The sequence below is a fragment of the Saccopteryx bilineata genome, chromosome 5, assembly GCF_036850765.1.
Source record: "Saccopteryx bilineata isolate mSacBil1 chromosome 5, mSacBil1_pri_phased_curated, whole genome shotgun sequence".
Classification (NCBI taxonomy): domain Eukaryota; kingdom Metazoa; phylum Chordata; class Mammalia; order Chiroptera; family Emballonuridae; genus Saccopteryx; species Saccopteryx bilineata.
In genome coordinates, this window is record NC_089494.1 from 255085521 (window position 1) to 255207416 (window position 121896).

A 121896-nucleotide genomic window follows, 5' to 3' on the forward strand; every position below is an offset into this window, starting at 1 on the left:
ATGCTATTACTGAATAGAATATTTGGATTGTCTCAGTTGTGATAGTGGTGAAAGTATTTTGTAATGTAAGGAGAGGGAAGAGTAAACTGGTGACTAGAAAGATGGATTGCAATAATCACTGGTGTTGTCCACCAGTAAATTCTGGTTATCTTCCTTCCAGGCAAATAGTAGGGTTACACTTCCAAGCTCCCTTGAAGTTAGGCATGGCTGTATAATTTGCTTGTATCAATGAAATGTGAGTGGAATTAACTTGTATCACTTTCAGGAAGAACCAGTTTGTCATTCATCTTCCTTGGGTCTATCATACAAGTCTGGTAGTCAGCGATTGGGGCCTTCCTAAGCCATCTCCTTGCTGTAATGCTCTCCCCTCTCCGCTTCCCCCAAAACTTTGGATTCTTCGTTAATGCACCATAAACTAGCCCATCCTAATGTAGATTATTGTAAAAGTGATCGGGAAAGAAAAATGCTGATTGTCTTAGCAATTGAGTAGAATCAATAACTGAAACCATCCAGTAATAATTCCTAAAGCACTTTCACAGTGATTTTACTTACTTCTCCAGTTGTGACTATTCTAAAAAGGTGATTATGAGATTTTTAAGTTTCATTTTCTTAATCTATGAAAATGTAAAACTCGAAAGAAAGAAAGAAAGAAAGAAAGAAAGAAAGAAAGAAAGAAAGAAAGATGGATAAGGATAAGCCACAAAACAAGAAGGGTGGTACTGAACTCAGAATTCATAGCAATTTCCAGGAAGAATTAAAACATGTTTGTGCATAAAACTCAGTATTACACAAAACTTGTCAGTAAACTTTGGGTTCAGCCTCCTGCACATATACAGAAATACATGCACAGTTGCTGTGATGCAAAAGTGAAAAATGTCACTGAAGTTTATGTTTAATGGAGAAAAGTACTTTCTTTCTAGCAGAGTGGAATTCCTGTCATGACATCTATCGCATGCCATGCACTGTACCAGGGTTAGGCAAGGGGAAAATGTCACGGTACAGAAATCTCAATGGGTCGCTGTTCTCCAGGAGTTTATAATTTGAGTAGGATAAAATGTATCCTCTTTGGGGATCACATCCAATCTCCCCGTAAACAATTTTCAGTGAAAAACCCTGGATCTCTTCCCTAACCCTTACAAATATTCTCAGTTTCCGAAATCTCTTCGCCCTGGAAACTGATGTTACTGCGAGATCTGTCTTGGTATCGGGTAGTTATTAAGTTGCGGCCGAATGAGCAGCTTGCTCCTTCCCTGCAGTGGCGGGATGACAGCGACCCCAAAAAGTTTCCAACACTTAAAGCATAGAGTGCAACTTGAACATCAAAGAGCGGTCAACGCTTGCGGTTTTCACCGCCCTTCTAAAGCGGAACCCAAGGAAGCGAAGGCGACTGGGTCAGACCCGGCCTCGCGGACAGCGCACCGTACTGGGCGCGGGGCGTTGGAGGCTAAGTCCACAGGAGGTGCAGCGCGGAGAAGGCCGGGGTACAAGCCCAACTGTGGAAGGAGGACCAGAGCGCCCACCCTTTCTGGACTACTAGGACCAGCATGCTTGGCGCCGCGGCGTCCAGCTCCGCTCCGGGACTCCGGCGCAGCGGAGCCTGGGAAGTGAAGTCTCCGGGCAATCCGAGTCGCGTCGGGAAGGCAGAAGGGAGCAGTTGTTAGTCCGCTCCACAGCACGCCGGTTCCTGGCCGGGCTTGGAGCCTCCAGCTCTCGCTCAGGGTTTTCGCGGGCGGCAGGAACAGTATGGCTCGCTTGAGTAAACTCCGGGGGGAGGAGGAGGGAGAGTGGGGAGTGGATGCGGAGGCGGGGTCAGCGGAAGCGGCAGGTTGCTTCCTTCTCCTCCCGCTCCCTCCCCGCCTCTCCCTGAGGGAGCGCAGGGAGGGGAAGGGCAGGGCAGAGGGAAGGTAGTGACACGTGTCAATCAACCCCCCTCCGGGGGGCGCGCGCTCCGGGGCTCGCGCCGAGGGCTCGCGCCCCTGCCTCGTGCCTGCGCCGCTCGTATGTAAATGAGGGCGCGTGACGCGGGACGCAGATGGACAAGGGAAGAGAGAGAATGGCCGCTGCCGCCGCCGCTGCTGCCGCCGCCGCCGCCGCCGCTCAGTGCCGGAGCCCTCGGTGCGCGGCGGAGAGGAGAGGATTCCGGCGGGAGCTCGACTCTTGGCGCCACCGCCTCATGCACTGTGTAGGTAAGAGAGACGCGGGCCGGGCCCGGGATCCGCGCGGCCGCGGCTGCCGCAGCCCGAGGAGTTTGTGGCTCGGGGTTGAGTTGATCTCCCGTGCGGGTCAGTTCAATGGGGGAGCGAGATGGGAGCGGCGGCCCCGGCGATCGCCTTTTGTCTGGGGGCTCCCGGCCCCGCGCTCCGGGCGCACCTTCCCCGTCCCTTCCCCTTTCCGTTCCCCTTCCCAGCTGTTGGGCTCCCTAGGAACTGTTAGTTCGGACCCGCTCGCCGAGCCCCGGAGGAAACCGCTCGCTCGCGCTGTCCCCGAAACTCCGCGGCGCCCCTCGGCGCCTGGCGTCCGCGCTGTCAGGGGGAGGAAGCGGTCCAGCGAGCGGCGTCCGGCCGGAGGGGAGCCGGCGGACCGGGCCGGCGGGAGAAAGGCGGGCTGGTCCGCGCCCCCGCCGGGCGCACACACACCCCCTTCTCGCCGCCGGGGGCCGGGCCGGGCTGGCCGACGCGGCCGAGTTCCAGGGGCGGGGGACCCGGGCGACCCCCGGCGCGCTCGCGGGGCTGGGGCCACGGGTGGGCGGGCGGGGGGCTCGGGGCAGCGGGGGCGTCGCCCGAGGGGCGGGGGCGCCCTGCTCTGCCCTCTCTCGCTTGGCGGCGGCGGCGGCGCTGTGTGTACCCCTTTAAGAAGGAGCCGCTCGAGCGCTGACGGTTGGGATTTGAAGTTCTTCCTCCCTCTTTGGAAGTCTGGACGGCGGGGGGGTGGGGTGGGGGACTGTTGCCATAGCGATGGCACCCTCGCCCCCCTTCCGATGGACGTCCGGACGACTCTGGTCCTCTTTTACTGTCATGTGATGGACCCGTCTCAGCACAGCCACGCACATCGCCCTCCCCACCTCCCATCCTCGTTCTCCTGCCATTCCGTCTTTCCTTCTGCTGGGGTCGGAATCGTTTTAGCTTCAAACTTCTGGGCTCGGGGCTGTCATTCTGCGGGTAGCTCGGGGGGTGGCGGGAGGTGGTGGGACCTCCCGACCTTGCCGCTGACGTTCCTTTTTTTCCCCCCCTTGGTCTGAGTGGGGACGTGTGCGTGGAGCTGCTATCCAGCAGGTTGGTTTAGTGGGCAGAAAAGGGACAACGCGGGTAACGGGATGGGATGTGTTGTGCGTATTTGTTTCGCGAGGAGGGTTTTGGATAGGAGAGTAGGGGAAGAAGAGTGGATAGCGGCAGCAGTTGACTCGTTTGGCGATTAAATCTTGGCATTTGGAGTTGAGGCACTAACCTTAGTGCCTTAAAGAAAACAACTCTCTTACCTTGTTTCCATCTGTTCTTGCGCCATCTCGCGCCCCGTCTCCCGTCCCCCGGCCCCCCGATTTATTTGGTTAGCGCCTGAATGAAGATCCTTCTTGTTTTTCACTAGTGGATATCGTAGTGGGATAAACTAGTACAACCTCAACTCAGAAATGGGCACTGCAGAATACGATGGACATAGGAAAACTTAGGAAAAGGAAAGATTGCTCTGATTTGGGGGCAGTTATGTTTAAGCAGTTACTGTTTACCCTTATAAAATGTGTTTTGCTCTTATCTAAGGAAATATTCTTGGAAATAGCTTTAGTGAAGGGTTCATAAGTGAATTTAGTTCTTTAAAAAAAAGTGTAGTAAAACCTCATGGTATTCTTTATATAAAATTTTAATCAAAGTGTTACTAGTGCTTCCTGAATACAAAATGGACCCGTTTTTAGAATTGCTATTGTAAGGATTTCGTCCACTGACAACCTGTCTAGGAATTGTTGATTTCATTGAGTTAAAATCAGGCAGGGTAACAGCTTTGTCACACTGGCTTGCGATATTATTGTGTTAAGTTTTCCCGAGGCACGCCGTGGTTTGACGATGTCTTTGGTCAGTTTTGTTTTTAAATTCTTTCGGGTTCCTCCCTCATCTTTTTGCTTATTTAGATACATTAAGTATGGCTCTGTATCTCAAAAATATATGTGCTTTTGAAAAAAGTCAAATTCTAATTAAACAAAATTAATCGGATTTGATGGGGGAAAAAAGAGAGCTTTCTGCCTTACCTACTTGGATACTGAAGTAGGATTGGGAGACGTTGAAAATCGAGTTAATGCTATTAATGTCTAATACGCAACTTACCGGTATATATTACATTTATAGTTGTACTGTATTTGAAAGGAAATTTTTAACTGGTCTCTAACTGTATTTGAGAACTGATCTTTACAGTCCCAGTCTTAGGAGAACTAATAAGACCCATCTCATGCGTTGTTTTTGTCATTGTTATTTTTAAATAAGCAATAAAATTCTTTTAAACAGGACATACACTTGTTGATTGGGTTTTTCAGCACCCTGTATATGAAGCACCTCTTTATATACATGAATTGGGATTGAATGTAGTTGTGTATTTATTTTAGTGTTATCTTTTGCTTTTAATGTGTTTATACCCAGTATTTCACTTGTAAACATATTTGCAAAAAGCCATATTCTTTTTTCCTTTGCATGTTTGTATGTCTGTGAATATATATGTATATATACTTATGTATTGCATATTTATTGCTCTATGGCTCGAAATCATTTTTATAAAATATCCTTACTGTGTTTGGGGAAGAAAATGATTCAAAGTGTTATTTTTAAATGAGATAAGAAAATTGTAAGCAGCATCTCAGGGTCGTACAGTAAGTTAGCATTGATCCAGTAGTGAAGTTTTAATTCTCAATTCTTAGAGTAAGTCTTTAAAGTAATATGATTCATTTTTTATAACATTTATAAATTTCAATTTTATGGGGGGAAAGTTCATCATGCTTGTAGATAGCTAAGGTGTATAACTCTTGCTAATGAAAATGATGTTTTCTTTTTTCTATTTGAGGAACTAATTTCTTTAGATTTATGGCTATGATTTTTTCCCTTTTTTAAATATTTAATTGGAGAGTTGTCCTATAAGCACTATGTCCCAATTTTACAATGTGGTGCTTTTTATAATTTGATTATTTTTCTATAAGCATCATATACTACCCTATAGTTTTATATATGCTCATCTAACATGTTTTAGTGCTTATTGATATAGTAAATAGTATTCTAGTGCTTAGTATAATATTGAGGTATACCAGTTATATAGTTATGAATCTTATGGAATATAAAATATAATTAGTAACTGATAAGTTACAGAATTTAAAGCAGAGTCCAGAAGAAAAGAAATATAATTTTATATATTGTCAGACTTGTATGGTTTATTTTAGGATATCTAACCTAAGATATAGACCAATTTTTTTGTTTTTGTTGTTTCAATTTTTTTACTTTTAATTTTGATAAAATTTTGAAATTACAAGGAAAGTTAGAAAAATAGTACAAGGAACTCCTATGTAGCCTTACCGACATTCACTAGTGGTGTTATGTTTTGCTGAATTTGCTTTATCATTCTTGCTTTATATATATGTCATTCTATCAATCCATTCATCCATCCTTCCATCTTCTTTCGGAATAATTTGACGGCAATTTGCAGATTTTTTATTTTAATTTTCTTATGCATATATCATACTTCTTTATTCCTAAATTTTATAGTGTATATTTCCTAAAATCAAAGACACTGTCTTACCTAACCACAGCGTAGTTATTAAAACCAGGAGATTTAACATTGACCTAATACTGCTATCTAAATCAGTGGTTTTCAACCTTTTTACACTTGGGAACTGGTAAAAGTAGAATTATTTTGGGAACCGCTAAGGCAGAAATCACCCTGAGCATAAGCAAATTCGACTGAGATCATTGGGTCTATAATCTTCATACAGCATCAAGGTGCTTAACTCTTTCCTTGACTGGCACAAAATTTCTGGTGCACTGGCCAGTTGTGGACCAGCAGTTGAAAAACACTGATCTAAATCACCATCCACATTCACATTTTATCTATTTTATCTGTAAGCTCCCCACCCACCACCCACCCCCGCTTAGTCCAGGATTGTGCATGGAATTTGGTCATCACATCTCTTTAGTCTCTTTTAATCTGGAACATTTCCTCAGCTTCTCTTGTATTTCTTGACCTTGACATTTTTGAAAAGTACCGGATAGTTATTTTGTAGAATGTCTTCCTATTTGAATTTGTCTATTGTTTTCTCATGATTAGATAAGCTATGCATTTTATTTATTGACTTTAGGGGGGGGGGATGAGAGAGAAACATCAATTTGTTGTTCCTCTCATCTATGCATCCATTGGTTGATTCTTGTATGTGCCCTGACTGGGGGTTGAACCTGAAACCTTCGCATATGGGAGGATACCATAACCGGCCAAGGCAGTGGATTATACATTTTTGCCAGTGATACCTCTGATGTTTTCTGCTTCTTAGTACATCATACCTTGAGGTACATGTTGTTGACTTTGAAAACTTGGCTGTTATTTTCCATATTTACTCCTGAAAGTTATCATTTATTCTTTTGTAATCAGTATGCAATTTTTGGGAAAATACTTTGAGAAACAGAATATTTTTACATAATCTCATCAAAATTTTATATGCAAGTTTTAACATCCATTCATGATTTTCTAACTTCCTTTATTCCTTCAATAATTAGTAGTTGATGGTCTGTCATAAAGCAATCTTTATCTCCTTCATTATTTATTTCTTTACTCAGTTATTTTTATCAGTATGAACTCATGGATTCTAATTTAATCAGTGCTTAAATTCATTATTATCATTATTTTTATTCCTAAGTATTCTCAGGTTTGGCCAACCGGAAACTCATCAAGCTGGTTCCAGTGTTTTCCCACAAATCACACCTCTCCTCAACCCCTCCCTCCAGTGATTTTTGACCACTTCCTTCCTGCCACAACAACATATTCCAGGTTCATCTTTTACTTCACTTGTCCAAACCTTGATGTCAGCCATTTTTCCAAGGAGCCTTTATTCTTTTTAGTGGAAAATACGTTTACGGTAGATACCAAATCCGAACACTGGGTTTCAAGACTGTTTTTAAATCTTACTTTTCTGAGATGGAAGCTAATAAGCAGTGTAGTTGATTTGCCTAAGGTTGTAGCAACTAAACAAACAATAGTGACTGTTAGGTTAGAATTATTTTATGAACTCCAGAATCTTTCCTACATACCAGTGTTGTCCAGTAGAAATATAATGCAAGCCAAACACATAATTTAAAAAATTTTAGTAACCACATTAGCAAAGCAATTTTAAGTCGCCTGATATACTCAAATACTTAAGCACTAATCTTTATAAACTTACTAATAAATTATTTACATTTCTTAGATCAGGTATTTTACACATACAGCACATCTGAATTTGCACTAGCCACATTTCAGGTGCTAATCGCCTATTGTGGGAAGTGGCTACCGCATTGGACATCACAGTTCTATAGTATAGTGGCTTCAGACAAATCTTAATTACCATGGAACCACTTATTTCAAAACTTTTGATAGTAACCAAACCTACAGCTTAGTTTATTTTTCCCCAAGCCTTTTTTATTTGGACAGTATAATGCAGTGCATAAAAATAAGAGGCCCCGGGAGCTAGACTGTTACACGTGCACCCTCGTGTTACCGCTCACAGTGTAGACAAGTTACTTAACCTTGTGCACTTCAGCTTCTTTTCTATAAATTGGAGATAATGGACTCGAAAAATAATTTTGTTGATATGTTAACATGTATCTGCACATAGGAAGTACATACTTTATAAATGGTGCTGTTATAATCGATGTACATAGGGCATTTGCAGGTTTGAGCTTTACAGTTTGGCCAGTAGATTCTTTCCAGTAGGAATGCTGATGAACAATAGAAAGATCGTGAGGCGTGTTGGAAGAAAAGATAGGAAGAGCTTGCGTGATCTCCGTCCTAGGGTGTTTGGATCGCCAGAGTCGGAGTCATAGAGTTTGAGAATCTCGGTATATCCCTTAGCCTAATCCTAGCTTTTTGTATAGGAGGTCACCAGAAAACATTTGATACCTTCCTACAGTCTAAGGAATATTTTGGTTTTGTAGTAACAGGATACAAAACATTAGTTTCAATTTATTTAAAAAAATCTATGTCATACTGAAACTACTCTTTGTTGGTACCTGCTCTCTATTTTACTTTTCTTATTAACCTCATCACTGAGTTAGAGCTGTGCCCTCTACAGTTGTTAGCCCAATGGATTTGGGACTGGATTTCTTCAGATTACCCGCCCCATCTATAATCAGCAGAATCAATGTCAGAAGTATTTGTTTCCTTTATTTCTAACCTCTGGAAGAAGTTATGGGAGCATGTCATAAAGCTATAAAACTTAAAAGATGGGATAGCCCAGGTAAATAAAATTCTAGATAATCAACCTAACACCTCTTTCTGGCTGCTTGCTTTCTGCTCTTTTGACTTTTTACTAACGTCTAACTCATTTGTCGCTGTTGCAATGTAAATCCCAGAAGCGCGGATTTACTTAGAAATCTGAATTTGATGAGGACTGGTATGGTGGGCCCATACGCCAAAACCTTGCCTCAAGCACTAACAAGTTTTTTATCCATTTAAAGAGATGTAAATTATGGCACTGCCTAATACATGCACTAGGCAAATGGAATGGATGATGTTATGAGTAGTGGTGGTTAAGACATATATCCAAATTTCTCTGTTAAAATAGATATATCAACAAGTTTTGCATGTAAAATTTGAAATTCTGAGTACTCCCAGACTATTTTATACTTGGAAATATAAAATTTTGCCATCTTTGTGACCCAGAAGTGTGCAAATGTTATGTTTTTGCAGTTGTGAGATTTGGGCTACAGGCTGGTTGGAGCGTAATACAGCCTCCTTTCTGCATGATACTGTCTCTTTGTGTCCATGCTGCTTTCCTTGGCTGGCTACATGCGTACACCACTTTCTGCTTGGCTGGACACCCTAACCAGTTGGTTTTTATTGTGTCCTGTGTGTTCCCATGACTTACATGACTTTCTACTCGATTCTTCTATCACAGTGCAGTCCTGGGAGGAGCAGCAAGGGCATGCTGATGTTGGATGTGCAATTTCCTCTTCCTTATTAGTAAAGTCAGTCTTTCAATTATAATATTCTATATCTTTTATGTATGAAGTTTCTTTTTTTATATAGTATTCCTTCTTTTTGGTGTATATACGACATATGTATATATTTATGGGTGATAGGTGACAGTTGGTTAGAACACAAGTTTATATTTATAGGTTCAACATTTTGGGGACCCATTTAACTTTATGAGAGTTCACACTTTTGGGGCAGAATGTATCGTTAAATAATTGTTTCAAAAAATTTTGTTTGTTTGTTTTTTACCAAGGAATACAGATAAAAGTATGTAAATTGGCCCTGACCAACCTACTGCTCCCACTTAGGAAAGTAAGGTGACAAAATAATGCCATATTTTTATTTGAAGAATAGCACTTTATTCTCTTTTTTTTTGTATTTTTCGGAAGTTAGAAGCAGTCAGACAGACAGACTCCCACGTGTGCCCAACCAGGATCCACCGGCATGCCCACCAGGGGGCAATGCTCTGCCCATCTAAGCGTTGCAGCCAGAGCCATTTTAGCACCTGAGGAGGAGGCCATGAAGCCATCCTCAGCTTTGCTCCAGGGGAGCCCTGGCTGCGGGAGGGGAAGAGAGAGACAGAGAGGAAGGAGAGGGGGAGGGGTGGAGAAGCAGATGGGCGCTTCTCCTGTGTGCCCTGGCCGAGAATCGAACCTGGGACTTCCACACGCCGGGCCGATGCTCTACCACTGAGTCAACCAGCCAGGGCCACTTTATTCTTAATTAATGCTAAATAAAAACTTTGTTTTGAGAATTTTTGTGTTTTCTACAAAATAAAACTTATAAGGAGGAATCACTTTTCTAAGTATCTTTCCCTTTCCTTTTCCCTTTCCTTTTCCTTTCCTTTCATAGTTTTCCCACAGTTGGCCACTTGTATTTGCTTCTTTTTCTTTACCCTAATGTATTGCCAAGTTATTATTACTTTTTAAAAAATATCTCCTGAATCCAGTTTTTCTAATAGAGCAAGTAAGCATTTGGGCAGATTCAGGTAAATTCTGGTTTATATCAATATCTGCATTGCTGGTTTTACTGTCTTTCAGTCTAGCTTATAACCTACATTCAATCATTGTTTGAAATAGATCCTTTGATTTTGTAGTTTACAAAGCAGTAGTATCTTTTATTTGACCTTTTTCATCAAGTAAAAGCTCCTACCCATATTCAGCTAATTGAGCATGATCTACCAAACTGCTTCTTCCCTATTTGCTTCTCTCCTTCTTTAGACAGCCCAACGACTTGTACCTAGAACTTCTACGTCTCTATTACACACATTTCCCAAAATTATTAAGTATCTTTTTTGTCATATCTGCTACCCTACTACTCAGTCACCTTAGTAATTTAGCTGCAACCTAAAGTCTTAAGTATTTATTGAAAAACAAGTTTGAGACCCTTTCTCCATTAATTCAGTTGGCCGCTTATTTTCTGATGGTGTATGTATATTTTCTGTGGGGTGTGTGTATATGAGAGGCAACTTTGTCCAGTAGTCTTCATATTTCAGTAGTAAGGCATTTAGTGACAAGGCACTAAGCCTTCACAAATGACAGAATGAAGAATTGGAAGAACACAGTTCCTTTCTTAGCCATGTCATCGTAACTTTAGGCACAAGTCATTTCAGCTTCCGCAGATGGAAATCCAGAAAACTAGTAGGATAACATCTGACCTCAAATGTTCACCATTTTTTGTTTCTATGAAAGGTGTTGGAATACTAACCTAGTAGTAGTTTTTTGGCTGAAGATATAAATTAGGGAATTACCAGCATGCAGATGATGTTTAAATCCATGGAAATAGATGAGATCACCAGTGGGTAAAGGATAGTATAATGAGAGTAGTAGAGTACTCAGTAACATGCCTAAGGAAGCTTAACATTTTGGGGGCAAAAAAAAAGGGCATCCTCAAAGTAAGGCTACTGAATTTTTACACTGAAAAGTAAGTCCATTGGCTAAGCAGACAACCAGGGAGAGTAGTATCACCAACTCTAAGAGAAGTATGTTACAAGAAGGAGGAATTGTTAAATGTTGATGTCAATTACCATGGGACAGGGAAGTGTACATATTTCTGGCAATGTGGAGGTAGGTTCTAGGTGCCCTTGACTAGATAAATTTAAGCTGAGTAGTGGGGATGGAAGCCATATTATAATAGATTAGAAAGTAACTAAGATGTATATAAATAGAGATAACGTTTATACTAGACTACTCATTTGAGAAGTTACAATTTGAGGAAGAATAGATAAATGGAGCAGGAATAGAAAGAATCTGGGTTTAGAGATGTTTGTTTTTTATGTGTGGGAGATACCATTTACAATAATAAGTAAGATGGGGAATACTCTTTTGAGTCAATAATATTCATGATTCATGTTATTTAATTAGGTTGAGACTTGATAATAAAATACTGTGTCAGGTCAATCAAATGGTTTGACTCAGTGAATATGGACTCTAAATTTATCTTATTCTTTTCTTCAAAGGATATTTTCTCAATTAAGTTTATCACTAAGATATGGTATATGTGGCATTAGTGTATTATACATTTTAAGGGGGTGATTTCTTTAAATGCACTGTCAGTCAACCATCGAATATTTTGAGTCCTGTATGCAAGTTGAGTTTTTTCATGTGATGATGATGTTTAAGGTTTATTCTTTTAGCAATTTTCAAATATGCAATACAGTATTATTAACTATAGTCACTACACTATATGTTATATCCTTATGAGTTATTTATTTTATAAGTGAACATATGAGCACCTTTTGACCCCTTTCACCCATTTTACCTGCCCCCATTCCCTACTGCTGACAACCACCAATCTGTACTCTGTATCTATGAGCTTGGTTTTAAAATATTAGCTTCTTAAATAAGTTTATATTGAAGAACTGACTTGAACTGAGGCCAAAATTAGACATCAGACTTTTTTATTCCCTGGATTGAATTTACCAATCTCTCAAAGACAGCAGCTGCAGCTGGAGGCCTCCTCTAAAATACAGGGAACTTGACCTCAGTGAATTTACCACATGAATTGCTTATTGGTAGGTACAACTATTAGGCAGAGTAAGTGGGAAGGTGGCCATGCATGAGAAATGACCTTGAAAACACTAATCCATCCCACTCTAGGATTCTGCCCCTATTAGTCATCACTCTCCTGTGGGAGGACTGAGTAAGGGGTAGAGAGAAGGGCAGAAGTTTCTTCCAAAATATACACGTTCCCCAAGAATATGAGAAGTGGTGGAAAAGGTGGGAACTGTAGGTTGGGTTAAAAAAAAGATTTATTGTCTACAATAGGAATAAAGTTTAGACTTTGCTTACAAAGAGCTCACAATTTCAGAGAAGTATTAGAGCTGGTGTAATATAATGGAGAGGCAGAGGAGGGAGCAGTTACTTTTGATTTGAAGGATCTGCAATTACTAGGCTTCCAAAGGCTATGTGAAAGTAGGGGCTGACAATTTTGGGGTTTTTTGGAAAGAGCTAGATAATAAATATTAAGGCTTTGAAGGCCATATGGTCTCTATTGCAACTACTCAGCTCAGCTGTTGCAGCACAAAAGCATTCCATAAATAAATGAGCGTGGCTGTGTCCGAATACAAAAATTACAAAAATAGGTGGATCTGACCTGTAGGCCATAGTTTGTGATCCTTAGGATAATGAAATGATCCAGCAGGGGAGAAGGTTGGAGGGAACAGCAGGGGGATAGAATTTCTAAGCAAAGGTATAGAAATCTAACTGACATTCGGAAAATATTCAGCAGTCTAATATCACTGGAACATAGGATGACAGTAGGGAGCAGGACTGAACACATAAATTATGGCCTCTGTAAGGAAGAAATTAGGAGCCTTTGAAGTCGTTTGTTTTTTTTTAATAGGTAATAGCATGATCAGATAAGTGCTTATTTTCATTTTGAACATCTGTTGGTTCAGGTTTGAAGGGTTTTTGTTTGTAATAGTTTTAAAGAATCTCTCATTGAATTAGCCTTTTTAAGTCAAAATTGGTAAAATTAGCAATCTATTATATATTGAGTATATTAATTAAAATATTAGATTGCTGAAGTACTCTCCAATGGCACCCTTCTTTTCTAATTCAACGCTGAACAACTTGGAAAGTAAAACAAGGAGGAAGATGGAAGCCACAATATCACTTGTATTACAGATAGAGGTAGGGTCAGGTTAGAGGAAGAGCTTGGTGGGAGAGTCAGGTGGTCTGGCAAAGGCCCACTTCTCCACCTGGTCCTGGGCACACTAGGAACCAGTGCAGAATATTAGCTGTCTGGGTATGTTTTCCCAGTAGCTCACTACCCAGGGGAAAAGGAGCAGATCCCAGCTCTTTCTCCTCGATTACTCTTTCCAAAATCACATCAGCCATTCCACTTCCCTAGGGCTGAAGAAAGGCTCAGATAGTTCTTACGAAGCACCCTCCTCATAGAAACAAGAAGATAGGAAAAGCTATTCCAACAATCGAAGCTAATTTTTGCAGAGTTGAATCTGAAGATAAGTATACTGGAAGCAGTATAACTGTTACACTGAAAACAAGTCAAACTTACCTATTCTGGATACTTTTAAAAATAGGTAGTTTTAGTGTTTGAAACAACCATATTTTTTAAATTCTTAAAATTAGTTTTTGTTTTAAAAAAACTAAATTTTTGGCCCTGGCCGGTTGGCTCAGTGGTAGAGCGTCGGCCTAGCGTGCGGGAGTTCTGGGTTCGATTTCTGGCCAGGGCACACAGGGCCAGAAGTACCCATCTGTTTCTCCACCCCTCCCCCTCTCCTTCCTCTCTGTCTCTCTCTTCCCCTCCCTCAGCCAAGGCTCCATTGGAGCAAAGTTTGCGTGAGCGCTGAGGATGGCTCTGTGGCCTCTGCCTCAGGCGCTAGAAGGGCTCTGATTGTGGCAAAGCAATGCCCTAGATGGGCAGAGCATCGCCCCCTGGTGGGCATGCTGGGTGGATCCTGGTTGGGCGCATGAGGGAGTCTGTCTGACTACCTCCCCATTTCCAGCTTCAGAAAAATACAAAAAAAAAAAAAAAAAAAAGAAAAGAAAAAAACCCTAAATTTTCTACAGGCTTGTATAAGATACTTAAATAAAATGCATGTTTGGCTAGAAAAGAAAGACAAGACTTCCTTTTTTTATCAATTTTTCAGTTGACTTTTTAAATTTAGAAGGAAGTGTAAAAGAACAGAGCAGTCTCTCTTTAAGTGGAGAAAGCAGAATCTTTGACAAATAAATTATCCTTTTAATTAGCTCTGGTTATAGGTGCTTGTGCAGTTTACTCACTGGTATCTTTATTTAAGATGTCATCAGTCCTCTCTGTCCTCTTCCCCTTCCCTTCCCGAACAAGTCAGCACTGAGACCATCAGGCGGGCTCAGACCAGGTTAAGTGTCCACAGCAGGTGCGGTGTGTGGGAGCAGAAGCCATGTCCCTCTCGGAAGAGTGGTTCATCAGAGGCCGACAGCCACACCCGTGGGGAGGGCCATGGAGGTGTGAGGGGTGAGCAGCAGTCGCGTAGCAGGACACGCAGTTGCAAGGCGTGGGAGCCCAAGCAGGGTCAGTGTGGTATCTGTGAAGGAGGGTAGCCTGACACGGGAGTCGGCGGTTCTCAGAGAGTGGTGTCCGGACCTGAACAGGGTACGAGGATGAGGGGGGCATCTGTTTGAGGATGGGGGGGCAGTGTCAGGGAATAGAAAGGCATCCTCATTCAGGAGGGTGGATAGTCTGTTGTTGGTGTATTGAGACTCAAGTGGGGCGAGGATAGAGTCCATGTGAGAAAGCATCCTAATGCAAGACTTCGGCACCCGAGGGTGGGACGATGAAGGCATCCCAGGGAGGGTAAGCTCAGTGTGGGCTCTGAGAGCCTGAGCAGAAGGAGGAGGGTGTTCTGAACGAGGGAGCCAAGCATGAGGAATAGGGGCCTGAACAAAGTGAGACGGGTATATGCGTGGAGGAGGCATGGGCCATTCCACCAGCAGGAGGGGAGAGTGTGGCTGCCTCCCCTCCCCTCCCCTCCCCTCCCCTCCCCTCCCCTCCCCTCCCCTCCCCTCCCCTCCCCTCCCCTCCCCTCCCCTCCCCTCCCCTCGGGAAGGCAAGGCAGCCACATGGGAGATGGTACATAACAGGGATGCTGATCAAATAAATATTAAGCATAACTGGAGCCACACCTCTCACTGTCTGAGAAGTGTTATAAATATAACGGAGAAAACTGGAATGCTCTTTGTAGTGTTGGATTGGAAATTGGAGATATTAGTGTGAAATCAAGGTTTTCATTTTATCTCTAAAGAGAGACACAGAAATAGAGAAGCAAATGTGTCTGCATAGACAGTTGAACCTTGAATAATCTGGAGGTTAGGAGCACCAACCCCTTGCACAGTCCAAAATTCACGTGTAACTTTTGACTGCCCCCAAACTTATCCACTAACGCCTACTCTAGACCTGAGCCATACCAGAGAAAACTAAAACACATTTTTTTATTTTTTTCTGTATTTTTCTGAAGCTGGAAACGGGGAGAGACAGACAGACTCCTGCATGCGCCTACCCAGGATCCACCCGGCACGCCCACCAGGGGCGAAGCTCTGCCCACCAGGGAGCGATGCTCTGCCCCTCCAGGGCGTTGCTCTGCTATGACCAGAGCCACTCCAGCGCCTGGGGCAGAGGCCAAGGAGCCATCCCCAGCGCCAGGGCCATCTTTGCTCCAATGGAGCCTCGGCTGCGGGAGGGGAAGAGAGAGACAGAGAGGAAGGAGAGGAGGAGGGGTGGAGAAGCAGATGGGCGCTTCCCCTGTGTGCCCTGGCCAGGAATCGAACCCGGGACTTCCTCACGCCAGGCCGATGCTCTACCACTGAGCCAACCGGCCAGGGCCTCTCTGTGATTATTACCAGTACAAAACCTGTGTGCCTGACTTTTTGAAATGCCAAAACTCAAAATGTCAGAATTTGGAGTAAGGAAAGATTTATTGATCCAAAAGGCACCAGCCAGGAAGATGGGAGCACTAGCAGTTTCTCAGATCCCTGTTAAGAAAGTTCAGAGTTCAGACTTCTTTTATCTCAAGGAAAGGGAAAATGAGAGGGGCTACTTTTGTAAAAACTCAAGCCCCAAGCAGAATTCCTCCAATGATTAGCATGCCTAAAACAGTCACTACTAGCCCGAAGACCATGGGAATAACACAGTCCCTAACAAGACTTAATGAAAGCAAGCAAGCATATCACCATGTTACATGAGCACACATTAGTTTACTTAACTGGCTTGTCTTTCTAAGTTATCTTATTTTCATTCTTCTCATCAGTCTAAACCAGGGATAGTCAACTTTTTTATACCTACCGCCCACTTCTGTATCTCTGTTAGTAGTAACATTTTCTAACTGCCACTGGTTCCACAGTAATGGTGAGTTATAAAGTAGGGAAGTAACTTTATAAAATTTAGAAAGCAGAGTTACAGCAAGTTAAAGCATATAATAATAGTTACTTGCCAAGTACTTTATGTCGGATTTTCACTAAGTTTGGCAGAATAAATCTTTATAAAACAACTTACTATGGTTAAATCTATCTTTTTATTTATACTTTGGTTGCTCCACTACCGCTCACCATGAAAGCTGGAACGGCCACTAGTGGGCAGTAGGGACCAAGTTGACTACCACTGTTCTAAACCCACAGGTCCTTTCCTCCTGTCTTAGAATTTTTGCTGACCAACTTATTCTTTAGACCCATTCTAAAATTGCTTCTTTATTTTATTTCAAGAATAATAGGATTTTAACGGTTGAAGGAAACATGACCATCTGCTAGCATTCTTTTGTGCATCTCTTTTCTCCCTCGTAATTTTTTTCATAAAATATTTATGGGCCAAGCATTGTGGTAGGGGACTTAGTGCATTATATTGTCTTTGTGAAGCACAGTCTTGTAGTAACATGGTGCTCTCTTACTACAGAGTATAGTAAGTGCTGTCATAGAAGCATATACAATATTTAAATTGTGGTATAAAGGAGGAGACTGATCAGGTTTCCTTTTATGGGTCTAGGAACAGTCGTAGGATGATTGTGGGATATAAAAAGAGATAAGACATAGAAGCTGAATTGTGGAGAAACCGAGCAGACTACAGGAGTAGTTACTATTATTTTAATTATCATACTTTCCTGTGGAGTAGGACATTAAGTGCTTACACTAGGATTTATTTGATTTTCACAATAGTCATGTAGATAGGAACCATTTTTTCTTCCCCCACTTTACAAATAGGAAAGTTAACTAACATCCTATAGGTAGAAGAAAACCATTGAAGTTTTTTTTGTTGTTGTTGTTGTTTTGTATTTTTCTGAAGCTGGAAACTGGGAGGCAGTCAAACAGACTCCCGCATGCGCCCGACCGGGATCCACCTGGCATGCCCACCAGGGGGCGATGCTCTGCCCATCTGGGGCGTCGCTCTGCTGCAACCAGAGCCATTCTAGCGCCTGAGGCAGAGGCCACAGAGCCATCCTCAGCGCCCAGGCCACCTTTGCTCCAATGGAGCCTTGGCTGCGGGAGGGGAAGAGAGAGACAGAGAGGAAGAAGAGGGGGAGGGGTGGAGAAGCAGATGGGCGCTTCTCCTGTGTGCCCTGGCCGGGAATCGAACCCGGGACTTCCGCATGCCAGGCCAACTGGCCAGGACTCATTGAAGGTTTTTACACATGGGAATGATAATAGTTTTGTGATTTTATAAGATTAATCTACCAGTAAAGTAAGAGGAAACTAAGGCAAATTAATCAGGAGTTTGTCAAAGATAGACCAAGAAGTTATGCAGGTCTGAAATAAGAGTTGTAGTAGAAATAAAGGAGAGGGAAAGAATTAAAGTGATATGAGGTGTACCTGATCAGGCAGTAGCGCAGTGGGTAGAGGGTTGGACTGGAACACAGAGGACCCAGGTTTGAAACCCCCAGGGTCTCCAGCTTGAGTGCGGGCTCATCCAGCTTGAGCGCGGGCTCATCCAGCTTGAGTGCAGACTCATCCAGCTTGAGCACAGGCTCACCAGCTTGAGGGTGAGATAAGAGACATGACCCCATGGTCACTCACTCTGCATAGCCCCCCCCCCCCAGTCAAAGCACATATGAGAAAGCAATCAGTGAACAACTAAGGTGTCTCAATGAAGACTCGATGCTTCTCATCTCTTTCCCTCCTGTCTGTCTATTCCTATCTGTCCCTCTTTCTATCTCTGTCACAAAAAAATAAAAAAGAAAGGTGTTCCTGAACAGGTGATAGTATAGTGGATAGAATGTTGGCCTTGGATGCTGAAGACCCAGGTTCAAAACCCCAAGGTTGCCAGCTTGAGCAGCGTTTCTGGCTTGAGCGTGGGATCATAGACATGACCCAATGGTCACTGGCTTTCAAGCCCAGGGTCGCTGGCTTGAGGCCCAAGGTCGCTGGTTTGAGTCCAAGATCACTGGCTTGAAGTGCAAGGGCGCTGGCTTGAGTCCAAGGTTGCTGGCTTGAAGCACAACATCGTCAGCTTGAGCAAGGGGTCACTAGGTCTGATGTAGCCCCCGGTCAAGGCACGTATGAGAAGACAATCAATGAAAAACTAAGGTGCCACAACGAAGAATTGATGCTTTTCCTCTCTCCTTCCTGTCTGTTTCTCTCACTCGCTCTCTTTCACTAAAAAAATAAAAAAAGATATGAGGTGTTATAATCCACAGATTTTAGTCATTGTTGAGCTAAGGGTATAAGAGGAAAAGGAGGAAGAATCGAGAATCATTTCCAGGCTTCTCTTTAGGGGTCCAGATTGGATTATAGGACTGTTAACCCAGGATAGAATATACAGCAGCATATTTTCATATTTGAGGTAGTAGAATTAGTATTTAGACTTATCTAGGACCAACATACTAGGGTTTGCTAGCTTGACTGGAAGCCAGTTGCAGGAGTGCAGCAGGAACTCTGAGGAAACCAATCACAGGACAGAATTTCCCTCCAGTCATTAAATAGATTCTGAGCTCTCAGAGGTCCCAGGCTCTGCGCTGCAGGAATGGTGTGGCTCCTCTGCGTTCCTGCATCCTTAGCATGGGAAGGCCCCGGGCTGGTTTGGACCTTGATTATCATAGACTGTTTTGTCTCCCTTTCCCAAATTTGCTTCCTATTATCTGTCAGGAAAATTTAGCTCAGTTAGGCTGAGTAATCTTTATGTTGTATTTTTTGATATGTGAATAATTTTATAGTAAATACAGGTAATTTGGAAGGACTCCCTCGAGTCAGTTTTCACTAATTATGTTGAAGTTAATAGGGTGAATGTAACACGGCTCCCTGTAGATTTTAGACCCCCTAATAGATTCCATCGTTAAACAAAACCCAAACACTTCCTTGACCTTGATTTTCTCTATCTCCTCCCAGTCACTAACCTATCTCAATATTCGATTTATTTGATATCTCTCCACTTACTTGTCTTTCAGATGTTCTAACTGTATCTAAGAAGGAACTCTGCCCTCTACCAAATACCAGATCTGTTCCTCTGGTGTTCTTCATCTCTGTGCATCTAGTTTCGGAAGTCAGGGACCTCTCCGCCTTTTATCTCCTGTACCCAGCCCACCAGTTATTATTATGCTTCCAAATACATCTTCAGGCCAGCCTTCATTCCATTTCTGTTGCAATCTAACTCAATCTTACTTTTTTTGCCAAAAATTCTTAACGATTTCCCCCTTTCTGCTCTGACTGTTCTTTAGTTTAACTTTCTGTGCTACAAACAAAAATCTAATGACGTATTTGCTCCACTCAATCCAGCAATGACTTCCTTTTGCACTAGAAACAAAAGCATAAACGTATAACCTTTTCAAAAAAGATTACATGGCACCCCTGAAAGTTGCAATGTGGCAGAAACCACGGAATAGGAAAATTGGGGTTAGACTAACTGAACTTCTAAAAACTATGTTGTCCTAAGAAATTAGTCCTTACTCTCTGATGTGTACTTATTTGAGATTCAGTTAGCACTTTTGTAAGCTTCTTTTTAAGTGGGGAAGTTCACAGGAATGCTGCTTTATACGTTCTGTTCGTTGAATACATTCAGTCCTCTGTTCTATACCAACCCTATGCAAACCCTGATCACTCTTTCTTTGGGGAAATCAGAAGTAGCTTTCCCAGGAGACTGTTTGAAACTTAAGCATAATTTGTAAAATCCATTATGGGAAATTTGAAATATGTTCAAAAGAGAAAGAAAGCATAATGAATCTCCATATTCCTGTGATCCAGCTTTAACAGTACTACAAACTCAGGCATAATTTCTGGTATTAAATTTTTTTCAATCAGAACAAAAATTTTATGTGTTGGTTGTCTAAGTACTATAATCCATTCATGATGTAATATGAATGAACCCAGATTACATATTTTGTTTCAGTGGTTGTGGATTTATGCCAGAGTTGTGAAAAATACTATGATGTTCATGATATTTTATTGCTCACATTTAGGTTTGATAGAAGCTATTTTTTATTATATACGTTGTAATTATAAACCAAAAAAGTTGAGTTCTAGTCTCCAGAAGTTTACTCTTTCATTCTTCTTTCCTTTCTTTTTCCCCTCTATTCGTCCTATCCTTTCCTCCCTTCTTTATGGTCTGCAGTTTGAATTGCTCTAAAACCAATAAGAAACCATTGCTGCCTATGTCTTGGATTTAACTGACATTTTATATTTATCAAGCAAACCGGAGAAGCTACTGCTCATGAATAGAGTCATTACATACGCTCATTTTTTAAACTTGTAGAGCCACTAAATTAACAATGATATAGTTAATTCGTCGCAGTCCCTCAGATTGTTCGTCTTCCGTGGTTGTTGTTCAAATTAAACTCTTACTACAAATGTTTTCACTTTAATGTCATATTTGTCAGCGCTCATGATCATGTAGTATGTACTTATATCTTAGGTGTTTATTAAAAATCCATACTGAATTAATTTATGCCTTGGAAAAATTAAATTTGAGAAGATATAGATCGATAGATGTATCTAGGTGTAGATGCCTAGCTATATTGGGATATAAATATATGTGTACAGTTTGTCTTTAGTAATAACAATTTGATGATTCCAGGATACTTTTTAAAAAATTAGTACAGTACTTTTAATTTGATTTTAATGAATAGTTGAAGAGAATGTCCTGTTGCCATTTGCATGCTTAAAATTATAATTATATAAAAAGTATTAAGTTGAGACTTTGTAGTAAATTGTGAATCCAGAGTGCCTTATAGTCTCTTTGTCACTTTAACTGTGTAACCTTGAGAAAGTTACAAGCCATTCTCTCAAAAGTTGTTGCATATTGATTTTCTTTTTTTAAAAAAATTGTATTTCTCCCTGGCCAGTTGGCTCAGCAGTAGAGTGTCGGCCCTGCATGTGGAAGTCCCGGGTTCAATTCCCAGCCAGGGCACATAGAGAAGCGCCCATCTGTTTCTCCACCCTTCCCCCTCTCCTTTCTTTCTGTATCTCTCCCCCCCCCCCCCAGCCAAGGTTCCATTGGAGGTTGGCCTGGGCACTGAGGATGGCTCCATGGCCTCTGCACTGGAATGGCTCCGATTGCAACGGACCAGCACCCCGATGGGCAGAGCATCACCCTCTGGTGGGCATGCCAGGTGGCAGGAGTCTGTCTCTCTGCCTCCCTGCTTCTCACTTCAGAAAAATACAAAAAATAAAAAATAATTGTATTTCAATTATAGTTAACAATACAATATTATATTAATTTCATGTGTATAACATACAGATTAGACATTTATATGACTTACAAAGTGATCATCCTGATAAGTCTGGCACCCTTCTGACACCATACATAGCTACTACAATATTATTGACTAAATCCTCTGTTCTGTAATTTATCCCCGTGACTATTTTTATAACTGACCATTTGTACTTCTTAATTCCTTTCACCTTTTCCTCCAGTCCCCCAATACCCTCCCATCTGACAACCATCCATTTCTTCTGTCTATGAGTTTGTTGTCTGTTTTGTTTCTACAGTTTTGTAGAGTCCACATATAAGTGAAATCATATGGTATTTGTCTTTTTCTGACTTATTTCACTTAGTATAATACCCTTGAGGTCTATCTATGTTGTTGTAAACAGCAAGATTTCATTCTTTTTTTATGGCTGAGTAGTATATATATGTATGTATCGCATATGTCTCCTTTATCCATTCATCTATCGATGACACATAGGTTGCTTCTAAATCTTGGCTGCTGTAACACTGCAGTGAACATAGGGAGCATATGTGGTTTTGAATTAGTGTTTTAGATTTCTTCGGATAAATACTTAGAAGTGGAATTGCTGGGTCATATGCTAGTTCTATTTTCCAGTTTTTGAGAAAGCTCCATGCTGTTGTCCATAGCAGTTGGACCAATTTACAGTCCTACCAACAGTGTGCTAAGGTTCCCTTTTCTTTTTTTTCTTTTTTTTTTTTTTCCATTTTTCTGAAGCTGGAAACAGGGAGAGACAGTCAGACAGACTCCCGCATGCGCCCGACCCGGCACGCCCACCAGGGGGCGATGCTCTGCCCATCCTGGGCGTCGCCATGTTGCGACCAGAGCCACTCTAGCGCCTGGGGCAGAGGCCACAGAGCCATCCCCAGCGCCCGGGCCATCTTTGCTCCAATGGAGCCTTGGCTGCGGGAGGGGAAGAGAGAGACAGAGAGGAAGGCGCGGCGGAGGGGTGGAGAAGCAAATGTGCGCTTCTCCTGTGTGCCCTGGCCGGGAATCGAACCCGGGTCCTCCGCACGCTAGGCCGACGCTCAACCGCTGAGCCAACCGGCCAGGGCCCCCTTTTCTTTATATCCTTGAAACGTTTGTTGTTTGTTTAGTTATTGATGATAGTCATTTTGACAGGTCTGAGGTGATATTGTGGTTTTAATTTGCGTTCCTCTGATGCAGTGGTTCTCAACCTGTGGGTCGCGACCCCGGCAGGGGTCGAATGACCGAAACACAGGGGTCGCCTAAAGCCATCGGAAATACATATTTCACAGGTTGAAAACAGCTGCTCTGATGATTAGTAGGAATTAACATTATTAAAATGTCTATACTACCCAAAGCAACCTACGATTCAGTTCAAACTCTATCAAAATACCAATAGCATTTTACAAAGAGCTTGAACAAATACTGCTACGATTATATGGAAACACAGAGACCCTGATTATTCAAAGTAATATTGAAAAGGAAGAACAATGGTGGTATCACACACATTACCTGATATTAAACTACACTACAAGGCTATAGTGGTAAAATAGCATGGTACTGGCATGAAAACAGACACAGATAATAGAGGAGAATAGAGAGCCCAGAAATAATCTCATGCCTATATGGTCAGTTAATCCATGACAAAGGAGGCAAGAATATACAATGGGATAAGGGCAGTCTCTTCAATAAATGGTATTAGGAAACCTAGACAGATACCTGCAAAAAAGTGAAGTTAGACCACCTTCTTATCTAATATTCAAGTATAAACTCAGAGTGGACTAAAGACTTAACTGTAAGACTCAAAACCATAAGACTCCTGGACTGAAACATAGGCAGTAAAGTCTTTGACATTACTCTTAGCAATATATATATTTCTAATAGATCTCATGGGCAAGGGAAACAAAGGGAAAAACAAAATGTGACTATTCAAACTAAAAACGTTTTGCACAGCGAAGTGAAAGTGAACCGTTAATAAAATGAAAAGACAGCCTTCTGAATGGGAGAAAATATTTGCCAATGGTGGCATTCGGTACAGGGGTTAATATCCCAGATATACACAGTGAAGAAAAGTAGGTTTACAGTTGTATGTGAAGCACAAAGTTTATTCTTGTGTTATTATTTATTAACTATTGTGTTATTTTCTACCAAACAACTGTAAACCTACTTTTGCCCCACCCTGTATAAGGAGCCCATACAACTTATCACCAAATATAATAATAATTAAAAAGTGGACAGAGGTCTTGAATAGACATTTCTCCAAAGAGCACATACAGATGGCCAACGGATAGTTGAAAAGATGCTCAGCATCACTAATGATACCAATTTTCAAATCAATACTTTTTTATTATTATTCTTTCTCTATGTTGAACTTCTCTGTAAGATTTATCGTCTCTTTTTAACAACAACAACAAAAACAAAAAACGCTTTACAACTTTCCTTACTAATAATTTTCCTAAACTCAAATGTGATCATATTATTCTCTGTGTAAAAATCTTCATTGGTTGCCCACTGATTATAGCGTTAAGTCTATAGATTCATAACACGGCTTTGTTTATTGTTGGGGCACTACCATCAAGCAGCTGCATCAGTAGCTCGGTAACAGCAGTAGTAATAGCAGCTAACGGTTACTGACCACCCACTAATATTTGTGCCAGGTATGTGCTTTACGTGTAGGACCTTTTCATCTTCAGTCACCACGCGTAGGCACTATAGACAGCAGCATTTTATAGAGGAGTCACACCGAACCGTTTTTGGATCCTTTGCACTTTTTACATATTAGTTTTCTCCTTCTGGATTACTTCTAACTGCTCTTTATTATTTCCTTTAAAAAATATAAATATCTTTTAAAGTATAGCTACATAGAGAAAAAGTATGCAGATCATAAACTTATACTTCAGTGAACAAAGTTAAGTTGTTCTTGTTAACACCACCAGATCAAGAAATAGAAACCCCCCCCAGAGGTTCCCTCATACCCCTTCCCAATCAAGAATTTCTCTCTCCTCCCCAAAGGTGAATGGTATTGTGACTTTTAACACCATAAATTATTTTTGCTTGTTTTGGGAAACTTTGTTTAAATTGAATTAGCGGCATTTATTCTCTTGTTCTAGCTTCTTTAACTCAATATTATGTTTGTGAGAATCATCTATGTGGTTGCCTGTAGATATACAGGGTGGGGCAAAAGTAGGTTCACAGTTGTGAGTAGGTAAAACACAGTTTATTCTTGTATTATTATTTATTGTAGTATTTTCCATACAGACAACTCCAAACCTACTTTTGCCCACCCTGTAGTTTATTCGTTTTCATAATCTAATATGTAAATGTTATAGCTTCTTAAATCTATTTTTGTTTTGAGGGATATATGGATTTTTTCCAGTTTACATTATTACAAATGATGCAATTCACATTCTTATTCATTATACATTTTTAATTTTGATTCAAGTGCTGGAATATTTTTAAACCTTATTTTAGCTAACGGGATTTCACTTTTCCAGGAATCCTTTCCTAGACTGTCCAGGTTTGGGTCAGGTACCTTTCTGTATGCGCTGATAACACTCTCTCTGTCATAAACGTTTATGCTGTATTTTTCAGTGTTCAGTGTGTGTGTGTGTGTGTGTGTGTATAAAATCATGGTTTCTGCTTCTCTGTTATCCTGGCACACACAGAGTATTTAAATGTTGAGTGAATGAGTTTTCTAATACATTCACTCTTTTATTGCTAAAAAATAAAATAAGCATAAATATAGAGGTAAGCAAAAGTAGGTTTACAATTGTTCATATTGAAAACAATAACAATTATTAATAAATAATACCAAAAGAAGCTGTTTTGCGTACTCACAGCTGTAAGCCTACATTTGCCTACCCTGTTTAATGGAAATTAGGTAATACACTTAATTACTTTCTGCCTTTATTTTATTCTCTTTAGTTAGATATTCAGAGTTCCTTTGAAATGGATTATTAAGTTATTTTTTACTGTTAGGCATCTGTGTTTGCACTTTTGTAATTTCATTTTGCTATACAGCTATTGTGTTAAGTATTTTGGGAATTTAAAAAAATAATTTGGCCTGACCTGTGGTGGCGCAGTGGATAAAGCGTCGACCTGGAAATGCTGAGGTCACCGGGTTTTTGTGTCACATTTAATCTATAATCTTCTTTTTGGCAAATAATATTATTTGTCTTTTGAGGGTAATTTTGAGTTTTGGAAATAGCTGAAAGATTTGGAACAAAGAAGGGAATTTTATGAATGGTAAACTATTGATCATCAGTGAGTTGAAATGACAAGATGCATGGACTCTCCCTCCTTGCCCCATCCCCTGTGGCTCTAAAAGCTTTTCTTTTATAGTTAAGTCACTGAATTCAGGTAGAATTGAGCCACTAAGATAAGTCAGAGTTTATAGTATATTGCGTCTTTGAGTTCTTGTGCCTTTAAACTGGTTACTTTGATGAGTTATTTATCTTGCGCTTAATTTAGATTTAATTATAATTTAATTTGTAAGAGTGTTTTTAATTTTTAGCCTTTTTTATCATGAACTTGTCTTCTCCGAAATTAAAATTTTCATCTTTGCTTTAATACTTGAACCGCCATGCCTATTACTAACATTTGTGCCCACCCCCACCCCCAAATTCAATGAGGGTATCTTCTGCTGTCATGTTTTTCTCACTGTCTCTTAGGCTTGATTTCTCTATTCTTGCTCATTTTGGGCTTTTTATGTCATCTTTATTGATATCATCTGCTGCTTTGTCTTTCTTCCCCACTAAACTGTGAGGTTAAGGCAGGTGTTTATTAGGAATTTAACAAAAATGTTTTTTGAATATATGAAGACTCTCACCTATTTTGGTCTTTGCCAAAGCACTCTCATTTCCCACAAGTGCTTATTTATTTTTACACTAGTTATTTTATTATTTAAAAACCCTCCTACTTCTTTATTGGGAAAAGATGGTCCCTCTCTCCCTTTAGCCATGAATTTCAACTACATTTATTAGGCAAATCACTATGACAAGTCTTGGGGATAATACAGAAGCAGTGATAATGGTTTTTGTAGTCAAGTAGCTTAAACATTCTACCTGCTTTTCCTCAAGGTAGATGAGAGAAGCAGTCAGTGAACCTCCCAAAGTGAAGCAACTACAAGTTGATGCCTCTCATCTCTTGCCTCCCTCTCTCCTTTTCTCCCTCCTTCACTCTCTCAAAAAAAATGTTCCTCAACTCCAGTGGGGTGTGGCAAATGTAGGTTTACAGTTGTATGTGTATGTGAAACACAGACTTTATTCTTGTATCATGATGTATTAATTATTGTATTATTTTTCCACATGAACTAACGTCAACCTATTTCCCCATTATTTCTGGAAAACCTTCCCTGACACCGTCTTTTCCTGTTGCCTCCAACCCTAAAGTCTGAACTGTGGCCTTTTCCCTTAATGTCTGTTGTATTAAGTACAGAATCCGTATTTAATAGAAAAATTCTAGCAGATACAAATTATTGAAATGTTTATATTAATTGTACTTTTAATCCATAGAGTTTTATGTTAAGTATGGTACATGGATTTACCTCCATGGAGTAAGGATACATTTCTTGAATTGATTTGTCACTTGTTGTCAGAAGAAGCACTTCATTAAATAATTGTGACCCTAGAAAAAGACAGTCAGTTATGTAGGTCAAAGTTATCAGATTTGCTACTTGCATGATAATTTATACATTTTATCAGATTTTAAAACATAAAATTGAATCTTGTAACTCGGGTAGAAAAACATTACATCCTCTGTATTTTCTTTTTGGCAACATATCAGGGTTTTTTTGTTTTGTTTTGTTTTTTTTACAGAGACAGAGAGAGAGTCAGGGAGGGATAGATAGGGACAGACATACAGGAATGGAGAGATGAGAAGCATCAATCATTAGTTTTTCATTGCGCATTGTGACACCTTAGTTGCTCATCGACTGCCCTCTCATATGTGCCTTGACCGTGGGCCTTCAGCAGACCGAGTAACTCCTTGCTCGAGCCAGCGACCTTGGGACCTTGGGTCCAAGCTGGTGAGCTTTTTGCTCAAACCAGATGAACCTGCGCTCAAGCCGGCGACCTCGGGGTTCCGAACCTGGGTCCTCCGCATCCCAGTCCGACGCTCCATCCACTGCACCACCGCCTGGTCAGGCACATCCTACGTATTTTCATTACAAAAATTTATTATTAATTTGTAGCCATCAGTTCAACTTTCATAATTAGCATTATGGCAAGCAGACTGGGAATGCAGAAAGCATGAGTATGGATACCTACCCTTGAGTTTGTAATATGGTTCCTTATTATCAACAAGCCTTCCCTCTGCTCTAGTCAATCCGCTATTCCCTGTATCTCACCATCACTTGATCTGTTTACCTTATGTAATCATAAGTTCAGCTCTACTTCTGTGTGACCAGCAAAAGAAGAGATTTTATTTAGCATAACTTTAGGCTCTCAGAAGCTGTGTTAGTGGGCCAAAGAGAACATAAAGGAAAATATGATTTTTTTCTTATTGGAGAAGACCAAATTTTTGCATAGGGTTGGTCTTTTGTCCTAGGAAAGGGATAAAAGACACATTCTTCTTGTCTATATGGAATATATTTGATGACTGTATTTTATAAATCAAAGGTCTGGATTTATCTTTTAAAAAGAGGTGGGTTTTTTGTTTTTTGGGTTTTTTTGTTTGTTTGTTTGGTTTGGGGTTTGTTCACCTATCCAGCAAGATGAAGCTACCATGGAATAGACTTAGATACCAAATACATATTAGGATGGCACTTTATGGTTTATAAAAATAATATATTTCCCAATTTATTTCTGATTTCAAATATTTAAATTTGAAAGGTATAACTGCCAAAACCCCATTTTTCTGAATTCTGTTGAACTTAGACACACTTGGCGTTGGAAATTCTTCATTGATAGAGCTTAAGATACTTCAATTTTGTGGCACAAATAAATATAGCAGGCATTTACAGACAAATAGGTATTCATGAGGAATGATTTTATTAGGGGTGCTTTCTTAGGAGACCTAGGATTTTTGAGTCAGTCAAAAGCAGGAATGGAGAAGAACAAGGAGTGGAGGCCTGTGGAGGCAGAGAGAAAGGACTGGACCAAGTGTTCTAGGAACCGAGTTGAGACCGGTAAGTACTGCTGAGTGGAGGGGAGGACTGACCAGCGGTGACAGAGGGTTAGCAAGGTAAAGTAGGGTAATTTAAAAATTATCTTTATTTTTAAAAATAGTATTTCTTCTGATTTTCTTCTAATTTCTACCTGCACATAAAGAAGTTGATTTCACCTATAAGTGAAGGGGTTTAGGATCATCCAATGAACTCTTCCAAAAATCTCATATGAACATTACACATTTTTCTTATATTTACTTTCTCATCCTTTTTGTCTCAAAAGCTTTTAAAATATATAGAGAGAATTTCTATTTGTATTTTCTATCATGATTGCTTTCAAATCATTGTTCTACCCCTATGCAAAAAGCTCTTTATTTTTGAGGATCATGGAATTTTTGTATGCCGTGAGAATGCAGACAGCTAAGTTACCTTTCCTCATTAAATTTACTGATGCCTTTGATGCCTAAATTTTAGTCTTCTATCTTTACTTTTTTAAACCCTGACCATTCATTATTCATGATTGACTTTATTTTTCTTAAGGATGGCCCATCAAGCCATCTAACCTCACAGGTCATTTAGTTCTTAATAATGAATGACCTGCACCTTTCTCTGCTGCAGAAACCATCTCTTGTGCCTTCCTTGATTTTTTTTTTTTTTGGCAAGCTTTATTAAGATATAATTTACAAAGTACAGTTCCAGGAGTTCAGACATCCAAACAATTGGATAACCAGTTCCTCAACAGGCAAGCTATTCAACAGCTCCATTACCCTTCAAAGTTGTTCGTGCTTCTCCATAGTCCTCTGCTTACCTAGGTAACCTGGCACTAACAGCCACTGGTCTGCTCTGACTCTGTAGTTTTATCTTCCAGAGTGTCATACAAGTGGAATCATACAATACAAGCTTTTGAGAGTGGCTTTTTTCACTTAGCAGTATGCACTTGGCGTACGTCCATGTTGTATGGATTAGTAGTTCCTTTTGCTGTGTAGTATTCTGTTGTACCAGCTTGTCTTTTTATTCAGCTGTTCATGGACATTGGATTGTTTCCAGTTTAGGGTAATTGTGAATGAAACTCTATGGATACTTGTGTATAGGTTTTTATGTAAATTTAGTTTTAATTTGTGTTGAGTAGATATCTAGGAGTGGGATTGTTTGACATGTGGTCATGTGTATTTAACTTATTAGAGATTGTCAAACTGTTTTCCAGTGTGGTTGTACCAGCAGTTTATGAGAAATCCAGCTGCCATGCATCCTTACCAGCATGTGATATTAGCCAAGTTTCCTTTTAGCTCTTCTAATAGGTGTGCAGTGGTGTTTTGGATTTTAATTTGTGTATCAATAATAAATGATGTTCAGCATCTTTTCATGTGCTTATTTGTTATCCATATATTTTCTTTAGTCATTTGTCTGTTCAGATCCTTTACCCATTTAATAAAATGAGTTATTATTGAGTTTTTATATATTCTGGGTACAGTTCTTTATCAGATACATAATTTGCAAAAATTTTCCATATGTTATAAACCAATATTGCCACTACTTTTTAAAAAATGGTCAATTATCTTTTAGCGCAACTAAAAATGGTGACAGTGTCTTTTATGTTTACCTTTATCTTAATCATTTTGGGGAAATCTTCATTTCTTTATGTAAATCCAAATGTCTGTGTGGTAATGTATTTCTTCTGCCTAAAGAATTTTCTGTAATATTTCTTATAGTGCACATCCTCTGATAATTAATTTTCTGTTTTTGTTTGTCTGAATTATCTTTATTTTACCATCATTTTTGAAAGACATTTCTGCTAAATGTAGAATTGTGGATTGATAGATTCTTTCAGCACTTTAAAGATGTCGCTCCATTGTCTTCTGGCTTGCATAGTTTTAAATGCAAAATGTGCAGTAATTCTTATCTTTCTTCTTGTATGTGTAATTTAGAGTATTACCAATTCTGTTCAACATTAACTGGAAGCCTTAACCAAAACAATAAGATGAAGGGGGAATAAATCCACAGTCATTTGAAAGAGGAATTAGAATTGTGGTTTTTCACAGGTATTTGTATAGAAAAATATAAGAATCTATAGATATATTATTAAAACTGGTAGAAGAATTTTGCAAATGTACTGGATATAAATGGGCCAAGTCTATATACACCAAAAAGAAGTAAGATTTTTTTTTTAAGTTAACATTTTTGGTGGTGATAAAAATAATTAGGTATGCCAGAATGCCTCCAATAAATAATATGTCATACCTTTACAAATAAAATCATTAAATGTTGTTAAGAATGGTTTTAAAAATAATAAAATAGTAGTGCTTAATGAATTGTAGTTCACTTACAAATAGACCACACAGATCAGTGAAGAGCTTAGAAACAGATGCATAAAGAAAAACTTGATAAATTAGATTTAATCAGTCACAAACTTGTTCTTCAAAAGACATCATCAAAAAAGTGTAAAGGCAACCCTTAGGCTTGTAGAAAATATTTGCAGATAGATTATGTATCTGGTGAGAAATCTATATTTATGAAAACTTTTATTACTCAATGAATAGACAAATTAATCCAATTAAGAAATAAGCAAAGGATTGGAACATATATATTTACTGAAGAACATGTATGAATTACCAATAAGCATTTAAAAGATGTTCAATGTCATTATGCAGTGGATGCCACTTTGTATTCACTGGAATGACTAACGTGGAGCAGTTTTTGGTGGGAATATAAAATTGTTCAGTTACTTTGGAAAACAGTTGGGCAGTTTCTTAAAATGTTAAACATGAAATTACTCTATGGCTTAACAATTCTATTTCTGTGTACCTACCCAATAGAATTGAAACTATATGCCCACACAAAGACTTGGGCACAAATGTTTATTAATAGCAGCATTATTGACAATAGCCAAAAAGTATGGAGGAAAAAATAAGAGTTCCATCAACTGATAAATGGATAGGCAAATGTGGTGGCCTGACCAGGCGGTGGCACAGTGGATAGAACATCGGACCGGTATGCAGGAGATCAGGTTCAAAACCCCGAGGTTGCCGGCTTGAGCGCAGGCTCATCTGGTTTAAATGCAGGCTCACCAGCTTAAGCGTGGGATCGCTGGATTGAGCATGGGATTATAGACATGATCCCATGGTTGCTGGCTTGAGCCCAAGGTCACTGGCTTGAGCCAGGGGTCACTCGCTCTGCTGTAGCCCCCAGTCAAGGCATATATGAGAAAGCAGTCAATGAACAACTAAGGTGCTGCAAAGAAGAATTGATGTTTCTCATTTCTCTCAATTCCTGTCTATTGTCCCTATCTGTCCCTTTCTCTGACTCTCTCTGTCTCTGTCACAAAAAATAAAAAATGTGGTGAATTACTCATATATGCTACAACATGATATGAACCTTAAAGACACTATGCTCAGTGAAAAAGTCCACAAAAGAACACTTATTACATGATTTTACTTACGTGAGCCATTATTCTGAATAGGAAAATATCCAGAAGGGACAAAACGATTATGGTTACCTTGGGTGGTGCTTGGAATAAGGAGATTGTAATGGGCACAAGGTTTCTTTCAGAGCTGATGGGATATTCCAAAATTAGATTGTAGTGATGATGGTACAGTTCTGTGTGCATTTACATACACGTGCGCTCACATATATATGTATATATGTATATACACATACACACACACACTTACACTGAGTGAGTTTTTATGGTAGTAAATGATATCTCAATAAAGTATTAGTTAAAAAAATACAGACAAACATTTTAGAGATTTCATGGGGCACAAAGGTAGCTTAATCAATTGAGATAGGATGATACTTGGATAAAATTAATTTCTATACTAGACTGTTTATAAAAAATAAATTCTAATGGACAGGAGAACTACATACATAAAGAAAAACTTAAATTATATACACACATATAAAATAATTATCTCTAACTTTCAAAAGTTTTTGTTATCCAAGAAAAAGATGTACAAAACATAAAACAAGGTGCAAAAAGTGGTTAATAGGCCTTGCCAGTGGTGGTGAGGTGGATTGAGTGTTGGCCTGGGACGCTGAAGGCCTGAGTTCAAAACCCCGGGATCGCTGGCTAGAGCACGAGCTTGCTGGTTTGAGCACGGGGTTGCCAGCTTGAGTGTGGGATCATCGGCATGACCCCAAGGTCCCGGGCTTATGCCCAAGGTCGCTGCCTTGAGCAAGGGGACACTGGCTAACTTGGAGCAAGCCCTCCCCCTCGCATCAAGGCACCTATGAGAAGCAATCACTGCACAACTACAGTGATGCAACTACGAGCTGATGCTTCTCATCTCTCTCCTTCCCCTTTCACTCTTTCTTCCTGTCTTGCTCTCCAAAAAAAATAGTCTATGCTACATTAAAACAAAACAAAGTAATAAAACTTCTGTATGAGAAGACAAAATGAAAAGTCAAGCCATAATTGGAGGATGTATGTGATTCATAAAATCGGTAATTATTATCCAGAATACATAAAACTGTACTGAATTTTTAAAAGGCCAGCAATCTATTTGAAGAGTGGCAAAGGTAAATCTGGAAATGAAATTTTTAAAGTATGATAAACCTCAGTAATAATTAGGGAACTACTATAAATTAAAATGACAAGTGATTTTACTTTTATGTGTTTGACAAATAGAAAGTCTGATAATACCAAGTTTCGGTGAGCACTTGGGGAAAACAGGGACTTTCAAACTGATGATGGACTTATAAGATGATTCAACCATATAATACAAAATCCGGTCAAGTTAGAAATGTTCACACTTTAAAGCCAAGTAATCCCACTTACAGACTTCTACGCATAAGAAACTCTAACGTTTGGACAGGATGACACATTTATGAAGAATTTTAATGCAGCTCTCTTTCTAATAATGAAAAAAAGTGAGAAGTCACACAGCTCTTGATTTAGAAATGGATAAATTGCATGTATTTATATAAATGAACTCTGTTTTAGTCATATTGAATAAACTAGGAATTTTGATTTTTGGTAAGGGTAATCTTAAATTATCTAGATCAGTCCTGCTGAAAACAATGGAAAATGCTAAGTTAAAAAAAATTAAAAAGAACTGAAAATACATTGGGAATACTCTCAATTACTAATATTGAGGTAAGTAAGAAATAAAAAGTTGAGCTGGTTAAGCTTGAAGTTATTTGTTGATATCATAAATTTGTGCATTCCTTGCTGACTAAGCCAGAAGATCAGAATTCAATCCCTTTTCTTTGTCAAGGTAGATAGATATCTTACAGGAGATCTTCTCCAAATGAAGCTAGGACTTGGAAAACCCATGCCTTCAGGAAAAGAGCAACCAGACCCACATCATTCTTCCTTCCTGAAGTCCTGGCAGGCTACTTGATGATCAGAGCAGGAAAAGGAAAAAATAAAGGGAAACTGAATTTATCACAGACTGGCCCTTTAGTAGATCTGAGGCAATTAAAGAAACTCAGGCTGTGTCATTGAAGTGTTGCTGTGGTCTGAAGTTTGTGTCCTCACTCCTAAAATTCGTATGTTGATAATCTAATGTCAGGCCCTGGCCTCACTCAGTGGATAGAGCATCCGCCGGGCATATGGCCATCCAGGTTTGATCTTCGGTCAGGGCACACATGGAAGTGACCATCTGCTTCTCTTCCCCTCCCTTCCCTCTCTCCTTCTCTCCCTCTTCCCCTCTTCCAGCCAGTGGCTCTAGGGGTTGGAGCATCACAGTCGGCTGGGCACTGAGGATCCATTGATTCCAATATCAGCTCCCATCTCTGCCAGATGGATTCTGTCGGGGCGCATGCAGGAGTCTGTCTCTGTCTCTCTATCTCCCCTCTTCTCATAGAAAAAAAAAAGGTTTTAAAACCACTGGAATAGTTAAAAAGGAAAAAAGAACAGTTAAATAGAAGAAAAATGCACAATTGGCCCTGTGACTTTTGTTTATGGCAGCGAGAATGTAAAGCAGTTTGATTTCCTAAAAAGCTAAACCTAAGCCTACTATATTACTCAGCCATTTCACTATTGATTATTTACACAAGAAAAATCAAAACATACCACTATTTTAATCAGTAAAAATCATAGTATAGTAATTCATACAATGGATATACCACTGGGACATATAATTAAAAAGTAATGATATAAACAACAGTAGGAATAAGTCTCAAAATCATTCTGCTGAGTGAAAAATATCAAGCAAAAAAAAAAAAGATATTATACAGCTTTAATGTTCATAAATTGTATAGAATGTAAAGTAACGGGCCTGACCTGTGGTGGCGCAGTGGATAAAGCATCGACCTGGAACACTGAGGTCACGGGTTCAAAACCCTGTACTTGTCTGGTCAAGGCACATATGGGAGTTGATGCTTTCTGCTCCTCCCCCCTTTCTCTCTCTCTCTCTCTCTCTCCTTCTCTCTCTCTCACTCTCTCACCTCTCTAAAATGAATAAATTTAAAAAAATTTTAAATGTAAAGTAATGGACCAAAAAGGTTTTAGTGTTTGCCTAGGGTCGTGAGTGGGGAGAGAGATGGATTTAAGAAGAGCGTGAGAATACTTTTGGGAATGTGGGAAGTGTTTGTGATCATGATTGTGTTAATGGTTTTATTAGTAGTCATATGCCAAAACTTTAAACTGTATTTTATTTTATTTCATCTTATTGTTTTTTAGCAAGAGACAGAAGGGAGAGAGATAAGAAGCATCAACTGGTAGTTGCATCACTTTAGTTTTCATTGATTGCTTTCTCATATGTGCCTTTACTGGGGGGACTCCAGCCAAGCCAGTGACCCCTTGCTCAAGACAGCGACAATAGATCATGTCTATGATCCCACGCTCAGGCTGGTGACCCTGCATGCAAGCTAGTGAGCCCACGCTCAAGCCTGATGAGCTTGCACTTAAGCTAGTAGTGACCTTGGGTTTCGAACCTGGGTCCTCAGCATCCCAGGTCATTGCTCCATCCACTGCGCCACCACCTGACCAGGCTACTGGGAAATATTTCTAAATGACAAAGAGGTTTACCTGTTTTAGTAGTGAATATTTAAATTTGAATATTTTAATTTCTTTATAGTCTTGTAATTTCTGACAGTTATAGTATGACTTTATTTTATATATTGCCTAGTTCAACTTAATTCATCTAAAGGAAAAATGGCAACTCATAGTATATTAAATTTATAATTTTCTGATTCCGATAATTTATGGTTTTTTATTGTAAAATTTAGCTTTTTGAGTAATGTACTTTTCTCTCTTTAATAATACAGGTTTTGAGAGTATTTTAGAAGGGCTTTATGGACCACGGCTACGAAGAGACCTCAGTTTATTTGAAGGTAATGTTTTATTTCAAAATTTTAACCTTTTATCTCATTTAACAAATGAAAAATGGCTGTTCTACCCTAACTTTATGCTAATCATGAATTTGTGTTCTTGTCTAACTAGAAAACACTTTTAAAACATTTTGGAAGATTTTTGTAGAAATCTGAAATTTATAGTACAGTTCATTTACAAAATGGGTAATGCTAGTATAGATTTTCTACTGTGATTTTGATTGAATTATTTCTGTATCTTGTCAGTTGTTGTTGTTGTTCTAACTCTGTTCCCTCCTGTTCTCCTCTGTACCTTCCATTCTACTAAGACTAAGGTCCTAGTAGACCAAAAGGTCCTTCTCGATTCTATATATGTGAGTCTTTTGAGTTGAGGTAGTTAAAGTGATAGTTGGAGCAGTCAAAAGTTTTCTGCTCATTTTTTATTAATGTTGAGGAGCGTAATTGAGTTATGAATTATAGAGCCGAAAGGATCTATGAGAGATCATTTGTCCCAACCACCCATGTTTAGTCAGATGAATGATATCCATGTAGAACGTGACTTGAAGGACTGAGACCAAAATATGCCTGTGTCAGTGTTTTATCATTTCCATGGCTAAGATCTTTTTCTTATATCTCTTAACTTTCAACAGCTCTCACTATGGCATAGTTTAACACTAAAATAAAAATTTTACCTGATATATTTATAAGCAATTCTAATTGTAGTTTCATCTATTTTTCTGAGCTTATAAACAAAAGGAAAGTGCACAGAAATGAGAATTTAACCTATGCTTGATATTTCTTCAGCCTTTCTTTCTTAACCTGCTCTTTTCATTCATGTCAGAAGTCAGCATTATACTTAATTACCTTCTGATAACCCAAAGTCCAACTTGTGATTTTTAGCCCTTGCTTTCCTCACTTTTAATTATATAATTATGTATATATTTATGTTGCTTCAGAAACTGCTGTTTATTATATAAAGGGCATAATATTCTAAGGAAATAAATATTTCTTTAGTGTACAGTAACACATTGTTTAGGTAATTGAAAAATATAAATAAGCCTAAAAGTAAAAAATTACTCCCATGACCCACAGATAACCTTTAATATTTTTATAGAAATGTAAAATATACATTTGTGTGAATTTTTCCTTTTATTAAAATAGTATATAGAGCAGCGGTTCTCAACCTGTGGGTTGTGACCCCAGCGGGGGTCGATAGACCAAAACAGAGGGGTCGCCTAAAGCCATTGGAAATAAAAATGTATTGTATAATAAATATGTATCTTCCGATGGCTTTAGGCAACCCCTGTGTTTTGGTCGTTCGACCCCCGCCGGGGTCGCGACCCACAGGTTGAGAACTGCTGATATATAGGATTTGGCAAAACTAGGATTACAGTTGTTCATATAGAAATAGACATGCAGTTTATGATTATTACAATAGCTCTATTAACTCAAAAGAACATCACTGTACACATCCTTTGCCCATCCCTGTACTGTACAGACAGTATATATAGTTTTTTATTTCTTACTGTTTTTATAGAGAGAAAGAGAGAAACATCAATTTGTTGTTGCAGTTATTTATGCATTCCTGGGTTAATTCTTGTACATGTCCTGACCGCCTGGCTGGGGATCTAACTGGCATCCTTTGCATATTGGAATGATACTAACCAACTGTGCAACCAGCCAGAGCAGTATGCATAATTTTTGTACCTACTGTGTTTATTTACTGGTGTATCATTTGGGTATAGAAAGTTCTTGATCATCAATCCTAATGGCTGGACAGAATTACATTGTGGATCTATTATACCTAATTTAATACCCCATTGTTACATACCTTATTCCATTTATTATTTTAATTACAATAGCTTTTGTGATATATGTCTTCTTTTGTGCTTTTTTGTAGTAGGGGGGTCTATAAAAGTAGCTAAGCTTTGGATCTCAGTCCTTTTCACATATATAGCATATATAGGCATATACTTAATTTCATTGTCCTTTCTCACACCAGGTGTTCTAACTTTTCTCCAAATTTCATAGGTAAATTCTCCCTCCTTTTTCTTGCTTTTTTGAATTAAAAAGACTTCTAATTAAATTTTTAGGTGCAAGAGTAATGATGCTAATTATAGTAATAAATCTGTATCTGTGCAGGATGAAGGCAGCTCTATGTTTTGAAGGAAAATTAAACCGGTGTAAAAAGGCAGGTAGAAGCTATCTGTTGTAGACATGTCCAACTTTTCTTACCCCCTTCTAAATAGGTATGCTTTCTTTGTTGATACCATTATTAAGAATGGCTTAATATTTAGATGCTAGGATTACAAGTATAGATATTTCTTACTACAATATGTATATCTATATGCAAAAATCAAATAGATTAGTGTATGTTTTTAGATAATTGAAAATTTGAACCCTTACTTCAAAGCTCAGAAGCAAGTAAAATGAATAGCAAAGGATTCTTGTATATTACTTTAAATTTTTATAAAATTAAATATATATTATTTAAATTTTATAATTCATCCAAGTTAGATGACCTACAGCACAAACCTGCTACTTTTTCAGTGGAAAAGATATTCTAAATTTTATACTGCTATCTTAAAAACCAACTTTGGTATACTGTGTTTTTAAGACCTTTTTTATACCATCTATTGGTGTTTGAGAGGTTTATATTTTAATTTGATTCAGAACCACCTTCAGATTGAATGGTTTTGAAAAAAGATTGAATTAAAAATTAAATTAATTTTTAATTTGTTGAAAACAAAACAGAAGTCCCATTTTCTGTGTTCTTTGATCTGTTGTCATAACTTTTTGTTCTTTTGGGGAAAACATAATTCTTTTTGGAGTCAAGTTTCTAAAGAAACTTTGAATGTCATAAACTTCCCGTTTTATGTACTCCCAGAAAAGGTCTCTGGAGTCTGCGCCTTTCTCCTCTGAGAGTCTCCCCAGAACTCACCTTTCCCGCTTTCATAGGACTTTTAGTCCATTCTTTTCCATGTCTTATTGATGAGCCAGCTCTTTTCACCCATGAAATCATTTGATTGACTTGCCCTGACTGGATATTTTACAAAGATATGAAAGAGTACAGTAGCGCTGTGTAAACTGGCTGATGGGATCATTACTGCTTTTTTTCTGTGTGTTCATGTTTCAAAGGGAGATTTATTGTATCAGAGATCTGCAAGCTTATAGCCTGTGGGCCAAGTCTAGCTCACTGACTGTTTTTGAAAGGCCTGTGAGCTAAGAATGGTTTTCATTTTTAAATAGATGAAAAAAAAATCAAAAGATTAATATTTTCTGATGAAAGTTATGACGTTGAAATTGATCCAGTTCATCGTTTCTTTTGTTTGTTGACGTATTGTCGGCGGCTGCCTTTGTACAACAGCAGTATTGCTGAGTGGTTGTGACTGTATGGCCTGCGAAACCTAAAAGACTTTCTGTCTGGTGCTTTTTAGAAGAGGTTTGCTGACCCCTGACTTCTACCACTGACTGGAATATCATGTTTTTAGCTTAAGATCCTATTTTCCAAGTGCTAACACTGTAATGATAGAGACATCGAAACTAATTTTTAATAATCTTTATTGGATGGAATATTTGGAATGCTTATTTTATGTTAGGACTGTGAATAGCAATGAGGAAGGAAAAATGAATAAGTAGGATCTCTTCCTACTAGGAGCTCATGGCCTAGTTTCAAGTCAAAAGTTAATAGTTTTCTAATATGAATTAATGATTATTCATATTAAAACCAGAGAATCTAATACTACCTTGTAGTTATTTATATAAATTATATTATCTCCTATCAGTGTGTACACAAAGACTTCTCTGAATATATTCATCATGGTATTTGTAATGCCAAGATTAGAGAAACAAGCTTAATTATCCAGCAATAAAATGTTAAGTTATAATACATCTCTTTAATGGACTATATTTATCTCTTAAAAATGATTTAGAAGTATATTTGAGCATGGAAAATATTTGCAATAAATAAGCATGTGTATAAGATGGTTCTAATTTTTTTTTTTTTTTTGTATTTTTCTGAAGCTGGAAACAGGGAGAGACAGTCAGACAGACTCTCGCATGCGCCCGACCGGTATCCACCCGGCACGCCCACCAGGGGGCGACGCTCTTCCCACCAGCGGACGATGCTCTGCCCCTCCGGGGCATCGCTCTTTTGCGACCAGAGCCACTCCAGCGCCTGGGGCAGAGGCCAAGGAGCCATCCCCAGCGCCCGGGCCATTTTTGCTCCAATGGAGCCTCGCTGCGGGAGAGGAAGAGAGAGACAGAGAGGAAGGAGAGGGGGAGGGGTGGAGAAGCAGATGGGCGCTTCTCCTGTGTGTCCTGGCCGGGAATCGAACCCGGGACTTCTGCATGCCAGGCCGACGCTCTACCACTGAGCCAACGGGCCAGGGCCTCATATACTATTTCTAACCCCCTCTCTTAGATTCCCTTGTATTAGCATCCTTCAGTAGTGTGATACGTTTGTTAAAATTGTTGAGCTAATACTGATACATTATTACTAACTAAAACCCCCATAATTTACGTTAAGTTCACTCTTTGTGTCTTGTATATTTATGTGGCTTTTGCCAAAAGCAGTGTCATGTAGTCACCATTACAGTATCTTACACTGTAGTTTTACTGCCCTAAACGTCACCTGTATTCAACTTTTCAGTCCTCACCCCATTCTTAAACCATGCCAAGCACTCATCTTTTTACTGTCTCTGTAGTTTTTCTTTCCCAGAATGTCATAAACTTGGAATCATACAGTTTTTAGCCTTTGCTCACTTCTTTCACTGAGCAGTATGCATTTAAGGTTCCTTTCTGTGTTTTCATAGCCTCCTATCTCATTTCCTTTTATTGCTAAATAATACTACTTTATAGAGCTGTACCACCGTTGCTTTAGCCATTTACCTATTTGAAAGACATCTTGGTCACTTTCAAGTTTTGGTAATTATGAATAAAGCAGCTTACAGACATTTGTGGGCAAGTTTTTGTATGGATGTGTTTTCAACTCCTTTGGGTAAATACGTAGGAGCGCCATTGCTAGATTACATGGAAAGAGTGTTTAGCTTTGGACCAAACTGCCAGACTGTCTTCAAAAGTGGCCATGCTTTTGTTTTGCATTCCCACCAGCATTTGATGCTGTCATTAGTTTGGACTTTAACTATACTGTTGGGTGTTGTAGTGGTATCTTGTCTTAATTTGCAATTCTCTAATGGAATATGTTATTGAGTGCCTTTTCATATGCTTATTTGCTCTGCATACCTTCTTGGGTGAGTTGTTTGTTTGGACAAGTTTTGATATTTGGGTATGATGGAATAATAGAATAAGTGAGGAATTATTTCCACTTTCTGGAGCAGATTGTAGAGAAACCATCTGGACCGGTGCTTTCTGTTTTGGAAGGTTATTAATTATTGATTTAATTTTTTTAATAGAGGCCTGATCTGCAGTGGCGCAGTGGATAAAGCATCTACCTGGAACGCCGAGGTTGCCAGTTTGAACCCTGGGCTTGCCTGGTCAAGGCACATATGGGAGTTGATGCTTCCTGCTCCTCCCCCTTCTCTCTCTCTCTCTCTCTTTATCTCTCTCTCTTTCTCTCTTCCCCCCTCTCTAAAATGAATAAATAAAAAAATCTAAAAAAATTTTTAATAAAAATAAGCCTATTGAGCTTTTTTTTTTTTTCATGTGTGAGAATTGGTAGATTGTGGCTTTCAAGGAATTCATATTTCATCTGAAGTTATCAAATTTGTGGGCAACTAATGTTAACAATATTCTTTTATTATTTTATTATTTATAGAATCAGTAGTGATGGCCCATCATTTATTTCTCATAATTTCTCTTTTTCTTAGTTAGGTTGGCTAGACATTAATCAATTTATTATTTTTTTCAAAGAATTTGTTGATCCTAATTTTTTTTTTAATTTTGGTTGAATTTATTGGATTGACGTTGGTTCATAAAATGATAGGTTTCAGGTGTACAGTCTGTCCCTGTGTTGGGTGTTCAGCAGCCCGAGTCCCCTTCCATCCCCTTTGTCCCTGTACCCTCCCTGCTGCCTCCACCCCACTGTCCCTCTCCTGACCACCACACTGATCCCAGTTTTTAAAAAGGTGTAGATAAACTAGGACATATTACAAGCACTAATTATCTCGGGATGATGGAATTAAGAGTAGTTTTTCTTTTCTTCTTTGTACTTTTCTAGTTAGTATATAGTTTTATAATAAAAAATTATTTTAAAATACATTGCCCTGTTCAGTATCTTACCTCAAAATCAACATTGTTATAACCACTTTTTCATGATCTTTTTGAAAAATCTGGTTCGGTATTATTTTTTCACTTTTCATTGGGCTTTGTCTTCGGGAACTCCATACTTATTTCTATGCTTCAAGGTTACTGAAGAGAATAAAAACATTCAAAAGAAGTGTGATTATTTAAAATAAAAGTACCATCTTCTAAAGGCTTATTAGGTTTTTTTATATGTTTTTACAGCCTTAAGCTGCAATTATTATTCTCATTTGACAGCAAGGGGAATTATTGAAGGTCAGAGAAAGAAATGTGCCCTAGGTGGTGACATCTGGAATGTGGGAAGCCCAAAGTTCTGGACCAAGGGCTCCCTAATTTCAGAGTCTGTTGTCTTCTCATGATAGATTGGATTGGGTAAAGTGATTGGAGAGACACGTAGACTACAAGAGGACATATTCATGGTAGAAAGGTTGATCTCGTCAGTCAGTCATTTACTATCAGTTTTCATTATGACATTACCTTTCTTTAATAAAGCTGATTTTATGAAATACATAATTTGATGCTTTTGAGCTTATACCATCATGTATTAAAAATTACAAATAAGAGGCAACTTATTTTAGAGAGGATATCTGATTCATTGTCAACTTGTGAGTTTGAGATAAAAAGTTTGTGTTCATTGAACTTGAATGACATGAAAAGACAACCTGGAGGGAGGGAGAGATCTAGTCTATGGTTGATTTTTCTAAATCTGTTTTTCCGTATCTCTGTATGTCCTACTTCATTTATTTGGACTGAAAAAGCAAAAGTTGCTGTAGAAATAAGAATTATTAAATATTTGTAAATAAAGTTGTAGATTTTTGAACCCAAAAAGTTAGTGGCATTTATGTAATTATTGATTAGTCGTTGCCATTTATTTAACTGTGTAGGCATTTATTTTAATTAACATTTCCTCGAAGAACTTCTGTAATAAATGAGGGTAATCTCAGCATGCCCAATTTTATCTTACAACTGGTAATTGTCTTACTAAATCCAAAATTGTGCTTTGAGTTAACATTTTATCCCTGAAGCTTCATGAAACCTTGCAATGATATGTTCAGAACTATCCCTTCTCTTGGCCTACCAGCTATTTTTCAAAAATCTCACTGCTGGATTGCTTTCATATTTCCTATTCATGAGGTTATAATAAGAAAGCAGTTTAGATTTTATTGAGCTATCAAAATTATCTTATGGTTGTCATATGAGTCAAGTTTTTGCTATAGTAATCTATTTCATGCTTATGGGTGACCAGAATCCAGGACTCCAGCCTGTGGGTAGGGATCATATCTCCTCGTGACTCCAGGTCACAGACTGAGGGAGTAATGACTAGATGAAGTGACTTCTCGTGTTTGATGGTGGAAGCTCAAGGGACTGGGGAACTCAACCTGCCTTTTAAAGGCTCAGCTCGAATAGTATGCTGTCTCTTCTTCATATTCGCTTTGTTGGTCGCGAGCTCTGCTTCCCTAGTAAAAGACACTGCATGATCCTGCACGCAGGGCTGAATGTGTGGTTCTATTCCAGTGACACAGTGAAAGGTGGATAAAAATTATAAACATACATAGCTACAGTTCTGGGGTTTTACTTGCATAGATTGTGTAAACTTTTTTATTTTTGTCGGGTTCCTTACAAAAGTGTGTTTAATATCTTAAGCAGATAGTAAGTTAAAATCATCTGTCTTATGCAGCGTATGTGTGATAGTACAGGAGTGGAAAAGTTGTCTGGCGACTCTACCTTGTTAATAATTGACTTTTGCATGGTGCTTGTAGTTTACAAAGTATTTTCACATTTATTTGATCCACACCTAAGTTAAGTGATGGATCCTTATTTTATAGGTGTGGAAATTAAAACAAAAGCTTTGTGGCTTGATGAGGTTACAATAGGAAGTTCTTATCTCAAATTTTCTGAAACTGCAAATACAATTATCTTTCCATTACCTTATGATGGATCTTATGTTCGTATTCCCTGCTTTTTCCAAGTTTAGATAAATAGCAGGAATATTTCTGCACCACTGCCAAAAACAAAGGAAGCTATCACTACACTCTATGTTCCAAATATTGTATTATCTTCTCTTCTGGCCTGTATATTTGGATTGATGCAAGAGTATCCTGAGGGCTGATTCTAACTAGAATTTATTATTTCAAAAAAAGATAAGGGTATTTTAGGTGTTTAGCTGAAACATTTTCAACTTCATTATGTATGTCAAAAGGACAAGAGCAAAGTACTGTGGTACACCAGTGCTTTTCAAATTAGTCTCACTGGAGGTGCCTCAGATGATCATGGTTTTATGGGTTGAGGTTCTACATATGGATTTATTTGGGAAAAGAAATTTTGGAGAGTTCTGTTGCAGGGAGTAAGTTTGAAAAACCACTGTTTATACCAAGTATAGTTGGGATGAAAATGTTATATCTTCAGAAAGCTCCCTTACTAGAAAATGTTTGCTTTCCACAAATACTCTAATATAATAGTTGAATTATAAGGAATGTTCATCCTAAAAAAATCCATGTTGTATGTTGAATATTATAACTTGTTTACCCGCGTTTTGCTCTAACTTTTGCAACAAAGTTATTAAACAATGGAAGAAAAATATGATCTGAGTGTTTAGCTGTAGAAGTCTACTTTTTTCTTGGACAGAATTCCATGTCCTCAAATCTGGGATTTTTCTGTTGCTTTACCCATTTCCCTGTTTTATGTTGTCTTTTATGATACGCTTTTCCCCCATATCTCTCTGTTCTGATTTATTTCATAATGAAAATAAAAAATTAATAGGCCATGATAAATTGAATCTTTCAGAAGGCTAGATGAACCCTATTGTTAGAAAATTAATTTATAACCAGCTCACTGTTCTTGCCACTTTGTCCCATAATAGTGCACAACTCCTCTCCGACAGCCTCTCTGTTCATGTCCGCCCAGTTGTCACCAGTTTAATGTGGAACTCAGGCCTGTTCCCCTTTCTGATAGTAGTTAGTTTTTTTTATCCGAGCCATTGCTCCGGAGAGTGGTAATTTTATTTGTTTTAATAAATTTAGTATATTTAATGAATATTTTTCCCTCTTTTAAAGACTGTGAACCAGAAGAACTGACTGACTGGTCTATGGATGAAAAATGTTCATTTTGTAACCTACAGAGAGAAGCAGTCAGTGTAAGTTTTAGTGTTATGAAATTATTTCTAAATTATTCGCACAACTGTAACACATTTTTTTAACTTAATTTGTTCTGAAATTTTGTCACTTACTGTAGAATTTAAATACTTTATTTTGGTAATGAGAAGAATATTAAAGTCTTATCTTAGAATGTTAAAGTCTTATTTAGCTTATCTTGTAGGTGAGAATCCCAAAACACTCATCTTTTTTGCTTATTTCACATTTTTTTCTTATAACTCCTTGACTCAGGAAATTCAGTTCAGATCTGTTTTGGATTTATATACCAAGGCTGATCTTGGAGGCCTGCTTTGGTCGGAGACCACCCTATACTGTGGCCTCTTAGGAATCAGAAGTTGGAGGATAAGGTGGTACTGCTTTGTAGCTTTTACTTTCTCTTGAAGCCTTTTGGATATTGTAATTATCTTCTGTTTAAATTCTTAAACATTAGTGTCTGCTGTAAACAGGACATAAACTAGACAAGCAGCATCTTGTGTGGTGGGGCCCTAATTATTCACGTACTGTGGTCATAGGGGAAAATGAGAACTCAAGAACCTGTACCTATTTTGGTCAGACTAGTAGGTAAACATATGGTTTGTTGTTAAAAGTCTCATTGCTGATGTGCTATCTAGTGAATTTATTCAGCAATATAATTTATCTGCTCTTTCCCTTTTTTTGACTACAGTTTTGCTAAGTACTAAGGCTAATGTGGTCCTCTGTCAGAGCTAAGTTTCTTTTTTCCCGACTCCTGTTCCAAATTGAGTGTTTTCTATATAGTTTGATATGATGAAAAGATTGAACAAGTAAGTTAAATTTTTCGCCATTTTTAATGGAACCGACTAATTTTCTTTCCTGTTGTGTTGTAATTTTAGGATTGTATACCGTCTCTCGATTCTTCACAGTCGACACCAACCGAGGAGCTGTCATCTCAGGGCCAGTCCCACACTGAACAGATTGAATGCCAAGCAGAAAATTACCTAAATGCACTCTTTCGAAAGAAAGGTAATATTGGTGTTCTTGGTCATTTAAGATTTGCAGTAGAATATCTAAAGTGTTTGAATTTCTCTCACACACATTTTTTTTCAGAATTTTTAAAATTAATTTTAATGGGGTGACATTGATAAATCAGGGTACATATGTTCAGAGAAAACATCTCCATATTATTTTGACATTTGATTATGTTGCATGCATAACCCTCACCCAAAGTCAAATTGTCTTCCGTCGCCTTCTATCTGGTTTTCTTTGTGGCCCTCCCAACCCCCCCCTCCCGTAACCACCACACTCTTGTCCATGTCTCTGAGTCTCATCTTTATGTCCCATCTATGTATGAGATCATATAGTTCTTATTTTTTTCTGATTTACTTATTTCACACAGTATAATGTTATCAAGGTCCATCCATGTTGTTGTAAATGATCCGATGTCATCATTTCTTATGGCTGAGTAGTATTCCATAGTACATATGTACCAAAGCTTTTTAATCCATTCGTCCTCTGACGGACACTTGGGATGTTTCCAGATCTTCGCTATTGTGAACAATGCTGCCATAAACATGGGGGTGCATTTCTCCTTTTGAGACAGTGCTACGGTGTTCTTGGGGTATATTCCTAAAAGTGGGATAGCTGGGTCAAAAGACAGTTCGATTTTTAATTTCTTGAGGAATCTCCATACTGTTTTCCACAGTGGCTGCACCAGTCTGCATTCCCACCAGCAGTGCAGGAGGGTTCCCTTTTCTCCACATCCTCGCCAGCACATATTCTGTGTTGTTTTGTTGATGAGTGCCATTCTGACTGGTGTGAGGTGATATCTCATTGTGGTCTGAATTTGCATTTCTCTAATGATTAATGATGTTGAGCATTTTTTCATATGCCTATTGGCCATCTGTATGTCCTCTTTGGAGAAGTATCTATTCATTTCTTTTGCCCATTTTTTGATTGTTTGTCTTCCTGGTGTTGAGTTTTACAAGTTAATTTCTACTCCATTCTTGATCATTTTTTTGCTTATTCTTAGTTTTTCTACACATTTTTAGGGACAATAGGATTCCCAGTCATTCTGGAGCTAGTCTTCTATTAGACATGCCTTTTTGCCTTTCTATTCTCAGATCTCTCTTTGATCTTATTATACATTTTCCTTATCTACTATAGATAGATGAGAAAAAAGGTTTTATGCTTCTGGTCTTCCTTAGTTGTTGCTGTTCTCAAGACTTCAGAAGTTACTTCATGTTTAGTAAGTGATATGCTAAATTGTAAAGCTATCTTTAGAATAAGTTATATCATTTATTGGTCAGGTTGTGGAATATACATATTTGCTGGCTTGCTCTTTCAGTGTTTTTGGAAGCTTGAATATGCTTACTTGACATTAAAATCAGTGTTCTTTTTTTATTTCTATTTAAACCAAATGGGGCTTGTTTTATCTGTTACCTTACTATAGACACATTATCAGCCACATCTTAGTTACCTGGGAATAATACAGAAATATAGAACATTCCATTCGTTTTGTTCTTGGCCATTTCTGCAGTAGTAGAGTTTCTTAATTTTTACCACATAGTAGACCTTTTGAGTAAGTCATGGTGTAGGAGGAATGGGAGGGGTGGATTATCCCACCTCCCAACTTCCAGAGATTGAGATAAATATTATTGTATTCTCATCTAGGTGTTGACCCTGCTTTACTACTTTTTGGAATTAGGTAACATTAGATACTCTCTGTTAAATTGTTAACTTTCAGGTTTTAGTAATATTGAAAATAGTCCTCACCTATAAGAAAGGAGGCTTTTGTTTAGTCTTAAGTGTTATGAATTCCTTTATGTGTTGAAATATGAGAGTTTTCTGATTTGAAGAATCCCTAGGATATTAAAAAGTTTAAATTTAGAATTATATTTTTTAAATGCAGGGGACTCAAAATCTGTTCTTGTTTTGCTGACATACACAAGTCTTAGTGTTGAGAAGTTGGCATTGTCTTTAAAAAACAAACTCTTCTCTCAAAATTTTCTATCCGAACCAATATGAAAAATAGCTTATGTGCTTTAGGAATTTTATAACATTTATTTAGAAAATTTTATTTTGCCAATATAGTTATACTTAAAAGGAAAGTTGTGTTATCAGTTAGATCACTAAAAGAACTAGAGGAAATGTGCACATTTACACACATACACATAAGTATGTTTCACTCATCTTAGGACTCATTTCTCAGTCTCCTTTTCCTTTGAGTAATTTGTAATGGTAGCTGGAATAATCAGTAATAATAACCTTTAATGTGGGAGAGTCGGGAATTAATCTGTTCTCCACTGCCCTGTTTAGAATAATCAGTAAAAACTTGGTACTCTTTCAGCTGGATCAAGCATCTGGGTCTATAAGAGGTCTCCTACCAGTGTTTGGGTGAGTGTTCATAGATATTTAGTGACCTCTCCATTTGGGTATTTCTTGGTTTTCTTCAAGGTTTTCGAAGGATCACCAAGTTTTTAATTTTCTTTGAATTAAACCATTTTGGAGGTTTCTAATATGGTCTGACTAGGATTAGGCTAGAATAATATTATCTTGTAAATAGTCTCAACTTTTTAATTTTTTAGTTCTATTAACTCTATTTTGAAATAAAAGACAAAAATGTGTTTAAAAGGCAGGAAATGGCCCTGGCCAGTTGGCTCAGTGGTAGAGCGTTGGCCTGGCGTGCAGGAGTCCTGGGTTTGATTCCCGGCCAGGGTACACAGGAGAGGGGCCCATCTGCTTCTCCACCCCTCCCCCTGTCCTTCCTCTTTGTCTCTCTCTTCCCCTCCAGCAGCCAAGCCTCCATTGGAGCAAAGTTGGCCTTGGCGCTGAGGATGGCTCTGTGGCCTCTGCCGCAGGCGCTGGAATGGCTCTGGTCGCAACAGAGCAACGCCCCAGATGGGCAGAGTGTCGCCCCTGGTGGGCGTGCCGGGTGGGTCCCGGTTGGGCGCATGCGGGAGTCAGTCTGACTGCTTCCCCTCCCCCGTTTCCAATTTCAGAAAAATACAATAAATAAATAAGGCAGGAAATACTTCTGACTCTTTGGAGTAGCAAACAAAATGTTGATAAAGCATCTTTTATTGGTGAAGCTTTTATTTGACTCCTGAAATTTTCCAAACTTGGACATTTTCAGGGATTCTGGATATTAGTAACATTAGAGTTACGGACACTTTTAAATCTGTTACTAGTTTGAGGAACACATGCATGTTGATCATTTTGCTAAAACATAAAGAAATCTGTTAATATCTATTGTCGCTTCTTTATTATCTTTCCTTAGATTTTTCTATCATTTTGGGGATGATGATAATGAAATTTATAAGCTATTATTGTGGGTAATGATGATTATTGATGTCATCAATTATGACTGAGTACTAAGCCCTTTTAGTGCCTTATCTCATTTAGTTCAAGACAAGTGTTAAGAGGTAGGTACTGTTACCATCTTTTTAACAGGTGGAGACAATATAGTGCAGGATTGTGTCTTTAGTGATGTTATAAACATTTTAGCCCTCAAGAAGAAATGTTACAAAGCGAAAGACGTTCTGTATGAGGAGCGTCTAGATCAGGGGTCAGACTGTTGGAGGGCCGGACTATAAAAAAAACTATGAACAAATCCCTATGCACACTGCACATATCTTATTTTAAAGTAAAAAAACAAAATGGGAACAAATACAATATTGAAAATAAAGAATAAGTAAATTTTTTTTTAACATTTTTTTTTTTTTTGTATTTTTCTGAAGCTAAAAACTGGGAGAGACAGTCAGACAGACTCCCGCATGCGCCCAACCGGTTTCACCCGGCACGCCCACCGGGGGGGCGGTGCTCTGCCCCTCCGGGGCGTCGCTCTGAGCCACTCTAGCGCCTGGGGCAGAGGCCAAGGAGCCATCTCCAGCACCCAGGCCATCTTTGCTCCAATGGAGCCTTGGCTGCGGGAGAGGAAGAGAGAGACAGAGAGGAAGGAGAGGGGGAGGGGTGGAGAAGCAAATGGGTGCTTCTCCTGTGTGCTCTCCCCGGGAATCGAACCCGGGACTTCTACACGCCAGGCCGACGCTCTACCACTGAGCCAACCGGCCAGGGATAAGAATAAGTAAATTTAAATCAACAATCTGACCAGTATTTCAACGAGAACTATGCTCCTCTTACTGACCACCAATGAAAGAGGTGCCTCTTCTGGAAGTGTGGTGGGGGCCGGATAAATGGCCTCAGGGGGCCGCATGTGGCCCACGGGCCGTAGTTTGGGGACCCCTGGTCTAGATTCTTTTAAGTGCTAAGTAAAGAAACCCTATTGTTTGCTACTTAGCAGCCTAGGACGAGAATTATTTTAATAGAATTAGGCAGACTTGAGAGGACCTGTGAGGAATGTTCTGTATTTCTCGTAGGTTTCCATGTTTCCTTTATGTAAAGTACGAATGGTTTTAATGATTACCGGTAGTTCCCTCAGTGTTTGGGGATAGATCAAAGAACATCTATTTGAACTAAATATATGTAGTTTGGTCAGTCCCTGATAATTGAAAGTTAAATCAAAAATAATTGTTCAGGTTGTATAAATAGAATTAGGGGGAAGGAAAAATTTTAGTACAGAGATGAACTTAACTAGTTTTATATATTTAAAAATTCTTCAAAATTGAATTATCTCCTACCAGTTACCTCTGAAATTGTCTAGAGTGCTAGAGTAGAATGAATACTCCTGGATAGCAGAGACTTTGCCTTGGTAATTGCAGAATCCTCAGTCTCTAGAACAGTACTTGTCACATCCTAGATTTCAGGAACTATTTCCTGAATGAATGAGTACTAAGGTAAACTGTTCAGGTAATTTCCAGTTTCTGTACATACTTGGTGGTATTGTTTGTTCTCTTTGAAGAAGAAAATTATTTAGCATGTATATATAGCTTACCTTTCCCTACTTTGTACGTAAGTTTATTACTATGTATAGTTTAAATATCAGTTAACTTATTTGTTTTGAAATGTGATAAACATTGGCGTATAGATTTAAATGCCTTTTCCAAAGTGATCCCCATGAGATATGAAATAAATTATTTTAGCTTCACATTTTCTGCTTAACTGAAGCAGTGTAAGTTACTGGTTTGCTCTTCAGAAGGATGTCTTATCTCTTGTTTTTAAATTAAAGAAAACTACTTGATTTGACTAAATTGGACAGACAGTATGCACATAGTAGCTGAATACGTCATACTGCTAAATATATAATAAAATGAAACCTTCCTTAATAATTTTTTCCTGCTTTATATTTTTTCCCACATACATGTAGCATTCATGTAACTACTGTTCTGGTCTTTTATTTTTAAAATCTTTCTTGATATATTTGATGCATTTAGTTGAAAGTTGCTATTAACCAATACTTCTTCCTTAAATTAATTGATAGCCATATTTAATATCAAGTTTTTTTTCTATGCCTTTTCTGAACGCAGACTTTTTTCCTGTTAAACTCTTAATTTTTAAGCTTTATACTATAGCATATAATAAATATTAAGACTGCTCACTAACCAATTGGATTATGACTGATGATAAAGCATTTGATTTCTTAGAAACAGAGGATTAATCTTTAAGATTGCTTTTCTCTAAATGCACACATCCTTAAGTAACTGTAAATTTGACATGATTCATTCAGGCCCTAAGTGTTGCGCTATACAAGTGTGTCTTTGCACTACCGTTGTGATCATACATTGAATTGCCCTTATATGGGTTGCCTTTTTGGAACGCCAGGGAACTGTATGTTAGTGCCATAAAATAATTCACATACCATTATAAGCCACATTCAGAGGCGTTCATGAAAGGATGTTTCTTCTTTTGCCATATACTTAGAGGATATGAATGAAATTCTAAGAACACGCCTAAAATTTGAACTAGATTTAATTTTTTTTTTTTACATTTTTTTATTAACTTTTTTTTAGAGAGAGGAGACACAGAGAGAGAAAGAGACAGACAGAGAGAGGAAAGAGATAGAGAGAACAGAGGGAGGAGCAGGAAGCATTAACTCCCATATGTGCCTTGACCAGGCAAGGCCGGGGTTTTGAACCGGCAACTTCAGCGTTCCAGGTAAACACTTTTACCCACTGCGCCACCACAGGTCAGGCAGATTTAATATTTTTTATTTCTTTTTTTTTTTTTTTTTTTTAAGCAAGAGAGAGAGGTACCAATAGATAGGAAGGAGGAAAGATGAGAGGCATCAACTCATAGTTGGCGGCACCTTAGTTCACTGATTTCTTTTTCATATGTGCCTTGATGGGGGAGATGGGGTTTTAGCTGAACCAATGACCCCATTGCTAAAGCCAGTGACCTTTGGGCTCAAGCCAGCAACCATGGGGTCATGTCTATGTTCCCCCACTCAAGCTGGCAACCCCGCAGTCAAGCCGGATGAGCCCGTGCTCAAGCCGGCAACCTTGGGGTTTTCGAACCTGAGTCCTTAGCATCCCAGGCTGATGCTCTATCCACTGAGCCACTGCCTGGTCAGGCTAAAATGCAGTTTTTATAGAAATAGCACTTTGTTAAGAATAGTCTAACATATGAGCTTTCTTCTCTATCTTATTTAATATGATATAGTTAAAATTCTGTTTAAAGGAATTATTTATTCTCTGTGGCACTTTGGAATCCTGGTGGCTGATTAATTCTTGATGTGTCTGTCTTACTGAGCAATCAGGACTCCAGGATTCTAGCAGAGGGTGTGAAAAATGATAAATTAGTTTTATAAATTATCATCTCACTATTTTTAGCTTATATATAATTATGAACTATTAGCTACAGTTTACTATTTGCTATTGGCTAATTGTACATTATAGCCATGGCCTGTAGAGACTTTTAAAAAGTTTATCTATCGATTAGAATTCATTGATTTGTTAGTACTGAGTAGCAACCATCCCCTGACTTTCTCCATATAAATTTAAATTTTTATGTGTGTATCTTGAGTAAAGTGTTTTGAGTGAAGTCTTCTGAAATGTTTGTATCCTCAGGAGAAGGGGTAAAGCATAAGCTTTACTGTTGAACAAATACAGTTCAGCTCTTGCCCCACCATATATTAGATATGTGATTCTGACAAACTGCTTCCCCTTTTTGTGACTTAGTTTTCTTACATATAGAAGAGGCATAATAATTGTAGATGCTTCTGCTCTGTTATCTACTCACCACCAAAAAAATAGTTTTATTAAAACAGAAGATACTGGTTTAGATTTTAGTGTTTAATCATTTATAGGTATATTGTGTGGTTAGTAGTAGCATCTGATGGAAAAAAGAATATGGGCTATAGAGTCAAAACTACACGTTATTTGCTCCCCCCCCCCCAAAGTGTTGTGCTGTTGATCAAGTTACTTAGTGATATTATATCACAGGCTCATTCTTTGGTTTGTGTTTTGAGTGTTGTGATATATGGCAAGACAAATGGACATACAGAGTCCACTGTGTAATTTTATCTGAATTAGGCCTGAAAAATAAGCTTTAAAAGATTCTATCAATGACGAACCTTTCTCTAAATACATTCTATGCTTTGAGATGTTTGGCTTATAAAAGAATATCTATGTAATTTATAAATAATATATAGATTTTAAGATACATTGTCAATTTTGTTCATTGATGAGATGAATGTATAACAACCTTGAAGAACTGTGCTCTGAAGATTTTAGAGACTGACTGATTCTTCAAAGTCCAAAATCAGCTGACTTACAAAGAATATTTAATTGCTAAAAGATCTAATAGGAAAAGTAATCACAGGGGAGTTGGACTTAATATGGTGGTCGGGTCATGGTTTAAAGAAGTAAAAAATACGGGGAGCAGGAAGAGTGGATGGGGGCAAAATGATTTAGGACTAAAAGAGGATATCATGTCCATATCCTTTTTTCAGGAAAACCATATAGATGAGTAGATACATTAAGCTGTGGTAGGCCATGACTTTTACCAAACCTCAAGTAGGCTGTTAGAAACGAAACGTGAAAGTATAACATTGGGCACAGTAAGAGTTTCCTTTTATAATTGAATTCTTATCATAATATGGTTCTAGCCTCCTCATCACTCCCTTCAAAAAACTATAGCTAAGATATTTAGGCAGAGATCCTATGTTTGTGTTCTGTGTTTCTCTCACTTGGTGGATTCCTCACTCTACATGGGCAATTGAGACCACTGTGGAATAAAAAGAAGCTTCAGAGGACCTGACCTGTGGTGGTGCAGTGGATAAAAGCGTCGACCTGGAATACTGAGGTCACTGGTTCAAAACCCTGGGCTTGCCTGGTCAACGCACATATGGGAGTTGATGCCTCCTGCTCCTCCCTCCTTGCCTCTCTCTCCCCCCCCCCGAAAATAAATAAGTAAATAAAACATGTTTAAAAAAAAAAAAAAGAAGAAGCTTCAGAAAACCCAAGTCCACCAGATCCTTGATTTTGTATTTATCTTTTACAGTACATGTTATGTGGTGACATAGTAAACCAAAATGAAAGCAACATCAGCAGTATCTAAGTATTCTTGCCTGCCTTTGAACCAACCAGCTCATAAGACTTCCAACAGACAACAGTGTGGGAATTGCAGGAGAGTAGGGGAGCGGGGGGTCAAAGGGATTAGAAGGGAAGACAGGCGGTGATGATGGAGGGAGACTTGGGGTAGTGAACACACAATGCATTATACAGATGATGTATTGTAGAATTTTATACTGAAACCTGTATAACTTTATTAACCATTGTCATCCCAAAACAATAAAAATTTTTTTTATAATTTCCAGAAAAAAAAATGTTTTTCTGTTAATTCCTTTCATGACTCTTCAGTAACCTCTATGTGAAGTGTGAGAGAATAAAGGAATATTTTCTCATCTTTGTTTTCCTATGTTCTATAAATTTAAGAAAATAGATTAACATATTGCTGAATTGTTAATGCAGATTTTATTCCCTTTGATGAGTACAGAGTCATTTATTTATTAAATTTATTGTGTTACCTTGTGTGGTACCATGGTAGATCACTGACTAGGGTAAATGAGCAAGCCACAGTGCTTAGTCTCAAGGAGGAGATTGGCATGGTATAGTAGGGATATAGTGGCAATACTACAGAGAGAGTAGTTCACAGGCTTTGATTCTCTTGTTTTCTTAAACTTCCTATACTCCAGAATATGGAAATTGAAGACCAAATAAACCTCAAGATACTCTGGCAAGAAATATATAATTTTTTCAAGTCTCCTTCCATCCTGGAGTGCTAGCTCCTGTAGCTCCTGGAGAGCAGAAAATCCGTGTTCTTTCTCAGTGTCTCTTCTATCCCTCTGAACAAGTACTACCGTTATATTAGAATCTTGATAGATGATTTCTAATAACTTTACCTATAACAGTAAAGGTGATTTTTAGGTACAATATAGTTAATATAGTTCTGTGCTTCTGTAGTTATTCCATTATTTTCTAAATAAACAAATTATTTTAAAATACTTGTTAATAGCAATTTATTTGCATTTTGTTTAGAGTCTCATTCCATTTAAAATTAAAGGTAATACAGTAAAAAGGCAATATTTGGGAGGGTCTTTTATAGCTTATATCTAATAGCCAAGAAAGAGCAATGTTAGTGTTAGTTGAATATTAAACCTCACTCCACAATTTACCTTTCTGCCTGCTACTGTAGCAGTGGATATTCTAAATGACCTTGTCAGGTCCAGAGAACAGTATATTTAAATCCTGTAATAGTTCATGGTAGTTTTTATCAAACTTATTTAGAATAGAGATTTTCCCCTTATTTGGGTGTGGACAAGGCCCACCAGGAGTGAGGATGACGGAGACGCAGAGACCCAACTCCGGGGACCAGGTTCAGTGATGCAAATCTACTTTATTCAGGAAGTAAGCTAGCTTATATACACAGGTTCAGCCTATAGGGTGTTACAGCGTGTTCTTCAAAGCCAATGGCTAAAAAGGTCAGGGAGCTGCCTGGTTAGCGCTGAGTCACTTCCTTACAGCGGGCGAGCTTACTCCTGGGTGTGCCTAGGAGGGTTTCAGGTGCTGGAGTGTTCTCACAGCATTGCATCAGCCACAGCTGCTAGGAATGTGCTCTGTGCTCTACCTACATTTCCCCCTTCTCTTTTAATTAAGGCCAATTGGACTTGATGAATGACAGCTTGCTGTTGTAGCTTCTGAATGCTACACATTATGCAACGGAACCCTATTAGAACTAAAACAACTATAATACCTATTATACTATATGCTAATAGATTAGCTGGATTAAACAATGAGGCAAGCTTCTGTAATGTTTGACTAGTTAGGAAATAGAACAGGGGTCTTAAACAGGGGATTCCTCTTAGGGATTGAGATGTCATTTCCCTTCCATTGTGTTACAGAGACCTTCCAGGTGCCATTAAACACAGTTCCATTTTGATTGTAAAAAATGGACGTAGGTCCATGCACGCCCCCTTCCCACAGAGTTCCCAGCATCCAAACACAGAACGGATGGCTTGCCGCAGGCTGCATACTGCATATGGTTGCATTCCGTCTCTCAGCTTCTGATGCCAAGCTCCAAGGTTGATGATCTGCGCCAGAGGCAATGCGGCAGTCTCTCCAGGGAATTCCTTCTCTCAGGAGTCTTCTTAGATGTTCGTCATACAAGAACGGGCAAAGAGGCGACCCTGGGAAGGCAAGGTTAGCGGGGTGGGCCCAGCTGTTGGTAGCTAGGGGACGGAGGGCTTGTAGGCCAAGTACTGAGCCTTGGTTGGTAGTACCATTTTCAGCAAAGTCCCCCGTAGTATGATTTCGAAGGAGGACCCACTCCTCTGAGGGGACGGTGTTATTATTCAGAGTAAACTTAAGTAGCATTGGGTCACTGAGGTTACCCCATATAGTTCCACTGTTGAAATTCCTGGCCACTGTTGTCACAGGGGAGACTAAGGGAGCAGTTACTGGAATATACTGCTGGAAACTGTGGGCTATTAACCTCAACAGACATAATTATTCCAGGCTGGGGAAAAGCCGCCCAGACATGGGAGTCCACCCACGTCTGGGAGTCAGCGGTCACACAAGCAAGAATAGAGCACCAGGGCCTAGGGACCTGTCAGAGGCAATTCTCTGGGCCCACCCCATCAAAGCCTCCACATTCCCCCAGGTAATGGGACGCACAGGCGGGCCGCGAGGTCTTCTTCTGGAGCAGAGGACCTCCTCCCCTCAGGCGTAGTCAGTGTGGAGGAGGCCAGGGCTGTGGCTTTGGAAGGGTGAAGACTGAACCATTTAGTGGGTGCCCAAGAAACCCTGTCAAGCAGGTTGGGGAATTCCTGGGATCCAAATTGGCTGAACAGCACAAGTATAACCTCTCCCTTGCGTTAGAAGAGGGTGTGATCCCCGCCACTGTGCCATGGCGGGGTCCTTCCAGTGTCATTTCAGAGAGAGGGGCAGGGGGGAGAGAGAGCAAGAGATACGGAAAAATAGACAAGACAGACAAACAAGGGGGGGAAATAAAAAAGACACATGGGGGCGTATAGGCTGGCCCATGGGTCTGCAGTGGGAACACGTGTTGGAGTTAAAGCTGGGGTAGAAAATGGCATCTGAGAGGCTGGGGTGGGGCGTTGAGCCCCAGCAGGGAATGCGGAAGTAGCAACTTCTGCTGCTTCGGGTGGCGGAGCTGATGGCGGGGTTTCTAATGTATCTAGTTTTGTTTCTGCACGCTTGGCTGCAAGTCCATCAAACTCGGTGGCTAAACTGCTTTCCTCCTCAGTGAAGGGGGCATATAGGAAGGGAGGGGCTCCCCAGAGAGGGGCAGCCTGCAATATTTTTGGCACCAGCGCAGGGTCCTCAGCAGGAGCACTGGTCAGGCAGGCACTGATATCGCTAACAGGGCAGGAATGAGGCTGAGAGGGAAGGTTTGTTCTTCATTTACTTTGGCCAAACGGACGCACCGGAAAGCTCGGGCCCAAGTATCGGGGTCCCAAAGAGGCACATCCCAGAGCCAAGGGTTGAAACCTGAGAGGATTTCCCAGTAGGTACAAAGATCCTTTTCACTAACTTTAACTCGCCTACTCTGCCATAGGGCATGGAGGGCTCGAGCTTGCGGGGCTCGGGAATGAGGGAGAAGGTTTCCCGTTGCAGAGGGCCACTCACCAGTCCTTTGAGTGCCAGCTGGGTCCCTGTTCAGGCGCCAGTATGTGGACAAGGCCCACCGGGAGTGAGGACAAAGAAAACAGAGACCAGACTCCAGGGACCAGGTTCAGTGACGCAGATCTGCTTTATTCAGGAAGTCAGCTAGCTTATATACACAGGTTCAGCCTATAGTGTGTTACAGCGTGTCCTTCAAAGCCAATGGCTGAAAAGATCAGGGAGCTGCCTGGTTGGTGCTGAGTCACTTCCTTACAGCGGGCGAGCTCCCTCCTGGGTGTGCCTAGGAGGGTTTCAGGTGCTGGACTGTTCTCACAGCATTGCCTCAGCCACAGCTGTTAGGAATGTGCTCTGCGCTTTACCTACATTTGGGTTTTACTCTGTTGTTAAAGAATTAGATTTTTTTTGGTAGGGAGTCTCCTTTTTAACACTTTTACTTTGTTTTCCATTTATTCCCAGGAATGCCCCAGCTTTAGCAGATCTAAATGCTTATCTGGAGATCTTGTTATCTTTCTGAGTGCCACATTGGTCACAGTGGGTATGTTCTGCAAACACTTGTGCCTCTGTCAGCCATAATTCCCCACAATATCCTCTGGACCAATAACTTCTAAGCTCTGTTGAAGGTGGCTGTGATAGGAATAAGACACAAAAACTTTGTTGAATTGGAGATTGATACTACTTAATAGCGAGTGTCATAGTTGCTGCGGAGGCAGGAAAAAACCTGTCATGGGGAGTGTTTCAGCATTTCAAATAATTTCTAGTCAGATTTTTACTATAACACAGATTATTGTATAGAGAGATACGAGCACAGAGATCATGTATCTAGAGTAACTTGCCTGACTGCATCCCTATAAGAAGAAAATGGTTTGCTTCTCCTGTTCAGTATCGTAATGGGTTATTTCATATCTCTAGGGTGGTAACAGTTAGGCCAGCTAAAAGACATGCGCCATTATTATTCATCTGTTTTGCCCTTGGCCTCATGGCAGGATAGAAGAGTAGATTGTGTGGGCATGGCAGCTGGATGAAGCGGCGTGGGAGTGGAATGCCCGGGCGTGGGATGATTATTGTATTGGCAGTCCGGGGTGGTGTTTCCTAATGGAGATACGTTTTTTCAAACTAGTATAGATACAGTTGTTCTTTATTATTTTTTTTTAAATTTTTCCATTAATTTGAGAGAGAGGAGAGGGGAAGGGAGAGACAGAGAGAAGCATCAGCTCATTTCACTTCATTGTTCCATTTAGTTGTACACTCCTTGATCGCCTCTCCTATGTGTCCTGCCTTGGGGTTGAATGCTCACCTCTGGTATGCCAGGTTGACGCTTTATTCACTGAGCCACCCGGCCAGGGCCCGGTGTGATTTATTTCATTTTCTTCCTTACATAACGTACTGTTCTGTGTCTGACCTTCTCTTTTGTTCTGCTTCACAGTTGTAAGAAAGGAAGCATGGGTGTGGTATTTTATCATGGCAGTCTAAACAGCATGCTATTTGCTGCTGTAATTCCCATATTATCATGTTTTTCTTTCTATTTAATTTTACTTCCTAGCTCAGGGGTTCTTAACCTGGGATATCCCACAACAAGTTCATGGATTGTATTTTGGTGGGTTTGTGCCATTGAATGGGGAAAAAAATGACATCTTTATTTTCACTAAACCCTAGCGAAACTTAACATTTTTTTAAAATATGAATATTGACAACAAATAGCATTAGTATTAGTAATACCTGTTCAGCAAAATATCAGATATTTTCATGTCACATTCTATCTTTAATTGTTTACATTCAAATTGTTTCTTTTGTTGTTGTTGTTGTTCTTTTTTGTAATCCTGTATATTTGTGCATTGAAAACGTGATTCTGAGGAGCCGGTAGTATTCACTGCACTGCCAAAGGAGTCTTTACACAAAAAGGGCTAAGACTCCTGTCTACCTCCTTTACTATTTGATCTTCATGCTGTCCCCAGAATTGATCGCTTAGGGAGTGTCCTTAGACTTGATTTGCACATGCATAGGTATATTTATGTAGTACGTATTCTCTGCCCTCCCCATTGCATCCCCTCTTCTGGCTTCAACATTTAACCTCTGTGGTGAGCCCAGCCTCACCAAGTTTCATGCTATTTTCTAGACAGCTCCACTTATATCTTGTGGGAGGAATTTTTAGTTCAGTGAATCTAAGCTAAACTTACTTTCATTTTTAAACATGTTCTTTTCTTCTTCTATGTTCCTCATTAATTAGTGCCACCGACACCTTCCCACTCACAGAGGATTAAAGTACTAGAGTCATTTTTTTGTTTGTTTTTTCTTACTACCTCCTCTGAAAAGGGTTATTAATGAGTCACTAGGGAATATTAATAAGGCTGCTATGGGCGTTCTTACGCTTTTTTAGACATCTGTTTTATTTCTTTCAAAAAGAAAAATGATAAATTAAAAAGAAATTTACCATTTTTTAAGGAAAATCCACAGGAATAGAATTGCTGGGTCATTAATGTGAATATATATTTAGTATATATTAGAAACTGCCAAACCTCTCCCAAAATTTGTCATTTCACAGACTCCCTTGAAATGCGTGAGCGTCCTAGCTGCTCCAGATCCCTGGCAGCAGCTCTGCTGCTCTTACCAGTTTTGGTTACTCTCTAATTCTAGTAGATGGGAGATGGTATCTCATTTTGCTTTCTATTGCATTTTCCTGATAACTTATATATTGAGTGCTTTTTCAGAGTCTTAAAAGCAATTTCTCTATCTTTTTTAATGAATCTGTTCAAGACATTTGCCCATTTTTTAAATCATTTTTTCTTTTTCAATTACAGTTGACATACAATATTAAATTAGTTTCAGGTGTACACCCCAGTGACTAGACATTATATAAGTTACTGTGTCATCATCGTGATAAATCTTGTTCCCATCTGACCATTCATAATTATATAATATATTTGACCCATTTTTAGTTGAGTTGTTTGCCTCCTATTTTTGATATGTATGTGTTTTTTGTATATTTTTGATACATGCACTTCATCAGGTCATTAGTAATGTTTGGTGTTTTTGTTGCATAGTGCTTTAACCTTGTTGAACGGCCTTGTGAAGTTGCAGATAGAGTTTTAATGTCCTCCTTGTGGTAGTTAAAGAAACTGGACACATAGGCAAAACCAAGCTAATACTGAGGTAACTAAGAACGTGAAAAGGAGACCTCTGAAAAGTTGAGAGAGTCTTAGCAACTTATTTAAGATGGGCTTTACAAACTGTTGTAGATTTTTATTGTTTTATATAACAAATTAAGCTTTAAGCACATTTACAGAATGAAATGAAATTGTATTCAGAAGATCATTAAAGTTGTAAAGTTAAAGCTTTTTTCCAGTCCTGTCACACAAAAATATATAATCTCATTTTAAATATGAGACTCATGTCAAATTATTCTCCTGGCTTCTTTTATACCAGATATAGAACTAGACCAGACTGTGTTTTACTTTATCCCTCTTCAGTTCTATTTGAGAAATATGTAGCATGATTATCAGTGGATAAATTGATAATTAATATAACGACTTAGGAATTTCCTTTTTATATGGCTTAACTATTCCTCTTAATTGTGGAGACAAGAGTGTTCCTGCTGTTTGTCTTACGGTGTTCGGTCTTACATTTTAATATCTTTTTCTGGAGGAAGATGAGGAAAAGGAGAAGAAATCTGTGTCTGTAAGGTTTTCCATGTACTTCTTCTATTAGAAGAGATTTTTGAGAAAGTAAGGATGAAATCGTTAATGAAAATTAGGCATTTTTTTAAGTTCTGAGAGAGTCAGCCATATTCTTTTTACATTCTATTCTTACAAATGCTGTTAAAAGTTAGATACACTAGCCTGACCTGTGGTGGCGCAGTGAATAAAGCATCGATCTGGAACACTGAGGTTGCCAGTTCAAAACCCTGGGCTTGCCTGGTCAAGGCATATATGGGAATTGGTGCTTCCTGCTCCTCCCCCCTTCTCTCTCTCTCTCTCTCTCTCCTCTCTCTCTAAAAATGAATAAATAAAATCTAAAATAAAATTGAAAAGAATGAATTAAAAAATGTTAGATATATTAATACTATTATTTATAATGAGGAATTATCTTTTTCTGATAATATAGTGCAGTGATTGCAGAAGATAACATTTCTTTATTAGTAGGCCTTTCTTTTTTGATGTTTTTTTCCAGGTGTTTGGTATAGTATGGATGTTAGAGCTTATTTTGTTTAAATGTTATCTAGCAGTTGACATATGTTATAGAATGCTAGGAAAAGAGTTGGAGTAGAATGCTGGCACAATTTGTCTGAAAACTCTGTCATGATTAGAGTGTTCCCCCAGAGCAGTATTAGTTTGGCATTAGGAGTAGGCACAAGGAATAGAGTCCCAACCACAAACTAAGATGAACACCTCTGAATTGTTCAGGGCAATTAAAATGACATTGAATATATGTTATTGTATAAATTCTTTAACCCTATTTATAAATTATATATAATTAAAATTTTACATATTGAATTATGAAATTATTATAAGGTAATACAAACTGACCGTGCATACTAAACATGTTGCTTTGTAACATATTTGTTGAGTTGAATCTATTTAATCTGTGTATATGTTTGCTGGTGGTAATTAGGAACGTTCTATAATAATGTATGTAAAAGGACATTTGGAGTTGAGGGGAAACTAGAATCTTCTAATTAAACTAAGGTATTATATCACCCTTAAAGCAAATAGAGACATTTCATTCATATGACTTTTGAGACTTGGTCAGGGTAGAATTAGAAACACATATACAAAAAGGGTAGATCACATTTTTCTCCCTCAAAATGTAGGTTTTCCTCTTACTTGAAACCTCATTATCTGAACTCAGGAATTGAATGAATTCAGATAAATTTTCAAGTAAATTTCTCGCTATTGAAAACTCAGGAATCAGATAGATTCAGATACTGTAATATTCCTTGCTGCCTGAACTTGCTCTTCAAATTATATGACTTTTAAGACCCAAATAAATTGGAGTAAGGAGTGATACTTTCACTAGTATTGCTGTAAGTAAGACCACATTGTCTGGTGCAAAGAGACCTATAATCAGAGACATAGGAAGCAGGTATTCTGAGTTACGCCGCTATCTATGACTTGATCTTTCTGGATTTTTGTTCCTTTTTCTGTAAAATTACAAGGTTGGGTTAGAGTCTGTCTCTCAGCCTGATAGATCCTGAAACCTACTGGTCCTGAAAACTGCTGATAGTCTGGAAATTCTTTTGACATTTCAAAAGACAGAGGAAGTCATAGTTTACTTGCGGTAAAACTGCAAACCAAACCAAAAATTTCTTTATATTTGGTTCACATTGCTGTTTCTTCATAAAATTTGCTAGACAAAACAATTTACCTCTTATTGGCATGTTTTTGAATTAAATTTAATAGGGAATTCAATTATAAAAGACTTGGAATCACTATGCTATAGTTTGTCGAATAAGGTGTATTTCCTAAGTATTAAGTTATCATAATTTACTTTCACAAATTAAGATTAATACTTTTTTTTTCTTGACATCAGAAATCCATCAGTGACCATATTTTTGTATTAGCTGATAATGTAGACTTTCAGGGGACTCACTTCCTAGATTGCTTTTCAATTATTATGCACCTAGATCTCATTTTACTCATTTATATTGTTCCACAATTACAGTTCAACTGTTCTAAAAGCCTCCTGTTGATTTTTTGGAACTCTGAGTAGTATTTCTTGGGGAAATAAATGTTAAATAGTAATTCACCAGTGTACAAAAGTCTGTAATGGTAATTAAAGAGTAATATACTTGTCTGTGTTACTATATCAGCCACATGCTATTATCATCAATAATTTGTCTTCTGAGAATTGAAGTCTAAATTTTGGAAAAATAAGGGTACATTTTACTCTTCTCTCTAGATACTTCTTTGATTCCTTCCTTTCTTCTATCATTTCTCTCCTGTCCCCACCAATGTGGCAACATATAGTATTTGGTCTTCATTAATGAGTAAAATACATAAAACTGGGGTACCTATATAATAAGATGACTTTAAAGGGCTACAAATTAAGAATACAAGGGAAGAGATCATTTTAATAAGTCAGGGTCACTTCATTTGTTCTCTTATAAAACTGCATATTTTGTATGTCAAGTTGAGTGCCAGTGGGTGGATAAGCAGGGCCTGAATGGTGGGCAGTAACATGTTTTTACCCTCTGACTTTTAGAAAGACATAATACTTATTTCTGTCCCAGCTTGAGAATGAAATGAATTTCAGAATGCCTTGATGCCACGTTTAGTAAGTGCTTTTAGCCTATGGAGAAAGATAGTTTACTAGTAAGATATTTGCTCACTAGTAGCAAAAGAAGTTTCAAATAGATGTGCTATGTGTTGTCAAAATGTGAGTGGAATTTGTTTTTTAAATAGCTTAATATAGCACCTTTCTTATTTATCCATAATGTAGAATCACTCTTGCATAATTTTTCAGATCTGCTTTCCTAGACTTCCATGATTATTTACCTATTTTTGGAATGATATAATTTGCATCTAAATTTAGTTGTCTATAACACATCTTTTTTTTCAAAAGTGACAAGTATATTATTCATTAATGAATAAATACAATCTCAAAGCATATGTTGACATCAAAACTAAGCATGATGAATAATAGTACAATGCTGTCTTGCAATTTATTCTAAAGGATCTCTGGTGCCATCTACTGAATAGTTTTTTAAAGGAAGAAAAGTAAAAAAATAAAATAAAGAAACAAAAGTATATGAAATCAAATGAATTCTTCACTTAATCCAATTTTTTGTTTTGTTTTTTAAATTAAAAGTTTATATTTTAGAACATTTTTAGGTTTACAGCAGAAAGTGTGAAGCATTCCCATATACTCATCTGCCCTCCTCATTTTCCTTATTATTAACATCTTCATTGATGTGTTACATTTCTTACAGTTGATGAATCACTGTTGATACATTATTATTATTATTATTATTATTATTAAATGAAACCTGTACGTTACCTTGGGTTCACTCTGTGTGTTGTACAGTTGTATGAGTTTTGCCAAATTTAATATTTTATGTATCCATCACTGATGTCATACATAATAGTTTCAGCACCCTAAAACTTTCCTGTAATCCACCTATTCATCCCTTCACCCCTTGTCCCCAATCTGTATCAGACACTGATATCTTTACTGTCTCCATAGTTTTGCTTTTCTCCAGAATGTTATATAGTTGGTACCCTACAGTGTGTCGCCTTTTTAGATTCGCTTCTTTCACTTAGCAATATGCATTTAAACTTCCTCTCTTTTTTTGTGTGGCTTGATAGCTTATTTTTATTACTGAATAATATCCCATGCTCTGCATATACCATAGTTTGTTTATCCATTCATCTATTAAAGGATATCTTGGTTGGTTCCAATTTCAGCAATTATAAATAGTTACAAGTTTTAATGTGGATATAAGTTTTTATCTCATTTGGGTAAATACCCAGGAGTGCAATCCCTGGGTCCTGTGTTAAGACGGTTGGGCTTCATAAGAAACTGCCATATTATCTTCCACTGGGGCTGGACCATTTGCATTCCCACCAGCAGTGAATGAGAATTTTTAGTGCTCCACATCCTTGTCACCATTTGTCATTGTCAGTGTTTTGGATTTTAGCAATTCTGATAGGTGTAAGGTGGTATCTCATTATTGTTATAATTTGAAATATTTTAATAACATATGCTATTGAGCATCTTTTCATATACTTATTTGTTATCTGCATATTTTCTTGGGTGAGCTAATCTGTTCAGATCTTATGTACATTTTTTTAACCCATCTGCATTGGATAATTATCTCCCTGTTGGGTTTTAAAAGTTCTTTGTATAATTTGGACATAAGACTGCTTTATCAGGTTATGTAAATATTTTCTCTCAGTCTGTGGCTTGTCTTTTTATTCTTTTAACAGAGTCTTTCACAGACCAGAAATTTATCAGTTTTCATGCAGTCTGTCTTATTATTTTTTTCATGCGTTATGTTTTGTTGTTTTCTAAAAAGTCATTGTCAAACCCAGTGTCACCAAGATTTCCTCTTATGTTATCTCCTAGTGGTTTTAAAGTTGTGATTTACATTTAGGTATATTACCTATTTTGAATTAATTTTTGTGAAAGTTGTATTATATTGATGATACAGAATGCAGGAAAAATTAATTGTGTGTGTGTGTGTGTGTGTGTGTAGTGTTTATTAGCTTCTAAAATTTAGAATGACTCTAATAGTAGCAATGACCAACACTTCTGCCTAAATAGCAGTCCCTACCATATGAAGGAAAAATAGGACACTTGAGATATTGGTTGATTCTAACTAAGCCAGGGACAGGAAAAGTAGAAATGAACATGGAATATCTTAAGCCCCCAAATAAGGAAGTTTTCAAAAACAAGACCTTCTTGAAGGAATTTTCACAAAGTATTCCATTGTGCACTAAAATGAATAATGATGGTTCAAATAATAACATATTGAATAACAAGAAATAAACCAGAAAAGGTTAGGGTCAGAAGAGAAGACTTTTTTTTAAAGAACACTATATAAAATAGAGAATAAATAATGGAATTACAAAATTATCATTTTGCAACCACTAATGTAATAATTGATTCTGGTAAGAATTATTAGCTGGTGCTAAAACCATTGAGTTTTAAAAGATTGTTCAGCAATAGGATAATCACATTAAAGAATTACTCCACAGATGACTAATTACAAAGGAGAAAAGGTTACTTTACAGTGGACATATTTGTTGGCTACCCCCTTAAGGCAAGTGATCAACATCACTAATATTGGGACAGACTGAAAGACACAGCAAGGTGGCATATCACCTGTGATTCTATTCTTGTCCGAAAATGACTAACCTAAATCTAAGTCGTGAGGAATCAAACCCAAATTGTGGGACATGCTATAAAATAAATGGCAGGAAAATCAAGAAAAGGCAAGAGAAAAGACCGAGGTGTAAGGCCAAGGGCCACTGCCATCGTCATGGTCATTCAGGTGCAGGTTCCCATTGGATTTAGGCAGACGGTAAAGAGACAGTGGAGCCAAAAAATTGTGGGCCATTTCTTTATTCAAGTCTTGTTACCAGCCGATGAACAACACACAGGGAAAACACTTCTCTCACTCAGAGCTCACAAAGCTACTGATACATTCTCTGGTTCCACAACCAGGAGAATCCGATTTTTCCTAGAATCAAAGGCCTCACCAGTCCCAAAGCCCCTCACCTCTGGTTCCCTATCTGCACTTAACTCTGCCAACATGGCTTCTTTCTCTGCAAAGCTGGCCTCTCTCTCTTCCTCTGCCATCTTGGCTTCCTTCCCCTATTCCTCCTTCTTCCTCCCCTCTCTGCACAGACTGACTTCGCCTTCAGCATTCATTAGCAAAACAATGGCCCCTCCCAAGCAGGAAAGTAATTTTCCATTTCAAAGATCACATACCTGACGCTCCCCAGCCCCATTTTTTCTTTTTTTCTATTTTTTTCTTTTTCTTTTCTTTTCTTTTTTTTTTTTTTTTTTGTATTTCTCTGAAGTTGGAAACGGGGAGGCTGTCAGACAGACGACAGACTCCCGCATGCACCTGACCGGGATCCACCCAGCACGCCCACCAGGGGGCGATGCTCTTCCCATCTGGGGCATTGCTCTGCCGCAGTCAGAGCCATTCAAGCGCCTGAGGCAGAGGCCACAGAGCCATCCTCAGTGCCTGGGCAAACGCTGCTCCAATGGAGCCTCGGCTGCGGGAGGGGAAGAGAGAGACAGAGAGGAAGGAGAGGGGGAGGGGTGGAGAAGCAGATGGGCGCTTCTCCTGTGTGCCCTGGCCGGGAATTGAACCCGGAACTCCTGTGCACCAGGCCGACGCTCTACCACTGAGCCAACCGGCCAGGACCCCCCAGCCCCATTTTTAACAATAAAAGTGAGTAAACTCAAAAATACAAATTTTACAAACTCACTTACTCAACACTAGGGACACATGCAATCAAATACATGTGATCCTTGATTGTATCCTGTTATTGGGAAAGGGAAAGCTGTAAAGGACATAATTGGAAAAGTTGGGGACAGTATTGTTTAACTTTCTTAAAAACCATAATGGAATTGTAGTTATGTATGGTAATGTTGTTCTTATTCAAGTATTTAGGGTTAAAGCTTCATGATACCTGCAACTTACTTTCAAATGCTTCACCTGTAAATAACCTGTGTATGTGTGAGTGTATATGTCGATCAAATGACACAAAATGACGTAGTTAAAACTATACAGATAAACCTGAATAGGTGGTGGTGCAGTGGATAGAGCATCAGACTGGGACTCAGAGGACCCAGGCTTGAAACCCGGAAGTCTCCGGCTTGTGCACAGGCTCACCAGCTTGAGTGTGGGGTCTCTGGCTTCAGCATAGAATTATAGACATGACCCTGTGGTCACTGGCTTGAGTCCAGAGATCTTTGGCTTGAGCAAAGGGTCACTGGCTCAGGCTGTAGCCCCCCCCCCCCCCCCCCGTCAAGGCACATATGAGAGAGCCATCAATGAACAACTAAGGTGCTGCAACGAAAAATTAATGCTTCTCATCTCTCTCCCTTCCTGTGTGTCTGTCCCTATCTGTCCCTCTCTCTGTCTCTGTTGCTAAAACAAACAAACAAAAAAACTATGCAGGTAAAATTTTGTACAAGTACATTGTACTCTTTTACTTTTTCTGTACATAGAACTTGTAAAAAATAAAATATTTGGGAAAAAATGAACCACAAGGGCAAGAACTGTATACCATAAGTTGTTCCATGGAACTTTGCTTGCCTTTTTACCTTTTATTATATCATTATCTGCACTAGTATGATACTTATCATTAAATGATAATCAGTTCTCCGTGTTCTATAAAGTGCTATATCAGTGTTAGTTATTGTTACTATAACTGGCTATCAAACACGGAGAGACCGGAAATGGGGGTGGGAAGAAAGAAAATATCAAAAACGCCACCATCCTGGCCTTTCAAATTTTTTGTTAGATTAGCCATTTATTTTGTAGCATGACCCACAATTTGGGTTAGATTGCTATGTTTTCCACATTGAAAGTCTCATAATTGATAATAACCCGGATAACATAAGATTGATTCCAAGAGCAGCTACCTCTCTTTGGTAAATAATAGCATTATATGCTACCTGTCACTGTGGGGGAATATTAAATAAAGCTGTGAATACAAAGAAGTTGGAATCCATTGGTCCCCAGTAATTCACATTTTTCCCTTATGCAAATGTACTACAGTATCATCTCAAAGTTGGTACTCTTATTATATAACTCAGTTCCAGGTCCATTTGAGGCGCATTGCATGTAGTTCCTTAAGTACAATACTTCCCTTACAGTTTCTGATGGTGAACAGGCATTGGAAAAAAACACTGTAAACAGTCCTGTTCAAAATGGAGGAAATTGAGTGCTTACAGGGGTCACTGTTTCATGGCAGTTCTGAAATCCACCTGATATATGTTGGAAGTTTTTTTTAATTATTATTATTTTTATTATAATAATAAAAAACCTTATCTTAAGGCCTGGGAATAATTCCTTTTGGCTCTTGGATCTGCCTCTGGACGATAGGTTCTGCTCTCAGAGTTATCCTTTCTTCCTACTTTTCTTTTATCGGAGATATATTACGCATGCTATAAAATACAATTTTTTAAATTATACAATTCAGTAGTTTTTTGTGTACTCATTTATAAGTTTTGTAACCATCACCACTGTCTGGTTCTAGAACATTTTTGTCACCCTAAAAGAGAAGAGAAGCACTTGGTCACGCCCTCAGTGTTCTCCTGCCCTCCCCAGGCTCGGACAACCACTAATCTATTTTCTGTCTCTGCAGATTGGCCTGTTCTAGACATTTCACATAAATGGAACTGTGCAGTGTGCAGCCTTTATTTAGCATAATGTTGTGAGGTTTATCCTTGTTGAAGCATACACCAGTTCTTCATTCCTTTTTATGCTTGAATAATACTCTGTTGTACAAATAGACCACCTTTTGTTTATACATTAACCATCTGATACTCGTTTGAGTTGCTTCCACTTTTTGGCTATTGCCAATAATTCTGCGATGAATATTCATGTACACATTTCTGTTTGTACATATATTTTTAGGTTTTTGGGGTATATACATAGGAATGGAATTTGCTGGATCTTATAATAATTCTGTGTTTACTTTTTTTTTTTAAAGGACTGCCAATGTGTTTTCCAAAATGGCTACAGTATTTTACATTCTCACCAGCAGTGTATAAGGGTTCAAACTTCTGCACATTCTCACTAGCACTTATTATCTACATTTCTTATTATAATGTTCCTTCTGGATGTGAAATGACATCTTATTGCAGTTTTGATTTTTGTGTTTCTAATGAGTAATGATGTTAAGCATCTTGTCATGTGCTTATTGGCCATTAGTGATATCTTTGGAGAAATGTCTACTCAAATCATTTGCCATTTTTTAAATCAGGTTTTTGTCTTTTTATTGTTGAATGGTAAGAATTCTTTTCATGCTGTGGACCCTAGACCTTTACCAGACATATGATTTCTAACTATTTACTCCCATTGTGGGGACTCTCTTCACTGTTGCATAGTATCCTTTGAAGCACAGTGTTTTGGATAAAGTCCCGTATACCTAGTTTTTCTCTGCTTGTGCGTTAAGTGTCAAATCTGAGGAATCAGTGCCTTAATCTAAGGTTGTGAAGATATATATATCTATATATATATGCTTTCTTTCTAAGATGTTTATAGTTTTAAGATGTTTATATATTTAGGTCTTTGATCCATTTTGAGTTAATTTAATTATTGTATGAGGTCTGAAGTAGAGGTCCTACTTCATTATTTTGCATGTAAATATCCAGTTGCTTCATTTTTTTAAAAGATTGTTTTTTCCCATCTTGAATTTTCTTGCTACTCTCATCTAATAAATTGACTATAGGTATAAGGCTTTCTTTTGAGATTCAGTTCTGCTCCATTGATTATACACCTCTCCATACACCAATAACCCAGTGTTGATTAATGTACTTGATTAACCATGTGCTTATTAGCACATAATTAATTTCCTAGTTCTTGTTTTTCAAGATTTTTTTTTTTTTTTTTTTTTTGGCTATTCTGGATTCCTTGCATTTCCATATGAATTTTAGGATTAGATTGACAATTTCTACAAAAATGCCATCTGGGATTTTAATAAGAATTTTTGTTGAAGCTGTTGATTAATTTAGAGACTTACCATCTGGGATCATGTTACCTTGCTGAAATTAATTACTAGCTCTAAGGTTTTTGAGGGGTTTTTTATAGATTTCTTAGAAATTTTTGTATACAGGATTGTTATCTACAAAGAGAGTTTTGCTTCTACTTTCCAATTCAAATGCCTTTTATTTATTTTTTGTGTCTAATTGCCCTGGCTAGAACCTTCAGTACATGTTAAATAGAAGTGGTGAAAGGATGTATTATTGTCTTGTTCCTAATCTTAGAGAGAAAGGTTTGATCTTTCACCATTAAGAATGGTGGAAAAGTCTGTAGATTTATCTCTTTTTTTATTTTTCTTCAGCAAAAAGCAGGGAAGCAGAGAGACAGACTCCCATGTGTGCCTCAACTGGGACCCACTTGGCAAGCTCCCTACAGGGCAATACTCTGCCTATCTGGGGCTGTTGCTTCAATGCTCAGCAGCCAAGCTATTTTAGCACCTGAGGTGAGACCATGTAGCCATCCTTAGTGCCCAGGGTCAACTTGTTCCAACTGAGCCATGGCTGCAGAAGCTGAAGAGAGAGAAGAGAGAAAAAAGAGAGAGGTAGAGGGGTGGAGAAGTAGATGGTTGCTTCTCCTGTGTGCCCTGACTACGAATCGAGCCCAGGAGGGCTGTACACTGGGCGGACGCTCTACCACTCAGCCAGCCGCCAGGGTCTGGATTTTTCATAGCTGTCCTTCTTAAATTGAGGTAGTTTCCTTTTATCAAGCTTATTCAGTGTTTTATTGGATTTTATCAAGTGCTTTTCTACATCTCTGAAGAATATTATGTGGCCTTTGTTCTGTATTACTATGCTTTATTACACTGATTGGTGTTTATCTGTTGAACTAACCTTGTATTCTTGGGATTAATCCCATTTGGTTTTAGTGTATTATCCTTTTTATATTTTGCTGGATTCTGTTTGGTAGTATTTTGTTTACAGTTTTTGTGCCTATTCATATGGATATTTTTAATTTGATTGGGTAGTATTCTTTTCATGTTATTTTATTTTTGGTCTGGTTTTAATATCAGGCTACTTATTGCCCTCATAGAATGAGTTGGGAGGTGTGTCTAAGAGTTTGTGAAGGATTGGTGTTAGTTCTTCTTTAAATGTCTAATAGTATTCCCAAGAAAATCTGTCCCTTGGCTTTTCTTTGTAGCAAGTTTTTGGTTATTGATTCAATCTCTTTATTTGCTATAGGTCTATTCAGATTTTCTATTACTTCTTGAGTCAGTTTGGTAATTTATATCTTTCTAGGAATTAGACCATTTCATCTAGGAGATCTAATTAGTTGATGTGTATTTTTTATGGTATTTCCTAATTATCTTTTATGTTTCTTTAATGTTAATGGTGATGTCTTTTACTTCATTCCTGCTTTTAGCAACTTAAATCATTTCTAGTTTTGTTCTTGGTCAGTCTAGCTAAAGATCTGTAAATATTTTGATCTTTTCAAAAAACCAATTTTTTGGTTTAATTATCTCAGTTTTTGTATTCTTTAATTTTTTTTGTTCTAACCTTTTATTTCTTTATGCTTGCTTTAGTTTTTGGTTCATTTACATTGGAAGCTTAGGTTATTGGCTCATTAATTTGAAAAAAAAATTTAACTATGTCTGTTTACAGCTATAAATTGCCTTCTAAGCACTGCTTTCTCTGTATCTAATACATACCTTCTGGTATGTTGTGTTTTCCTGTTCATTCAACTTTGTATAGTCTAATAACCTTGTGAACCCTACCTTTTACCTATTATATATTTAGGAATATTTTTTTTATTTGTTAATTTCCCAAATTATATTTTGTTACTGATTTTTTTTTGTTTATTTGATATTGGAAAACATACATTGTACTTTTTAATCAATATTTTAAATTGATTGAGACTTGTTTTGTGATGTAACACAACATTCTTAGAGAATTTTTTTGTGTGTGACAGAGACAGAGAGAGGGACAGATAGGAACAGACAGAGAGGAAGGGATAGAGATGGGAAGCATCAGTTTTTCATTGTGGCTTCTTAGCTGTTCATTGATTGCTTTCTCATATGTGCCTTGACGCGCGGGGTGTGGGGGCTACAGCAGAGCCAGCAACCTTGAGCTCAAGCCAGCAACCTTGGGCTTCAAGCCAGTGACCTTTGGGCTCAAGCCAATGACCATGGGGTCACGTCTATGATCCCATGCTCAAGCCAGTGACTGACCCCTCGCTCAAGCTGGTGAGCCTCCACTCAATCTGGCAGCCTTGAGGTTTTGAACCTGGGTCCTCTTGAGTTCCAGTCCAATGCTCTATCCACTGTGCCACTGCCTGGTCAGTCTGTCTTAGAGAATTTTTATATACACTTGACAAAAATATGTATTCTATTTTGGGGGGGTAGTGTTGTATATATGCCTGTTAGATATAGTTGATTTATATCTTGTACTTGTTGTTCTTTTTTCCAGTTTTTTATCTGTTACTGAAAGTGGTTTATTGAAGTCTCCAACTATTACTATTGAACATTCTATTTCTTCTTTTAATTCTGTTAGTTTTTTCTTTATGTATTTTGGCTTGCACCTTTAGCATTGTAAAATGACTTCTGTTTCTAATGACAGTTTTGTCTTAGAATAGATTTTGTCTGGACCACCCCAGCTTTCTTTGGGTTACTATTTATATCGTATATCTTTTTTCATCTTTTTTTTTTAACATAATTGTGTCTTTTAATTTAAAGTATCTCTATTAACAGCATATAGTTAGATTATTCTTTTAATTCATTTTACCAATCTCTCCATTTGCATTTAAAGTAACTACTGGTAAGGTAGGATTTTCATCTGTCATTTTACTATTTGTTTTTAATGTGTTTTACTTTGTTTTCTCTCTCTCCATTATTACCTTCTTTTGTGTTAAATAAAAACTTCTACTGTACCATTTATTTTTTTGTTTCTTTTACTATGTATTTTTTCAGTTATTTTCTTAGTGGTTGCCCTGGTGATTATAATTAACATCTTAATAAACAGCAGTCTAGTTCAGCTTGCTACCTACTTCGTTTCAGTTTACAAAAGCCTTGAATTCTGCGTGTGTCCATTCCATCTCTCCCCTTTTATGCTATACTGGCCTTTGAGTTCCATCTTTAGACATTGTCCACCAGACAAACTCAGAATCTATGCTTCGTGCAGTTATTGTCTAAATTTGAAAGAGGGGAAACATTATAAACAAAAAACACATTTATAATTTACAAATACATTTATACTGTATTTTACCTATGTTGTTACTGTACTAATGTACTGTACTGTTATGTCTTTGTACGGATTTGCTTTACTGACTAGTGTCCCTTCATTAGATCAGGTCTGCTAGCAAAAAAAAAAAAAAAAAAAAAGTTTTTATTTGAGAATATCTAAATTTCTCCTTTTTTAAAAATATAGGGTACTTTTGCTGAATATAGAATTCTAGTTGACATTCTTTTTCTTTCAATTCTTTGAATATGTCGTACCACTGATTTTGGCCTTCGTGAAGTCTGATGTGATATTGGCTGTTATTCTCACTGAGGGCCCCTTGTTTGTGATGACTTGATCTTTTCTTCTTTCTTTAAAGACTGACTCTTTGCCTTTGGTTTTTGGTTAATTGATTAGAATGCATCTAAATGTGTCCAGATGCATCCAAATGTGACTTCTCTTTTATTCTACTTGGGAGTCTGTTGGTCTTCTTGGATATGTTGATAAATGTTGTTCATAAAAACTTGGTGCATTGTCAGCCTCAGTTTTTCTAATATTTCTTTGTGCCTCTTTCCTTTCCTTTTGGGATCATCATTTGTGTGTGCTGGTACAATTGATGGCATCCCACAGGCCTCTGAGCTTCTATTCAGTTTTCTTTATTTTTTGAAAGAGAACTTAGCTATTATCTTCCTTTTTTTTTTTAATTATTTAAGTGAGAGGAGGGGAGATAGACAGACTCCCATACGTGCCTCGACCGGGACCCACCTGGCAACCCTGCTCTGGAACTGATGCTCTGCCCATCTGAGGCCATGCTTGTATCCGAGCTATTTTTAGTGCAGAGGCTCCAAAGAGCCATCCTCAGCACCTGGATCTAACACTCAAATCTATTGAGCCATGGCTGCGGGAGGAGGAGAGAGAGAGAGAGAAAGAGAGACAAGGACGGGGAGGGATGGAGAAGCAGATGGCCTCTTCTCTGTGCCCTGACTGAAGATTGAACCCAGCACATCCGCACGCTGAGCCAACCAGCCAGGGCTTATCTTTATTTCTTTTTCCTTCTTTTCCTCATTTCCTTCTTTCTTCCTTGTTTTCCCTTTCTACCTGCCTACCTGCCTTCCTTTCTTCCCTTTCTTTATTCCCTTCTTCCCCTTTCCTTTCTCTTTTCCTGTCTCCCCTGACACTGGGTAAACTCAGTTGACCTACTTTCAAGTTCACTGCTTCTTTTTTACTGCCAGCTGAAATCTGGTTGTTACCCATCCAGTGAATTTTGCATTTCAGTTAGTGTGCTTTTCAACCCCAGAATTTCTGTGTGGTTCTTTTTTAAAACTTCTGTTTATTTATGTTTTTATTTAGTGAGATGCTTTTCTTTATTTCTTTATCCATGGTTTTCTTTAGTTCCTTGAAATGTATTTGAAATGGCTAATTTAAACGTTTTGTCTAGAAAGTCCAGTATCTCCGCTTCCTCAGAGAATTTTCTACTGCTTTTTTCTTCCTGTTATAGGCTATACTTTGTTTCTTTGCATATCTCATCATGTTTCCCTTAAAAAAAAAACAACTAGGTATTTTAAATAATACAATGTAACAGCTATAGAAACCCAGTTATCCCCCACTTCCAGATTTGTTACTGTTCTGAGTTACTGTTTGTTTAATGACTTTTTTGAACTAATTTTGTGAAGTCAATTTCTTTATATTGTGTGGCCACTGACATTTCTTGCTTAATGGTCAACTAATGATTGAACAGAGATTTTCTTAAATCTGTGGGACCATACTGTTCTCAGTCTTTGCCTAGCAGTGTGTCTGTATGTACTGAAGAAGGAGGGCTGCCTCAGACCTGGGATGGGAGGATGAGAATAGGGCCATTTGAAATGCTATATAGCTTATTGTTTTCATAGAGATTTAGCCATTGTTCTTGAATAGACAACTTTTAAAAATATTTTGGTTATTTTCAGAGTTTTTAGTTTAGTGGAGTGAACTTCCTCACAAAAGAAAATTAAAAGGAAAATAAAAATTTCACACGGGACCCGTGAAATTATTGAGGTCACATCTAAAGAAAACTATCAGTTTTCTCAAGCATTTCTCCTGGTTGTTCCCCTGATTTGGTCTTTGCTCAACCTTTCTTAACTTTAGCCTCATTTCTTGTCTGTACTGACTGAAAAATTTCAAAACAATCAAGACCTGGTTTCTTTTTATTTAATCATCCTTTCTTTAGTATGTCTCTCTCTTCTTACATTTTACTATAATGAGAAAGAGGAAACCAAAAGACATGTCAGCACTTTGCTTAAAAATTTCCCTAGATAGATTACACAACTCACTTGGCACATTTTTATTTTCCAAGTTACTGCAAACAAGTGTTGTCTTTCTGCCGCTACATAATAGGTATATTCTTTCCTTCACTTTCCAATAACTGCACCCCTCTCCTACAAGCCTTCACCCTTGAGCTCTGTCAAAGGGCAGGAGGTGTCTAGTAACAGTTCCTTTAAGGTACTGCAGGCTTATGTTAGTACTCGCCCCGAAGCCCGCTGTCTGGTTTTAAAGCCACACCTACACTGTAGGTTTTAATTACAGCAGCATCCCACTAATAAAATCCAAAATCTATGTCATTTATTTATTACTCTTTGACATATTATCTCTAAAATTTAGCAGTTTAAAACAAGAAACATTTATCATTTCACATGTTCTCTGAGCCAGAACTCTGCGAGTGGCCCAGCTGGATGTTGCTGGCTCAGTTTTTCACTTGAGAGCGGTCCAGGGGTCAGGTAGGGTTGCCGTCGTCTGGGGTTTGATTGATCTGCAGTGTATCTTCTTCCAGTTTCACTCATTTGGCTGTTTGTGTGAGACCTCAGTTCATCTCCATATGAGCCTCACTGTAGGGTTGCTCACAGTATGGCTTCTTCCAGAGTAAGAGAGAGAGAGAGAGAGAGGGAGAGAGAGAGAGGGGGAGAGAGAGAGAGAGAGAGAGAGAGAGAGAGAGAGAGAGAGAGAGAGAGAGAGAGATATGGATGCAAGGATGGAGTGTTGATGGGGGTACGGAAGAGGCAGCGGGCACCGACCTTCAGGAGTTGTGAGATAGCAACCAGTGCGTTTATAACAGAGTACCAGAGGGAGTACTACATAGCTGCAGTGTGCTATCAATCACACGTGTCACCCTGATACAGTGTGGAGGGGACTGGACAGCAGTATGAAACCAGGAGGTGACAATCACCGAGGGCCCTCTGGACACTTTTAACAAGAAAAGCATGTTAAACTTTTGAATTAGTAAAACTTGAAAAATGAAAAGATAGTGTAAAAATAAGTTTCTTCTGTCTTCTGGAGGGCAGTAGACACCATTTCCACGTGGCAACATTCTTCTAGCCAAACATTTATTATTTGCCTGACCTTTGAAAACAACTAGAGTTTATAATCCCTGGCCTAGATCTGTAAGTAACTCATTTGCTTTTGTAGCTGTGACAGCTTGTACATGTAATTTAGAAGACTCATGAGCTAAGTAGCAGCTGAACAGCATTTTTATTGTCTCTTTTTTATATTTTCATTTGTTTTTTACCAAGCCCTTTGACACTTATTTATTCCCAATATAAAGAGACAAAAACTGAGTAGGTGAATAGTTGGAGTAGCACTGTCTGCTTTATACTTGGCTCTACATTAAAACCCTAAAGGATAGCCCTAATGATGCTATGAGTCTGATCATGTATTTGTTCTTTCCGGAAATTTTAATAATTTTTAATTTATAAAGTGACATTAGTCAATAAATTACAGGACAGTTAACCAAAATACCTAGAAGTTCATTCAGTATCTCCTTTTCACACATAATGTGAAACAAAATTAGGTTTGGAGAAAGGTGGCATGTTCACAGAAACCTTCCAAGATTCCTGGAGGTAAGAATGAAGAACTGGTATAAACTGGGAGTCGTTGTGTGTGACATGGAGGTCTCCTGTGCTTGTAAACCACTTCCGTTAGGTCACTAGTGCTAATGTATCTATTCTAAACCAAAAGTATCACATGGGCTTCAATATTGTGTCCTTTTTATTTTCCCGGTTAATAATTTTATATTTGTCTTTATTTGACATTTTGTGACTTAAATAACATACAATTGCTCAGTTTGCATCTTTATGTTTCTCTTGTGATTTCCACTATAACTTAAGAGCTAACATTTATCACACTGTTGAAATGTCAAGTATTTTATCTGCAGTATCATACATCCAGAAAATATGCTCTGAGCAAGTCCAGTTAGGATTTTCCAGGTTCTGTTGTTTCCATTTTTATGAGCAGAGAAACTAAAACATGGAGGGGATACGCAACTAGACTAAGTCCATAAGTATGACCAAGATTCCAGTGTGTAAGCTAAGTCTTTTTTTTTCTAGTACTCCAAAACCATTGCTTCTCTTCCCTACTGAATTTGAAGAATAAATGTAAAGGCCAAAATGTTACTTTTTTTAATAGGCCTATAGTCCTTTTTTTCATATGTTTCTTCAGAGTTTAAAATTCTTTATTTTAAAAGAAGTAATAGAAAGGAGATGTGTATTATATAACATCTCCAACTGGTTTAAAATAGTATCCTGTGACTAAATCTGTTGATATTTCTGCAGGGACCATAAATAAATTCATGTCATCTTAGGTCACATTTTGCTACCAAATGTGGTGGTGGTCATAGTGGGTGTTTGTTGCCTCTTCTGTCCTCCAAATGTGTGTTTTCCAACCTTCTTGCGTTTTAGAGTCAGGTATCTACTGTGTAACGATAAATGCTAGTTGAAAGACTTGCCTTCAGAGGTCTTAGACATGTTTTTTCAGCTAACACTGAACTCCCAAACTAAAGAAACTTAACCCTTCAGTCTCAGACAGCCCTGGATCAGTGCAGACCTGTTCGTATAACATTGATCTGCCTGAGTAAGAGTTGAGGTATTTAAGGAGCAAAGAACTAGTATTTCAAGAGTAGGACCACTTCTAAGAGGAAGTAGTATAGTTATTTGTTTTTCCCAATTTACCTGCCATTCTGTGTCTGAAGGAGCAGAGTGAATAAAAGCATTGGTTGAGATCCGATGACTATGTGAAGTTACACCAGCCTCCCTCCCCGGTCCCAAGACTCTTGATCACTGTTCTATACTGTGTTTATAACTGGTCTGGCCTTACCCCACACATCTCACTATAAAATCATTCAATTGTCCAATTTTACAAGTTTCAAATAGAATTGTATATTGCTGCTGACCTTCTTTATATTGGTAGCTAATCAGTGTCTTTGGGGATCAAGAATATCATATTAATGATATTGCCATTTTCTAGAGGAAGCTTAGTAGATGCTTGCTAAAACATTTAGGAGTAAAATGTCATAATTCTACAATTTATTTTTAATCATCCTGCAAACCAAAAAAAGTTAAAAGAAAACTAACGTTGCAGAACACTAACAATTTTTGAATCTTGGTTGAGGCTGTCTGTGTGATTGTACTGTTCTTTATTTTATTTTTTCTGATTAAAATTTCTCAGTGTAAAAAGTTGAGGAAATAAAAAATCCTTCATGATGACATTCAAGCTGTATATGAAATGTGCATTTGACAAACTTGAAGAATGTAATGGTAATTCACAATTATGAGAGTTTAGATGTTTTCTTTAATGGTTAATACATGTACTTAGTATATTTAGTTAAAAATTGCTTGATTACATATACAACTTATGTTCATATAATAAATGTTTTAATATCTAGTAGAATACATTTAAATTAAAGTTCTAAAAATAAGACATAGACCTGAACTTTTTATATCTTATTCTTTATCTGTAATTTAGTTTGTGACCAAAAATGTTTATTTCTAAGAAATGATTAAATATGCCAAGTTTGGGATTGATATAGTATCATAATACTAATTAAACCTACAAGGTTTCTTACTAAGTCCTAGAAACCACCGTCAATTACAACTAACGCCAAAAAGACTTCTGAAATCATTAATTTGTAATTAAAATAAGTTTAAACATTGGTATTTTGTATTTCATTTTTTAATGCTCATTATATTTATTTTTTCTCTAGATCTTCCTCAGAACTGTGATCCTAACATTCCCCTAGTTGCTCAGGAATTAATGAAAAAGATGATACGTCAGTTTGCAATTGAGTATATTTCAAAAAGTGGTAAAATTCAAGAGAATAGAAATGGTTCAGTGGGACCAAGTTTAATATGTAAAAGTATCCAAATGAATCCAGCAGAAAACTCCCTTCAGGAAGAGCAGGAAGGCCCCTTAGACCTCACTGTGAATCGAATGCAAGAACAAAACACTCAGCAAGGTAAGACTGTGTGTGTTTGTGTAATGTATAATTTTATGTTTTACTGATCTTAAATATGTGTAACCTTATATTTGCAGAGAAATTTTAGAAGTAACATGACTTATAGTTAGCCTAGTAATATGGACAGTGAGAAGTGCTAAATTAGAACGATTGTATTGCATTTGACTTTTGTTTATAGAAGAAATTTGAGTTGCTCTCAATCTCTTTTCACAATAAGAGAATCTTAAGCAAATTAAAAGAAAAGTATAAAATTAAGAGATGTATATAATAATAAGTAATTTTTTAAATGTATACCTGAAAATGTTGATTAAACATTTTGTTCAGTTTTTACATTTAGATGAAAAATAAAAATAGATGATTTTTCTTTAATTGTTGATGTAACTGGGGAAAAAGAAAAGTTAATGTATGTGACAAATATAATATAATCATGTAATTAACTATGTAGAGATTCATTTTTCATAAGAGCTTGAATGCTGAGGGCTATGTTGGACTTATCTGGTAGTTAATTAAGGAAGAGCCATAATTCACACAGGGAAAGAAGGAAAGGTCTTTAAAGTGCCGGTGGAAGATGCCAAATCAGTGTTTGACTCAAGAAGATAGAACAAGTAGCTTTTGTTAACACAAGTTAGAGATATTATTGTCAGTCCTTACAGCCGGAAAAATATCAGCGTTGATCTCTGAAGGCAGTGTGGTGTTTGGGGCTCTAGAGAAAATTTCGTATATTAAGTCTAAAGGAAATGTTATTTTCAGTGTATAAGATAGATTAAAATTGACAGTGAGCTGAAGTATGGAAATTATTTTCTTTAATTTTGTATGAGTGTTTGTAGAACAATAAGAGATATTCGGATATATGACAGAAAAAATGTCAAAGATGAGTATAGTATAAAGCTTAAGGAAAAATATATCAGTACATAAAGTTTGGAAAGTAGAAAGCATTGGATTTAAAAAATTCTCTTGTGCATTTTCCTTTTCCGTGTTTCACATCCTCTTGTATCTTTTCTCCTTTGTGGAAGGCAGTTCAGTGTCCTAAAGAAGTAACCTGTAGGTTTTGGTGTAAGACTTGTGGTTGAAATCTCAGCTCTGATCCTTACATTCCTTGAATAACCAACTTTATCTGTTGGAACTGTCATTTCCTCATTATTTAATTTCCTCAGATATTGTTATTTGGCAAGAATAATAAACTCATTGGAACAATGTGAAGTTAAATATAAAGATACCTACTCATAAAATATACCCAAACACTAGTCTCTGTATTTTCTACCTCCTTCTCCTTACACCACAGAAGAGAAACCTTAGGAGCAGCATGATAGTGATCTGTGAATTTTGTACGGCTGTTACACTAAAGTAAAACAACTTTTTCTGAATGGCCCAGTGAGAATTAGGACCACCAGCTAGCAGTTGGATAGAAACAGATTTCGGGTTCATAAAAGAAAGAATCTTCTGAGGATCAGATGGGTCTTAAACTGGAAAGGGGGAAATGATTCCCTGGGGGCCTTATCATTAATTAGAGGTATTCAAAAGCGTTCAGTGAGTGACAGGACAGATGAAATTGAAAAGTTAAATTTTAATTCTGACGTTTTTTGATTCTGTGAACTTAAGTGGTAAGGCAGACCCAAGTATATAAATGTAGAAAACAAGTAATGTAAATTCTTTAAATTACTGTGATATTCTAAGAAAGTGCACAAATATGTGTGTGGACATCCTGAGTTTGAAAAGAGTAGTGATAATGAATATCAGTCTATACTTTAGTCTTCTTGGTGATTTTAAGTTGGGGAGATAACGTTATCATATGTGACTTCAGTGTTCTTAATTCAGGATAGGAATCGTTCAGTCTAGTGTGGCTTGTAATGTAGAGGACAAAAGAGAAAATGATATTAGATGAGGCTAAAAAAATAGGTAGGGACCAGATTATGAGAAAGCCATGTAGGATATATTGAGGATTTTGACTTTTCTTAGGGCCACAGAAAGCTGCTCAATTGCTTTAAGCACAAAGTAATAAAATCGGATTTTCTTTTATAAAACCATACTTCTGTGATACAGGTTGGTAGGCTTTAACATTGCCTACTTGCATACCAAAATTTATATATAAAAAATTGAGCACATACACTTTGATGCATTTGTGTGTACACATATATGTATGTAATTATAAATACTAATATCTTATATATATATACTCATCTTTCTACAAATTAAAATTTTTAAGGTTGAAATAAAGATGTTATTAACAGTTGTAAATATCTTACTAATCATGATCACCCTTGGTATCTTAATATACAATAGACTTTGTGAAAGTCATTAGTAATAATAAAAGGTATAAATCTATAGTTCACATGGTTTTCTTAAGAATTTTTTTAAAATTTGCCCAAATTTCACTGTTTTTACCTTATAATATAATCAGTAAAGTGCTCATACTGGAAGCAGTGTTAGTTCTGCCTTCGTTTGTTATTTGCTGCTGCTTACATTTTTCATGTTATTCTCACTCAATGATTTCTTAACAGTGCTCATTAAAGTCAGTTGTTCACTTTGTGAGTTACCCCTTTATTGAAATTAGATAATATGATCCATAAACCAATAAATCACAATAATGTGAATAATTTATGGATAATCTAACCTATAAATCTTTAGAATTATCAACTCCAAATAGTTTTATGGGGTACTTTATATAACCTTGAAGCAACAGATAATTTCAATCATTCACAGACTATTTTAAAGAATAGGAAACAAATATTGGTATAATCCTTACACCAAAACCAGACAGAGATAGCAAAAGAAAGGAAAGTTGCAAACCAGTCTTACAAACATAAGTGTAAAAGTCTTAAATAAATATTAGCAAATTGAATACTGTGAAGTATGTAAACGTCATAAATAATAACTAGGGAGGCATGGATGATTCTGCATTTGAAAAACCTTTGTGATTTTCCACATTACCAAAAAAAATACATATGTATCATTTTCTAGATACAGAAAAAAATCTACAAAAGCTAGCACATTTGTAATAAAAAATGCTTATCAAATGAAGAATATATAACCACTTTCACTACCAGAAACGTCATAATCAAATGATTTAAAGTAATGGAGAAGCAAAAAATGCACACTAACTCCAATTTTTAACATTTTATGAGAGGTCCTGACTTATATAACCAGATGAGAAAAATAGAAATACAAAAATAAGCAATGTTAAGCAATAGGTTATAAGAAAAGAATGAGCAAAATTTTATTTGCTTGTATGCAATATAATTATGCATGTAGAAAATATGAGAGAATATTTAGGTAAACTTTTAGAACTGATGAGAAAGTCCAGAAAAGATACTACTTATAAGATCAATATATATTTCTACATATCAGCAACCACCCAATTAAAAAATTCATTTTAAAAAAACTCATCTATATTAGCAACAAAAGCAGGGAAAACATTAAAACGCCTTAAGAATGAAACTAATAAACTATCTAAGACCTTATGGAGAACATTATAAAACTTTACTGAAGGGTGTAAAAGAAGACTTCCAAAATGAATGGTTATATTTTAAATGAATGAGAAGACTAAAAGATGACAGTTCATTTTTAATATACCTACAAATTCAGTGTCATTCCTGTCAAAATACTGATAGGGTTTATTGTGAAAAATGACTTACAAAGACTAAAATTTATGAGTAATACTTAAAGTGCCAAGAATAAGTCAAACGGGTTAAGTGATTTACTCTAAAACATATCAAGACTTATTTAGTGCAGTATTTAGAATAGGGTGCTATTGGCCATATAAATTAGTAGTAGAACAGATTAGAAAGTCTAGAATCTCTCCAAACATTAATGGAATCTTGGTATGAGACAGAAATGTCATTATAAATTAGGGAAGGGTAGCCTGTTCAATAAATGGTTTGATTGATTATCCACATGGAACGACAAAAAACAAAAAATAGATGGGTCCCTGCCTCACATCACTCACTAAAGTAATTCCAGTTGGGTTAAAGGGCTAAATTTGAAAAGAAAACTAAAAGTTAGAAAAGATTTGGGATGATATCTTTAATGAACTCAAAATAAGGAAGAATTTTTTAAGATGCAAAATTACCAGTCTAAACAGCAGTTTTGTATATCTGACCACACTGAAATGTCAAACTCAAGTGTTATATAAGGATGAAAATAGAGTGAAAATTCAATAATATCTACAACTGCCATCACTGGCACCATTCACCTAATAAAACTGCAGCCAAGGAGGAAAACACAACTCCATAGAAAAACAGGCAAAACAAGTTCTCAGAACGTAACAGATGAATCAAATAACCAAAGAAAAATATACTTTAAAATCATCATACCTTGTCTCCATCCCAGCATATGGTTATTTTATTCTGTAATATAAGAGGCGGTAATTCAACTTCTGAATAAAAATAAACTTGCAACATTTTTTGTTTGACCGTTCTGACAGTTAAGCTCATATTTCTGAGTTATCAACTCTATATTTTTCCCATCTGCAACAATATCTTCCTTTATAGTACTGTAAATATTCGTAGAAATTATTAATCTCAAAGTTTTCTTTTTTTCGTGTTAACCTTCAGGGTATTTTTTCCCCATCTACAACAATTTGAGAAATTTTTTTTAATTTTTGTTTTTTACTTATTAGTGCTGTAAATATTTGTTGAAACTATTGTGTCTCTCTAAATCTTCCATACAAATCTTTTTTAGTTTCTTTAATTCTTCATAAGTCAGTCTCCATACTTCCCATTTTCTTTGCCCTGTCTTTCACAGGCTCTAAACTGACTTAGAATACAAGGTGTGGTAAAAGTAGGCTCACAATTGTTCATATGGCAAATAAGACAATAATTAATAATCATACAAGAATAAACTCTGTTTTGTGTACACACAACTGTAAACCTCCTTTTGCCCCACCCTGTATAGTTGCCTTGAAGGAAATCTTTTCCTTTGCCTCACTCCATTGTCCTTTCTGACAAGGTGTGATAATATTAGAGCTATTTCTTTTTGTACCTGCATTTCTGCAGATCTGTATAAACACTCTGCGAACCTGGGAGGAACTAAGCACTGTTCGTACAAATGACTCTTTTCTGTCCTGGCACACTAAGTGAAAAAGCGGGTTGAAAGCCTATTGGTAAATCAAACAATTCTTTTAATTTCAATTTTAATCCAGGACCCAACTAAAAACTTCTCCTAAATTCCAAAGCAGGAAGAAATTTGCAACTTATGGACCTTTATTATCATGTCAACTGAAGAACTGATCAGTCCTGTACCTAACAAGATCAGATGTGAGCAGCTCTTCATTGGCCTTGTTGGGACTGTCTTTTACTGCGAGGCCCAGTGCATGTACTGGTAGAACTTCATTATAGCAAACTTCTCACTGCGTTGGAATTGTCTCCACCCTTACCTCACACGTAACTTACCCGTGAGAGCAGGAACCGATCTGTTCACTAGTATCCTCAGTGTATATATGATATGTGACATACTGGAATCATTGGATTTAAAATCTTTACTATTGTCAAATGCCACTGACAACTCAAAATGAGATTTAATCCTTGGATTTCTTATTTTTAGCATTGAAAATTTTTATTATAAATATTTTGGTTGGGCCTGACCAGGCAGTGGCACAGTGGATAGAGTGTTGGACTGGGATGTGGAAGACCCAGATTCGAGACCCCGAGGTCACCAACTTGAGTGCGGGCTCATCTGGTTTGAGCAAAGCTCACCAGCTTGGACCCAAGGTCGCTGGCTCGAGCAAGGGGTTACTCAGTCTGCTGAAGGCCCGCGGTCAAGGCACATATGAGAGAGCAGTCAATGAACAACTAAGGTGTCACAATGAAAAACTGATGATTGATACTTCTCATCTCTCTCCGTTCCTGTCTGTCTGTCCCTGTCTATCCCTCTCTCTGATTCTCTCTCTGTAAAAAAACAAACAAAAAAACCCATTTTGGTTGGAAAATGCCCTGAAATACAACATTGTTATACTTTGTTAAACAACATATGGAACAGTAAGCAACATAGATTGTTGCACTGCTTTGTAATGACTTGACTTTTTAAGAATTATTTTCCTTAATCTAATTGTAACAGATAAGTAAAAAAAAAATATTAAGAATTATTACTTCACATTGCTATCGCTATAACATGCCAGTTATTTGCTAAGCACAAAGGAAATAATAGAGAAGATCGAAAATGTTTCTGCCCTCATGGGACTTATATTCTACAGGAGTAAACAAAGAAAAGATAAATCAATAAAAATTTTACAAAATAATAAGGTCTATAATGGAACTAAAACAGTAACAGCAAAGAATAATAACAATGGCAGGCAGGAAGATGTTACTATGTTGGAATAAGTGATCAGGTAAAGCCTCTGAAAAGGTGATTTGCCCAGTCTACAACCAGTACATGGAAACAATTTGTGTTTATTATTAGGAACATATTCAAATATACAGAAAGATACAGCATAATAATGTTTCCTGTCACCCAGAACTGTCACATCCTTTCATTTATTCTTAGAACTAACTAAAATAGTTTTGTATGCTTTAGAATTTTATGTAAATGTATATTAAGTATTATTGATTTAGTTCTGCTGCTTGCTTTTCCTACTCATCAGATTAGCAAAAATTAAAAATCTCAACAGAACAAGATGTTGTCAAGGATGTAAGGGAATATGGTAATATCTACTAAATTTCAGAGGCACACACCCTGCTGTCTGCCACTTCCACTTCTAGGTGTACATCTTAGAAAAATTCTTTCTTTCTTTATTTTTTTTAAGTGAGAGTAGGGGAGATAATAGAGACAGACTCCCATGTGCACCCCGACCGGGATCCACCTGGTAACCCTGTCTAGAGCCTGGCAATCCCATCTCTGCCCATCTGGGGCCATGCTCACAACCGAGCTATTTTTAGCACCTGAAGCAGTGGCTCCACAGAGCCATCTTCGGTGCTCAGGGCCAGTACTCTCGAACCAATTGAGCTATGACTGTGGGAGGAGAGAGAGAGAGAGAGAGAGAGAGAGAGAGAGAGAGAGAGAGAGAGGAAGATGATGGGGCAGGGCAGGGGTGGAGAAGCAAATGGTCACCTCTCCTCTGTGTCCTGACCAGGAATCAAACCCTGACTTCCACACACAGCATTGATGCTCTACTACTGAGCCAACTGGCCAGGGCCAGAAAACTTCTTATACACAGTTGGAAGGGTTTTTATTCCAGCATTTCTGTAATTGTGAAAAACTAAACCTAGGTATCTACCAGTAGGTGAATGGTAAATAAATTTTAGTCTCCCTTTCTCTGACTTCTACTTACTCTGTATTGCTCTAGAGCATTTAGCATAATGATTGCTTAGTTTTTATCCATGCAGTTAATTATTAGTACTATGGAAATATATACACAAAAAGTAATCTAGTTATGATGTGATGGCCCCATTCTGAAGGAGTCTTCCATTACCTGACCCCATTCAACTAGACAGAAGTTGAATTTTTTTGCTCAGCAGGAGCAAAAAATATCCTTTATCTCTCACTCCTGATTTTTCTTTTTCGTTCTTTTTTTTTTTTTTTTTTTTTTTTTTTGTATTTTTCTGAAGCTGGAAACAGGGAGAGACAGTCAGACAGACTCCTGCATGCGCTCGACCGGGATCCGCCCGACCGGGATCCACCCAGCACGCCCACCAGGGGGTGACGCTCTGCCTCTCCGGGGCGTCGCCCTGTCGTGACCAGAGCCACTCTAGCGTCTGGGGCAGAGGCCAAGGAGCCATCCCCAGCGCCCGAGCCATCTTTGCTCCAATGGAACCTCGCTGCGGGAGGGGAAGAGAGAGACAGAGAGGAAGGAGAGGGGGAGGGGTGGAGAAGCATATGGGTGCCTCTCCTGTGTGCCCTGTCTGGGAATCGAACCCGGGACTTCTGCACGCCAGGCCGACACTCTACCATTGAGCCAACTGGCCAGGGCCTGATTTTTCTTTTTCTTAATCCTCCTTCCCAGGTTCTCTCTCTTCTTCTCACTGGTTTTGCTTTTCTAATTTGGACAGTCATAGAGGTAACTTATTATGATTTTCCTAGTTCTTGAGCTACAACCCTTATGATGAAAAAAGGAATTGTGATATATGCAAAATACAAAGAGAAAAACCACATATAGGTAGTAGTACTGCTAACAAAAAGTAAGATTTTCTATAGATTACTAAAATTTATCTAAAAATCCTTTACTTGTGTATCTATGTATCTTATATTCACTACATAAATGTTCATTGATTAAAGAATTTTACTGTGTGGCAGAAATCGTTGAAGTAGTGTTTTCCATTTTCACTACATAACAATATAATGTGTTACTTTAGTTAGTAAAAATACTTTCAGAGCAAAATTTCATACAGGCAACTTAGGTGTAGAGAAGAGACTATTGAATAAAGATAAAAGCGTTTTTCTCCCCTGGATCACTGTTTAGAGCTCCTAAAGAAAGGAGTAAGGAGTCTAGGCCTGATTAAGGGATGGAGCAGGGCTTACGCTCATGCTAATTCTCACGATTAAAATTAGACATAACCAGGGATGTGTGTGGCTGACTACCCAGCAGACAGGGAGTGGCCCGAGATAGTAGGGAGACTACTGGCCTAGTGAGAGACCTGCAGCCTAGTCTGCAGAGTTAATGGGAAGGAGAGAGAGGAGGGGGTTTGCACCTCCTTATTTCTAGTCTGTAGAATAATAAGGAATTTTAAATAGACCGTATTAGAAGTCTAGAAGAGTTCAGAATTGGAGATTTTTTTATTAATCCATTCTGTGACATTGAGTAGGAATAACAGATTTATAGAAAGTGTGTTTTACATGCTACAAACGACATAAAACATGAGAAAGATCAAAACTAGTGAGTTGAATGATAAATCTGAATATGGATTGGTTAGTCATTTTTTGAAGGAGATGGGTCTTGAAATAGAGAAATTGTAATTGCTAAAGAGAAATGAGATAGTAAAAGAGAAGACAGTTCTTTCTTTAAAATTTAGTAGGTTGTAGCGCTGTGCTATTTATGAAGTAAAAAAAAAAGTTAAGGTCTCTGACCTTGAGAAATTCAGTCACTTGAAATAAAAAAAAATACGTAAATCAGTAAATGCATGAGAGTGTTGTGTCACAGTGTTACAGGATGCTGTTGACTCAAGGGCAATTGTAATCAGCCTCCACTTGGGACCTTGATCTTGAACGATGAGTTGGAAAGGTGTAGAAAGCATTGTAGGCAGAGACCACGAGGTGCTGCAGTTTGAGAGCCGACCTGGCAGAGCATGTTTGAGGAACTGCAGGTGGTTAGGTAACACAGGAAGTGTGAGTACAGGTGGTTAGGTAACACAGGAAGTGTGAGTACAGGTGGTTAGGTAACACAGGAAGTGTGAGTACAGGTGGTTAGGTAACACAGGAAGTGTGAGTTGGAGACTAAGCATGAAATTGGGTTGGATGCATAAACTAGAGCAAGATACTTCATTTACGTTTTCAAAGCTTCGATGTGCCATATACTTTGTTTACCTGTCCATTCTTCCCTTTTACCATTGTAATCTAGGCATTCTGACCTCTAGCCATACTGAATTTCTTCCAGCTCTTCAAAATTCCATTTAGCAGATATTTACTGAACATGTATTTTTATGCCAGGCACTATTCTGGGCAGTTGGGATACACTGATGAATAAAATAGACATGGTCTCTGCCTTCACATAGCTTATACTCTGGTGGCTAATGCTAGGAAGTAGATAGAGAAGCAACTAGAATACAGCCTGCTAAATGCTAAATATAGCCAAAGTGTGGCAGGAATAGAACCTAGAATAATGAGAACCAGTCAAGTCCAATTGTACCTGAATGACTGAGCGGCGGGTAAGACTTGGTGAGACTCAGGAAGAGTGCGGAGGTAGGAGGAGGGGAGGCGTCTGCGCAGAGGAAGCACGGTGCACGCCCACAGGAGAGGCAGCCCAGCGCTTCCCCACCGCCGCCTTTTGCGGTCAGTGCGTTCCCCAATAGCAGATGGATGCTTCTTCAAAAACAGTTCGGATTGTGTCAGTCGTGCTCAGAATTCTCCAGTGGTTTCCTGTCTCTCAAAGTAAAATTTAGATTTCTTATTGTGGCTTATAAGCCCAAGGTGATCCGCCTTCCTGCAACATTTCTTTTATCATCTCACACAGCCTGATTTCCTCTGCTCCAGCCACTGGGCCTCTGCTGTCCCTTAGACATTCCGGCATGATTTCATATTACGGCCTCTGCTCAAAACTTCCTTCTAGAAGGTTTCCTCCAACGAATCTGCTTACTTGGTACCCTCAGTTTGTTCAAGTCAAAGAGGCCCTTACTGATAACACTTAATAAAATAGCAACCTCTTCAGCCTACCCTGCATACTGTATCACCTTACTCTGCTTTGTGTTTCTTAAGGAGCCCTTATCATCAATCCGAAATACTGAAATATGTTGGCTGGTGGTGGTGGTGGTGTATAACTTACCTCACTACATCCTAAGCACCATGAGAATGTGTACTTTGTATGCCATTTTTACTACTGCTCTCCAAACTCTCAAAATAGTGCTTTGCACATAGTAAGCACTCAATAAAATGATTATTGAATTATACATAGTAGGTTATTGGGGGGGACATTTTTTTAAGTGAGAGGAGTGGAGATAGAGAGACTCCTGCATGTACCCCGACCAGGATCTACCTGACTAGGGCCAATGCTCTGCCAATCTGGGGCCATGCTTGCAACCCAGCTATATTTAGCACCTGAGGCGAGGCTCAACGGAGCCATCCTCAGTGCCCAGGGCCAACACACTCGAGCCAGTTGAGCTGTTGCTGCAGGAGTGGAAGAGAGAGGGACGAGAGGAGAAGCAGGTGGTCACCTCTCCTTTGTGCCCTGACCAGGAATCGAACCCAGGACAACCACACACCAAGTCAACATTCTATCACTGAGCCAACCAGCCAGGATGGTGGGGGGACATTTTCCCATTTTCTTCTTCTTTGTGTCTTGCCAGGTCACTTAAGTATTAAGTAGATGCATATGGTAACAGTAAAACCCACTTGATTTTTTTTTTGAAAACCATCTGTAATTCTGAATATATTTTAAAGCATACTATTTTCTTACAATGATTTTTTTTTACAGCTTAAATTTTCAATTTTTTAGCTGTCAGTAAAGATACAATATTAATAACAGTATTATTGATGTGCTTTAAATTCAGTTTATTTTTATTCTTTTTGATCATGAAATTTGTCAGATTAACAGTATCTGAATCAAGGTTTTATTTATATAAATTAAATATTTATAAAAATAACTATATTTTAATAATAAATACTCAGGCAATTGTTTTCTAACAACTGTTCTTCTTAAAGTGTTTATATTGTTTTATCTTCATTCAGTCACAGATATAACCATGATGTATTAATAGGCAATGAGTGACTCAGCTGTTGTACATTTCAGTTATTTACAATAGAAAATTTTTACACTGTAATTTCTAGAAAGACATTGGTTACAACATCGAGTCACAGTTTACCTAAAGTATGTGTTCCACATATTGCTAGTACTAGTAAGTGCAATTTATTGTCCTCTTGCTCATTATCATATTTCCTGTGCTCTCTTTTGTGCAATTTACATTATTCCTACTTTCCCAAAGCACCCTCTGGGCAGCCTTGATAGAAACCAGTCGTGGCTGAGCAGTCACATGGCTGTTCACTGCACACAGTGGGAACGGTGGCCAAGGGGTGATTTTAAACAGGTTTTATATCAGAGCCCGTTCGTTTCTTTAATCTGTCACAAATATAAAGTTTTTTCTCTTGCAAAAATTATAGGGGATGGAGTGTTAGATCTCTCTACAAAGAAAACCAGCATAAAATCTGAAGAATCATCCATATGTGATCCTTCTTCTGAAAATTCAATGGCTGGGTAAGCAATATCTAGGAAATTAATTTAATATTAATATAAGATTACCTCTGCAGAGACCTCTTCCTGCTACTTTGAGTAGACTGCCCTGTGCAGCTTTCCTCCAAGATCTTTGTCACTCATAGTGTTTGTCTCTCATACCTTCCATTTTGTCCTCTCTCTTTCTTTTTTATCCTTTCTGTTAAAGAAAAGTTATCAGAACAATCACCAAACTTTAGTTCATGTTACTAAAATGAACTACCAACTTAACCATAGAATTCAAACTAAGAAGCAGGACAAGTAAAGAGAATTTTAAATTCGGTCTTCAGGAGGCAGTTCTAAGGGAAATGTGTAATTTCACTATTTTAAACAAATTTTAAAAATCCTATACCTACTAATTCTTACAGTTAGTTTATAGAGTTTATATTTTTTCCCACTGTGCTTTTAGGTGTGGTGGCAGACTGTATAATGTATCTAAAAATCACCACATAAAGTCCTTTTATGCTTTGATTGAAATCTGTCATTAAATTAATTTAATAGACAATTAGTGAAATACTGTTCTGTTGGATTTTTGGATTTTTTGTAACTTTTGCATCTTCCCATTAACAAACTACACAGGAAGCTTTTTTTGTCACACTTAAATCTTAGATGCAGAATGTAATTTGTTTAAACTAAAGCTGTAGTAGCTTTTGAATCATAAGGTATATAATATAGTAAGCTTTCTGTTTGAGAAACTTTGAAATTACAATGATACATCAGAAATAGAAATAACATTTATAATATCTAAAATTACTTTACCCAAATATAACTTATCTACTTGTTTCAAATTGTAAGTTTTTGTCTAGAGAAAAATTGGTCTTGTGGAAATATGGGATGTTTGTGTTTGGAAATATTCTTGCTGCTACAAATTTCCTTTAAAGGGGTTGACTCTTTTATTACTTGTTTAGCGGTAACGTCACGTTTCTACTAACAAAAACTCCTTTAGGATTTGGGTATCTTGTTTTTAATAATGGAACTCTAATTGTACAAGTAAAAATTCTGAGTGTTGCTCTGCAAGCACCTGTCAGAGGAATAGCAACATCCTGAGACTATTTTTACAAATGCCGAGTTAGGGTTTTATGTTCTCGGAAGGTCTGCCCGTTGAGGCCACCGTATGATTGACACATTGTCCTACCAGGACTGTAGCGTTTGCTTTGATAAGGAGTAACTACTACGTCTCACAGACTTAACCAGTCTAAGCAGTGATGTTACCTAAGCAAGGAGTATAATAAAGGAGTGGACCCTCCCCTTCCATAGCTGTGTGAGAGTCTCTCATGCATCAGTTTACCATCGTTTCATTCCATCCATCCAGGAGCCTACACAGAAACAGAGAGGACTATGTGGAAAGAAGTGCTGAGTTTGCAGATGGTTTGCTCTCAAAAGCTTTGAAAGACATTCAGTCTGGAGCACTGGACATAAATAAAGCAGGCATACTTTATGGCATACCTCAAAAAACTTTACTTCTCCACTTAGAAGCCTTACCAGCAGGGAAGCCTGCGTCTTTTAAAAACAAAACTCGCGAGTTCAATGCTAGTTACTCGTGTAAAGACAGTAAAGACACGTGTGCAGTGCTGCAGAAAGTAGCCTTGTGGGCGAGAGCTCAAGCAGAGCGCACAGAAAACAGTAAACTCAATCTACTTGAAACCTCAGACTTAAAATTCCCAACAGCTTCCAGTTACCTCCATCAGTTAACTTTACAGAAAATGGTTACTCAGTTTAAAGACAAAAACGAAAGCCTACAGTATGAAACTTCACATCCTACTGTACAGTTAAAAATTCCTCAGCTTCGAGTAAGTTCTGTTTCAAAACCACAACCTGATGGTCCTGGTTTGCTGGATGTTATGTATCAAGTTTCCAAAACCTCTCCAGTCCTAGAAGGATCAGCTCTCCAAAAACTGAAAAATATACTCCCTAAGCAGAACAAAATAGAATGTTCTGGGCCCGTAACTCACTCAAGCGTTGACTCTTATTTTCTACATGGGGACCTCTCTCCTTTGTGTCTTAATTCTAAAAATGGAACAGTTGATGGAACCTCTGAAAATCCTGAAGATGGATTGGATCGAAAAGATAATAAGCAGCCCAGGAAAAAACGTGGCCGTTATCGGCAATACGATCATGAAATAATGGAAGAGGCCATTGCCATGGTAATGAGTGGGAAAATGAGTGTTTCCAAAGCACAAGGAATCTATGGGGTACCTCACAGCACTTTAGAATACAAGGTAAAAGAAAGATCTGGAACACTGAAGACTCCTCCGAAGAAGAAACTCCGATTAGCAGACACTGGGTTATATAATATGACAGATTCAGGGACTGGCAGCTGCAAAAACAGCAGCAAGCCTGTGTAGATTACTTGTTAGGAAAATGTTTGTGCGTGTGTGCGTGCGTGTGTGGGTGTTTGAGTATGTGCACAGGTGTGTATTTGTGTGTCTGTATACACGTGGGAATTACAGATGCTCACTTTGACAGGAGACATGAAATTTTACAGTTCAAAAACCACTTACATGCCTTTTGAAAAAAGTTTTATTCAGGGTTTTCACTGTGGACAGATTATATAGTTGCATACTTAATTCTGATAGTTTGTATTTAATCCTTGTATAAATAGGTGGAAAAGATTCAGGTTTTCTTTAGTAGTCAATAGCATAAAGCGTTGTGGGAAAACAAGTAATTGTCAAGTGAAACATTTTTATTGGTGAAAGACCACTCCAGCCATTCAGTTGAACCATCTTATAATGGAAATATGATATTAATAGTTTGTAAACATTTTAATAGAACATACTTGCAGTTACTGTAAGTACGTCAACCAACCAATCAAAGTTTAAATAGACGGCTACCTTCATACTAAGAGAGATTAATATATACAGTATTAGTACACTACAGTGCATTCTATGAAATATGAAATGCACTCCGGTGCATCCACCAGGAATAGGAAAGAAAACCTTAAATGATATGTATAATGAAATTTAATATTTATCATTTAATAGTTGATTTAGCAGGATGTTGGGGTTTATAAGGTATATGCTTTTTAAAAAAAACTGACACATAGTTAACCCCAGCAGCTATAGAATTCTTTAATATAAGATGGAATACTAAGAACAAAAAGTAATTTAAATTTAATTATTAAAATAATTTAATTTTGTTTTTCATTTGAAAAATAAGCTAATGTGTAAGGTTAGAAAAGAAAGTTGGAATGCAACTTAGAGCATGTTTATAATGTGCACAGAAAAAGCTTGAGAATGATAATTTTGGTTTAAATGTGCTGGTTAGTTGATGTTATGACTACTTTAAATTTTAAGGATTGTGACACACTCCTACTATTGAAAAACCTCAGTGTAACTTTAATATATTTGCTGCTGTGACATTTCAAAACATTTTCAGTTTATCAAAATGAATTGCAGATTTCATTTTGGTGGGTGAAACATTATCATTTTGCTAATAACCAAATTTGCAGTTTGTTCAGGGTCTTGAATAGATTTACAGATATTTAACACTGAAGCTGTTTTGAACTTTCAGTAATGTAAACTCTCTACTAATTGGGTAGTTAGAAGCTGGGCAGTGCATTTTAACTCTTACCAGACTCATAAGAGAGACCAGTAATTTTTATATAGCAGTTTTAAAATGTGGTTCAGAATATCCATGTTGGATTTAAGGAGTATGCAGTTTAGTAGTAAAATGTTATAAAGCATGTGCCTCCATAGAAAGATGGAGATCTGCTTCGTAGCTTCAGAATTCTCCGAGTGCCCCTTTTCTCTGCTAAAATTCAGGTTCCGATCATTTTTCTAAGCCAGTTTTCCTAAACCCAAAAGGAATACTTAAAGCTGAATTTAAAAAAATAAGTGCACCTTGTCAAATACTTGTGTTTTTCACACTTGTGTTTGTGTGTATCTAATAATCATATACCCATGTAATACTGAAGAGATTTTCAGCTACTACATCTAGAAACTGCTCACATATGTTTGAAGAAACTGAAGAGTGGGACACTGAACAATTAAGTAGTTATTTGGTCTCCTAGATCTATACTGACCTCTCTTCAGCTATTATGTTACCTGTATAGTAGGGTATGAATCCTCTTGCTCTTTTTTTTTCCACAAGAAAGTATACATAATTGCAAAACAGCAGATGTCAGGGTCATCTTTCTTTTTAAAGAATTAAGCCATATTTTGTGAGGCCAGAACTTGGATTATTTAATATATTACCCCTCCCCCCACTGAAAAACAAAGTTAAAGTAAATGTTTCAACACAATTTTATTGACCTCTTTATACAGAATTTTACTTGCAAAACTTGGGGGGCTTGAATGCATTACATATTTATATTATATTGAGCTTTTTTATTCCTCACACTATATTTACATTAATAAATTGATTGAGAAGTTTATAGTAAAGGGATACTTAACAGAACTCTTTTATATCATTTAAAAGATGACCTGACCAAAAACTTTACAGGATTCATAAAATCAGGGATCATTTTGCTATTGACTTCACAGTAATCAGTAGTTTTATAGGTAATATTCGAGTTAATTTGCAGCATTTTAGTACTTGTATTATTTATTTTTGGTCAGAAATAGTAAATTAAATATTTTTTGATAGTTTATAGGTAATAATCAACCCATAACTTTTAAAAGAAACAAAATGTTTCTAATTACTGAGTTAACTTTTGATTATACAAACTAGGAAAGGCAGGGAAATTTATGAGATCCCCTTCTCCCCACTGATTCTATTAAGATGTTCTTTATGTTAAACTTTCAAAGTACTTTATAAATTTAGTTACCAGTTACTATTTATCAATTGACAGTTTTCTGAAATATCCAGTTCCAGCATACTTTTAATGAAGGTGAAAGCAACCCTTATGTGCTTTCTACTTATTTGAATGTTCCTCAAGTATTTTATATTAAAAAAAAAAAAGAAGGAAAAGAAAAAAACAGTGCCTCTGTTTTTAGAAAACTACTGCTCAGTAAAGTTGTTTAAACCACTTCTGGTAGCTAATAACAATTTTATATTAAATTGTATACTAACTTTAGTGAGACTGATTTTTTTAGTTGTTTACAGTACAAATACTTGTATTTGTTTTTTAATTGCAGTATTTTCATTGTCGCAGTAATTTAGTAAAACTCTGTGGCTGCCTTGATTTTGACAGATTTTGTTAATATAAACTGATTGTTAGGCAATTAGTTATATTTATGCATAAATCAATTGCACTATAATTCATGAATTATTTATTACAATATTTTCTAATGAATTCATGTATCTGTCTTGTGTTGTAAATGTACTGTAATTCTGTTCCTACTTTGTGTTGTTATATATCTAAATCTGACTGTATGAATTTTAATTGTTCAGTTAACGTGTTTCTAGGTTGTAATTTGTAGTAAAGCACTTCAATGCTTTTGCACTTAAATTTACAACACTGTTGGTGTGTGATTGATTTACTCATTCAGTAAAAGAAAAACAAGAAAAGCAAAGAAAAAACTGACTACACTGACTAATTTATTCTAGGAAGCAGTTCTCTTAATATTAAGTATTAGAGTGACTTTCTTAAACTATTTCAACAACAAAACTTGAAATGGGCAATATGGATAGTAACATACAAAAAATAAGCAAGGTGTTTTGGTTTATAAGTCAAACAGAAAAAGGTTAGGAATATTTTTAGCATTAAAAACAAAGGAGCTATGAAAGATACTATCTTTGATATTTTATATAATCACTTGGGCATAAATTCTAGAATGGAGACTTATGTGTATTTTAATATTATTTATATTAGGTTTTCTTTGAGATTTTAACATGCAAGAAATATGGAAAAGAAAAAATTTAAAGTCAAATAAGCATATTGTGGCGTTGTATAAATTGAGAACTTAGTATCTAATATCTGAACCTAATCTAAGATCTAATTAGGAACTTTATTAAGGTATTCTTCATATAACGTTTGATGGAAATTACTAGCCTCTGTGGTACTTTTTAATTTCATTATTAGAAGTGATAAACTGAAAAGAAACTTTAAAATACAGGTTTCCTTAGAATGTCAGAAGAGAAATACAAAAATCTTGTGGTAGATTTCAGAATAGTTAATACTAGTCCTTAGTTTTTATTATTTCTATGTTTTACGTGACTTTACTAACAGAAAAAAAGCATTTGAGCACTTCAGGAACTGTTATGAAACCATGTTAATTTTTAAAATACAGTGCAATATATTTTTCTGAGAAGCATATAAAAATCTCTGTTTAGTCACAGATACATATGTTTATCAAATCTAATCTTTTGGGGTTTTCTTTTACTTATGTGAAAATTATAATTTTTAATTTGCTGGAAAAAGATATCTTTGTATTTGATATTGAACATTTCTTCCTGCCTTTGTTCCCTACATATATTTTTTGAATTACCTAGTATTGAATCTTGGGAGGAGTTAATTCCATCATTTACACTCCCAACCATGATGAAAGAGGCAAACACTTATTTCCAAAAGGAAAAGTTACTGAGGTCATCTGTCTAGAGGTGGCAGTGGACTTAAATTAGATATAGAATTTCCTATCTCTCCTCACTTTGATGACTATTTCAAATCACATGCTAGTTTTAATCAAGTAGCGGTTGAATCTCAGAGTTGTTTTTTTTTTTCTAGAAAAATTTTGTTCTTATGTTCAAAATTTGCTTTGGTATTTTTCCTATTCAAATAATTTTTATAAAATGTAGATAAAATATTGCGTATTTATCTGTGACACAAATTATGCCATGTTTAGGGAACAAAATAAATTTCACTTCTCATTTTAAAAGGAAAATTCTCTAATTTTTAATATACACGAACATAATCTTTTACTAAAGAAAATGCATTCTTCAGTAGCAGTTCATTTTCAGCATATCCCCATCCGAACCCTAAATTCTACAAACTAAGAGCTGCTAGCAATAACAACAAACATAAGAAGTCACAAGGGGGAGGCTTTTCATGTCCAGAGTTTGGTGATATGTTTCATTTAAATGGATACTTTTCTGAAACAGAATTCTTGTATATATTTTATTCTTCTTACTGCTGGTAGTTGGATTATAAAAATTTTTTTGTAGACTTCTACATTGATTGCTAAGTATAATGAGTCGTAGTTAAAATTAGATGTACATTAGTTTCTGCAGTGGACATTTTCCAGCATTTGAAATTAAATAATTAGGTAAGTAATGCCTTTAGTTTCAATGTAATTACTTTAGTATTTAAAATCAATTAAAAATGGATTTCACTTTTAAATAGCTTTTATATTTTCTTACTAGGTTAAAATGCCTGCAGCTTAAACTTAGAAAAGACATTTTGTTATTTATATGAAATCTAAATCCCTTAAATTTTCCTGTAATTATGCAAAGCTTTTATTAATAATTTTATTTTCATTACCTTGAAAAAAAATATTTTAAATAAAGATAAGAGATTTTTCTCATACATCTTACTTTTCTTATTTGCACTATTACAGACTCATAATTATCAAAATAGCTTGTAAAATGTCTACTTGACAAAACATTTAACTTCTGGTGAAGCACTTTTCATTAAACATTAATAGTCTGTAAATATAATTATATCTATAATCATCAGCTTTTATATCACAAAACTAGGGCTTTGTGTTGACTCTTATATTTGTCATAGGAAATTGTCATCAGTGCTTCATTATATTTTGGCCAAACAATAAACAAGATACCATTATTGCAGCTCTGTAGAAATTAGGAGTCCAGCAATACCAAAATTACTTTTGTTCAAACTCTGTTAAAATGATAACTCCTTATAATATTCGGTATTTTTACTGTAATTCATTTTTTGTTTGATTTTTATTTTTAGTTCAACTGTTGATGCAAAATCAGAGGAAGCTCCTAAAATGGAAAAAGGAAAATCAGCATTAAGCAAAGTTTTGGAATCTTTGTGCACACATCACCAGCAACAAGTTTTGGCTATGTTGAAATTTCTAGTGCAAGAGCAGAATGCTGCTTCCCTTTGCTGTTGTCCTACACCACATACTGTGTCTCCAGAATCGCAAAAGCCCCTAAGTGAGGATGATTTACATGCTCTGCTCTGTAATTGTGAATATAGGCTGGCAGAAAGAGGGTATTTACAAAATGACAGACAAAGCCCTGCTTTTGTGCCTCTGCCAGCCTGTATCAAAGATTTACATTGTTTGTCTTGCCATACTGTAACTGTTGAGCACATTAAGACAGTAGTGAATAGAGGAATTGCAAACAGTTATACTTCTCACAGGTGCTGTCCTGGACTCTTTCCACATGTTCACACCACAAAGCCGGCCTTTCATACTACTCCGCCCAGGGAAGGACGTGGTGATGTTCCAGCCAGCCTTGAGGATATCTGTAGATCTCGAAGTCCCTCCCCCCCACCATTATCACCTGTACAGACCGAAGGATTTGAAAAATTGAAAGATGTCATCTCAGAGCTCTCAGCCTTAGAAAATAACAGACTTGAAACAAACATTACCCAACCTCCGTTTCTCATGCCAGCAGAAATGAGCAGTGACAGTGGTGCTCACGAAGGTAAAACCTGGGAGACTGCAGCGTCCAGTCGCTCGGACTCTTTGCTCTTGGAAGGCAGCAAGAATTGTGCTACAAATCATGAAAAAGGTGAAACTACTGTAATTTTTCAAGATTTAATGGACCGTATTAATGAAAAATTAAAGTCAATAGAAACTACAGATGTGACAAACCTTATAAAATTATCTAGCAGTGATTGTAATACAGATAATGATTTAAAATTAAGAGACCTAATAACCTCCCTCTTGCATAATGCAAAGGCCAGTGATTACAGTTTTATGGAATTACTGAGTCAACATGATAAAAAGGTAGAAAATAAAATTATTCAGACAAGATTTCGAAAGCGTCAAGAAACATTATTTGCAATGCACAGTTCTCCTGATTCACCCATGTTTAGAAGGCAGTCTTTACAGATAAAAAGAGAACTTGCTAGTCTTGATGAAAACTTTCTAAGAAAAAAATGCAGTGAAAAAATTTCGAAGAAATTGATATGCAATGATGTGATATTTTCAACGGAGAAAGAAGAATTCTATCATTACCAAGGGCCGTCTGTACAAAATCCCAGGGGTCTTCAGGACCGCGATCATGCAGAAACACCCTTTCCACCAGATTACGCATTACAGACATTGCAACTACCTCTTCAACATTTAGGAACTAACTTGGCTTTTGACACATTTTCAGAGAACTTTAAAACAACTATCCCTGAGAAAATGAGCAGAAGAAATCCACAGGAGAAATCTGCAGCTGGAAACATTTCTTTGCAAAATCATAAGGAGAATTCAGAGTTAGAGAATACTCAGACTCCTTTAAAATGTGGTGTTCCTGGGCTTTTGAACAGAGCCAAACGAAATATTGTGCCCCCAGGGTGGTATTCTATCTATGTAACAAATAATTATGTTTTCAAAAAGTCCCCGAAGGCCAAAAAAGTGTCTGAACCTACGAAAAAAAAAGATCATGTGAAAAATATTCAAATTGAAAGCCCACACAATATAGATCTAAGCAAAATTGCAATGAATTCTAATTTACAGGTTGTTGTGGAGCGTTTGGAAGATACAATAAATATAGCCAAGAAGTCTTGGAATAATCAGTCATTATCAGAAGGGTATAAAGCATCCAAGATATTGAAAGAAATTGATGGTCAAGATCAAAATGCTGGTAGAAATATGACTCTTACTGTAAGTAGAATGACATGTGAAGAACAGAGTATTTCAAAATCTGTAGTAGCATCCAGCAGTATCAAAAGCAATCATATGCCTGCAATAGATTTGAATAACAAAAGGCTTGATCATCTGAAAAAGCCATCTTTTTTAGATATGGGTAGCTTGATTTCCACTGTTGAGAATGTACCAACAAAATATGGAGCCACTGAAAGCTCTTCATCCTACTATTCTAGTCCTATCAAACTTATGTTTTTATCTGAGGTTAAAAGCAGTGAAGGAGTCAAATATACTTTAACCTCAGTCAGTAATTCTAAATCAAACAATGATTTTTCTTCCGAAAAACATCCAAACTATCATGTTATTGAAAAAAAAACAGAGACAAATCAGGATATTCCAAGTGATAACTTTGAAAATTTTACTTCTAATCTTAACGATAGTGACACTCTTCAAAGAGAACTAAACAAATTTAATTGTGCAAAAGAAACTGTAGACTCTTCTGCAATGTTTATCGATGATACAAATAGTAATAAACCACAAGAAGAACCTAAGGAAAATTTAAGCAGTGCAGTTGATTCATCATTTAAAAGAAAACCAGGTAGACCCAAAAAAATAGGTCCCCAGGTTGTGAAACAGATTAAGCGACCAATTGGGAGACCACCAAAACCAAAAACAGATCAAACGGACATCACCATTTGCCAAAATGAGTCTGTTAGTGCTGAAAAGAAAAGCCCAGAATCTGTCCTATCAGAAGTGAAAGAAGGTATTTATAAGAAGAGTATCACAGTAACTGTTATTTATGGAAGGTCAAGAAGAACTAAAAGGCATGTGTCCGAAGGAAGTGTAAACATAAGCAATGTTACGCCTTTAAACAATAAGGTTGCTGATTTTCCAACTGAATGTAATAGTCTAAGAAATATCAGAGAGTATGAACTTGACTCGGGTGAAAGAATAAGTACTGTTTCTAGTTTAACTACTGAGAGCGAGATCTTGGGATATGGCTTTGAATATGTTAGACCTATCAAGAACAAGTCTGTGATACCTCAACCTTCCAAGAACATTATTCGGCCAAATCAGAAGCCTTTGGCAATAATGAGGAAGCCTGGTAGACCTGCCAAAGTAAAAATCTCTGGAATCTCTGTAACTGTTAATAGAATTTCACCTCAGGTGAGAGAAGTGAGTATTAGCAGCTGCTTGCCTCCTTTAGAACAAGAGAAGATATTAGAAAAATGTCTGCTGGAAGAAACGTATGCTCCCCAGTCCAGTAAGATGGATACAAGGCACACGGACGCTGGCGTACTTCAGAATGGATCAGATAGTATGGTTGCTGCTATGCCTTTGAGACATTCTATCAGGGACAGAAAACCATCTCTGCATTTCCTACATTCATTAGCATCTTCTAGCTCACTTATTTATAGAAATACTCTGCTCCGTAAATCATACAAACTCCATTTGCAGAAAGGTAAAAGTCAGAACGAAAAACATAGCCAGTCAAGGATAAAAATAGCTTCCAAAGGGACACCAGGAGCTAGAAATTCAAGGAATGCAAAGAAGTGTTTGGAAAGTAACAAATTAAGACCCGTCTCTGAAGTATCCTTGGAACCTATCATTTCATCCAACCCTTTGCTCAGGTGGTGGGCTGCCTCTGCTTCAAACGATTCCTTATTAGAGGAATTAAACAATAGATTTGAGCAAATCACAAATGCTTGGGTGCAGGTGAGTGGAGACGAAGCTGAAAGTTGTGTCCATAAAAAAAGGGAACATGCTGAAAGTCATAATTTCGAAATAGCAAACCCTTTGGAAACCTGTCTTTTAGAACTTGAAGCTTCACCTGTAAAAATGCTTTTTCGGAAAAAATATGATTTGAATGAACTCTGTACCTGGTTTATGCAAACAACAGAAACACAGTCTCTTTCACTCGTTAGAAAAGCAAATGCTCGAAACCCTTTGGAAGTAATAAATACCAGAGGCATTAAATTCGGGACCAAATACTCGGACTTGAATACCAGCCCCTTCAGAAAGCACTTTAAAAAGTTTGCACTATCCTCTCCGTCAAAATCAGGGAAGTTGCATATACTGCAGAAAATGGTTAGCTCTCCGCTCTTAAATGTGAAAAGTAATTTAACACTAGGTAGGTTGAGAAGAACCGACTTTAAGAGGCTGCAGCATGAAAGGTGGAAGAGAGAGGCAAAGCTGCGGAGTCACGGAACAGTTGATTGGATCTCAAAAAGGAGGGACGTGCGGTTCTTCTGCCAGAACCAGTTTTTCAATGAGGGGGAGCAAAATGCCGACGTCCCACTCCCAGGAAAAAACACAGTAGATAATCAGTTTCTCTTGCCACCCGAGGTCAGAGATGATGTTTTGCAGCAGAGGGTGGCAGAGTCTGACTGTAAAACGCATGCTAGTTTAGAGAATAAATTCAAGTCAGAAGCAAAAGAAAATGGATCAAATTGCAGCCAAAAAGATTTTGAAAATGGACCAAGATTAGGAAATGTATGTACAAATAACTGGAGGTCAAAAACCTTAAAAGACTGTAGAATATTTTTGAGAAAAATCAACTATCTTGAACACAGAAATACATTTAAGCTAAATACAATCATTTACTCTCCTGACTCAGTTGACAGCGGAAGTAATCCTCATACTCGTGTGGAAGAATCAAAGCGTTTTACCTTAAGATCCCATTCTGCCAGGCGAAACTCGTTTCTAAAGCAATCTACAGAAATAGAAAATGACAAGGCAAATAGTCCTGCAGCCGATAAATTTCCTGGCCAACTTGACAATAGTAAATTAAGTAAATGTGTTAATTATGACAAGACTCCTGAGAGTTCTGAAGTTCTTGGCAAATTGAACAAAAGAAAAAGACCACCCTGGAAGACCACAGAAATGTCAACAAAAAGACATAAACGACACTCTTGCAACAGTGGACAAATGGCAAACTATTATTCAAAATCCCAAGTAGGTAAGTTTTTCTCTACTTCATGTTAAAGTTTCATTGTAGGTGCCTCGAGTAAAGCATAAGAGAATGGGTAGAAAAGAAACAGCTAATTTAATTTCCAAAATATTTGGACAACCTCATTTCTTGGCACCTAGTATGAAACTGATGGAATTTGGTGCTTCTGAGTGTACCTCAGTGCCGTTCCCCACATAGTATATGTCCAGGATTTCAAGCAAAATAAACTATATTTAATAGAGACACAGAAAGCCTCTAAACATAGGTCATTAATATAAAAGTTATATTACTGCTTTTGCATTTGATCTGATATAAAATATGAAAAACTGTGGGACAGATAAAAATACCCAAGTAACTGTCTAAAACTTAACTTACTGCACTACAGACTAATATAGAGTCATTGTCTGACAAGAACGTTGAGACCAGACTGTTTCCAAAGTCAAGACTATCTCAGTGCTGAATTGAAAAAGGCTATATAACACGTATTATAAACCTAGGGTATCAGTCTCACATTCACCATTAAGTTACTCTGCCCTTTGGGACTGCTTTGCGAACGAACCACTTTAATACTCTGCTTATTTAAAGTGTTAAGGAACAAGGTTTTGGGGCGGTTTTTTCAACAAATCAGCAAACTTGTTGAATAGTTTTTTTCAGATTAGACACTGAACTAGATCCCATGAATATAAAGATGAGGACTTCTTTCCAGAGATAAGTCATAGCCTCTCTAGGGAGAAAGCCGTATACAGGTAATTTTAAGGTAATGCAAACTGAAATTACTTGAGCAAGGAATTACATGCTTTCTCGGTTATACTAACCTGGCATTGGTGCCTTAGGAAGACTGTTAGCCTTGGAACCTAGCAAAAATAGGATATGAACCCTGTAGTTGCCAATGTAGCCAGTTCTGACTCTGCTTACTGATAAGTGCTAGACAATTCAAGATATGTAGGAGTGTAGTAGCGCATCTCCATTACTCCCAACATGAAAGAGACTCAGGTTACATTTGGGAATTTAATGATATTTTGTCATATGGTTGCATTGTGACATTGTATATTTTAAGGGATTTTTCTGGGGGTTGGGGAGGTATCGGTGGCTTTATTTTTACCTTTTAAAACTATTTTAAAAGCTGAAAATGTACTGTCAGGTCTTACATTAATATAATAAAAGCAGTACTTAAACTTGAATTTTAATTGGAAAGATTATTATGGCCCCCAAAATTCAATTATTTAACCAAGTAACTTTAAAATACCTATTTCAGTAATATCTAACATGCAGTGATTAGAATTATAACTTACATGCAATGATTAAAATTTTTAAATTAGAGTTTCCATTATGAAAGAAGAATCAAATCTAAAATTACACCCTTTGTTTCTTGCCTTCAGGAGTAACTAAAAGTAACATTATAACAAATAGTGTGTCAGGACAAAAAAGAGGAAAGCCTGATAGTGATTTTAAAAAGAAAAGTTTACAATTCACCCAAAATGCACACATTTTTCAAAGACTGGCATGAATGGAGAATAGAGGGTAGTGTTTCACTTTGAATTCTCTGCGCCATCCTCATCTCACGCTGTTCGAGCTTGCCGAAGGTGGTTCGAAGGTGGTTCGCGTGCACTCATCTCACAACAGAACTGTAGCTTGTCTTTTCAGCTTCTGAACCACCCTATCTTCCTGAGGTGCAAACATAAAACTTATTTTAATACGATTCTTCATCTCACTAAATCTGAGATTACCCTAGAAAAATAAAATGGAAGATGCCGAATCACGACTTTTCAAAATAATTTCTAAATTATTTTGTGATATCTAAAACAAATTTAGCATCATATTAAGAGTGGTGTTTACCTCTTCTCATTTTAAAAATTACTAGTACTAGTTCCTGTTCTGCTTAACATTTTATTTAACTTATACTGATAACTTTCCTTCTTTTTTTAACATTCTTTTTCTTTAATCAATCAAGGACATTTTTATAAAGTTGTATTTGAAATAGTATGTTATATTTATCTGATATATAAATGTTTCTTTAAGGTGTTTTTTTTTCTCATTATTCTTGGTATTTCATATTTCTTTTTACCTTTTTAGGAATTACCTAAAATTCATTATTAGTTTTATATGTTTTTCTTCTTCATAGAATAATTATTGACTGGGGACTTGAGAGACTTTTAACAATAGGACTTTTCTAGAAGGATTTCTAATGTAATGCATATAATGAATTATGGAATATCTATTGATGAAAAGTTTTGCTTCTACCACCAGTGTCTTATTTTTGTACATTTCCAAACTAACTGTGCAGATATAGTTTAATACATAGGTGTTTTAAGCTTTATAATTCTTGAGTACATTTGTACTGCTGTGTATCTGTAGATATGTAAAGAAGGAAGGAGAATTACAATTCTATTCTATTCTTAGATCAACAAATAGTTCATGAATGCCTACAACATGCTCTTAGGCACTGTAGAAGATTCAGAAATTCCCCTTTCCATTTAAGTGGGCAAACAAGACCTACATCTTTTACTTATCCAACAAACAGTATGTTATATGTTTTAGAGGGGATGGCATGTGTTTTAGGAGTAGAATAGTTAGAGCCATGGTTTGTGCTCTCACAGTACTTGTCATTTCATGTGGACAGTGAGTAGGCAACCCCAGTGGAAAGATGGGTGCAGTGACCAGGGGGAGGTAGTGCTAGGAGCACAGAAGAGGGAATGGAACCCAGGTGTGGAGAATTAGACAAGGATTCCTGGACGGTCACATCTCAGCTGAGATTTGAAGGGTGTCAAAGTAGTAGAAGTTGGGAGAGGAATATTTTAGGCAGAGCATACTGCATCTGGAAAACCAGTGACAAAAGAGAAGGTTTGTTTGGATCACTAAGGAATGTTGTCCAAATGGCTGAGTCATAAAACGAATTAGGATGGGGCCGGGGGTGGATGGAAAAATGGCAGAAGATAAAGCTACTGAGGGAAGCATAGCCCAAATTGGGGGTTCATGAGAAAAAGTGTTTTGAGCCCTAATAGTGACATTAATGAAGAAGAATAGCTATATCTGTGAAAGATACATGAAATAGAATCAACACATCTTAGACAGTAGAAGCATAAAGCATAACATCCAGGGTTTGGGCTTACACATCTGGATGATGACCCTCAGGGTGTTCAGTTTTAGACATAAGGAATTGGAGGTGAGATATCCAACGAAAGGGAAGCAATTAGTTAACATTGGTTTTTTGCTCAGGAAAGAGGGCTGAGCTAGAGATAAAGATCGAGGTGTCAGCAGTTCATTGAAGCGACTGGTGTGCAATGGGAAGAGCCTGGGCTCCCAGGGCTCCAGAGGTCACCGAGGAGAGAGTTGTGTACAGAGGAGGCTGATGAAAGTCGTCGGGAGGTGAGAGGAGGGTGTTGAAAAGGAAATGTGTTCTAACAGTGGAGGAAACAACAGTGTGAACTGCTGATGACAGGCAGTTCAGCCTTGACACTTTTCCGTGGAATGTAGCATGAGGTTACACTAGTGGTTCGGGAGAGCCGCTGTGTGGACTGAGGGAGCCAGAGACCTAGTGCAGGAAGAGGGGACGAAGGACACGAGCACAGAACACCGAGGGTTATGACAGGACAGGAGACAGGGAAGTAACGAAGGGGAAGCCCTGTTTAAGGCAGGTTTAAAAAAAAATGCTGAATGTCAGTGGGAAGAAGCCAGTGGGAAATGAAAGGCTGAGGATCCAAAACTGGACGGCAGACAGTGAGTGGCGTGAAGCCTCTGAGGGGACCGCTGGATGTTGCAGGGCGACATCAGTGAGGTTGACCTCGCCACAAGGGGCACTTCTCTCCTAAAACACGAGAAAAACGGGATATATACGAGGACGCAGAATTCATGAGCAGAATGTTGAGGATATTAGAGTCTATATTCTACGAATCAAGAGGTGATCCAAGGGCCTTGGCCAGGTCACTTGGTTACAGCAGCATCCCAATATGCCAAGGTTGCAGGTTCGATCCCCAGTCGGGCACACACAAGAATCAACCAATGAATGCAAAAATAAGTGAGACAACAAATCCATGTTTCTCTCCTTCCCTTCCTCTCTTTTTTCTTTCCTGACTCCCACTCTCTATCTCTCCCTCTCTCTCCCTCCTCCTTTTCTCTCTAAAATCAATCAATAAAAAAAAAACTTTAAATAAAAAAAGAGGTCATCTAAGATTTGTATGGTGGGTATTATTGATAATGTAGGTAAGGTTTAAAATACTGTCCCCAAAAATTGAACACTTTGTTATTTTATCTCTGGCCAGAGTGGAAGCATGGAGAATGTGGGCCCTTAGATTTGATAGCTATTGGGTTCACCAAGTGTGTATGACCAAAGGACAAAGAGGTCAAGCCAAGAGTTCACTCTGCATAGTGAGACACTGGATGACCCAGGTGGAATTCCAGGGAGTCTTTTCTGATGGTAGCACCCAGTACAGGCTCGAGAGGGAGAGCAAAGGGGGCTGAGTGAAGGGCTCGTTTACAAGCGGTGATTTTTGGGGTGATAACGGAGTGTGACTGTTGAAAATAATAGCATTTTAATATCAATATCTTTTGAGTTTCCAAAGCAAATATGTGCCTTTTCCTAATGATATATATCTGGATATAAATAAACTGGCTTTGGACACTTCTGAAGAAATTTTAAAACCAGAATAACCGCATGTGGACTTAAAGCTACTAAATTCATAGTTCTCATCCTAAAATGTTACGTTTTCCTGTAAAAATTCTAAATTCAAGCTGACACTTTGAATTGGATTCTGAGATGACTAAAAAATGTTCAGTTTGTTAAGCTTCTCCTATTTTGTCATCTCTCTTCAAAAATGACTGATTATACATTTTTCTCCCATTCTGAATGCTGGTTTTCACACTGGTCTGTAACTGATGAGTGACTTTTAATTAACAGTGTATTCCTCAACAGCCTGAACCCCGACTAACCATGCATCCTCTGGTCCTGCTGATGAACACTCTACCACGTGTTCTGGGTTCTAACTCAAGATGTTCTTCTAAATTTGAGTGGTTGAAGCAACCTTGGACACAGAATAGCTTTAAACATTTGGAAATAAAATTAAAGTTCAGAGTTTCTTCCTGTGCCATTATTCAGCATTATTATTTAATGGAAAAACTATGATGCTAGAATAGGTGATTTTCTAAATTTCATTTTGATGAGAAAAAAAAAAAGTTTCCAAGTAATTCACTGGTACCCTAATCTAGTTTGCTACACAAGTGTTCCAAAGATGTATTCTGAGAAACAAACACTCATTCCCCAAGGCAGTCTGTGTGCCGAGCATCCCAGGGTGTAATAACGCTGAGACATGCTCAGTCCTCCTCCCGTGTTTATCCTCCTCCAGCGTGCCTGTTAGCATGTCAAACTGTACTCCCCGACTGTATAAGTGACACCTTTTTGTATTCCGCTGAACAGTCTGGAGAACATCATTGGGAAGCGTGCCCTACATAGTTTTCTACTCAGGTTTCTATTTTACTGTGATATTTCCAGGAAGAATGCAGTGACTGTAAAAATATGTTCATTTATATACTGTATTTGTCCTTGTATATAAAATAAGGTAAAGTCATCAAAATTGTAAGTGCTTTATTAAGATTCACTATTAAAAGAACACTGTGGTAAATATCTATGAGCCAAAGATGGTCACGTTCTGATCAGCCCATTTTGTAAGTGTTAGGTTTATTTCATGCTGAGTGAAGAAAGGCAGATTCATTGACATTTCACTTTATGTGGGCTTCATATTATCTTTGCTAACTGCAAATGCCTTAAGTAAAACTGTTAAAACTTTGACTCAGTTATTTCAAGTATTTTAATGAAGTCAGGAATTTTAAAAAATTACTGTTGACTATTTCACTTTTTCCCTATCAGGAACTGAGTAAAGAGGTTTTTTTAGGTGTTAGAGCTTCTGACTTGCCATAATACTGACTAAAATATAAATCAGCAACTTGGATAAGCCCTCGTCTTGATATATTTTTAGGCATTCTCCTTGAATATTTTGTATCCCATTACTTTATCACCATTACTGAGTTTTTCAGGATATCCTGCTTCACTCTTGCCCCATATCTTTCATGGAAAACCATTCACTTTAATCAACAGATATCAGATACTTTTCCTTTTGTTCTACCAGGCACTGTGTTAGACCATCAGAGTCACAAAGGAATTCAGGGAACAGAGCAAAACAAAAAAACAAACAAATAAAAACATTTAGAGCTGCTTTACTTTACCAACATAAATTGAAGAAAGATAATTTGGTTGATTTTTCATACTAGTGGATATGGATTATAAAATTATTTTCAAACACTATGAATTCTCTAAGTCAGGAGTTGGCCCGTCTGGCCCACTGTGTCAGCCAAGTGCTGCTGGGGTCCCCCCACACTCTTTGCTGACATAGGTCCAATAGCCGGTCTTGCCGGCGGGACCTGGACTGAGTAGTCGAGCAGAGACCATACAGAGCCCACAGAGCTGACAGTGTTTACCTGGCCCTTTGTGGGAGATGTGTGCTGGCGCCTGTTTCTATTTCCATATGGAGTGGCTAGAAAAGAAATCATTAAATTTTTTTTTTAGTAGAGAATTACCCCAATTCCCAACACCCATGCCCTCCCTGCCATTCGGTGTGCTTCTGATGAGGAGTTTGGTTTTATCTCTGTGGGACAAGACTTGCCTTTATCCAGCAGGGTGACGCTGGGGGAGCCCTGAGTGCCAGTGTTACTGTTTTGTAAATCTTTATTCTCTCACCACAGCCTCCAGACCTGCTTTGTCTATATGAGGTAAGTCCGAGGGTCCCCCTTTCTTCCCTTAACCAGCTCCTGCCACCTGTTAGAGCCATGATGGCGAATCTTTTTATAAAAACCGCCCACTTTTGCAGTGCTGGTCAACCTGGTCCCTCCCGCCCACTAGTGGGCGGTCCAGCTTTCATGGTGGGCGGTAGCAGAGCAACCAAACAGCACCGTGATTGGCCCACCATGAAAGCTGGGCCGCCCACTAGTGGGCGGGAGGGACCAGGTTGACCAGCACTGCAAAAGTGGGCGATTTTTATAGAAAGGTTTGCCATCATGGTGTTAGAGGCTGGTCCCTGTATTTATCACCTTACTTCCTTCCTCAGGTGTTGTACCCCTTTTTTCTCTTGTTTCTTCCCTTAGGCATTCTAAATTCTTAAGTCGGCTCTGCTGGCTTCCACCTCACCCCTACACCCCATTTTCCTGGGCAGTGAACGGTTTTCTTTGTAATGGAGCTGAGTGAACTGTGATTACAATGTTGAGCCTACTGGATTCACCTATCATTTCATTACAAAAAAAAAAAAAATCCCCATAGCTATCCTGTCAGGTTTTGCTTGGGTTTTGTTTGTTTGTTTAATTTTAAACAAAACCTTGGCTGCTTTTTCCTCCCCTCAATTCCAATTCCAGGTATCCTGGAAAGTTCATTTGTTTGTGACATTGTGTCTCTGTTATATTAACATAGAGAGCTAGAATCTACAGACTCCTTTAATTTATTCTTTGAGAAATGTTTGTCTCCTGTGTGCCAGGCAGTGTGCTAGACAAGGAATTAACCAGAGACAGAACCAGGCATGGGACCTGCTCACAGAGTTCAGGTTTATTTGGAGAGGCAATCGTTGAGTAAATAATCACACAAATCTTAACAACTTCTTAATTGATAGGTGTTACAACGAGACTTCCTTATAGAAAGAATTTATAAGTCAGGGAAGTGAGGACTTTTCTGAGGAAATGGCCATTGGACTGAGCTCTGTCTGTTGAGTGAGAACTGACCAGGCCGAGTGGCAGAGAAGGGGGGGGGGGGCTTCCAGGAAGAAGAAACTGCATGTAAAAAAAACCCTCTAAGCCGTTGTATTCTTGGCAGGGAAAGGGGTAAAACCACTGGTATGTCTAGAGCCAAGAGAGAAAAGAAAGGAGGAGACTGTGTGATGAAGACTGAAGAGTAAGTAAAGGAAGCCTAGACCAGGCAGGTTCTCGTAAACCGTGGTTACGTACATTCAGTGGCTTCCGATGGCGCCTAAAATACAAACTTAAATTGGGAGTAGACGGGGAGGGTACAGGACATCATCAAATTCTCCTCTCTAAAAGATCAGACTGCATTGTGGGAAATGAATGGTGTAATGTGAGAGCTGAGGCATAGCCCTTATGATAGTCCAGGTGATAACTGTGCTACTTTAAAACTGGTTTAATCCCATCAGATTAGGGCCCTACCCTATGACCTCAATTCACCTTAAGTACCTCCTAAAGACCTTGTATCTCTTAGTATAGAGGGTTAGGGCTTCAACATGTAAATAAGGGAGAAACGCAGTTTGCTCCATAGTAAAGGAATGATTAATAGTTTTGAATGTTCTCAGGAAGGCAAAAAAGTTGAAAATTCAACATCATACATTAGATTTATAAATTCATTGGTGACCTTAGTCAGTGCTATTTTTGTGCAGTGAAGACCTAGAAGCCAGATTAGAGTAGGTTAAGGAATAAGAGATAAGAAAATGGTGATAGCAAGTATAGGGTAACTCATTAAACTAATCAACTCCAGACTTTGAACTTAAATGGATGAGTTCAAATTTGATGGCTTCGTACTTTAGAGCAGTGGTCCCCAACCTTTTTTGGGCCAAGGACCGGTTTAATGTCAGAAAATATTTTCACGGACCAGCCTTTAGGGTGGGACAGATAAATGTATCTATCACGTGACCAAGACAAGCATCAAGAGTGAGTCTTAGATGGATGTAACAGAGGGAATCTGTTCATTTTTTAAAAATAAAACATTGTTCAGACTTAAATAAAAATAAAACGGAAATAATGTAAGTTATTTATTCTTTCTCTGCGGACCGGTACCAGTCCGCGGCCCTGGGGGTTGGGAACACTGCTTTAGAGTAACCTTTGCAATTCCAAATCCCATACCAGAATTCAGTCTCTCCGTGCATGCAAGCTGACTTCCTTCTCCCTTTGAAAAGATGAATTTGTGTTTGTGAACCCAATCTAAAGAATACCCTTATGGTAGCTCTTCAAAACATCAGTCTGTCCCCTAACACTTTCTTTCCCTTGAGAAATTGGAAGATATGACTAGCAGCTCTTTACTTAATTAAATATGAGGAAACTTCATGCTCTAAATATGTAGCTCTCCTAGACAGTTATTACTGTACATCTTCAGGACTTGTTGAGTATTCTGAAGTATTAGATAAATGGGCATTAACCTGGAGAATCATGACAGAATTACAACCCAAGAGTTAGTATGCATGGTAGGGTCATAGATCACAGGCCCTGGAGACTTCCACTTATTAATTCTGTGACCTAGATAAGTCACTTTACTTCTTTGAGACTCAATGGGTGGTTATTAGAATTGAATGGGGTAATAATGTAAAAAAGGCTTTGGCATAGTGCCTGACATACAGCAACGGCTCCATATATATTTTCAGACCCGTCTTAATCACACTAAAATTTATTGTTTCCTGCACTTTGGCTAGCACACAGTGCATTGTCTGTATGACAGAAATGACCCCAATGCATCTCCAGGAATAAGTAAAACAAGTTGAAATTATTAGAGCTGGATTTATTTTATTTTATTTTTTTTCTTTTTTTTTTTTTTTTCATTTTCTCGAAGTTGGAAACAGGGAGGCAGTCAGACTCCCGCATGTGCCCGACCGGGATCCACCTGGCATGCCCACCAGGGGGTGATGTAGAGCTGGATTTTTAAAAAATTATTTTTGTTAGAATTATCAGTAACCATTCATTTAAATCGCAAATGATAACTGAACTTCCATAGCCAACAGAAGATTTCCATCTTTTATACTTTGTAAGTGCATGGATTCTGTAAACTTCTATTCATGTGGAACACAGAGGCAGGCTCCCTTTTCGGGTGGATGGAATCCCTGAAATACTAAAAATCGGCTTCGACGTCTAGATAATCATCTCAGCACCCCTCGCCCTTGCTCACTGTTCACCCACCACCTCGGTGCGATGAGTACCTCTCTTCCAGCTTCTTTCTTCTTTCACCAAAATATTCAGTGTTAGACTAAGCCTTCACGTTTGTGTGTAGCTCTGTGTGGTGTTTAGAGCATGTTAATGAGATCTCTTTAGGTCATCAGAAATGTATATGGTAAGCCAGGAAGATGTCATTTTTTCTTACAGATGGGAAATTAGGCTGAAGGAAGCTAAGGCTACTTATCCAAGGTCAATGAGACATTATTATTAGTGTCAGAATTAGAATCCAGGTCTTTGTGTTCTTTACTCTCAAGAACACTACTGCACACAGTATTACTGAGCTTCCAGTAGAACCCTGGATATGGAAATATGGAGCCACTTTTTCAGACAATTTAAATGCACCTGCTTCAGGTTTCTGATCATGATGTAAAGCAGAGAAAACATGAAATAAAATATTGATTAATTTGATGACAAAAAATTTAGAGTGGGTTCATGACAATCACCATAAGCAGATACAACTTATGGACTAGGCAGGTTAAGAAGGGGAATGGGATTGTAAAACACAGAACAAAGGATTAATCTTAACTGCATATTACAAGGAAAAGATCGTCAATGGCAAACACAGAAAAGGAAATTCAAATGGCTTCTAAGATGAAAATAAGCTTAACCTTCCTCATGGCAGAAGTGCAAATTGACAATAGCATGCCCTTTTCGGCTATCTTTTCCCCCCCAAATCCCTGTGTTTCATTGCATATTGGTAAGAGTGTGCAAGAAGACAAATATTTGCATGCACTGTTAGAGCGTCACTGTTAGAGCATAACATGGTGCATAGTCTATGATAGACATTGGGCAAATATGTATCAAAATTTGAAAAGCACCCTTTTACCCAGTTATCCTACTCCCTAGACATCAACTCTATAGATGCACCTGAACACATACAATAAGATTCAATACACTGATATTTTAAGCAAAAGATTGGAATATCCCCAAAGTCTATCAACTAAAGACCCAACAAATTATATTGACATATCCATAGAGTGGAATTCTACATACGTAGCTGTTAGAAGAATCAGGTATCCATTGTATACAGGTATGAGGCAATATGAACAAAAATGTATTTTTAAAGATTTTATTCACCGATTTTAGAAAGAGGAAAGAAAGGCAAGGGGGAGGAGTACATGCCTTGACCAGGCAAGCACAGGGTTTCGAGCCGGTTTCAGCATTCCAGGTTGATGCTTTATCCACTGCGCCACCACAGGTCAGGCCTGAAGAAGATATCTTTTTAATTTAAAATTTTTTGTTTTTTCAGTTGCAGTTGACATTTCGTATTATGTATTAGTTTCAGGTGTACAGCATAGTGGTTAGACAATCATATACTTTACAATGTGTTCCCCCTGACAATTCTAGTACCCATGTGGCACCATGCATAGTTATTACAGTATCATTGACTGTATTTCCTATGTTGTGAAAATATATGTATTTTTAAAGCAAGATACAGAATTGTATAGGAGGAATGAAGATAGTTGAAACGCAAATAAGAATATATGTCAATATAAAGACAAGAAATTGGTTAACTAGTTTCTCCCAGAAAAGGGACTAGGGAGCAGTGAGACTTCATTGTATAATATTTTGCAGTGATTTTCTAATTTTGCACACATAACAATTTTTAAAATATACAAAAGAATACATTGTTTAGAAAGTATGTCAAGAGAAGTTTAACAGTTATTAATCTCTCACTTCTTACCAATGTGTATGATTATACCACAAAGTCCTGACACTAAACCTAAATTAGTCAAAATTTTAGTTTCCAAATATAAAGGAATATTTGTTCAAAATTCTTTTAGTTTGCAAATTCTTTGTCTTCCTCAGGTTTCTATTCCAAAGTGCTTTCAAGTGGGTACTCAATAAAAGTGAAATAATTTGATGGTATAACAATGGAATTTAATAGTGCTCTGGTTAATACCAGATTAATTAGTGACCCAGGTTCGTATGTTAGTCCACATACACCTGGTTAGGATACTCTAAAAAGAAGTTTGTTTTTATATTTTCCTATACCTAAGTCCCTGTCTTCTTTAAAAAGGGGGTAGGGTTTCCTGCTAGCTCTGTTGTTCTCTCTGGCTAGCACTTCATGGGATAGCTGTGTTCTTCTATTATTAGTATTTTATACATCAGCATTGTCTAAACTTCGCACCCCAACTAGGTTTAAGTGTGTATTTGTGAAGTACGCGTGTCAACCTGTGCATTAGTACTAACATTGAGTGTTTTTCATCCCATGCACATGTATAATTTTGTGCATCCCTGGAGTTTGTGTGCCCAAATTTAGAGTACACTCTCTAGAAAAGTAAAAGAAACTGCCTTTACAGTATTGCAAAGAATACTGTAGTTATTAAAGTATTATTCGGTAATGATTATACCTTTGTCAATCAAATAACAAATGGAAAACAAGTTTTTTTGATCGTGATTTGTTGCTCCACACCATCATGTTTCTTCTTTGGATTTGGATATGTGATAGATCTGTCCACCAGGGGGCCTTGATTAATATATAGAATTGTATTCTCAGAGCCTTACAGTTTCTCAAGGAAGTGTGCATCAAACGTTTTTGTTTTGTTTTGTTTGTATTTTTCTTAAGTGAGCAGCAGGGAGGCAGAGAGACAGACTCCCACATGTGCCCAATGGGGATCCACCTGGCATGCTCACCAGGGGACGATGCTCTGCCCATCTGGGTCATTGCTCCCTTGCAACCAGAGCCATTCTAGAACCTGAGGCAGAGGCCATGGAGCCATCCTCAGCACCCGGACCACCTTGCTCCAATGGAGCATTGGCTGTTGTAAGGGAAGAGAGAGATAGAGAAAAAGGAGAGGGGGAAGGGTGGAGAAGTAGATGGGCGCCTCTCCTGTGTGCCCTGGCCGGGAATTGAACCCAGCACTTCCACACACTAGGCTGACGCTCTACCACTGAGCAAACTGGCCAGGACCATTTTTGTTTTGAGGACACAAATAATAAAAACATGAAGACTAGAGTCCTTGGAGAAAGGAAAAACATTACTACTTTATCTGAGCATTGCTTACTTGAAAAACCAAACTTGAGGTCCATGAAGGGTATAACGGCCTAATAGTAATCAATGTTAATATTTTTAGAAATCAGATAAGATTTTTGATATGAATGAAAATATTGTTTTGTATCTCTAATTTGTCACATATCTGCCATGACTTACTTTAAATGCAATCCTATTAGTCATATCTCTGTTTTGGCTTTTGAAGTGATTTACTCTTTAATGAGTACTCTTCTAACTAGCTGAGTTTGTCAGTTTGTTTCATATCCGTGAAAACTGTCATCCGGTGGAACTGGGATGGTTTGCCTGGGGAGAACTCGGGGAGAACATCCTGGCTGTTAAAATCCAGTCTAACAGGTTAAAGCTCCCTGGCTTGTTGAGTGGTCAGTCAGCCAGTTGGTTGAGGGTACAAGGGAGGGGTCAGGAAAATGCTACTGAAGTCTGGGTGCTGCTTCATTTACCACCTTCAACAAGTCACTGAAACTCTAGTTACACCACTCCTTTCCCCCTAATGGGATCATAGACCCCTGTGGCTGGGGAGAGCTGAGAAATGATGTCCAACCAAGCTAATCAACTAGATATCAAATAAGCTAGTGTATAGCAAGCTATTAGTCTATAAACATAAAGTTCACATCTGAAGATCTGAATTGACTGTCACTAAGGCTTGTGATTACATGTGCATTGCATGTTGTGTGGATTCTCAAGTTTCTGTGGGGAAATATTTTCATCAGAAGATCTAGTAGACAGGCATAAGGGAAAGAGTAAGGACTGTATCCAGTTCTGGCTCAGGGACTATAACCTCAGGCATACGTGTACTTAACTCTCCAGGACTCACTTTTGTCCTTTATTATGAGGTTAAGTATACTAACCTTGCTTACTTGTTAGGAAATTTAAATGAGATATAATACATGCGAATGTGCCTCGAACATAGCAGGCATTCACTAAAGGTTAGTTCCTTCTCATCTCAAAGTGGCTCTGATCCTTGATAGGTTAAAGGAAAAGTTACAAGGGGTGACTCCTGCCTGACCAGGCAGTGGCGAAGTGGATAGAGTATCAGACTGGGATGTGGAGGACCCAGGTTCGAAACCCCAAGGCCGCCAGCTTGAGCGCGGGCTCCTCTGGTTTGAGCAAAACTCACCAGCTTGCACCCAAGGTCGCTGGCTCGAGCAAGGAGTCACTCGGTCTGCTGTAGCTCCCTGGTCAAGGCACATATGGGAAATCAATCAATGAACAACTAAGGAGCCACAATGAAGAATTGATGTTTCTCATCTCTCTCTCTCTTCCTGTCTGTCTGTCCCTCACTCTCTGACTCTCTCTCTCTGCCACAAAAAGGGGGAGGGGTGATTCCTGTCAAATTCAGTTCTGATGTATTCTGATGAAAGCTGTATATATGAAAGCTGTATATGCAGTGAAGATTTTTTTATCCAGTCGTATCTGAGTGACCAACTTCTCAAGTATCTGGCTTACATATGTATTCAGTTCAATAAGGAGACAGGAGCAAAAAAAAAAAAAAAAAAATTGTACTTTAAGGATGATAAATGCTCTGTCCACTCTAATGTTGAGTGGTCTCAACAATAAAACGACTGAATTTTTTTTTACAAGGTTGATCATTCCTTTGAAATTGAAATAAAACTGAAATGCTTTACACTTTTTTTTCCAGCGTGCTACAAATGAAAACTGATGAGAAACTGAATTTGTCTGATGGGAACACAGCAAGTTGCCCTTTGAGCCCCATTAAGATGTGCCTTAATCGTCCCATTGAATGGAATCTGAATTTGACAGCAGCATCTCTAGCAAGCTGTACAGTTCATAACCAAAATCTCAAAAGTGAAGAGAAATAGATTGCAGTTCTTCTTGCACTATCCTTACTTTGTACGTCAATATTCTTTCTGAACAATAAGCATTTATCAATTGACCTTGAAATATTTCTAGTCCTGTGATTTGTCTTTATATTAAATCATAGCATTAATCACTTTGATAATATTCTTTGTATGTTTTTTACATGTTTTACATCAGACCTTGTGGAATTTTGCAGTACAGATGGATTTTCATGTTCCTCTTTTTAATGGTATTTTGTGAATTTTTTATGCCCTAAGTTTAAATACATAATTGTCCCCAGTTCTATTTCTGTGCACAAAGTTTTAATATATAACACATTACATGGTTTAGAAGGCTAGCGCTGTAAAGATTTGTGATGATGACCTGACATATGAACAGTTGTATTAACAGGTGGATACCAACTACCTCGAAGTAAATTGGTGAAAGACAAAGGTATCTCTTAGAAGTATATCTTTTTCAAAGTTATATATGTATAGAAAAATTGATCATAGCTTATCATCAAGTAGCATGTTTCCATTCATAGGAGAATTTGAGCTGATCGGTTTTCTTTCTCTGTACTTTTCAACTCTGCAAGTCTGGGCTGTAAGAACAGCGGCACAATTGCATGTGTACTCTTCAGCGAGCCTATGCCTCTTACAGACAAAAATACTGCCTGGGTTTCTGGAAGTTACCAGTTTTGAACGAAAAATGAATGGTAAATGGATTTACATCTATTGATTTTATTGTATGTTAGCCATTGTATTTTAAAGTGTAAAAGGGATTTTTTTTTTTTAACCAGGATATTCCCTACCTTTAACTCTTATAGTGCAAAAAGTATCACTTCCGCAATGGCTTGTGTGATGTGTCAGAAACTTGAATAGTAAGAATACTAAAGGTTTGGTGCTTAATTTATTTCTCCCAGCCAGATAAAGAAAGCTTGGACATGGTGGTCCATGTGAGTACGCAAGGACGTAGCTCCTTTCCTTTGGATAGCCTGCCTAGGAGGTAAATGGAATTTAGTTTGATGACATTTTAAGTCCTTATTTCTCCTTACCCCCTCCCCCCAAAATAATTTATTTTTAAAACAAGGATTTGAACAACAAAAAAAGACTTGCATAAAGAACTTGAAGCACAGGAAAAGACACAGAGCCAACAGAGTGAAATCATCTATTTTTCATTGTTTTATATCACCACCACATCTGCCTTTTCCTTTTGCTTATAATAAGCATTCTTACTTTGTAACTTTCGGACTCCTTTTATACTTCTAAGTTTTATACAGCACGTGTATATGTATGTAATATAGCGATTTGGTTCTAAAAAGCACAACAGTCGTTAACTTTAGCTCCATCTTAGAACATCACTTTGATAAATGGCCTCTCGTAAATAAAGCACAAGTATTAAAACATCCAATGTTAGGGCATTTCTAGTCTGATGAGTAAAGAGAAAAGGTAATTATTAGATGGATAAGAAAAGATGTATTGTTGGGTGTTG

At 37.7% G+C, this 121896-nt stretch overlaps 1 protein-coding gene across 14 annotated transcripts; it reads left to right on the forward strand.

The window, feature by feature from the left end:
- Window positions 1-1508: 1508 nt before the first annotated feature.
- LCORL (ligand dependent nuclear receptor corepressor like) lies at window positions 1509-120570 on the forward strand. Of its 14 annotated transcripts, none has more exons than XM_066232468.1 (8): window positions 1509-2186; window positions 36108-36173; window positions 45464-45543; window positions 46414-46543; window positions 80939-81190; window positions 92927-93020; window positions 100828-105641; window positions 120248-120400. In XM_066232468.1, the coding sequence occupies exons 1-8, from the start codon at window positions 2033-2035 to the stop codon at window positions 120259-120261; spliced, it is 5604 nt and encodes a 1867-aa protein (XP_066088565.1). In that variant the 5' UTR covers window positions 1509-2032; the 3' UTR covers window positions 120262-120400. The 14 variants fall into 14 exon arrangements, with proteins under 14 accessions (XP_066088565.1, XP_066088564.1, XP_066088572.1 ...); XM_066232467.1 differs by having other exon boundaries at window positions 100828-105637; XM_066232477.1 differs by lacking the exon at window positions 100828-105641 and adding an exon at window positions 94348-95179 and having other exon boundaries at window positions 1531-2186.
- The last annotated feature ends 1326 nt before the right edge of the window (window positions 120571-121896 follow it).

Bases quoted from the DNA above. Each gene is read 5' to 3' on its own strand.
- LCORL (XM_066232467.1), top strand. From the start codon at position 2,033: ATGGACAAGGGAAGAGAGAGAATGGCCGCTGCCGCCGCCGCTGCTGCC. The intron at 46,544-80,938 runs GTAATATTGGTG...TTTTTTCTCTAG, and splicing joins TGCACTCTTTCGAAAGAAAG to ATCTTCCTCAGAACTGTGAT. The intron at 105,638-120,247 runs GTAGGTAAGTTT...TTTTTTTTCCAG, and splicing joins ACTATTATTCAAAATCCCAA to CGTGCTACAAATGAAAACTG.